Here is a 144,179-nt window from a genome sequence, read left to right as displayed (position 1 = left end):
AATTCTTTGACCATGTCCTATAAAATACTCAAACACAACCACAAAGATAGGTATACAAGGCAGCTCGTTGCATCATTGTTTTCAATGGAAACTACTTGAAAGAAACTAAATGTTCTTAATTGGCAGCAAGTGAAATAAATTGAGGTACATCTGTACTTGGACCACTATGCAAAAATCTTATAAGGAGGTGTATCTATATATATGTGCATAAAAAAGCTCCAAGATGGATTGTTTAGAGTTTATTTTTTAGGTTTTATTTATATATATATATATATATATATATATATATATATATATATATGTTGCTAAAGTATTACAAAGAGTATTACATATGTCTCCTTTTTTTCCCCCCACCCTTGACAATCCCCTGGCCTCCCCTACCCCCCAGTGTCTTATGTCCATTGGTTATGCTTATATGCATACATACAAGTCCTTTGGTTGATCTCTTACCCACCCCCCTCCTGCCCTCCCACCCTCCCCGGCCTTCCTGCTGTAGTTTGACAGTCTGTTCGAGGCAGCTCTGCCTCTGTATCTATTTTTGTTCATAAGTTTATAATGGTCTTTATTGTCCAGAAATGAGTGACATCATGTGGTATTTTTCCTTCATTGACTGGCTTATTTCACTTAGCATAATGCTCTCCAGTTCCATCCATGACGTTGCAAATGGTAAGAGTTCCTTCCTTTTTAGAGCAGCATAGTATTCCATCGTGTAGATGTACCACAGTTTTCTAATCCATTCATCTACTGATGGGCACTTAGGCTGTTTCCAGATCTTAGCTATGGTGAATTGTGCTGCTATGAACATAGGGGTGCATATATCTTTTCTGATTGGTGTTTCTGGTTTCTTGGGATATATTCCTAGAAGTGGGATCACAGGGTCAAATGGGAGTTCCATTTTCAGTTTTTTAAGGAAACTCCATACTGTCTTCCATAGTGGCTGCACCAGTCTGCATTCCCACCAGCAGTGCACAAGTGTTCCTTTTTCTCCACATCCTCTCCAGCACTTGTCGTTTGTTGATTTGTTGATGATAGCCATTCTGACAGGTGTGAGATGGTACCTCATTGTTGTTTTGATTTGCATCTCTCGGATGATTAGTGACTTTGAGCATGTTTTCATATGTCTCTTGGCTTTCTGAATGTCCTCTTTTGAAAGGTGTCTATTTAGGTCCTTTGCCCATTTTTTGATTGGATTGTTTATCTTCCTTTTGTTAAGTTGTATGAGTTCCCTATAAATTTTGGAGATTAGGTCCTTATCAGATATGACATTGGCAAATATGTTTTCCCACACAGTGGATTTTCTTGTTGTTTTGTTGATGGTTTCTTTTGCTGTGCAGAAGCTTTTTATTTTGATGTAGTCCCATTTGTTTATTTTCTCTTTAGTTTCCAATGCCCTAGGAGCTGTATCGGTGAAGAAATTGCTTCGGCATATGTCTGAGATTTTGTTGCCTTTGGATTTTTCTAGTATTTGTATGGTTTCCCGTCGTATATTTAAGTCCTTTATCCATTTTGAGTTTATTTTTGTGTATGGTGTAAGTTGGTGGTCTAGTTTCATTTTCTTGCATGTATCTGTCCAATTTTCCCAACACCATTTATTGAAGAGACTATCTTGACTCCATTGTATGTTCTTGCCTCCTTTGTCAAATATTAATTGAGCGTATTGGCTGGGGCTGATTGTTTAGAGTTTAAAAAAACAAAACAAAAAACTCTCCAAACAACATATGTGATGTAAATGCATAAGAATATGTTTTGAAATGATAGACATCATGGTTTTTATTTTGTTTACCTCTGGGATAGAAAGATATATTAATGATAAAATTCAGTGTTTTAAGGTGCTGATAAGGGCTTTCACTTTTTACTCTAATGTGTTGGCATATTGTTTTACTTTTTAACAATGAGCATGCATTTATATATTAAATAATTACGTAAACTGTGATTTAAAAAAACAATACTTGCCCAGCCGGTGTGGGCTCAGTGGTTGAGCATTGACCCAGGAACCAGGAGGTCTTCAGTTCAATTCCCAGTCAGGACACATGCCCTGGTTGTGGTTGGGGGCTCAATCCCCAGTGCGGGGCATTCAGGAAGCAGTGATCAATGATTCTCTCATCATTGATGTTTCTAATTCTCTCTCTCCTTCTCCCTTTCTCTCCCTCTAAAAATCAATAAGAAATATATAAAAAAACAATACTTATTTACACAGAGAAAAATTTCCCTGGGAAACAATTATCTATATATATAAAAGGCTAATATGCAAAGTGTCCCCTCAGGAGTTTGACCAAGAGAACGGGGTTTGATCACTCACTATGACATGTGCTTACCACCAAGGGATGACGTGGAACATGGTGGGCGGCCAGTGGCGGCAGTGGCAGGGTGCTGAGGGAGTGAGAGAAGGAGGAGGCGGGGAGGCAGGGAGGCAAAGAACTTGATCAGCCCTGATCAACGGCCAGGCCTAGAGACCCTACCTGTGCACAAATTTTGTGCACCGGGCCTCTAGTTAAAATATAACATGAAATATTTATTCTCTACATCTCTGTCTTTCTGCCATTCCTCTCTTCACACATCCCACCTATTAAAAAGCTACAAAAAAGCAAAGAAAAGTCTCTTTAAAAACAGAAAAAGGTAGAGATATGCCTAGAAAATGTCTCATTCAGATTATGTCCCTCTCTTTGTTTAATGGCAAATAATAAATTTCTATTTAACCCAGATGACACTATTCAGACACATGGTACTGAGACCACTGGAGAACCTGAAGTGTTAGTCCCTCTTAGTAAATGTCCAGGAAGATGCAGCTGATCATTTCTACCGAAGGTTAAAGAAAGATGAGTTCTTAATTGCTTGCGAATGAGAATACTAGTATACATCCCATGTTAGCATTTTATCTGATTGTGTTGCCCTGACCGCTTTGGCTCAGCGGATAAGAGCGTCGGCCTGCGGACTCAAGGGTCCCAGGTTCGATTCTGGTCAAGGGCATGTACCTTGGTTGCGGGCACATCCCCAGTGGGAGGTGTGCAGGAGGCCAATGGAATATATTTAAAAAAAAAAAAAAGTTTCTCTGATTGTGTTACAGTGACTAATATCCTACGGGGTTAATATTTTTCTTAAGTACATATTACATTCCTTTAATTTCACTAGGCATTAATATTTATTAATGCTTGTTCTGTTATAATATATTATTTTCATTTATCTACCTACATTACACATGACACTATTTATTGCTGAGACCAAAACTTGTCTATGTCTTTTAATTCAAATATAAGAACTACAAAAGCATTATTATCTCTCTTACATATACTTGTATACAATCTAATAGTTAATAAAATTATTTCCTGTTTTTATGTTATCATATGAGAAATATTTTAAATGGTAAATAAGAAAGAGAAATATTGATATGTAATGGAAACTTGCCATCCAAAAAAAGTAAATTTTTTACATGTTAAAAATGCTTAAACTTACTTATTCTATGTAAAATCTCACTTATATTTCAGCTACAGGTTTTGCTCTCCACTTTTCAAAACTCTGAATATCTAAACCAAGCCTTTCGTTATTTTCTCTGAAGCCTAATTTGACCTGAGCATATTTCTTTCTTGAAAAAAATAATTATGGTTGAGGCCCAAGGAGATCTCATTCAATGCCAAGAAAATATAGGCATCACCTTTCCCATTAGTCTCCACAGAATCTGATCTAGTCAGTAGAATTACAAACCAAATAATCATTTCATAAAACTTATCACTATTCTAAGTGAAAAGGCATTATGCTAATAAGATGAAAAAAAAATTTATAATTGTTACCCTTTTCTGCTCTATTCAAATTCAGAAATAGCCATCCATTTTTCCCAAAGGAAATTTTTTACTAAGTAAGTAGACAATAAATTTTCTTTCACACGTTTATCTATTAGAGTATTCAAAGGAAGAAAGAGGCAGGTAAAAACCGTAAAACAGAAAAATACAGCAAAAAAAATGATGTGGCTTTTTGTTTGTATTTAATCATTCGTATTATTTCCTTTATTCTTTAAATATACTTCCATTTTCTTTCTAAAAAAGTTGTACTTCTAAAGTCAATGGAAAATAAATGCATTTTGTAGACCAAGTAATAAATAAATAAAAGATATGTTAATGATGCATAAAAATGTGGAAAATCCCACTGAGGTCAACAGTAATCTTTCAGGACATTGGCCTTTCTTTACGTTCTATTATTTTCTCACTTCCCTCCACCTCCATTTTTAATCAGTACTGCCATCATTACTGAGATGAGCAGAATAAATGATGCTGTGAGAGCTACAACTTCCATTTCAATATGGTTCAAATTTTTAAATAGTTGAAGGTCTAATAGGAGAGAAAAAATAAGCCCAAAATGAATTCACTTAAAATAGGCTAATAAGGATTATTTATTCTAGTTATTTATGTGTAGCTTTACTTATTGTGTAGATATTTGTATGCATCCATTATATATGATTACATATGAACACTTGCAAATGAAAGGGAAATAGTGGTCAATTGCTCTGTATTAATCAGAGATGGCTTCTAAGGGGAGACTCCAAATATCCCAACCTGTGGATGGCTTATTAGTCCATGCTTTATTGAAAGCTTTAAGATTATAATAGTCCAAAAGACTACCTGAACTTTTTACTTCTAGAAATTGCAGTGCTGTCACAGGTATGATGGCTCTCTGTGGGACAGCTGCATACATATAATTATTATTGACCTGTTTGCTTAAGATGTAAAATTTTATTTCTTTGAACTGTGTTTCAAATTAAGTTCTGATGAATAGAAAATAACTTCATATATGAAGAAGAAAATTTTCTATTTTTAAAAATATATTTTTATTTATTTCAGAGAGGAAAGGAAAGAGAGAGAAAAACATCAGTGTTGAGAAACATTGATCACTGCCTCCTGAACGCTCACTTTTGGGAATCCAGCCCATAACCCCAGCATGTGCCATGACTGGGAATCAAACCGTGACCTCCTGGTTCATAGGTTGACGTTCAACCACTGAACCACACCGGCTGGGTTTCTTTCTATTTTTTATTTCTGTACATAGAACAATAAGCACAACAAACAAAAACCATTTTTGATAACTGCACTCTACTTTAGGACTATTTTTCACACAGATCTAAAGAGTACACATTAGGAGAAACTAAGATGGCGGCATAGATAAACACCGGGAAATAGTCGCTCCACACAACAATTGAAAATTAGCCCAAAGGACGGAGCAAACATCGTCCAGAACAACAGGAAGGCTGGCTGAGTGTAATTTCTACAACTAGAAGAAAAGAAAAGCACGCTGAGAGCCAGAGGAGCTGGGGAGGCTGAGTGCAGAGGTACGGCGGCGGGCCGCGCGCGCGGAAAGGGGGTGGCACCTGAGGACGCGGCTGTCTTTTTGAATCACAAGCTCCCGACTGCTCTGATCTCCGGTTCTGGGAAGTCTCTGGGGACCCAGGTCTCATACAGGGAGAGGCTGCTCTCTCAGGCGGCAGCGGGCGAACTTGGGGGCAGATTTCCCTCGGAGGTGCTTGCAGCCATTGCCGGGACACTGAGACGCGCGACTCCGGGCGCGGAGAATCAGCCATTGCTTCTTTCTAGGCCCTTTGACTCCCTGAGACCCCGCCCCACCTGGGCTGCGGCAGAGGCTTTTGCATGTGAATGCCCCAGAACTTTGCAACCTGATAATTGCCTAACTGCAGCCGGGCCAGCCAGACTCGGAACTTCCAAGAGAAGGCCCAAGGCCCCGCAGCGGCTTGCATTGCTTCACAGCAGCGGCTTGCATTGCTTCACAGCTGAGCCTCTTCGCCCGGCTGTGAGGCCTCAGGCAGGGGCTGAATTAGCACCTCCTTAGATCCAGGAGCCACTGTACCCAGTGGTCAGAGGGGGACCATTCTCCCACTTCAGACACAGCTGCTTCCCACAGCCAATTGGCCTGGAGGTCAATTCCTCCCAGTGATCCTACAACAAGCGAGGCACCAAGAGTGCACCAAGAGTGTCCACCCCAGGTAACTGGGGAGGCTGAGCCACTGGGCCCTACAGGACACCTGGCGCGCAGGCCACTCTATCAACACAGGGAAGCAGCCAAAATGCGGAGACAAAGAAACAGGTCACAATTGGCAGAAACGGAGGAGGCCAGACGACTGGATATAGAGTTCAAGGCCACGTTTATAAGGTTTGTCAAGAATTTTATGGAAACCGCCGATAAATTTAATGAATCCCTCAAGGAGTATGGTGAGACCATGGAGGTCATGAAAAAGGACCAATTAGAAATTATGCATACACTGACTGAAATAAAGAATACTTTACAGAGCTCCAACAGCAGACAAGAGGATCCCAAGAATCAAGTCAAAGATTTGAAATGCAAAGAAACAAAAAATACCCAACCGAAAAAGAAAAAAGAAAAGAGATTCAAAAAATATGAAGATAGTGTAAGGAACCTCTGGGACAACTTCAAGCGTACCAACATCAGAATTATAGGGGTACCAGAAGGAGAGAGAGGGCAAGATATTGAAAACCTTTTTGAAGAAATAATGACAGAAAACTTCCCCCACCTGGTGAAAGAAATGGACTTACAAGTCCAGGAAGTGCAGAGAACCCCAAACAAAAGGAATCCAAAGAGGACCACACCAAGACACATCATAATTAAAATGCCAAGAGCAAAAGATAAAGAGAGAATCTTAAAAGCAGCAAGAGAAAGACAGTCAGTTACCTACAAGGGAGTACCCATCCGACTGTCAGCTGATTTCTCAACAGAAACCATGCAGGCCAGAAGAGAGTGGCAAGAAATATTCAAAGAGATGAATAGCAAGAACCTGCAACCAAGATTACTTTACCCAGCAAAGCTATCATTCAGAATGGAAGGTCAGATAAAGAGCTTCACGGATAAGAAAAAGCTAAAGGAGTTCCTCACCACCAAACCAGCATTATATGAAATGCTGAAAGGTATTCTTTAAGAAGAGGAAGAAGAAAAAGGAACTCTTACCATTTGCCACAGCATGGATGGAACTGGAGAGCGGATAAATACCACAAGATCTCACTTATTTGTGGAATATAATGAACAACATAAACTGATGAACAAGGACTGATCCAGAGACGGAGAGGCATTGATTGGACTGTCGGGCCTTGGAGGGAAGGTAGGGGAGGGTGGGGGCAAGGGGGAAAGATCAACCAAAGGACTTATATGCAAGCATATAGGCCTAACCAATGGACACGGACAACGGGGGGGTGAGGGGGTGAGCGGGGAGAGGGGGGGTAGAGGGTACACATATGTAATATCTTAATCAATAAAAAATATTAAAAAAAAAAAAGAGTACACATTAGAAGAAAAGCCTGTGTTGTCATCAGGAACGGAAATTTTAAATTATTAGAAATATAACCAATCCTCATGTAGCTGTCACTCAAAAAGGGCCAAGCATAAGGTAAATGCATCTCATTTACTGAAACCACCATTTATCTTTCTAACGTTGATGATCTTATTAAGATTATACTCTTTAAAAGTTAACAGACTAAAAGGATTCTATTTACCTGAATCTGTGTGAAGGAATAAATGAGACTATAAGACTAATTTTATCTATTTATTGGCTAGCCTATGTTTGATAGGAATCAAGCTCCAACAAACATGCTTCTAATGACCTTTGTCTTGTCCTTGTTGGTGAGCTGGGCTACCATCTTTGATATTTTGGTGCTGAGAATACTTCCATAATACTTCCAAATCCAAATAATCTTGAGGATCCCAACTAGCACAAGTTTGGTTAAAGACATATTACCAACCTGTAATTAAAGAGCAAAAGTCAACTTTGGTTCAACAACAAAGTAGAAAGAGTATTCTGTGGTAACGTCTCAAGCGTGCGGCGCTGCTCTTTAGGGCACAATGAACCATTCATCACTTTCCTTCCCAATTTTCTTGTCGAACGGACTTTTCATAGTAACACAGGTCACCTGAAGGGTTTCCCTTTGAGGTTATCAGGTAGGGACGTTGGGTGTCTCACCCAACCCCGTGGCTGTGGCTAGCACATGGTTATATCGGAACTAGATGGTGACCGTGCCTCTCGAGGGCTAATGTCACAGGATCTGAGGGATGCAGCTTCCACTACTTTGCCTGGAGGACAATGAGTGTCAGATTTTCAGATAGGTCTTCCTTCCTTTAAACTAGCTGGGTTATTCGCGTTTAAAAAGCAACGCCTGCGAAAGCAGCCTGACTTAAGCTGACAAAAGCAAGGCAATTCACCTTCCCGCCCTGGACCCCACAACCCGCCATATTAGCGTGATCGCACCCAAATACCAGCTGTGTTTACAGTCTCAGGCCTCCCGACGCGGCCGGCCGGCGCGGGTAGCGGGCACCCGCTCTGTGTGCACTGAGGGGATCGCGACCCGCAGAGCTGGCAATGTAAACACAAGCTGGTATTGTGGTGTGCGTGGCGGCTCGCGGTTCTTTGTTTGGATACTTTAAAAATGGGCACCCTCGCAAGAACGAGAGAGGCAGGAAGCAGAACTGCTCTTGCGTGACTTCTCCCATCTTTGTCCCTGCTCAGGTGGACCCCAAAGAGCTGACCCGCTGGACCAGGTTTCTCACAACCGTTTGTGTTTTCCTACTTGGCTACACTTCAACGCAACAATTTTGTTTTCAGATGCAGGCCGTGCATACTTTGCCTTTGGTAATTTAAAATTATTTTCCAAGTACTTGCAAGCACTGGACTTGTCTAGTTGATATTTGTCTCAAAATCTCCCACGTGGCAAATTCGTTGCCATGGTTGGTGTGTTTAAGCAAGAACCGGAAGGCCTTATGGGGTCTTGTTTTAACATTTGCACACCAGCCATGGTTCTTTTACGTCGAAGCGGGATTGGCATCAACGTAAGCCTACTAGACAACATATCTACCTACTGTTCTTGCTTATGCTATTTTAATCGTTGATTTTGAAGTGCAGAAGTTGACCTGAAGAGAAATATAAAGGGTAAAAGCCCTAAAAGTACAAGCTTTAGTTTAGCATAACATCTATTGGCATATTTGCGCCTTTAGTTTTCTAGGTAGTCTTTGTCATTTCTCCATCTCACTTCCAGATACGTTCAATCATTGGTTCTCCACGGTGAACTTTAATTCTGAAATAGATTTGTTTGTAGGGTGAAGAGATGATCATATATTTCAGGGAGAAAATTAAGACATACTAGTATAAAGGAGAGAGGTTGGAAAAAAAACTTATTGCTTGAAAAATGTTAACATACCTCATGATATGCTTGACTCTGTGATAAAGTACATCAACTTGCTTCTTAAAAAACAAAATTTTCTTTTTTTAAAACTATGTTTTTATTGATTTTAGAGAGAGAAGAAGGGAGAGGGCTAGAGAGATAGAAATATCAAGATGAGAGAGAAACACCAGTCAGCTGCGTCTTACTGGGGAACTGAGCCTTAAACCCAGGCATGTGCCCTGACCGGGAATCGTACTGTGACCTCCTGGTTCATGGGCTGACGCTCAACCACTGAACTCCACCAGCCGAGCCAAAATTTTCTCTTTGGAATTAGGTATGCCATCACTACCAAGAATCAGTAACTAAAAAAACAGTGGGTAGTTTGGCAGATCCCTTTTCTTAAATAAAAGTTACAAATTGATTTTACACCCACTGAAGCAGCCATTCACCACTGTAAGCTTATTTCTGACAACTGTTTCTTTTAGAATCCAATAAGTAATTGAAAAACAAAAGTTATTTTCTCAATACAATAGAAAAGCAGTTAATGTAAAGACAACTCCTGGTTGTAGACAGTTTTGATGTAGATTGCAGTGCTTCCTAGAGAAATAACAGGGGTTTCAGCGTGGGGGTTTTAATGACATGCCACTCAAATGGAAGCAAGTGAATTCAGGAGTTGTCAGTGACTTTAGACTGAAAAGAAAAGAATTTTAAGATATCAAATAATTTGCACTAAAATGCTGCAGGCCAACAATTTACCTGGTTTACTTAAAACCTACTGTACTTGATCACGTCACAAAACTGCACAACTTGACTGAACTTTGACATCTTGGATCTTGATTTTCTCTCTCCATGTGAAATGCCTCCCAAGACAGCTCGCAAGCATTTCACAAATTATAATAAAGGATCCACCTACGTATACATCAATACTGACACATCTGGACCATCTTATTTTCACCTGATATATTTTCAGGCTCAATTGAAAACTAAATTATGGAATGAATAGATTTCCTGGAAGAGTGAGTATGGCCTTATCTTACACACACATTTTGAGAGCAACTGTAGGAAGCTATTTTGGAGATTCAATATCCATGGTAATATGTTCAGATATACAAATAATTACTGAACAAAGAATTGATATTTTCACAAGTTTTATCCCTAACACCATATAAATTCATATCTTGTGTGCTAGAGTTCATATTCTAAAGGAAAAATCCCATGCTACAGGATTTCATAGATTTAACTTTAGTTTTCAATTGTTGAGATTTTTAAAAAATTCTTTACTTCAGCCCAGCCAATGTGGCATAGTGGTTGAGTGTCAACCCATGCACCAAGAGATCTCTGGTTCAGTTCCTGGTTAGAGCACATGCTCAGGTGTGGGCTCAATTCCCAGTAGGCATACAGGAGGCGGCCAAGCAATGTTCCTGGTCTTTATTGCATCGATGTTTCTATCTCTCTCTAACTCTCCCTTCTTCTCTCTCTCAAAACCAATAAAAACATAATAAAATTCTTTACTTCAAATACATGATTATAACTTTACAGAAAATTTAAAATATCTTTGAGCTTACAGACCTCCTTATCACTTCTCATAATTTGCTCTGGCTCATCCATTTTCTAATATCACTTTTTTAAGTTACCTTATGCTATTAGTATTTGTGGTTAGCGAAATACAGATAAACAAATGTATTAGATTAGAAGGTCTTTGGCAAATTTATCTTGTGGAACCCAGCTAGAAAGGTAAGTGGGGGTCAGAAAAGCTGCAGCTATGGCCCAATCCTACATCTCTAACAATAAGGCTTTAAAAAAAAAGATGGATGGAGCTGGATGGTGGTGGTAATTGTAATGCAATGTGAATGCACTTAGGGATACTGAATTGTGCACTTATAAGTGACTAAAATGGTAAATTTTATATTATATATATTTTAAGCAATTTTTTAAAAAGAGAGGTTAAGATTGACTTGAATGAAATTAGGAATAGATTCTGAGAACCTACATGCCCCACAAAAAAAGCAATTGCACTGCAGCAAGGATGCAGACATATCTGAGAAAGTAAGCAGAAAAAAAGCAAACTTTCTCCCCAGTTTATTGAAGCAAACATTTAAGAATTTTTTGTCAGTGGAGTTCATTCAAGCACAAATACCATGTGAAGTAGCCAAAAGATAATGTTAGAGTAAGACAAAGTTTATTAAATATTCTTTAGTCCCTCTTCTATATTTTTTCTAACTGGACATCTCTTTTCCCCCAGGAATTTTTTTTTTTTTGTAAAGCTAATACACAGGAGCATGTAACTTGTCTGTATAACTATGTATATACATGAAAAAGATTAAAGTAAAAAGAAGTGAAAAATAGCACTGCCTTAAATACTGGTGAACTTAAGTAGTTGAATTTTTGAAAGTAAACTCTGTCACACTGTAGGGCCTACTTTCCCACTTTTTAATAGCTTTCTAAAAAAACCCTCAAACTTTGAAGTGCATGCAATTAGAAACATGCAACAGCGAGGCTAGGCTTAGTCACAGTACTATTTCAATGCAAGCTGATTCTATTTTTGGTGTCCTACAGAGAAATAGAATTAGAATGTTAACCTCTGCTCATTTTGTAGGTGCGAGCATAAAGCTTACTGCTGAAAAAAAAGAAAAAAAAATGGGCAGGGGCAATCTTTTCTAGCCAATTCTTTCTCGTGTATTATGTATTAGGTAATTATTTTACTATGATGTAGACAATTAAGAACAATTAATTTTGTATACATAATCAGTTCCAAACTCTCCTGGACAGATTGCCATGAATGTATCCTATCTACCTATGAGCATCAGAACATGGTTTCTGCCTCATATAGATAATATCCTAATGGTTTCGTGCCCCAGTTGTATGGTTTTTAAGACTTCTCCATGATCTAAAATAGAGCAGTGTCACATAAATGTAGAGGATATTAGGGTTGGATGAATCTCTTCAAGTACGTACATGGACTTAGCATTAATATTTTTTGTGGCAAAGTGATGGTAATGCTTACTTCTGCTGGGGCATATATAATTGACAACAAGAAAATGAATAAGCCAGGAGAAAATTATTATTTCTTCATTGGCAAAATGAAGATTGAGATTACCCCTGTGTTTATAGAGTACATTCATTAGTGTAGGAAAACTGGAATAGAATTAATTGGTATTGGGCTACCCACTTCAAATTAGAAAATAGCAACAGAAAAAAAAATAAACACTGAATGTAAAAGATTGAGAATTAAATGAAATAACCTATATAATTATGCCTAACACAGTGCTAGAAATATAATACATACTAAAAATAGTAACATTTAAATCCAGTTATATCACACTCACTATTCTTATGTTTCAAGTGTCTAATGCTAGTTAATGTCGCATAGTTTTTGGGGTACCTGGTTGTCCATGATTATGCTAAAGTTAGGGTTACTGAAGTATCATTTTGTCTAATATTATGGTATAGAATCAGTTCACAATTTTCCAACATGAAAATAAATAAAGATATTTCTACTATGTATTTGATTCTTGTGGTGTTAGGGTTATGGCTGTACCAAGATATATTTGCACAAATATTTACCTGTTCATTAAATTCACCTTCCTGTTTGCTCACTAATGCTAACATCTCAGTTAAAAACTATAAAAATCAACTCATATTTTGGAATTTTATGATAGCCTCAATAAGTGTTTGTCTTTACAGTGTAAAATTGCTCTTCTACTTCATTCATACTCTTTTTAAAAAAAATATATCTTATTGATTTTTTGCAGAGAGGTAGGGAGAGGGATAGAGAGTTAGAAACATCGATCAGCTGCCTCCTGCACACCCCCTACTGGGGGATGTGCCCGCAACCAAGGTACATGCCCTTGACTGTTACCGAACCTGGGACCTTTCAGTCCTTAGGCCGACACTCTATCCACTAAGCCAAACTGGTTAGGGCATTCATTCATACTCTTTATTGACTAGTTATTGAGTACAAAAACCTACTAACTTCATCTAAAGCAGCAGTTCTCAACCCCTTTGGCAGTCGAACGACCCTTTCACAGGCGTCGCCTAAGACCATCCTGAATATCAGATATTTACATTAAGATTCATAACAATAGCAACATTACAGTTATGAAGTAGCAACGAAAATAATTTTATGGTTGGGTCACACGAGGAACTGTATTTAAAGGGCCAGAAGGTTGAGAACCACTGAAAGTATCCCATGTCTATTTCTTAAAAAAAAAAAAAAAATCTTTATTGTTGAAAGTATTACATATGTTCCCCTTTTCCTTCATTAACCCCTTCTAGCCCACCCCAGCACCACGCCCCTCCCCCACCCCCGCCCCAGGCCTTCACCACCCTATTGTCTGTGTCCATGGGTTATGCATATATGCATACAAGTTCTTTGGTTAATCTCTTCCCACTCACCCACCTACTCCTACCTTACCCCTGAGATTTGATAGTCTACTCCATGCTTCTATATCTCTGGATCTATTAATTTCATATTCAGATATTAAAAACTCCACAAATCTCCCCTCTTGTAAAATCACATTGAACTAGGTATTACAGTCTTTGAGCTATGTTTTTAAAGATTTCTAGTTCTGAGGCTATGATTATATTAAAGCCACCTGAATATAAGTAGTTTTGTTGAAGATAAACTAAGTAGCATTATGAGTGTGTGACCTAAAACTTTCTAAAGTAATTAGCAGCTCTGGTTTACCTGAAAGGTGCAGTTATCAGGAGCATGTAGTTTAGTATCAGCACATCTCTAATATCAATGCTATTTAAAGCCATACATTAAGAGTCACAAGCATCTGTAGTGACAGAAGAAGCATGCAGCAAAGCACTGGAAAGCTGGAATAGAATTAATTGGTGTTGGTCTACCCACTTCAAATTAGAAAATAGCAACAGAAAAAAAAATTAAACACTGAATGTATTCGTTAGGCAGGATCAGCAATCATCCTGCCCACACATGATCTGCAATTAATTTGTAAATAAGAAGATCCATTACCTGGCGGGTAATAAACTCTAGTTTTGTGACCGAAAAGACTAGACAAGTAAAAAAACACTAATAATGTACTGTATAAACACAGGAGTAAGAACGTGCATTGGTTGAGTAAGTGAGGATAACAAGGAGACTGTTTTGTTATTAAAGTAAACCAAAGGATACCTGACACATACCTGGAAATTTTCCCTAAGTATTAACACTTCTCAAAACAAGGTCACTTAAAAGTCAAGGAAAAGTGTTACTAACAGGTAAGAAGGGCAAACGTTCATTTTTAGAAAGAACATTTTTTTAAAATTCATTCTTCAGTTGTTAAAAAATATAAATTCTTTATTGTTGAAAGTATTACATATGTCTCCTTCCCCCCCCCCATTGACCTCTCCCTAGCTGCTCCCGCCCCCCAGCACATGCCCTCACCCCCCTACTGTCTGTGTCCATTGGTTATGCTTATATGCATGCATACAAGTCCTTTGGTTGATCTCTTACCCCCTCTCCATCCTCCCCTGCGTTCCCTCTGAGGTTTGATGGTCTATTCGGTCTGTTCAATGTTTCTATGTCTCTGGATCTAATAACAAAAAAAAAAGCCCAGATCTAGAAAGAGCATTTTAAAAATAAACAAGGATCAGTATTTTAAAATAACCTGTGATAGTTACCTTAATTTTAATTAAATTTTCATAATTGCATAGTAGAAAGTCCAACTAGTAAATAGTAATCAGATGTGACTTTTGTTTGCCATATTCAGATATGACTTGGACTATGAAGAGATGTCCTCATATTATTTATGAGAAAATAAGTATTAAATTGAATTATCGGTATTGTTTTACTTTGGAAAAGGCTTTGACGTGAAAATTAATTTCCTTCCTGTAAGTTACAATTGTATAACACACCTTAATTTTTAATCCAAAATGAAACACCCAACTTCACATCTATTCAACTGAGAATTTCCTCTTTAGATTCAGTTAAGAATTCTGACAAACAAAGAGAGGTAAAAGAATGAATGAAGGTGCTTATAGAGTCCTGGTCTCTACCTCATAGGAGTCAAAACACAATCTCTGGAAGTGGGAACCCTGGCATCTGTATACATGTGTAACAAAATCTCTACTTGATTCTGATGTATACTAAAGTTAAAGAATATTTTTTTTTGGTTAATATTCATGTTTTCATAAATTTCTACAAATATTTTCTTTGTATAAACAAAATTATTTTTCAATAGAAATGAAAATACATTTGCAAAGGGTAAAAAATAGACCTGAAATTACTTATATGAAACGAGTTCTTAGACCTAGAGTCACCTTAATGAGATGAATAATACTATTTTTGCAGAAATGAAAAGGAGGAAGATGTCAAAGAGAAGTCAATATGCTAAATAGCATTCAAATTTGTGAATGCTCTGCACATAATATTTAATTATAAATATAATAATATATTCAAATATGTCACTTATTAAGCAACTTCAGCTATCAAAACATCTTTACTTAAACAGATCATATAGTGCTCAAATCAGATGCCATAAAAAATTATATGTAGTGCATCAATAGGACTAAACCTGATTTTAATATGTAACTTCGTATTTGGGGTTTATTTTATCAAAAAATGTACATTGGAAGTAGCAATGATTCAAAACAAAGTTTAGGCATAGAAGATATTTGCTTCTAAAAGTTACTTTTAAAAGTAATATCTGGATGGGTTTTTTTGCTGTGCAGAAGCTTTTTATTTTGATGTAGTCCCATTTATTTTCTCCTTAGTTTCCTTTACCCTAGGAGATGTATTGGTAAACATATTGCTATGAGAGACATCTGAGACTTTGCTGCCTATAGTTTCTTCTAAAATGTTTATGGTTTCATGACTTACATGATTGTCTTTTATTCATTTTTAGTTTATTCTTGTGTATGGTGTAAGTTGGTGGTCTAATTTCATTTTTTGCGTGTACCTGTCCAATTTTCCCAACACCATTCATTAAAGACACTGTCTTTACCCCATTGTATGCTTTTTTCTCCACTGCATGGGAGAGCATGTTAGCCAATGATACATCTGATAAGGGGTTAATTTCCAAAATATATAAGGAACCGATAAAACTTAACTAAAGGAAGACAAACAACCCAATTAAAAAATGGGCAAAGGATCTAAATGGACACTTCTCCTAATTAGATATACAGAAGGCCAAGAGTCATATGAAAAAATGCTCAGTTACATATCCTCCAAGAGATGCAAAAAAACCCACCATGAAGTATCACCTCACCCCTGTCAGAATGGCTATCATCAGCAAATCAACAAATGACAAGTGTTGGTGAGGATGTGGAGAAAAGGGAACCCTAGTACACTGCTGGTGGGAATGCATACTGATGTAGCCACTGTGGAAAACTGTATGGAGTTTCCTCAAAAATTAAAAATGGAACTTCCATTTGACCCAGTGATTCCACTTCTAGGAATATATCCTAAGTAACCCAAGTACCAATCAGAAAGAATATATGCCCCCCATATCCATAGCAACACAATTTACCATAGCTAAGATTTGGAAACAGCCCAAGTGCCCATCAGCAGATGAGTGGATAAAAAAGCTGTGGTACATTTACACAATGGAATACTGTACAGCAGTAAAAACCAAGGAACTCTTACCATTTGCAACAGCATGGATGGACCTGGAGAATATCATGCTAAGTGAAATAAGCCAGAGGGAGAAAAATAAGTATCACATGATCTCACTCATATATGGAATCTAATGAACAAAATAAACTGATGAACAAAATAGATCCAGAGACATAGAACCATGAAACAGACTGATGAATTTCAGAATGAAGATTGGGGGGAGGAGGGGGGAAGAGATTAACAGGGAATTTATATGAATATATGCATAGCCCATGGACACAAACAATAGCGTGATGAAGGCTTGGGAGGGGCAGGTGGGGGGTGGAGGTGATCAATGGGAAAAAACAACAACAACAGGAAAAGGGGACAGCTTTAATACTTTCAACAATAAAGACAAATTTAAAAAATAAATAAAAAGTAATATTTGTAAAGAAAAAAGAAAAACGCTTATTAAATATACAAGTCTCAAAATATTAGATTAAACTAAAATACTGTAAAAAGTAAGCTTAAAAAGCATACTTATCTGGGACTGTTTACTGTAGGATCAAACCCTAGAATAATCTTGTGTAGTATTATAAGTTGCTGTTTATAATGATTACTGAAAATCATCAGGAGACAGGTTTATTATGCTCTAGTTTAAGGGAGAGAAATGTATAACTAAATTTAGAAAGATTTTAATTCAAATTGTCTAAAATTAACAAATCCTTAAGTCTTAAAGAGATAAATTTTACCCATTATTAAAATTCACTAGCAGGATTTACCTCAAGGGAAGACAAGGTTATTTCTAAATAGTTTAACTTAAAGAGTAAAGATTGTGTTATTTATTTATTTTGTTAATCCTCACTTGAGGGTATTTTTTCCATTGATTTTTAGGGAGAGTGGAAGAGAGAGGGAAAAACAGAGAGAAACACATCGATTGGTTGCCTCCTTCACACGCCCTAACTAGGCCTTGGCCAGAGAGGAGCCTGCAACCAAGGTATGTGTCCTTGACTGGAATCGAACCCAGGACCTTTTGGTCCGGAGGCCAACGCTCTATCCATTGAGCTAAACCGGCTAGGGGCAAGATTGTGTTATTTAGACATAGGTGCCATCTAGTGGCAAAAGGTGACAGTTTCAGGGCAATTGTTTTGTTACTGGATTAGGACAATATGGAACAGGCTACATCCAAAGGTTTTGTTTAAGGTTTAAAACAAAATTTTAAATTGTACAGATTAAACTGAAAATTATTTATTTAATTCCAAAAGAATTGAGACTAATGAATATTACAAAGTAAGGAAGAAGTTGAAGATGGTGAAGGCAGGTCGACATAAAAAAAAATACGAGGAATAAAATGAAAAATAAACACAAATAGAGTTTAAGAAAAACTATATTGAATATTGATTATGGATACCATGTGGATAAGCCTAACATTGAATTGAAAAAATAAGTATAATGATTATGAGAATATTGAATGCAAGATAGAACTGGACAATAATAATATGGAAGATGAAAGAGGAGTTTATTGGAGTTCAAGCGTCTTAAGATTCTTGGTTTGGGAGAAATGAGAAAAATGCTGGCTAAATTTATACATTGATAAGTTAAAAAGTCATGTTAAGATATAAGGGTAGTAGTGACTTTAAGAAAGGTTAAATGTATAATGTACTAGCTAAATGAATTGATCTGTAGATTACAAGCATAATTATAATAACTAAGTGTTTTACAAATATTAAGACAGTTAATTCTCACAACAGCTCCATTGAATAAGTAGCATAATTGTCCCCATTCTGGCTTCAGAGTTCATGCTCTTAACCACTATGCTGGTGATTTTTATGTGTCTTATTTGGTTATCATTGCAATGCATGTCAGTATTTTTTACACGGTTGACAATAAAGAATAGTAAGTGTGGCATGAAAAGATATAAAAAATGCTAGCAATCAGTATACAGAACTGAAAGTCTTTATAGTTTAAAAAAATAAGGACTATAATATAATATTTGTTCTTGGCAATAGGTAAAAGATATGGAGTGATAGAAGCGTCCCTAAAACTAAAGTATCAAAAACTAGAAATCAATTTGATGATATATGAGAATTTATTATAGGAGAAGGGTGACATTTCAAATCAATAGGATAAAGAGAAAATAATAAATGGAAGAACAATTAGGTAGTAATCTTGGAAAATGTGAATTTGGAGATCTAAGTTACTCCTTACATGAAAGTAAAATCCAGATAGATCAAGTTTTACATGTAATAGTCTTTGAAGAAGGAAGCTATGATTGTTTAAAAGAATTTTTCTGCTGTAAAAATCCTTTTCCTGGGTATATACAACCCAGAAACAAAAGCAACGTCGTCAGACTTTTAAAAAAACCCAACTTTTATACAGTGAAAAACAGCATACACAAATCTGCAGAGACCGCCAGGTTGGCCCGCCCACCACCTCAACAAGCCGCTCTGCATTTATCTGCTTTGTATATTGATGCTCCATGTCAGACACCATTTGACAAAGGGTTCTAACACTAGAATAAGAAAAAGAAGAGGAGGAAGAAGTTGAGAACCACTCTCCAGTTGTGCACCCAGAGCAGTTAAACAATTTAAAGTCACCAAGTTAGTCCCTTACTGTGGTCCAGGCGTGCTGTTTTTTTTTCTTTCTTTTTACTACCCATTGTTAACATTAAATGAAACACTACACTAGCCATTGAACTAAATCCTCTTTTGCCATAATTAAATAAATAGCCTATTGACTTTTTCAGTTTGTTTAGTTCTTAGTAGTTTTGATTGGTTTTAAATCTTTTGCATGTGTCCCATTATTAGTTATTTAATTACTTATGATAGCACTATAGAGTCTAGAAGTGTGCAAGTTAGAAAAAATTGACTAGACTATGCAAAGAAATATACAGTGTATGTGTTGCTTTTAGAGTTATTTTTAAATTCCTCTAAACAATGAAAAATTCCTTAGAAACATTTTACAACCTAATGAAAATTGGCGTAATGCCAAATTTCCAAAGTATTTTATTTTGAGAAGATGTCATCTTTGAGGCAATTCTGTGCCATAGATACCATGGTTAGTACTACAACCCTAGGGAGCCTTTTTGTATACTGGTGTCATAAAGTTACATATATGCTATCATCAATAAAAGATCTGATGTGTTATATGTGAATATTATTTTTAACTGTTTTTGGTCAGAACAATTAATAGTTCAATTGCTCTGTTAAGCATCATTGGCCCAATTTTGTTTTGAAACATAAAGTAAAAAATTAGTGAAGAAAAATAATCTGCCCTTCGTTTAATTCTTTTTTTTAATTAAATCTTTATTGTTCAGATTATTACAGTTGTTCCTCCTTTTTCCCCCCATAGCTCTCCTCCACCCAGTTCCCACCCCACCCACTGCCTTACCCCTCCCACTGTCCTCATCCATAAGTGTATGATTTTTGTCCAGTCTCTTCCTGCACCTCCACACCGCTTACCCCCCAAGAATTGTCAGTCCACTCCCTTTCTATGCCCCTGGTTCTATTATATTCACCAGTTTACTCTGTTCATCAGATTTTTTATTCACTTGATTTTTAGATTCACTTGTTGATAGATATGTATTTGCTGTTCATAATTTTTATCTTTACCTTTTTCTTCTTCCTCTTCTTAAAGGATACCTTTCAGCATTTCATATAATACTGGTTTGGTGGTGATGAACTCCTTTAGCTTTTTCTTATCTGTGAAGCTCTTTATCTGGCCTTCAATTCTGAATGATAGCTTTGCTGGATAAAGTAATCTTGGTTGTAGGTTCTTGGCATTCATCACTTTGAATATTTCTTGCCACTCCCTTCTGGCCTGCAAAGTTTCTGTTGAGAAATCAGCTGACAGTAGTATGGGTACTCCCTTGTAGGTAACTGAGTTTCTTTCTCTTGCTGCTTTTAGGATTCTCTCTTTGTCTTTTGCTTTTGGCATTTTAATTATGATGTGTCTTGGTGTGGTCCTTTTTGGATTCCTTTTGCTTGGGGCTCTCTGCGCTTCCTGGACTCGTAAGTCTATTTCTTTGACCAGGTAGGGGAAGATTTCTGTCATTATTTCTTCAAATACGTTTTCAATATCTTGCTCTCTCTCTTCTTCTGGCACCCCTATAATTCGGATGTTGGTACGCTTGAAGTTGTCCCAGAGGCTCCTTACACTATCTTCATATTTTTTATTCTTTTTTCATTTTGCTTTTCTGGTTGGGTATTTTTTGCTTCTTTGTATTTCAAATCTTTGACTTGATTCTTGGGATCCTCTTGTCTGCTGTTGGATCTCTGTATATTATTCTTTATTTCAGTCAGTGTATGCTTAATTTCTAGTTGGTCTTTTTTCATATCCTCCAGGATCTCACTAAATTTATCGGTGGTTTCTAGAAAATTCTTGAAAAACCTTATAACCGTGGTTTTGAACTCTATATCCAGTAGTTTTCTTTCCTCCATTTCTGTCATTTGTGACCTGTTTCTTTGTCTCCACATTTTTTATGCTTCCCTGTGTTGGTAGAGTGGCTTTGTGTGCTAGGTGTCCTATAGGGCCCAGTGGCTCAGCCTCCCTAATTACCTGAGGTGGACACTCTTGGTGCACCCCTTTGTGGGCTTTGTGCACAGTCTCATTGTAGTTAAGCCGTGATTGTTGTAGGTATCACTGGGAGGAATTGACCTCCAGGACAATTGGTTGTGAGAATCAGCTGTGTCTACGGTGGGAGAACTTCTGTGCTGAAGACACCCTTCTGGGGCAAGACTTGCTTCAGTGGGGCTTTGGTACTCACTGAGTCTGCCCCCTGAGTGTGTCCCTTATGGGTCTGAGGAGTTGTAATCTGGATGGTCCCACTCTGACCACTGGGTACACTGGCTCTTGGATCTAAGGAGGTGCTAATTTAGCCTCTGCCTGAGGCTATCCAGCAGGAGCTATGGAGAGATCTGCAGGTTCCTCTTCTTTGTTTGGGGTTTGGAGGTGCCCAGATGAGGCCCAGCTGTGAAGCAATGCAAGCTGCTGTGGAGCCTTGGGCCTTCTTTTGGATGTTCTGGGTCTCTCTAACACAGCTGCAGTTTGTTAGGTAATTTTCAGATTGCAAAGGACCAGGCCTTTTATATGCAAAAGCCTCTGGGCACCGCTTGGGTAGGGCGGGGTCTCAGGGGATCAACAGGGCGGAGCAAGCAGCTATGGCTGCTCCTCAGTCCTACCCTAAGAGGTCCGGAGTCTCAGTGTCCCAGTAATCGCTGCAAGCACCTCTGAGAGAAAGCCACTCTCGAGTTCCGACCGATGCCAGACAGTCCAGTTTCTCCCCGTATGAGTCTGGGTCCCCAGAGACTCGCCCAGAACTGGAGTTCAGAGCAGTCAGGAGCTTGAGACTCCCTCCCCATTGAAAAAGACAACCACGTCCTCAGTTGCCAGCCCTTTCCACGTGTGCCTCCGTACCTCTGCACTTTACTTCCACACCTCCTCTGAGTCTCAGTGGGCTTCTCTCTTTCCTTCTAGTTGTAGAATTTCCACTCAGCCAGCCTTCCTGTAGTTCTTGATAATGTCCGTTTTGTCTTTTAGTTGTATTTTTGAAGTTGTTGTGGGAGGCAGCAATTTGTGGTGTTTACCTATGCTGCCATCTTGGTTTCTCCCCTTCATTTAATTCTTAAGTTATCTGATGTCTCAGAATTACCATTTTTGAACCTTTAACTCAGTGGCTGAGGTCTATTTAAAATGTGACCATCTCTCTTGTCATTTTGTCAATGAATATTAAATCCTCTCCATGAATGAGCTCATTTTCACCCAAATTGTTAGGAAATTAATTTATTACACTAACATTTTAAAGCATTAAACTTATTGCTTAACTATTAAATATACAATAATTATAGAAAAAATCACAAAATGCTAAGAAAACTAATATAAAGATGAAAAGGGTTTCTAGTGAACTAATCTACAAATCAAGTAAGTTCATTATAAAAGTAGTTAGATTATAATAACAGGGTTCTTTATAGACCCAATTAATATCGTCCAACAAAGATGATCTTGTTTAAGTTACGTCATTAGAGGCCAAGCAAGCTTTTGAAGTTTAACTGGAGCAACATTTTCTGATACTTGACACATTTTGATCTGATTTTCATATTTGTAAATGGATCAAGTTTTCTTATAAAAGGTTCAGAGCTTTATGTAAGTCCGAACCCATGAGTCACTAATATCTTTACACTTCAAGTAGTAGCTAATTGTCAATTTAATAATATCTAAAGCTTTTTAACTAGCTAGTTAACTGGTTTCTTGTTAACTCTTTGCTTGAGATAGTTGAATCTCAGTTTCCTTCTAAGGCTCCAAGATACAGTGATAAGCAGATACAGTCTCTGTCCTGTTGAGCCTGAGGTTGAGTGGATCATAAAAGCTGACATTCTTTTTACAGGTCCAGTACTGTGCTAAATGCATTGTATACTATTTCATTTAGTCACCTAATCCTGCAAGGCGTTAATATTGTTATTTTACAGGTAAAGAAAACTGAAGCTTATAGACTTTAGGTAACTTGCCCAAAATAAGTAAGAAATGGAAATGTGATTTCTTTCTGGAACTGTCAAATACCACAATCTGGATTATTACAGCTGTATAAGTCTTGAAGTCTGCTCGTGGAAGTCCTTCAATTTTGTTCTTCTTTTTCAGAGTTGTTTCGGTTATTTTAAGTCCTTTGCATTTCCATTTGAATTTTAGAATCAGCTTGGGGAAAATCTTAATATTGAATCTGGTTCAGTAACTTAGACACACTTTGACCTTTTGGAGTCTTGCTTTAATTTTTTAAATCAGGACCAGACCTGCATTTAATCTAGGGATAATTATTCCCCACTACTGAAGCATACCCTACTTGGTGCTCAAATGGTACTGGAAACAAGTATTACTTCGGGTCCCTACCAGCCAGTCACCATTCCCTCTCCTTTTACATGGTTCTTTCTCCAGTCACACACATTGCACTGATCACCACTGAACTCAAGGGGTCTCTCTGAAGATCTCTGGCATTCTCCCTCTGCATGTCTCTCCTCTCTAGTTCTCTGCCCTGTGAATTCTAGCAGCACGGCTTCCCCAGACTCCCACCTCTGTCTCCTCAATTCAGGTAGGCCTCTGCGCTCTCCCTTCCTGTGCGGAGGCTTGGAAACTTTCTCCAGGCATAAGCTAGGACGACTGGGGGAACTAGAGGATTCTCCTTATTTGTTTTCGATCGCTCCAGATTCTTTTTCCTTTGCTGTTTGATGTACAATGTCTTAAGTTCCATTGTTTTCTTCTTTTCTATTAGATATGACAGTACCTTTTGCAGTTAAGTTAGATTGTAAATAAAAGTGATATGTGTAAGTTCTAGCTCATGCTCTTAGTAGAAAGCTACTTACCCATACTTCCTCTTTCCCCTTCCAACATGCTGTTGTGAGAGAGGATGATGGAGCAGCTAGGTAGGAGGACCCCAGGTTCCTGGACAACTTCATGGAGCAGTGCCACCCTGACCCTCTCACCACCTTGAAATTTCATGGGAGATAGAGAAATGTTATAACTCTTTAAAGCAATTACTATGTGGGTCTTTGCTAAAGCAACTAATATACTAACCAATTCAGCCAAGAGAGGTAAATAACTTTCATTGAGTCAATGTATTAATCCAGATTTACCTATGACCAAAATCATAGTCCAGTATTTCAAAAAGTTGGATTATTTCTGCATTATTTTCACAATTTTCCCTGCCCACATAGTATTTGTGTTATTATTTACTTTATATATATATTTTTAAATAGATGATTTTTATTTTTTTTAAATAGATGATTTTTAAAAATTAAGTCTTGTTTTAAGAAATAATAGACATTAGCCCTGACCGGTTTGGCTCAGTGGATAGAGCGTCGGCCTGCGGACTGAAGGGTCCTGGATTCGATTCCAGTCAAGGGCATGTACCTTGGTTGCGGGCACATCCCCAGTGGGGGGTGTGCAGAAGGAGGCTGGTCGATGTTTCTCTCTCATCGATGTTTCTGGCTCTCTATCCCTCTCCCTTCCTCTCTGTGAAAAATCAATAGAATATATTTTAAAAAAAGAAATCATAGACATTAAATCAACAGTCTTTGATGTGCTCTTTATGTATTTTTCTAGTACACATCAAAATAACTATATACCTATTAATGCAAAAAATGTTCATGGACATTTTGTACCACCTGGTTCTCATGGTAAACAATGAGAAATACATTGTATGTTGATTTTGCCTCTCAATCATTTTACACAATGACCACATAGATCGCAATGAATAGAAAGATGAGTCTCAACTGGGGGACTTCATTATATTATACACTTTCCCCACTTCATCCCCCCAGTTGGAGTTTTCAGGATAGTTGTTAACAAATTTCCTATGTTATTTGCAAATATAATGAACAGGCCTATGACTTCCCAAGGTTCACCTTGAGGTGTAGCAGCATTCCAATCTCAGTGGACAACTGAGCCCACATACCTGCCTGGCTCAGAAAGGAGGTGACCACATGCAATCCAAACTCATAGAAATCTAATAGTATACTTGTTTCCATTTTAGAAAAATAAAATTGTAACATAGACAGAAATGACATTGGATGCACATAAGTTGCTTTTCCACACACAAAATCACTGGCTGCTACAAGTTTTGACTTAGCTACTAACTTGCTACATGACCTATCCTATGCTATGTATCCTCTTTGGTTTTCATTTTACTGAAGTACAAAATGAAGAGTTTGAAAGCATGCAAAAAAGGATAAATAACTTCATTGTAAAGAGTGTGCCAAAGTCATGAATTGGCATTTCAGAAAAAATAAAAAGTTTAAATCACAGCAAACATAGGAAAGATGTTCAACTTTTTTAGTAATAAGAAACATTCAAATTAAAGTAAAAATAATGTTATTTTATTCCCACTAGATTGGAAAAAATTAAGTCTAACAAAATTTAAGGTTAAAGATGATGCAGAGCAATGAGAAAGTTTGAACAATATATTGGAATATTATTTGATACTAGAAGCCCAGTGCACGAATTTGTGCACCAGCAGGGTCCCTTGACCTGGCCTGCGGGATTGGGCTGAAACTGGCTCTCCGACATCCCCTGAGAGGTCCTGTATTGCGAGAGGGCTCCGGCCAGGCCAAGGGACCCCACCGGTACACGATCGGGGCCAGAGAGGGACACGAGAGGTTGGCCAGCCAGTGAGGGATTGTGGGAGGGCTCCAGGGTGTGTCAGGCCCATCTTGCTCAGTCCCGTTCGGCCAGACCCCAGCAGCAGGCTAACCTACTGGTCAGAGCATCTGCCCCCTGGTGGTCAGTGCATGTCACAGTGACTGGTCAACCAGTCAACTGTCTGCCCCCTGGTGGTCAATGCATGTCATGGTGAGTGGTTGAGCAGCCTTAGGATATCATTAGCATATCACGCTTTGATTGGTTGAATGGATGACCAGACACTTAGCATATTAGGCTTTTATTATATAGGATTATCTAGTAAAATTAACAATATGCATGCCATAGCAGCAATTTGACTTCTAGGTATACATTCTAGAAACTGTCTTAGTAAGATAGACCAGGGGACACAGAGAATATTTATGGAAGCATTCAGAACAGCAAAAAACTGGAAACAATTCAAGTGTCTATCATCAACTAGAGAATAGATAGTGATATAATCATACAATAATGAAAAACCTGGATAATAGGCACAGACAATAGGAATTTGCAAGTCTTGTACATGATACAAACTTTAAGCCTGAATGAAATCATACATAGAACCCTGTAGTGTGAAATGAGAAACTGGTTGAGAATGGCAGTGGATAAGGGACCATCAAACTCCCTCTTCAAAAAGGCAGTGGAAACAAAGCCATATATAGTAGTTCCCCCTTACCCATGGGGGATACATTCAAGAACCCTCAGTGGATGCCTGAAACTGTAGATAGGATCTAACCCTATATATACTTTACTTTTCCCTAAACATACACAGCTAACTTATAAATTAGGCACATTAAGAGGTTAACAATAATAATTCATAATAAAATAGAGTAATTATAACAATAAACTGTAATTTTGTGAGTGTGATTTCTCTCTCTCTCTCTTTCTCTCTCTCTCTTCCTCCCTCCCTCCCTCAAAATATCTTATTGTTTCGTATTTACCTTTTTCTTCTTGTGATGATGTGAGACGATACCATGCCACATGATGAGATGAAGTGAGGTGAATGATGCAGGCATTGGTGAAGTCCGCTAGGCAGGTAGCCTAAATAGCACAGATATGCTAGGCAAAGAGATGATTCACATCCTGAGCAGGACAGAACAGGATGACAAGAGATTTCATCATGCTATTCAGAATGGCATGCAATTTAAAACTTATGAATTGGTTATTTATGGGATTTTTCATTTAATATTTCACACTGTGGTTGATCATGGGTAACTGAAACAGGGGAGAACAAAACAGATAAGGGAGAACTATTGCAAAATCTTTGTTTTAATAATCATCTATGTGAAATAAGCCAGTCAATGAAGAAAAAATACCACATGATCTCACTCATTCATGGATAATAGAGACCATTATAAACTTTTGAACAATAATAGATACAGAGGCAGAGCTGCCTCAAACAGATTGTCAAACTGCAGCGGGAAGGCCGGGGAGGGTTGGGTGGCAGGAGGTAGGGGGGTAAGAGATCAACTAAAGGACTTGTATTCATGCGTATAAGCATAACCAATGGACATAAGACACTGGGGGATAGGGGAGGCTGGGGGACTGTCTAGGGCGGGGGGATAAAATGGACACATATGTAATACCCTTTGTAATACTTTAAGCAATAAAAAAAAAAATAAAGACTGAACAAAGCTAAAAAAAAAATAATAATCATCTAATATGAATTTCCTTTTTCCTTTTTAGACTGAATGATATTTTCTATCAGGTGTTTTTTTAAATATATATTTTTATTGATTTCAGAGAGGAAGGGAAAGGGAGAGAGAGAGAGAGAAACGTCAGTGATGAGAGAGAATCATTGATCGACTGCCTCCTGCACGCCCCCTACTGGGGATCAAGCCTGCAACCCTGGCAGGTGCCCTGCCTGGGAACTGAACCATGACCTCCTGGTTCATAGGCTAATGCTCAACCACTGAGCCAAATGGGGCGGACTCCATAAGTTTTTTTAAAGTTAGTCCTTATTTGTAGTTGCACATATCTAACATTTTATCATGTGCAAAATTATTTTATAATCATTCACTTTTTAAACCTTAATAATACTGGGTTTCTGAACTTAAGCTACATCAATTTGGAATCATTTGAGTTACTCTGTATATTGTATTTACTTTGCTAGAATACAGTAAATTACATTTTAGAGGCTTCTGGAAAACAGAGGTTATGCTTTTTACCTAATAGCTATTGGAATGTAGACTCTAGATTCTGATTTAGCCTCATTATGCTATTGCTTCTTAATAGATGATAAGAAAACTCTTCGTTAAATTATTTTCTCAAAAGTCAAAGAGAAATAAGACAATTATTTGAGAAGATTAAATTTTATTGACACTAAGGATACTCAGGCCACATCATCAAAAATTTTATGGCAATATCAGTAGTGCCTTTTAAATTAAATGACAAATTGGAAGAATTTAACAACATATGGTCGCTTTTTCTTGACATATATCATTAAGAATATATCTTTTTATCAAAATGTAAAATACCATCTGGCAGAAGTAACAATTATTCTATTGGTCTTATACATTAAATTAATTCACTGTACTTTAAAAAGTAAATATTTTCTTATTTTTCCTTTTTCTTGTGTTAGAGCTGTATTTATTTATAATACTCAGAAACTGCAAAATTCAAAAACTATAATTAGGTATAACAATTAAAACTGATTTTGAACAGAAAACAATGTGTTTTTTAAATTCTTTCCAAGCATTCCTTAAAAATTCAAATGGCAACAGCCCTCTTCTGAGATTCATAATTGTAAAGCTGGGCTATTTGAAAAATTTACTGTTGCAATATCGTATTAGACACATAGTCAGACTTTGTATATAAAAGAAATTATATGTATATGCATATAATGCTCTTTAAAAATGGGAGGAAATTTTTATAAGGTCAATGCAATTTGAGCGGGTATGTTAGTAATGCTACTAAGCTAGAGATAGTCATTCATTGAACAAACCTGTCAGGTTCAGAAGATACCAAATGAACAGAAAAGTTTCTCTGACACAATGTATATATTACATATTCAATAATGTGAACTTTTGGCAATTTATAATTCTAGGAAGCATATCAAACATTTCATAATTGCATACAAAGCCACAATGGGAGTTACCCAATGAATGCTTTAAGCATTAGCATGTAATATTCATATCAGATAAGCGGTCTTTCAAATTCCATAAATTTGCCTATTTGTTTATTTTTAAAGAATTATTTCAAGAGGGGCTGTATCTGGATTTAAAATGTTTCTGGCCCTGGCCAGTGTGGCTCAGTTGTTTGGGCGTCACCCAGTGCACCAAAAGGTTGCCATTTCCACTCCTGGTCAGGGCACAAGCCTGGCTGTGGGCTCAGTCCCCTGTAGGGCGTGCAGGAGGCAGCCAAATGATGTACCACTCTCACATCAATGTCTCTCTCTCTCTCTCTCTCTCTCTCTCTCTCTCTCTCTCTCGTTCTCTCTCTCTCTCTCCTTCCTTTCTCTTTTTCTAAAAATCAATTTTAAAAAATCTTTTTTAAAAATGGCCTGATCCGTTTGAGTATTCTTAGTAAGCAAAAGTACTTGGATAACTATTACTTTAATTTTTAGTACATTCTGTGTCCAGGCCATGTTCTCTGTTCTCAAGCTTAAAGTTTAGATGGGGCCCAGCTGGGGTATCTCAGTGGTTGAGCCAAGAAGTCACCAGTTCAATTCCTGGTCAGGGCACATGCCCTGGTTGCAGGCTCAGGCATGCAGGAGGCAGCCAATTGATGTTTCTCTCTCATCGATGTTTCTATCTCTTTATCCCTCTCCCTTCCCTGGTGTTGCTCAGTGGATAAAGCATCAGCCTGCTCACCAAAGGGTTGCAGGTTTGATTTCCTGTCAAGGGCAAGTACCTTGGTTGCAGGGTCCATTCCCGCCCCAGTTGGGGCACATTCGGGAGGCAATCAATCAATGAGTTTCTCTCACATCAATGTTTCTCTCTCTCTCTCTCTCTCTCTCTCTCTCTCTCTCTCTCTCTCTCTCTCCTCTCTCCCCCTCCCTCCTTACTTTCCACTCTCGCTAAAAATCAATGAAAAAAAATCCATGCATGAGGATTAAAAAAATAATTAAAACATATTTAAAAAATAAAACATTAATTTTTAAAAATATATATTTTATTGATTTTTTTAGAGAGAGAAAGGGAGAGGGATAGAGAGTTAGAAATATTGATGAGAGAGAAACATCTATCAGCTGCCTCCTGCATACCCACTACTGGGGATGTGCCCACAACCAAGGTACATGCCATGACTGGAAATGAACGTGGGACCCTTCAGTCCGCAGGCCAACACTCTATCCATTGAGCCAAACCGGTTAGGGCACTACACTAATTTTTAAAAAAAGTTTAGATGGGAAGGCAGATAAGTAAAACAGGGATGATAGAGTTTGATTGTAGGGTAATACACATGGCTGCTATTAACTGACCACGCTCCAAAAAGGTGGGTGAAATGTGGGCATAGGAGATGGGAGAGGGACATTTATTTTTTGTAAATATATAAAGTGGAGTTGCTAGGTGAAATGGTAATTGTGTTTTTAACTTTTTAAAAAATACCAGAACAATTTTCGAAGTTGTTATACCATTACTGTTAACTGTATGGTATATATTTTTTTCATCCTCTTAGTTTCAATATATTTGTGTCATTGAATCTAAATTGTGTCTCTTGTGGACTGCACATAGTTTAATCTTTTTTTTTAACCTATTCTGCCAATTGCTGCCTTTTAATTGGAATGTTTAATCTTTACACTTAATGTAATTACTAATAAAGTAGTATTTACATTTTCTATTTTGTAATTTATTTTTTAAGCTTGTACATTTTTTCTATTCCTCCATTACTGCTGCCGTTTGTGTTGAATACATACTTTGTAGTGTACCATTTTAATTCCCTGTTATTTATTTTATTATCTATATTTTAAATATTTTCTTAGTGGTTGCTCTGGGGATTAAAATTACCAATTATAGCAATAGTAGAGGCCCAGTGCACAAAATTCATGCACTTGGGGCGGGTTCCCTCAGCCCAGCCTGCGCCCTCTTGCAGCCTGGGAGCCCTCAGGGGATGTCCAACTGACAGCTTAGGCTCACTCCCTGGCAGTTGGACATCCTTGGCGCTGCCCTGGAGGCAGGAGAGGCTTTCACCACCACTACTGTTCTTGCCAGCTGTGAGCCTGGCTCCTGCATCAAGTGTCTGCCCCCTGGTGGTCCGTGTGTGTCATAGCAACCAGTTGTTCTGCTATTGGGTCGATTTGCATATTAGCCTTTTATTATATAGGATTGTTCAGATTAATACTAACTGAACTTTAGTAGTACAGAAAAACTTTGCTACTATATAGCTTCATTCTCTTTCCCCTCCTTTATGCTGTTATTGTAATACAAATTATATCTTTATACATTATATGCCCATCAACATAGATTTATAAATATGCTTTATGTAGTTGTCTTTTAAATCATATAGGAGAAAAAATGAATTACAAATGAAAACATATTTGTACTGTCTTTTATATTTACTTATGTAGTACCCTATACATGTGTCCTTTATTTCTTCTTGTGGGTTTGAGTTATTGTCTAGTGTCCTTTCATTTCAGCCTAAAGGACTCCCTTTAGTATTTTTTGGAGGGCAAATTTCCTAGTGACAAATTCTCTCTAATTTTATTTATACATACATTTTGGGAATGTGTTAATTTCTTCATTTTTGAAGGATAGTGTTTGGATATAGAATTCTTCATTGAAAGTCTTTTCCTTCAGTATTTGAATGTCATCCCGCTGCTTTCTCCCTCCATAGCTTTGGCTGTAAATCTTACTGACAAATATTTGATAAGTGGATTCTCTCTTGACACTTTCAAGATTCTCTCCTTGTCTTTGGCTTTCAGCAGGCTGATTATAATGGGTCTAAGTGTGGGTTTCTTTGAGTTTATCTCACTTGGCGTTTTAAGCTTCTTGGATGTATAGATGGTTTTTTATTAAATAGGGGAATTTTCTGACCATTATTTCTGCTTAGTCTCCTTCTCCTCTCCTTCTAAGGTTCCCATCATATATATGTTGGTATGCTTGATTGTGTCCCACAGGCTTCTGAGGCTCTGCTTATATTTCTTTATTCGCTTTTCTACAGGCATACCTTGGAGTTTTGTGGGTTCAGTTCCAGATCAGCAAAATAAAGTGAATATCATAATAAGTGAGTCATGTGAATTCTTTGGTTTGTCACCAAACCAAAACTTATGTTTGCACTGTTCTGTTATTAAAACTAATTTCTATATCTTTATTAATATTATCTATTTGGTGAAACACACTTCTCATATTTTTCTCTTATTTTTTTCGACGTTGTTTCCTTTAGCATTGTGAACATAGTTACAATATCTTATTTAAAGTCTTTATCTAATAAGTCCAAGGATAGTTTCTCAAGGATAGTTCCTACTGATTGCTTTTACTCCTAAGTATGGGCATTATATTCTTGTTTTGTTTTGTTTTTTGTAAGTATCATACTTTTTCAATACTTTTATTTTGAAAACTGGACATTTAAAATAATAAAATATGGCAACTCAGGAAATCAAATTCTACTCTCTCCCCAGGATTTTTGTTGTTTCTGTTTGTTCTAATAGTTGTTGGCTTAGTGACTTTTCTGAATTCATTCCTTCAAGTCTGTGTTCTTTGTTGTAAGCACTGAAGTCTTTGCTTCGTTAGCTTAATGGTCATCTGATGACTGGCCAGAGATCTCCTTAAATATCTTCAACTAATTAGTCTCCCAGTCCTTGCCAGGGATCTTATATGTGTGTTGGGGCATGCCTTCCACACTCAACCAAGGACTTTACAACTCTACCTTAGTCTTTACTTCTTACTTATATAGAGCCTAAAGGGCAGGCAGAAGTGAAAGCTTAAGGCCTTCTCAGGCCTTTCCTGAGCAATCAAATGGCCCTAAGCATGTATATTTCCTTCCAGATTCCCAGGAATATGTCAGAATTTTTAAAAAATCCCTACGGACATCTCATCCCAGCTAAATACCTTAGAATGGGTGGAGCAATGGTGCTCCAAAAAAGTTGGAAGATTTTTAATCTTTTATTAGATGTTATGGGTTAGGTTTGCAGCGGTTCTCAACCCGTGGGTCGTGCGACTCCTTTGGCGGTCAAATGACCCTTTCACAGGGGTCGCCTAAGACCATCCTGCATATCAGATATCTACATTACTATTCATAACAGTAGCAACATTACAGTTATGAAGTAGCAATGAAAATAATTTTATGGTTGGGTCACAACATGAGGAACTGTATTTAACGGGCCAGAAGGTTGAGAACCACTGGTTAGGGTTTTAGCCAAGAAGGGGCATGACTGCATTTGCACAGCCAGGAAAAAATCTTTGCCAACCAAGTGGAGAATGAATTGAAGGGGGACAGACTGGAGACAGGGAGATCAAGGAGATTATTGCAGCATGACAGGAAAAGAGTGATGAAGGCCTGAGTTAAGGATGAAGTAGAGAGAATGAACAGAGGGGAGTGGTGGATTGGGAAGGCTATTTTACCGGTTAAACTCTTCATGACTTCCAGGGTGATAAATTGGAAAGCCAGTGGGAACAGGTAAATAAGAGGGAAGTGTCTGCTCTCAGGTTGGATTAGGAAATGGGTTAAGGATGGGTTCATTCACCAAAAATGTAAACAGAGGAGGAATAGGTTTGGGGGAAAACATAAGGATGAGGATCCAAATATAATTAATATTACCTACGCTTAAATCATCTATGTATTTTTTTTAGATAGAGACGGAGCATCTTTGAGAGGGAAATTCTTTGTAATTGTACCACTCAAACAGCCTTGAGTTCAGATGCCATAACCCCTTCTTCCCCTCCACCCAGTAAATTCATCACCATTCTTGGCTTAGGAATGTTCTAAAGATGCTTATTATTTGCAAGACATCTGACCAAGTGAATGGGACTTGGTGAACATTTCTTGGGCGTTTTTGCTAAAACCTAGCACAGATCAGGTAAATGGATAAAACATTGTTGTTAATGCAAATGACACGGAGAAACACGAGTAAATGATTCCTTAAGCCCTGCCAATTCAACTGAGCCTCAAATAAGTGGCTTTAACACTTGGTAAAACGTTGGTTTTCCTTGAAATCCAATCCTTGCAACGCGGTGAAGACAAGGGGGTAGGTGGCACTACGGAAATGGGCCTCCGACCGATTCCTCTTCTTGTCACACCCTCCTCCTTCTCGTTTGCTTCGCAGCTGACCCAGGGAAGCGTTTAGTTTTCGAGTAGGACCGCGGTGGACGGAGCGACGGGGCTCCGATCTCCGCCATCTGCACTTCCATCCCCCGCCCGCCCCCGCCGGGCTGGGAACCCGGCATCCCAGATCCGGGCGCTCGGAGGTCGGGGAGAGAGAGGCTGTCGGAGCCGCGGAGGCCGACTCCGCCCCGTCCGCCCCGCCCTCCCAGCGCGGACCCGGGAAGCTCGGCCGCCCAGGCAGACCGTCCGGGGCGGTCCTTCGGGGACGCCGCCGGCTCCCGAGTCGTCTCCCATTGGCCTTCGGGGGAACGGAAGCCGAAGCGGAGCCGTGAACCCGGAAGTACTTCGCGGCGGAGGCCTGGGCGACTCTTTTGAATGGAATCGGGCTGATTCATCGCCGGTTCGCGGAGCCAGATCCGGGCCGAGTCTGACCCCCCGCCGCCGCCCCGCCGCCGCCGCGTCACCGCCGCGGGAAGACCAGGGTCCAGGCCGCGGACCCCCGCCCGCCCCCAGGTAAGACGGGGAGGGCCGGGCCCGGAGGCCGCGGACACAGCGCGCTAGGCCGCGGCCACCCCGCGCTTTCCTGAGTCACGTTCCCCGGCCGAGTCGCCGCGGGAGGCCCGGGCCCTGGCGGAGGGCTGCTCGGGCCTGGGGCAGAGTCAGGTCTCGGTGTGTCCTCCCCTCCCGGTGCTCCGGCCCCCGGATCCGCATCCTGGGACCCCCTTACTGGACGGGGAGGGCCGGTGCTCAGGGCCGCCTGGGTGCCCCATGGGGAGTTCCTGCTGTTTGGGAAAGCAGACAGAGCAGACAAAGGAGAGAAGAAAATTAATTTTCTAATTGAGTGCATGCCGGCTTGATCACTTACTTGTCCTTCCCGTAGCCCCGGACTTTTCGTGTTAGGTTTTTAGCTCCCTTCAAAAAACAAACAAAAACCCCAGAGATTCACTGGTTTTTCATCTTGAAAACCTGCGAAACAATGTGTGGTTATCCCGGCTTTTTAAATTACTTTTAACTTAACCTCCAATGAGTAGCTGTTGGGGAATTGCTTACATTTCCTGTTTCTCAGTAAAGTAGAAACCAGCTTCTGTGTGTTACCTCTTGGTTTTGCTGGGGACGTTCACTTCATTTCAGTCAAAAGAAGAAAAACGTAAGCTTTTTGTGAGAATCAGAATCTGAACCTGGTGACCGGATGTAGAAGTTTTGAAATGAAGATGGTACCAAAAGTTGAGAAAGGTTTCTTGGGAGAGGCAGGAAAGAGAGAGACTTTGAAAATTAGCATAGAAATATAATTCTGGGGTGAAAATAATTTTTTTTTTCATTGCTCACAAAAGTGTTTTTAGGGCTGCTGACTTAAAATGTTTATGAGGACAGCAACAAGACAATCACTGATAATGCTGAAGTAACAAACAGGAACTGAATACAGTTCTAGTGGAGGTGATTGACACAATGGTGACCTTCCTGTAAGCCTGCCAACCTTCAAAGTTTACATTATGTGGTTCAAACAAAGTGTATGGTGTTTTGTGCATTTGGAGAGATTAAGGCATAGTCGCTCAGAATTAACTGGTTACAATATGTTTAGGGAAGCGGTATTTAATGGAAAGCCTGGATATTGTCTTAAACTTGTCCCAGAACAAAATTACATCTGGCCAGTGGGAGAAAGATTTCATGATCGTTCCGTGAAGCCTGCAGGACCTGTTGAATTTAGGAGACTTTTTTTTTTTTTTTTTTTTTTTTGCTCTGGGTGTTTAGAAAATACTGTATTGCTGTTCTAACGGAAAAGCTGCATTTTAACTTCGCTGACATGGGTTCGTTCTCTTCTTATACTTGTCGTGTAAACTGTGCGTTTAGTTTCCAAGTTCAGAACCCCTGTTTGCAAATCAGTACCAAGAAGCAATGGTGCTTTTATTTTTTTTCCAATTTCAATAGAAAGCAATGTTCGTTTCATAAATCAGTGTCCACCTGTGGAAGCCTTACTTGGATTCTCCTGTGGTTTCTTACTCATGAACTTGTCAAATACCCTGTTTCTTGTACTTATTTGACATTCATATTCCATTTTGTGACACTTTCATGTCCCCACTTGTAAAATGAGAATTGGATTCAATAATCTTTTTCAGCTCAAAGATAATAATATAGTAAAAACAACAAAAGTTATTGAGTACCTATAATGTTCCAGGGACTATATTAGGTGCTCTGTATTTATTCTTGCAACAGATTTGCAAGGTAGGTGGTCCCATTTGAATTATAGTCTAGAACAGGGGTGGGGAACCTTTATTCTGCCAAGGGCCATTTGGATATTTATAACATCATTCTCAGGCCATACAAAATTATCAGCTTAAAAATTAGCCTGCTATATTTGGTCAAACATTTAATTAACTCAGCCCTAATGCCTTGGCAGGACCAAACCAAATTATTTCGAGGGCCTTATACGGCCCGGGGACTGGATGTTCCCCACCTCTGGTCTAGAAGAAGGCACTGTATCTTGTTCCAGATCCTGTAATAAGTAGGTGTTGAAACCGGGATTCAAATCTAGGTTTGATTGCCTGCAGAGCCTTTCAGGCTCTCCTACTCTGCTGTCCTTTCACTTTAGGTATTTTTCATGTGTTTATATCATGCCTCCCCAAGTAGATTGTAAATTGTTTTCAGTGCAAGTCACTAAGTTTCTTAGTGGCTCTATTTTTGTATTACCTTATAAACATGGTGGTACTTAATAACTGTTTCACTTGAATGCCGTAATTAGGAGACACCACAAGAGTTACTTATAATTCTATCCACACTCTGTGGTGAAGGGGGAGAATCTTGCTTTCGAAATCCTGTTTATATAATTAAGTTTAATGTTGACTCTTTGTATCTCTTCCACTGAAGAAAGCCCTTAAGAATGTGAAAGAAGTTCCTAATTACGTTCCACAAATCAGAGTGGAGGAATTAGAAATACAGTGAGATCACAAATGTGGAGTAGTTTTAAAAGCATTTAGCATCAGTTTGAGAAATAATAGTATTTAACTGCATGGGTTGGGAAGTGAAGAAGGAAAATGAGAAACTTAATAGTAAACCCAAACAGCTAAGGGCTTCATGATTTTGTTTGAATTTTATGAATTATTGGGATACCAGAGGCTCTTGTGAAAAGGTTGAAAAGTAAAAATAAAAAATCACATTCTGCCTGGCTGGCTTGGTTGAGCATCGACCTATGAACCAGGAGGTCATGTTTTGATTCTGGTCAAGGCACATGGCTGGGTTGTGGGAATCGATCCCCAGTAGGGGTCAGCCAATCAATGATTCTCTCATATCATTGATGTTTCTATCTCTCTCTTCCTCTCCTTCTCTGAAACCAGTCAAAATGTATGTTTAAAAAATTATCACATGCTTAATCAAGATTAAGATAGTTTTGGAGGATCTGTTTTTTTTAAGTCCATTCATGGTTCCATAAACTTCCTATAAATATTTGGGAATGATGTATTTTAATTACATACATCATGGACATTATCTAACTATATCAAGTTCTAATCAGATATTAACTCAGAAGATGAAAAAATGGAAAATTAATAACCTTTTGAAAATAATGATACATTGTACTGTTTTTACTAGTTAGTGTACATTACTGTATGTGTGGCATAATACATGTAACTAAACACTTCATTCATATTATCTGACCATATTTTAAGTTAATCATATCAGAAATGAGCTCTTGAGTCCTCCACCTTTTGATAGGTGTAAACACTTGGTTTAGAACCATAGACCTTTTATGTTGCTTTTATTTCTAAGAATTGGAAGAATTCTCATTTATAGTGTAACACTTGAATTTTATGTTTTTATTGTGTAGCACTTTAATTTTATGAATCCCTTTGCTAAATTCTTCAAAATGCAGGTCCCTTCTCTCCATTGTGATTCATTTAGTGCCGTGAAATATGTCCAGTAATTTTGTTTGTTTTTTAAGTATATTTTAAATGATTTCAGAGAGGAAGGGAGAGAGATAGAAATATCAATGATGAGAGAGAACCATTGATTGGCTGCCTCTTGCACACCCCCCTACTAAGGATACAGCCCGCAACCCGGGCATGTGCCATGACCAGGAATCAAAACCGTAACCTCTTGGTTCATAGGTTGATGCTCAACCACTGAGCCATGACAGCCAGGCTACCCAGTATCTTAAAACTCCCTATGTGGCACACTATGTGGGAAGTAGCATCTGTGTTGGATGAACGTAGCATGCTCATAGGATAGTAGTGCTGATGATAGCAGTTAGCATTCATGGTTTACTTACTATGTGCCAAACATTATATTAAATGTTATGTCCATTGTCTTCTTTAATCTTCAAAACAACTCTATGAGATGGATGCTATCATTATCTCCATTTTGCAGATGAGGAAACAGACTGAGAGAGGTTACTGACCCAAGGACACAGAGCTAATAAGTGTTAGACCTGGCATTTGGACTACAGAGTCATAGCCTTTAGCCTTCATAAATCAATTTTCTGTCTGGGTCCAGTGGACCTTCTAACATTTTTTTACACCTTTAAGTCATGAATAATGTACAGAAGTAAAAATAGAGAAAGAGTAAAAAAACAACTATTTTAGTAATGTTAAGTTTAAACATAGAAAATACAAATTTTTATTCCGTATTTTCCTGGTTTTGAAGGCACATGTACCTGAAATGGACAACATCGTTTGAATGTAATTAACTGCTCATCATCCACCTGGTCCATATCCATCTTGTAAAGATCAGCTCCACATTTTAAATACCTCTCTAAATGGGCCCTAGCTTATGATTTCTTCAGTTCTTGTACTTGCAGTACTTGGTATGTGTGTTAAAAATACGTAACCTAAAGTTTACCATTTTAACTGTGTTTAGGTGTACAGTTCAGTGGCATTAAGTACATTCACTTTGTTGTGCAGCCATCACTACCACCTATCTCCAAAAATTTTCATCTTCCCAATTGCAGTACTTTTGAAAACAGACATTGGAAGTTCTTAATTTTGTGGAAGAGAGGATGGTCATCATCTTTGCTTGGAAAACATTTTTATTTTTAGATATATAAACACCAATTAGAGTTAGTCCAATAATTTATTTCCATTACTACATTATCTGTTTCCTTTTGTGTTACACTTCAGCATTTGTTCACATATGAACTGTATCAACGTCATAAAAGGTAAAAGAGCTCAGGAGGTCACAGTTCGATTCCTGGTTAGGGCACATGCCCAGGTTGCAGGCTCAATCCTCAATAAGGGGGGTGCAGGAGGAGCTGATCAATGATTATCTCCATCATTGATGTTTCTAACTTCTTCTTTCCTTTCTCTCTGAAATCAATACAAAAATAAATTTTTTAAAAAGGTAAAAGAATATATTATACATTTTGTTAGCAAAACACGTTCTTGTAAAATAATATGTGATAAAGTCCTTGTTGAGTACCTAACTGGATGAAAATGTCATATTTCTGTTTTTTTTTTCCTTAGAAATATTGTTGTTTGTTCATTTATCCTTTTAAGAAATAATTTATTGAGGTGAAATTTACATAATGTAAAATTAACCATTTTAAAGTGAACAGTTAGTTAATTCAGTGTCGTATAGTACGTTCACAATGCTGTGCAACTACCACCTACCTAGTTTCAAAACATTTCCATCATTTTAAAGTAAAATCTGTTACTTTAAACCTGTGCAGTAGTTTCTCCATTTTACTCCTTTCACCAAGCCCCTGGTAATCTCCAATCTCCATTTGTCTCTCTGGATTTGTATATTTTGAATATTTCATATAAATGGAATCATATAACATGTGACCTTTTGTCCATGGCTTCTTTCGCATAGCATAATGTTTTGAGCTTCATCAACATTGTAATATGTATCAGTATTTCATTTCTTTTTATAGCTGAATAATATTCCATACCTTGCTTATATATACAGTGCTAGAATTTGTTTATTTTTTTCTTTGATTGACACTTGAGCTGTTTCCACTGTTTGGCTTTTGTGAATAGAAATGCTATACATATGCATGTACATGTACTTTTGAATACCTGTTTTCACGCCTTTGGATGTGGAATTGCTGGGTCATATGGTAATTCTATGTTGAATTTTTTGAAGAGCTCCCAAACAGTTTCCAGCACTCATTGGTTCTTAAGTTTGAGAAAATGAATCTAGGGCCGTGGTCGGCAAACTGCGGCTCGCGAGCCACACGCGGCTCTTTGGCCCCTTGAGTGTGGCTCTTCCTAAGCCTTAGGAGTACCCTAATTAAGTTAATAACAATATACCTACCTATATAGTTTAAGTTTAAAAAATTTGGCTCTCAAAAGAAATTTCAGTTGTTGTACTGTTGATATTTGGCTCTGTTGACTAATGACTTTGCCAACCACTGGTCTAGGGTATTGTCACCTGAAGATACATGAGCTGAGATTTGGTTTATGTCAGTGGTTCGTAACTGGGAGTGATTTTGCCTTTTCAGAGTGCATTTGGCAATGTCTGGAGTCATTTTTTATTATCACCACCGGATAGGTGCTATTACATCTAGTGGGTTGAGGTCAGGGGTACTGTTGAACATCCTCTAATACACAAGACAGCCCCCTACAACAAAACTTTTTGGCTCTGATTATCAAAAGGACCCTCCTCCCCCAACTCATGGCTTATACCATGATGGCGAACCTATGACACGCGAACTCATTTTTTTGGTTGATTTTTCTTTGTTAAATGGCATTTAAATATATAAAATAAATATCAAAAATATAAGTCTTTGTTTTGCTATGGTTGCAAAGATCAAAAAATTTCTATATATGACATGGCACCAGAGTTAAGTTAGGATTTTTCAAAATGCTGACATGCTGAGCTCAAAAGGCCCCCCATCACTGGCTTATACCATCAGTTTTATTGTCTTAGAAAAGAATGCTGTTACTTCTTTCTTTACATTCATCTTGTGATTCCCTAAAAATTGTGAAGCTTTGTTTCTTTGTCAATTCTCCTTTTGCCATTATGGGTGGGATATGGAAAATTCTAATTGTGTTCAATGAAAACTAAAAAAAGACTACAAAGATAATGTCTCTAGTCTTTTATATCTTTTTTGAAAGATGAAGCAAAGCTTTGTACAGCACAATAAAAACTAAAGGATGATGCAGTAACTGTAACGTGTTTCATGATTGCTTCATTTTGGATGATGGTTGTCATTCTTACATTTTCATGTTATTTTAGTCTTTTTGGCATAATTGGGAATAATGAATTAAGAAATGAACTTAATTTCTAGGATAATGAACAGCAAATTTCAAGATATAGGACAAATAACATAATGATTCCATAATGTATCATAGATTTGTAATAATGTTGTAGTGGACCTATATGGTAATTACACAATCAAATGAATTTTGTTTTACTTAAAAATATAAGTAAATTTTCTCTTTGTTTGTTGAAACACTTCCCAAAAGACTAAAAGTCATAAAATGTCAATTTTTACATATAATTAGAACGGTTTAAAAAAAACACAAAATTCTAGGAGGGGTAAAGGAGGGAGGGATGGGAGATATCTGTAATACTATCAACAATTAAAAAATAAAAATATATTGGGGGGAAAAAGATGCAGTGAGCCTGGGGTAAGGCCCTGGAATATGCATTTTGAAAAAAAGAAAGAAGAAACTCATCTTTTTCAACACTATGGATGGACTTGGAGATTATTATGCTAAGTGAAATAAGCTAGTCAGAGAAAGATAATTACAATATGATCACATTTATATGTAGAATCTAATGAACAAAATAAACTGATGAACAAAATAAAACCAGAGGCATGGATACATGGAACAGACCAACAGCTTTCAGAGGGGAGGGGAATCGTGGGGGGAAATGGATAAAAGAAGGTGAAGAGATTAGCCAAAGAACATATATGTATAATCCATGGACACAGACAACAGTGTGGTGATGGTGAGAGGGAAGGGGGAAGGGGGCTGGGTAAAGGTGGGTGAGGTGGGGTGAATGGGGACATCTGTAATAGTGTCAACAATAAAGTTATAAAAAATACATATAATTTTAAAAAACATCCTTAGAAACAAAATTTTGATATAGAATTAATCACTATGCTATCTAGCTTCCCAGGATGATATTTCATTCTATACCTTCTGGAAATGGTAATTAAAAATTTAATTTTGATTTCTATTTTGTTTTTAATTAATTTTGCTTCTTATAAAGTGCTTGTTATATTTTCCTTTTTAGTTCTCAAAATTATATCATTTCATTTACTTTTTTTTTTTTTTTTTTTTTAGGAGAGAGAAAAAAATACTTCAAAAAAATCATAACTGCCAGAATTAGCAATAGCTTGACTTAAGAAGAAACTTGTCAAAGTCAACAAATTGAATCTTAGCACCACAGGAATTGTAGTTACTGACCAGGTGAGAATTAAGAATGTATTTTACTTATATATTCTCTCAGGAATTAATATAGGGTGTTATGAAAATATATCATTTTTAACACATAACAAATTATAAATCAGATAACCAAATTTAAGGGCTCATGAAAGCATTTTTGTTTTTATTTGCATTCTATAAACTTAAAAATAGTGGTGTGATTTAGAACATTTATCAATATTTTTCATTTCCAAATGTTGGTATTTTGTTAGATCTGATTATCTTATCTTAAATGTTTTGGTTTGTTAAATATTATCTCCTGTTTGCTGAGACATCTACTTTTGCTAAAAACACAAATTTGACCTGCCAGATTTTCTTTCCCTCTGCTCCCCACATTGCTCATGTATATTCACAGCATCTGGAGTCTGTGTAAAGGCATCAGAAACAACATGGGGAATAGATAAACTGAACACAGCTGGGAATCGACTTTGGCCTGGAATTTCTAGAATATACTCTATGTTGTTAGTTTTGTTTTGTTTTGTTTTTTTAAAATCCTCACTCGAGGATACGTTTGAGAGAGGAAAAGGGGGGCGGGGGAGAGAAAGATAAATATCCATGTGAGAGAAACATCGCTTGGTTGCCTCCTGGGGATTGAGCCCAAAACCTAGTATGTGTCCTGACTGGGAATCGAACTCACAACCTTTGGGTATATGGAATGACACTTTAACTAACTGAACCACCCAACGAAGGTGTGTTACTACTTTTTTTTCCATTTGCATTTAAGTTTGTAAGCTTGAAATAGTCCAAAAAAAAAAAGTTTTTCCTTTGATAATATATTCTAGAGAAATGTCTTTAATAATTTAAAATATATAGGTGTTTTTCCCCCCCTATCTATAGCCTTTTAAAAAATGCTATATATTGAATGCCAGATTTGAGTTAAAGAATTTTAATGAGAATTTGATGGAGAGTTTATTTGTAAATGTTGCCATTAGGAGTATGAATTAAGGTTGTAAAGCAGAAATTTGTCTGGGCTATCAAGTTTTCATATGTGCCTTTTCATTTTTTTAAAGGAGTTTATTTGTTGTGAATCTCACAGACTTGTGCAGTGAAAGCTGGATACTAAAGTATATGATTTAATTTCTATAGAATTCATAAATAGTAGAACTAATCTATGCTTTTAGAAGTTGGAATTCTAATTTGTGGGGTGGTAGAGACTGGGAAGGGGGTATGAGAGGTGTTCTTAGATGCTGATAATGATCTGTTCCTTCATCTAGGTCAGGAGTGGGGAACCTTTTTTCTGCCAAGGGCCATTTGGATATTTGTAACATCATGTGAGGGCCAGACAAAATTATCAACTTAAAAATTAGCCTGCTAAACGTTTAATTAACTTATCCCTAATGCCTTGGCAGGGCCAGACCAAATGATTTCTCGGCCCTTATATAGCCCTTGGGCCAGATGTTCCCCACACCTGATCTAGGTAGTAGTTATGCGAATGTGGTCACTTTGTGAAAATTCCATGGTTTACTCATTTGTGTGCTCTTCTATATGTGGACTTGAGTAAAGTTTTCAGTGTTCTTTATATGGACTTGAATAAAGTTTGCAGTGTTAACATTATTAAATACTAGAGGCCAAGTGCACGAAATTGGTGCACAGGTAGGTCCCTAGGCCTGGCTGGCAATCAGGGCCGATAGGGGCCTTCTGGCTGTCGGCTGCGGCCTCCCTTTCCTGGCTGCTGGCTGGGGCTTTCCTTCGCTGGCTGCCAGCTGCTGGCTGGGGCCTCCCTTCTCTGGCTGCCGGCTGCCGGCTGGGGCCTTCCTTCGTTCCGCGCCACCCCCTGGTGGTCAGTGTATGTCATAGCCAGTGATAGAACTCCTGGTCTCCCGGTCGAACTCCCGTGGGGACACTTTGCATATTAGCCTTTTATATATAGAGATTCTCATGATTACATTGTTAGGATTCAACAAACATGATTAAGCGAAAAGTAATGATCATTAGTACATTATTTTATTTTATTGATTTTAGAGAGAGAAGAAGGGAGAGGGAGAGAAACATGAATTGTCTTCCTTCTGCAGCCCCCCCTACTGGGGATCAAGCCCCCAACCTGGGTATGTGCCCTGACCCAGAATCAACCAGCAACCTCTCGGTTCATGGAACCAACTGAGCCACAGGGCCATAAGTACTTTACTGCGTTTCAATTTGTGTAGCATTTTTAACTAGAAAATAATATGGACAAATGACTAAACGAATCTGTTAGCATTTTACTTGTATTTGTAGTAATACCATTTTCTAAAGCATAGGAAGAAGAGAAATTGTAAGGCATATTAGCAAGTAGAAAAAAATGCTTTATTCTCATCTTTAAGTATTTAGTGGTACTGGATATGAATTTGTATAACTTGATTACTCCTTTTTGTATAGTTGAGGCCTTGCTATTATTTTCCTTTCAGTTTCTTGTGTGAAATTTCTAGGCTTATCAGAATGTCTTCTGTAGTTATTCCAGACATAAAAAAACAAATCAGATTGATATTTCAAAGTTAATCCTCTCTATTAGAGTTAAGAACAGCAGCTGAATATCCTTAGCAAAAAAAGGACATATCTCCACAATATCTGAAATAACACAAAACATCTGTGTAGGTTGTAAAACACTATCTTAATGCATTAATGTTTACTTTTAATATTCCTGTTAGTATAATGAGTTCATTTTTCAAAAGCCTTTGATGCTAATTCAGAGATCCATAATCTGCTCACAATGTCTTTCACATGTAGTTTTGATGATAACTGACAAGCTGTAAGTTAATTAGCACAGAACTTACTAATGAGGATGTTAAAATTTAATTTTAAGAGTGAGGATTTTTATTTGTACACTCTGGACAAATGGGAGGAAATTCAGTCATACATATAAGCATTTCAGGCACTTTTTCCTTATTCAGGTACTTTATTAGATAACAATAAAATATATAATTAACTTAATGATAGCAAAGTTTTGAAATTATGCTAGGATTGCTTGTCTTTAAAACTGGGGATAACCCAAAACCAAAGCAGTAAAATAAGGTCTGTTAATTAGCATGGAAGACAGTTTCTTGAATTAATATGTGGTGTTAATTAACAGGAAGTCTGATGTTGTGTTGTAATTACCACCAATATTTTTGACATACTGAGTGACTGAAGGTGAATTATATAGATAGCAATTGCGTAAACACTTTTGTGCTTAGAAACGTTTTCCTTTGTTTCTGTTTTCTAGAAATATGGACAGACTTCTTAGACTTGGAGGAGGTATGCCTGGACTGGGCCAGGTTAGTATACAGACTCTCAGTATTTCTTTGTGTGTAAACTGCAAGCTTTTTTCTAGTTATCCAGAGAAAGAAATCACTCCCAAGAAAATCACCTCATAGGTAACATTATGGTAAGAAGCTTACCTTATATGGTTGCTGTATTTCAACACTGAATAACGTGGAGAACATTTTCTATTATCTTAATTTAATTTTTGCCTAGTAATAAGAGTTTTTTCTCTTTGCTTTGATTTAAAATTTGGGGATATGTGAGATTATCAAACTTTCCTTTTAGTAAAAAAGGGACTCAAAATATCTAGTTTGCGGGTTTGCAATGTAGTCATTAGAAGTAACACATGAAAAAGTAAACATGGCATACTCTTGGTAAGATCCAGAAAACTGATCTCTAGAACATTTGTATAATCTTAAGGCTGACAAATTCTTGTTAGTGATTATGAAACATGGATGAATTGATAAGTAAAACCTCTTTTTTCTTTAAATCTGGTACAGATTTTTTTTACATTCTTATTAAAATTAAGTGCATTTTCGGTTGTTTTACTATTATCATTTGTCTTGTTCCATGCTGTTGGACAAATGACCTCTTCATAGATTTCTATCTCAGGGTATTCTATATACTTTCAGTTAAAGAAGAAATTTCTGTCTCTCTTGAGTTCTACACTAATTATCTTTTCAGTCCTCTATTAGCAAGAGAGATGACTATGTGTTGTTCCTTCCTTTTAAATAATGGATTGTTTTATTTTGGGGAAATATTTTTATAACCCACCTTTAGTATCCCTTTACCTCATTTCCATATCACTATCAGTGACTTTGTCTTCCTTCATACAAAGCAGTCTATTTTGTGTAAGAAACACTTGTGTTTGAAATTTCGTGAAATTTTCAGTGTTTTAGAGGCACTTTTTCAACAATGATTTGATTAGATCTATCACGGTTTATGACTTTTTTAGACAATTGAGATCATTTTGCGATTCTATATTGCATCCTTGCATAGACTTCAGTTACTTTTTTGTTTACTTTTGTTAGTTTTAAATATTCTCATGTTTCTGTAGTATCAGCCTGTTTCTTCATGATTCTTCCAATTTTGTAAGACATAATCCATTTTCTTAACAGGCCTAAGCATCTCTGAAGTTGACCCTTCCAAAGCTGCTTCTATACTTTTGTAAACATTCTATATAGCTTCTAGAATTTCCCTAACTTATTCTGCAATTAACAATAACAATGTTGAGATATACAATTGTCAGAAATGAGCTGAGGTGGTGTGTAGGTACTATAAATTCACCTGCAAATTGTAGGTAAGAATGTTGACTTAGTAGAATTCTTAAGGGAAGTTGTATCAAATTTAAATGCCAAAGTAACTTTTCTTGAGCATTAAATGCAGTAAATTATGTATCTGTGCTGTGAAATTATTGGATGTGAAATAATGGTTTTACTGACCACAAATTGAGCTACATTATATCTCAGTGACCACTGCAAACCTTTGCCGTAAGTGGAAGAAAACTAAGTTGTGGTTCAGTAACCTCTCTTTGCTTTGTGATAATTTATTCACCCCTTGGGTCCTCAGTTTTTTCTTATTTGAACTAAAAAATATATTACTTAAGAATCTGTCATTTTATGTATGTTTTTCATCTGGCCAATTAGATGACAAATTCTCAAGGGAATAATTTGTGGGGGTTCTTAACTTCTGTGATATCTCTTTTATCAAATACAAGGTATTAAAGGATGAAAACTTTTCTATAAAATTTTATTTTACTCTTGTTCTAGACCAGTGGTTCTCAACCTTCTGGCCCTTTAAATACAGTTCCTCATGTTGTGACCCAACCATAAAATTATTTTTGTTGCTACTTCATAACTGTAATGTTGCTACTGTTATGAATCATCATGTAAATATCTGATATGCAGGATGGTCTTAGGCGACCCCTGTGAAAGGGTCGTTCGACTGCCAAAGGGGTCGTGACCCACAGGCTGAGAACCGCTGTTCTAGACCAAGGATGTCAAACTTGCAGCCTCTGGGCCGCATGTCTCATTTATTTGGCCCGTGTTAGCCTTTGAGTTTGACATGCTTGTTCCAGACTGATTTGTCATATACTTCCGATGTTACTTCTACAACATGAAATGTTAAGTGCATTGTCTTTTAATGAACAGGAATGAAACATTAAATGTATTGTTTATTTTTAATAAGAAGTCAAAGATATTTAGATTGATAATAGCCACTCTTGCCATTTGCTAATACACAACAGCCAATAAAAATAGAAAAGGAGACATAAGTTGTTTTATCCTCCAGAGACCAGTAGAGAATGTTACTATCTTACCATTTAATTGAAAAGGCAGAATTTCCTCATAATAGTTTTCCACAAAACTTGCTGATAAGTTTGCAGATGCCCCCTTTAAAACATGGGAATGAGCAGAATAGAGTTCTTCATCTATTCTAAGAATTCTTACCTATCTCTGAATAGAAGTATTCTTTCTCTTTTCCATGCCTGATCCTTTAGCTTATTCTCTGATCCTACACTTTCTTGAAACCTTGCTCCATTGACCATCCCCCCTTCTCTGCCTACAAAGATATTTAAGTCTCCTGTATTCTATAAACAAAACTTAACAACCCCCTGCAATGGGCAAGGAGACACCTGATTGGTGATGTTGCTCTTATGTCAGTCAGGGCAAAGCAGATGTACAGTCCTTAGTTCATCCTAGCTTGATGCTTGTGTCAGTGGCCAGAGCTGTTTCATGCCTGAGGCACATTAAAAAACAAAAAGAAACAACAGAATTTCACTGCACCCTGCCATTAAACCTTTTCTTCCATTTATTTCTAGAATTTCTGAGAATAATAGCTTATAGTCACATATTTTACTTCCTTACCTCCATTGACTCTTCCTGAGATTATATTCTGGCCTCCATTACTGTACTGTAATTGTTTAAATTGCCAAGTCTATTTGTCTACTTTTAGTTCTCTTTTAACTAGACTTCAATATTCCACACTGTTCACAATGTCTTAAAACTTTCTCTTTGTTTGCTTTATTATGGTGCTTTTTTCCTAGTTCTTCATTATGGTGTCCATACCTACAAAACAAGTTCATTTGAAGTTTTATTTTTTTTAATATTACATTTAGAAATGCTAATATTCGGACAGTAGTAGACTAAAATGACTAAATATGTCCACAGTCTCCTACTTCAGTATAACTTAGTTTGAAGCAGAAGCAAACAGATATTTTATTAGAATTATTAGAATTTGTAAACTAATCACTTTAAATTTCAAATGTGTTTTTAAATTTACTTTGCTAGAGTGCTTACAAACTTGAAATTACTAAAAGAAGTGAGGATTGTATTAAAAGCATTTACTGCTCTAATTTGGCTACCTGATTGTCTTTATAACTACCCCAACTTAGGTCTTGGTAAGTAAACTATTTCCAAAAGCAGTGAAGACAAAACCCAAGAGCCGTGCATAACTAAAGCATAGTCTTCAGTCTCAAAAAGCGATAGTTTAGGTCTGGGTCCGTTTAGCTTTAGAAACAGTCAAAGTACGCTTAAAAGTAAATGAAACGTAAGTAAAATGTCGTGGCATTACATCGTGTCTTATTTGAATTTGTTTGGAGGCTAATGTTTTGAGAATCTGTGTGTCTGGTGTTATGCTATAGGGAATTAATTACCAGGGCAAGTAAGATCTTTACTTAATCTAGGCACCGTACATTCTAGTAGATACATGGCCGTTATGTTTTAAGTGCCTGGCACATATAAACTACTTTGAGTGAGTACTACTGCTTATTATAAATAATGTGGTTTTATAAATATAGTGGATGTAGGGTTTATTTTTTTCCAGAAAAAGGGAAAAATGAGCCTGAGATGATGTTTGAGCTAAATTTTGGAATATATGCTAAAACATATTCAGAAAGGCTAGGTAATGTGAGGGGATATAATGGGAAAAGAAGGTGGTAAAAGACTTTGGAGAAGATTATGAAAGCTCAGTTTTACTTTTTATCCTTTAAACATTGTAGTTTCATGTTTTTTTAAGCAGCGTTGTGAAATAATTCAGTCTGTGCTTCTAGTGGTAGTTTGGAGAATAGGTAGAAGGGAAGAAACTGAAGTCAATGTCATTAATTATAGGAGATATTTCTGACTTTTTACCTTCCAGGCACGTTGTAGGATTATACCTTTTTAAATCATTTCTGAAGTTAGCCTGACCATGATTTTACTTTGACCAGTGGAATATGAGTTGGAAATTAACAGGTCACTTTTAGGTGGAAGCTTTAAGAATTAGTGTGAGATTTGCCTACACTGGTAATCAAGGAAGCATGGAGATGGAACCTCTCATCGCTTGGTCCCTAAGGGAAAATGACATATAACCTGCATGTCAGAAATCCGGTGATTTTTGTGTGAAATGTCCTAATTTTTTTGGTGTCCAGTTTTTGTTTTGAGCAACCTGGTGTAGGTCAAACTAAGCACATATGCAGGCCCATGTTGCCTATAAGTGATTGGTTTGTAGCTCTCTGAAACTGACTTCAATAATTTCCAGATGCAAAAACAAGGGGAAATGCTGTAGATGAGTGATCAGAGAAGGCTTTCTGAAAGTGGTGAGGTATAAACTACATTTTGAAGGATTATTTCAGGTGGCTAGATTTAAAAAAGTAACTTAATCAATTGGATATGATCTATTTTATTTGTTATAACTTACAAATCCATACAGTATATGGATTTTGTGTATATAATAACCATATTTTTTGTTTCCTGTTATGGGTCTTGGATGAGAAATAGTCTTTCAGTTATTTGTCTTTTAGAATTTGGTCTAGTGTTATATAGAAAGGATTAATTTAGCATAGCAATGGAAAATGGCTAGAATAAAGAAATATCACTTTTATATATGAGGAATCTTAATATCACATTCTAATTCCCTCCAATTAATCATATATTCAATGGAGTTCCAATAAAAATGCCAACTAGAATTTTCTTGGAATTATAAAACTGATTCTAAAATCCATATAGGATAAAACAATCCAAGAATAGTAAAGAAATTCTTAGAAATGAAAATGAAACTTGCTATACCAAATATCAAAAGATATGTTAATGCTTTATGACTCAAAGAGTGTTATATTGATATAGTGATAGCCAAGTAGATCAGTATAATTACTAGTAAATAGAAAGCCCAGAAATAGTTGTCTGCATATAGGGGAAATTAATTTGTGTTAGAACTGGTATTAAAAATTAGTGGGGAAGGAGAGACCTGTTCATTAAATGATGCTGAAGCAAGGGGCTTTCTATGTGGGGGGTAATATTAGATTCTTACCTTATTCTGTATACAAAAATGTATACCAAATGAATACGTAACTGTGAAAATCAAACTTTGTAATTTTGGAAGACATACCCATCAGGATGGCTATTATCCACAAATAATCCAAAAACAGCTATTGGTGAGGATAGAATCCGTGTGTATTTCCTGGTAGGAATGTAAAATTGTGTGACCTCTGTAGAAAACATAGAATTACCATATGATCCAGCAATTCCATTACTGAATCTATGCCCCAGGGAATTGAAAACAGGGACTCAATTAGATGTGTGTACATCAGTGTTCATAGTAGCATTATTCACAGTAGCCAAAAGGTGGAAACAGCTTGTGTCTGATGATGGGTGAACAAATAAAACAGAATGTGCTATATACATACTATAAAATATTATTCATCCTTTAAAAGGAAGGAAATTCTGACATATGGTACAACGTGGATGAACCTTGAAGACATTATACTAAGTGAAATAAGCTCATCACAAAAGGACAAGATATTGTATGATTACACTTATACAAGTTACTAGAGTAGTCATATTTGTAGAGACAGAGCGTCGAATGGTGGTTGCCAGGGGATGGAGCTCATAGTGTTGTGAAGAGTCAGTGTATAATGGGTACAGAGTTTAAATTTGGGAAATGAAAAGTTTCTGGAGCTGGATAGGGGTTCTGGTTTCATGACAATTGTGGATGTACTTAATGCCACTGAACTGTACATAAAAATGGCTAAATGGTAACTCTTATGTATATTCTACCACAATAAAAATTAAATTACCATATCCTTAAAATGAAATTAATAATATATACCTTAGCTGTTTTTATGAGGATAACATAAACTCAGAGTGAGTGAACATGTCAAATACACAGAATAGATAGCCCCCCCCCCCAATTTTTTTGGGAAAAAATTTTATGTCCTTGTGACCTCAAATTAGGAAAGCATAACTTGAAAGAGAAGATTGGGAATTGACTACCTCAGTACATTACTGACTCTTGTCCCAACAAAGGCAAGAGAAACAAACTTTAAAGACAAGCTGTAGAAGGAGAGAAGTTATTTGTAACACATTTATCTGCAGCACATTTAGCAGAACCATAACTCAGGAAGACAATAAAGAAAGCCTCATAGAAAAGAGAACATGAAATGGTAATTTGTAGAGCAAAAATTGCCAAGCATACGAAAAGATACTCAACTTCACCGTATATCAGGGAAATGAAAATTAAAACAAGTATTTGATTTTTTAAAGACAAAAGTCTGTTGTATTAAGTGTTAATGAAGACTTGGGGAAGCAAAAATTTTCATGTAAGCCTTTTTCTTGAGGATGGGTTGGTGTGGGGTGTGAGAGTTGGTTGAAAATTATATCTCAGTGCCTAGAACATTACCTGGCAAATGGAAGATCTTAAATATATGTTGCCCTAGCTGAATGCTCAGTGGTTAGAGCGTTGGCCCGAGGACTGTAGGTAGAGTCATGAGTTCAATTCCAGCCAAGGGCGCATACCTCCATTGCAGGGTCCATCCCTGGCCCAGGTTTGGGCTCATGCAGGAGGCAACCAATCGATGTGTCTCTCTCACATCAATGTTTATCTCTGTCTCTACCCCCCCCCCCCTTCCTCTCTCTAAAAAATCAATGGAAAAAATATCCTCAGGTGAGGCTATATATATATATATATAATTATTTTTTTTTTTAATGAACATACTATATGTGGAGTATAAATGGTTAAAGTCACTTTGGAAACCTATTTGTCAGTCTCTAGTAAACTTGAAAATGCCCTAATTTCTGTGGCTCAGCAATTCAATTTATTCATTTTAGAGAAACTTTTATACATGTGTAGACATGTCTAAGGATATTCATTATAACATTATTGCAAAAGTGTAAAATACTTAAATATTTGTGGCAAAATGTGTTATAATGGAATATTATGCAAGAGGTAAAATTAACTAGATTGTATATATCAATAAGTATAATAGACATTATAAACATACTAGAGGCCTGGTGCATGAAATTTGTGCATGGGTGGGTCCCTAGGCCTGGCCAGCAATCAGGGCTGATCGGGGCCTTCTGGCTGCTGGCCGGGGCATTCCTTCCCCGGCTGCCAGCTCCCAGCTGCCAGCCGGGGCCTTCTTTTGTTCTGCGCCACCCCCTGGTGGTCAGTGCACGTCATAGTGAGCAGTCAAACTCCTGGTCGGTCGAACTCCCGAGGGGACAATTTGCATATTAGCCTTTTATTATATAGGATTAAGAGGAAAAATTGAGGTTTTAGAGCTATCTATACTAATAATAGCCTAGGTGGTTGTCATGCCCTCACGCCGTGATGCCCTCACACCATCATAATCCCACAATTCATCCCCAGGAGGCTGAGTGCACAGCGGGTGCTCGCAGGTGGGTGGGGACTTGACGCTGCGTGTGCGGCGTGGAGGCAGGGTCCGGCGGCCACTCCGCGCCACCAGGCCTGGGGGTTCCACAGCCCCGCACGGCACAGAGTTGGGACTCCTGGCTCCGGCCTACCTTTTGGGGGCAATTCATTGAGGAGCCCCAGATGGGTGGGTGGGGCCTACCTCTTTGGGGCGATCGATCACAGGGCTCCCGCACTGTGAGAGGGCACAGGCCAAGCTGGGGGAACTCCCCCCCACACCCTCTGCATGAATTTTGTGCACCGGGCCTCTAGTATAAACAATATGAAAGCAATAACAATTAAAAAACATAAAATAATACCTTTTGTAAGTGTATATAACTCTTGAGTGAAAGGATTATAAAGTTTATAGTATCACTTTGTAGTAGAACTTTCTACAAGCATGGAAATGTTCTGTATCTGCACTGTTTAACACATTGTTAGCGGGTAGTTTTTATCGCGCGCTAACAGGTGGCGTGGGCCATTTTTGCAGTTGAATAGATTGATTACCGTTATACCTGGAAGTACATACATAATTCACCATTGTATGTGTTAGAGACCCAAATTTTGTCCTTTGGAATTCGTATATCTGCATGTTAGCATCCCTTTAGAGCAATAAAAAAGTATAAAAATAAACGTATTTATACGTTACCTGCATTCTACCGCTAGTCTATAAAAAACGTATTAATACGTGTCCCGCGCTCTACTACCAGTCAACGTGAAACTGTTGACTAAATGGTAACTCTTATGTATATTCTACCACAATAAAAATTGTATGTGTTTCTCGCATACAATGTGTTAATACGGTAGGCCAAGCATGCCTAACTCATGACCCGCGGGCTGCATGCCTCGTTTATTTGGCCCATGTTAGCCTTTGAGTTTGACGTGCTTGTTGTAAACACTAGCCACACATGGCTGTTAAGCCCTTGAAATGTGACTGGAGCACCTGGCTGGTGTTGCTTAGGGGTTGAGCGTCGACCTATGAACCAGGAGGTCACAGTTCCAAGTCAGGGCACATGCCCATGTTGTGGGCTCAATCCCCAGTAGCGGGCATGTAGGAGGCAGCCAATCAATGATTCTTTCTCATTGATGTTTCTATCTCTCCCTCTCCCTTTCTGAAATCAATAAAAATATATTTTACATAAAAGAAATGTGACTGAAACAATTGAACTAAGCATTAAGTTTTATTCAATTTTAATTAATTTAAGTTTAATAGCCACATGTAGCTATTGAGTCCATGTGATGTGCTCAGTGTGACTGAACAACTGAATTTGTAGTTTTATGTAAATTTGTATAGTCATATGTAGCTGTGGCTACCATATTGTATAGCACAGGCCTAGATAACCCACACCAAATTTATGAGAAAGGAGGGAGGCTAAAGGAACTTCCACTTTATATGTATCATTCTCTATTTTTAATAAACTAAAGCAAAAACATTATGAGTAACATTAAATGATCTCAAATAACATTTTCCTTTAGTACTTTTTACAAAAGCCACCAAGTAAAACAAAATCAGAAATTCATTTTATTGTTCATTACTTTTCCTCATACTTTACTTAGGCATTCCATATTTTCCTTCAGTCTTGGAGTTGAAGAGGATAACACTAAAGAGGTTGGCAGAGACTAGATCATGCAGGGCCTTTTAGAGGTTCTCTTCTGAGTGAGTTGAGGAGTCATTAGAGATTTTTAAGCCAAGGAGTTATGCTTATCAGACTTACATTTTTAAAGAACTTGCATACTCTGGATACTATGTAGGAAGGCAAGAATAGAAGCATAGCCAAGAAACTACTACAATGCTGTCTTAAAATTACTGATTATGGTGTCTGCTTTTATTGTATATTTATTTGATAGAGAGATTCTGGTATGATTTAATGTGTATAATTAGTCTTTACACTTGTCACATTTGAAATAAAATTATTTATTTACTACTAGAGGCCTGATGCACGAAGATCGTGCATGGGTAGGGTCCCAAGGCCTGGCCAGTGATCAGGGCCGATTTGTGGGGCGACCCACTGGCACCCGCCTTGCCCGGCCTGGCACTGCCTGCTCACTGGCCCCATCCCCCACCACAGCTGCTGGTCACCTCCCTCTGCAGGGTGATCAGCGGCCTATCAGGTGGAGGGAGGGCCCTCTGCACCGGCCTTGGCTGGCCTGGGGCCTGCGGGCTGGAGGCAGTTCCTGGTCAGTGCGCATCATAGGGACTGGTCGTTCCACCATTCAGTTGATTTGCGTATTAGGCTGTTATTATATAGGATTGGCACAGTAGAGTGAAAATGAGCAGGCTTTTTATGAGTTCTTTGATCTCTGTAGCCAATCTGTATTGACAATTTTATGTGGATGCTTTGGTTACCATTTTTTCCTTTTGATTCTTTAAGTAGCTATTCTGATGTGATCCTCTGAACATTTACAAACATTGGTAGATTAATTTGGCCATTTTCTTTTTAAGGAGTAGAGAAGGATCAAGAAATTTTAATAGTTTTATTTCTTTGCTTAACTACAAATAGTGATTTTGCTTTAGAAACGAAGCAAAAATACAAGATATTTAAGTTTTTTTCATTTGTTGCTTTTGTAATGTGATAATTTAAAACAGAATAGTTATTATTTTAGAAAGTATAGTTCCTAATCATTCTATTAATGCAGTTGAATTTATGTTTCTACTACAGAAAATTAAGAAAGAGGTCAGATCAAAAGCAAGCTAATTAGAGCATACTCTTTCTAGTTGTCATTGCAGCATTATTCTTTTAGATAGATATTAAACCCCATGAAATCAACTGTTGGTCTCAAATCAACTCTTGAGAGTTCTCAATTAAGTCAAAGGGGAACAAATTTATAGTGGGTGTATTCTAGTTAATCTGTGTCATTTTGTTTGATCATTCTAGTTGTGACTGGTCTTTCAAGGGGAAAGGTGTTTGACATTGTCAATGTTAAATTTCTATTTTGATATGAAATTACCCTAAATGATTTTGAGTTCTTTAGCAAATAAGGAGAGCAGTGATGTATTTTCAATTACAGTGAAATTGTCTTCCAAAATTAATCCCAGTCTGATGAAATAGAAAATCAAAATTATGAGGAAAACTGAAAAGTTTGAAGAATGTAAAAATTTTAAATTTGAAATCAAGGATATGATGGAGCTATGATATTTGATACCATTTTTCGATAGAAAGGATATATGAGATGAGAAATGGGAAGATACCTCTAATATAGGACACAAAGATATTGCAATAGAATCTCAATATCCCAAATGTATGGGGATGTTATGATCATAAAAATTCAATCTATATCTTTTCTTTTCCTGTCCTCAGCATTGTTTTACATCTTTGATTTACTGGTTACATTGCTCATTTGGTACATTGATCTTTGGTTTCCTGTCTTAAACTTGTGTGATATAACTTGAATTTTTCAGTTCATATTGTCATTTGGACAGTTCTCTAGATATCATACTCATTTAAAATCTGGGCAGACATGACCAGTGTTCTCTCCCACAAGACACATTCGAAGTGGTCTTTTGTGGGATGTTATCTGGGTTGGGTGCACTGGAAGTATGCCACCAGAGAGAGCAATGGTCTCCACTGGACAGGCTCCCAGTACTGCTTTTCAAATGTTCCCAGTGATTTCACAGGCTCTTCCCTCCAGGAGACTAAATACCATGTGTTGGGCACAATGGGAAGGCTTAGGGACAATAAAGAGTAAATTAATAATTATGATAGCTATACTCTATCCTTATTCATTTTGTATACATGTCCCTCTTTTTATTCAATTACATTCTTACCTACCTGTGATAGCCTGTGTTAATTGGTTCTTTATTTCCTAGTGTTGTAAACACTAGAGCCTGAGTAATTGAAAGCAAGATGCTTATCAAAAGTAGATAAACCTAGTTTTAGAAAAGCACCCCTTTCTGTTTTATAGAAAAGGTGCTTTTCTTTGTAGTTATTAATCCTCATCCGAGGATATTTTGCCACTGATTTTTAGGGAGAATGGAGGGAGGGAAAGACAGAGAAATGTCAGTGTGAGAGAAACACACCGATTGGTTTCCCTCCTGCACAAGCCCTGACCTAGGGTCTGGGCCAGGGAGGAGCCTGCAACCAAGATATATGCCCTTGACTAGAATTGAACCCGGGACTCTTTGGTTTGCAGGCCGACACTCTATCCACTGAGCCAAATCGGCTAAGGCATAAAGGTGCTTTTTTGTTTGTTTGTTTTAATTTCACAGGAAAATACTTATTTCATTACCTAATAGAATACATTTTTTGTTACCTTTATCTAGCTTTGTAACTGTGAGGAATTAATTTTGATTTTACATTAGTTTACACCTCGTTGCACAGTTTTTGGCTATTATTTCCTTTCCATTTGTAGGTTCTGGCTTCTAATTTCTATTTTATAACTAAACTAGAGGCCTGGTGCACAAAATTCATGCAAGGGAGGGAGGGGAAGGGCCCCTGGAGGGGGAGGGTCCCTCAGCACAGACTGTGCCCTCTCACAGTCTGGGAGCTGTCAGTCAGACATCCTTAGCACTCCCGCCATGATCGCTGTGCTCGCCAGCCGTGAGCCCAGCTCAGGACTTCTGGCTGAGTGGTACTCCCCCTGTGGGAGCACACTGACCACCAGGGGGAAGCTCCTGCGTTGAGCATCTGCCCCTGGTGGTCAGTGCACGTCATAGCAACTGGTCATTCCACCGTTTGGTCGATTTGCATATTAGCCTTTTATTATATAGGATGAGTTTTTCAAATATTTTATAGCTCAGTCTTTCTACAATGTTCTTCCTTGGTGGTTTCCTTGGTAATTATAGCAATACTAGAGGCCCGGTGCACAAAAATTTGTGCACTGGGGGAGGGGGGGTCCCTCAGCCCGGCCTGCACCCATTTGCAGTCCAGGACCCCTTGGGGGATGTCCACCTGTCAACTTAGGCCCACTCCCCGGGGGATCAGGCCTAAGCTTGCAGTCAGACATCCTTCTGGCAGCCAGGGAGCCCTCGGGGGATATCTGACTAAAGGCTTAGGCCTCCAAGGGATCAGGTCTAAACTGTTAGTTGGACATTCTTAGTGCTGTCACGGAGGTGGGAGAGGCTCCTGCCACCACCTCTGTGCTGGCCAGCCATGAACCAGCTTCTGGCTGAGTGTCACTCCCCATATGGAAGTGCACTGACCACCAGGGGGCAGCTCCTGCATTGAGCGTCTGCCCCCTGGTGGCCAGTGTGCATCATAGCAACTGGTCATTCTGCCTTTCAGTCAATTTGCATATTAGCCTTTTATTATTATTATTATATAGGATGTCCCTCTTTCCCCCCCTTTGTCCCCTCTACCCAGCTCTTGCCCCCCACTTCTCTCTGGCCATCACCATACTGTTGTCTGTGTTCATGGGTTGTGCATATATTTTCTTTGGCTAATCCCTTCTTTAAATTCACTTCTTTAAATTTTTCTTTTCAGATAAGTGCTTATAACTGCACTATTATATATTTTAGCACAATTTAATAAATTTTGCTAGAAGCAATTAGGAGATTTTTTTATGTAATTTAGAAACATTTCAATTAATATTTTATTTTTAATTTTTTAATATTTTAATTTGAAATAATCTCATACATGTAAAAAAACTATAAAATACTACAGTATATTATATGTACCCTTCACCCAATTTCTTAGGTGTTAATAATTTAAACATAACCATTATACAACTAACAAAATTTGGAATATGTTTTTTCTTATAATTTCTTTAATGTTACTTAATCCATTTACTTTTCTTTTTGTCAATCTTCACCCAAGGATATTTTTCCATTGAATTTTAGAGAGAGTAAGGGAAAGGGAGAGACACATTGATTGGTTGCCTCCTGCACATGCTCTGATAGGGACTGGGGATCAAGCCAGCAACTGAGATACATGCCCTTGACTGGAATCGAACCTGGGACCCTTCAGTCCACGGGCTAGTGCTCTATCCACTGAGAAAAACAGGCTGCAGCTTAACTCATTTACTTTTAATCTATATGTGTCTTTATATTTAAAGTGGGTTTTGTTTTTGATTCACCCTCATAATCTGTCTTTTAATTGGTGCATTTATGCCACTGACTTTCAGAGTGCTTACTGATAGAGTTACTGCCATATCAGGATCCATCACGGGCAGCAGGCAGGCGGCTTCTGTGGCTTCTGGGGCCTGCCTGCGGCCTGGGATAGGATCTAACCACTGGCGGCAGGCAGGTCGCTTCTGGGGCTTCCGGGGCCGGCCTGCGACCCTGGATCAGATCCATCAAGGGCGGCATCTGGGGCTTCTGGGGCCGGCCTGTGACCCGGGATCGGATCCGATCATGGGTGGCAGGCAGGCGGCTTCTGGGGTTGCAAACGGGGGCCTGGATGGCGGCTTGCACTCACGCTGTTGGGCCCTGCCTGCAGTATGCAAATTAGCCGCCATCATTGTTTTTGGTTAATTTGCATATTGTGCTGATTAGCCAGTGGGAGGCATAGCGAAGGTATGGTCAATTACCATGTTTGTCTATTATTAGATATGATAGGGAGATAACCAGATCATTTGAATAGGGAGTGTAATTGTCAGTGGGATCGGGAGCAAATGTATGGATCCATAAAGAGAACCCACATATTTTGACAGTTGTATCAGGATTCCCTTCTAGAATTTATAGAAATGAGGTGGGGAAGGGGATGGACTAATGCTGAGTGCCTCCCATGTTTTGATGTGAGATGGTCTCTGTATTTAATCTTCTCATTTGGTCTTCACAACAATCCTATGTGAGTAGGAATAATTACTTCCATACTAGTGGCCTGGTGCATGGATTCGTGCACATTGAAAGGAAAATAATTAGAAGAAATATTTTAATATTGCTATTTGCCCTTTCTCTGTAATGGAAGTGTCAGCGCTGCCCCTCACCTCCACCATCCCGCATATGAGGTGATCATTCGGGGCTGGCCCCCCCTGCCTGGCTCCCTCAGCACCTGGAAGTTGGGCAGCAGCCCTGCCCCCTGCTGCTGCTGCTGGTCGCCGTTTGTGGGATGATTGGTTCCCTGCTTGCACCCACATTGGCCTGGCACCACCCGCTCACCTGCTCCACCATCCTGCTGCAGTCCCACTCTCGTTGGGGCCCATCAGGGCCGGCAGCGCCTCTACTACCACCCATTACCAACACTGCGTCACTGACGCCTGCCATGTTCCGCGCCACCCCCTGGTGATCAGTGCACGTCATAGTGAGGAGTCAAACTCTGTCAAACTCCTGGTCGAGACAATTTGCTTATTAGGCTTTTATTATATAGGATTATAGGGTCAAGTCCCAGAACTAACAAGAAGTGGAGCTTGAGTTGGAATATAAGTCTTTTGGATGCCAAAACCTTTTTTTGCATCAACAGTATTTTTTTTTTAAATATATTTTTTATTGATTTTTTACAGAGAGGAAGGGAGAGAGATAGAGAGTTAGAAACATCGATGAGAGAGAAACATCGATCAGCTGCCTCCCGCACATCTCCCACTGGGGATATGCCCGCAACCCAGGTACATGCCCTTGACCGGAATCGAACCTGGGACCTTTCAGTCTGCAGGCCGACGCTCTATCCACTGAGCCAAACCGGTTTCAGCAACAGTATTTCTTTAGGTGGATAAATCTATAGTGTTGTCCCTGGCTACTTGCTTCATAAAGTAAAAAACCTTAAATAGCCCAGAAATTTTTATTACATGTAGGTGAAGAGTAAGATACTTGCTTTTTAAATTTTAGGAAACATAATATTTGACAGGGTTTTTTTTTATTCTGACATGTAATACTTGGTCATATTTTAAGAATATTTAAGGAATGAGTGAATATTTCATTTTATTCCCTATTATAATGTATATCTTGACTACTGATAAAGGTAGAGGATACAAATAGTACAGCTTTTTAATGAAGGGTTACGTTTCTTACTCTTTTTAATTTTTAAAACATTTTTCTTGCTATTCAGAAGCTGATGAGCGCTCTAAACTAATTGTCAAATTATGGTGAGTTTTATTTTTCACTAAAAAATTATTTTGGGAAAGAGGCTTCTCATATTAAGCTAATTTGAATGACCAATCTTGTTGTACCTTGACTTGTTATAATGAAAGAAGAGGTACAGAGAGCTGTTTTATTTGAATAATAGACTTGCCAATTAGCCATCAAGTGCTTCCATCTGTGAAATTGTTGATCAGATGGGTTAGCTGGGATGTTTCCAGACTAGGGCATCATAAATGGCACTTGAAAACTGTCACTTTGATGATGGGGTTTCAAGTATTACACTGCTTGATGCTGTGGAACCTTTATTTCCTTTTGCAGTACCATGTTTTTTTAGAACATACTGATCCCACTTATGAATTCTGTGGCATCAAGAGAACTTGGGAGACCTGCCACTGATGTAAAGTTCTGCTTAGTCTGCTGCCCTGGCCTGTACTGAATCAAACCAGAGTGTTAACAGCTTCTTTCATGGCCTTCATGGTAATGTTTGGTGATGTGACTGGCACAGACAGGTGATGCTCATTGTTCATGGGTCATAGAGCTGGCACACATTGGCAAGTTTCTTTGCCCTTTCTCATTAATATAAACTCTCTTTCAAATGTCTCCTTTAAATAAATGTAGTCTAAGGCCACATAAGTGTTGAGATTTCTACATGTAGCATTTGTGTGAAATGAACTTAGTATCTGTCCTATAAATTTTAAAGGATTTAAGTTACTTATTGGTAAATGATTGTATTTTAACATTTGTTAATAACTGGAAAATAAAAATTTCTGGAAATAATTGTCTTATGTTCTTTCTCACTGTGCCACATCTTCCTTATGTGGTCTTATATTTTGTAGGACATTTTCTTTAGTAAGTTGGCTTCTTTGAAGGATTGTGGATATGATTAGATATTGGAGGCCTTGAATGACATTCCTACCTGAAAGGACTATGCCATGCTTTTGTTTTCTCACAAACCTAGATTCCTGGAATTTGGGCAGGCTTCCTGGTCACCAGTCTGTGTGGGACAAATTTGTGCCCTTATCACTTTGTGGACACCAGCTTGACCTTGTGGCTGCCCTGGCACAGATCTCTGACCTGCCTAAACTCTGTGAAAGGCAGTGTGTATTGGGGAACAATGAAAAGCAAAACTCTAGAGCAGCGGTTCTCAAACTGTGGGTCACGACCCCTTTGGCGGTCAAACGACCCTTTCAGAGGGGTCGCATATCAGATATTTACATTACGATTCATAACAGTAGCAACATTACAGTTATGAAGTAGCAACAAAAATAATTTTATGGTTGGGTCACAACATGAGGAACTGTATTTAAAGGGCCAGAAGGTTGAGAACCACTGCTCTAGAGCTAGACTGGATTCAAACAATGGATGAGATCCATGGTGCAAAAAGAGTACATGGAAATGTGGTGTTAATGTACAAGAAAGAGAATGGTTTGGGATCCTGTCCTATTCATTTTTCTTTCAGAGTAGATTTCCATATATTAGCCTCATCCCCAGGCTCTTTTACCTCCCAGGGCTGACCATCTCCTAAGGAGAGAACACCTTCTATTTAAATGTTTTGTTGTTTGTTATTTGTCTTACCTGACCACTGTGCCTTTTTTGTTCTCACAGGTTTGGCTGTTCCCTTTCCTAAGGCAATAATGTCCAGTAGTTAGTAAATATTATTGGTTAAGCAACAAGTTTCTATTTTACAGGTGGGGAAATTGAGGCATGTAGCAATTAACTTGTTCAGTGTATTATGATTTTAGAAGAAATACATTTGAAAAAAAAATGTGACTTCAGAGCAGAACTGAAAGATTTTTAAGTGCTCTTCTGTGGAGCATTAAATGGAAGTATAAGAAGAGAAATAGTTGTATGACCTGTGCCTTCCTTCCCTAAAGAACATAGCTTCCCCCTGTGCCTTTTGACCACATTTATTCTTTCAGTGCTTTGCAAGCATTTTTCTTCTATTATTTTCTGTCCTTGTTCTCTTAGTTCCTCAGAAATAGCAATTCTGTAATATTTTGGGTGATATCCCAAATACTATTGTGAATAGATGAATGCTTAATAAAGTTAGGGCAGTGCTCAGGAGTATTTCTAGAAGTCGTGAAGAGATGATTTCTATCCTTTATTCTCTGTTAGGCCTCAGAACTTCTAAGCCTTTTTTTTTTTTTTGCTTCTAATTAGCATAAATCAAGGAGTTTTTGGAGACCTAAACAAGGTATTTTTAAAGAGGTAAATAGTTATTAAAAATGAGTAGTATATGACAAGTTACAGAGTTCAAAAATTATAACTTTGTGTATGTTGAATAATTGTCCTGCCTGTCCCCTTCGTAGAAACACCATTATAAAATAAATACATTTGTGGAACATTGGGATGTGCTAGGCACTGTTCTAAGTATTTTAAAGATATTAACTCATGATCTGCAACAGCTGTATGAATTTGGGTTGTTGTTATAATCCTCATTTTTCAGATGCACCTGAGGCATGGAGAAATGTAGAAAACAGTGAGCCACCGATGGGGAAAAATATATCTAATATGTAATAGAGAAAGCATTCGTGTTTTACATATATATATTTAACTTCTACAAATCAGTAAGAAAAAAATTTTTTAAAGTGGCAACAGATATGAACATTGGAAGAAATGCAAATGGTCTAAATGCATGTAAGCTAATGGTAGTATTACAACCATTTTGGAAAACATTTTGGTGAAATTTAGAAAATGATAAAGATTTTCCTACCCTATAACCTACCAGTTTTTTTTCCCAATTATGTGTTCCACATGGATACAAGGTCATTCATAATAGCATTGTTTATAACAAGGGTTGGTATGCTTTTCTTAAAGGGCCAGATAGTAAATCTGTAGTGTTAATGCAGCCATACATAATACAAAAATGAATAGGCCTGGCTGTGTTCCAATAAAATTGTATTTGCAAAAAAACAATCAGCTGGCTTGCCCACAGGTTATAGTTTGCTGATCTCTATATATAATAATTAAAAACTACCTAATTATCCATTAGTGGGCAAATGTGTACATAATAGTGCATTAGTGGGAAAATGTGTACATAATTACACTTAACAGTGGCCTTTTATAAAGTAAGTGATCTTTACATATCAACGTGATTAATCCATCCTATATAATAAAAGGGTAATATGCAAATTCACCCTAACGACAGAACGACCAGAACAACCGCTGGACCAGTCACTATGAGGCGCACTGACTACCTCTTGGTCCCTTTCAGTTCCTTTGGTCAGTGATTTGGCTAATCCCAGCCTTGAACAGTCTTCTCTTCCAGTGGTACCCATTACTTGGATGTCAGATAATCAGGTTTTTATAATATTACTAGAGGCCTGGTACACAAAATTCATGCATGGGGGTTGGGGGGGGAGATCCCTCAGCCTGGCCTGCGCCCTGCATCTGGGACCCCTTGGGGGATGTCCGCCGGCCGGCTTAGGCCCAGTCCCCCTGAGGATTGGGCCTAAGCTGGCATTTGGACATCCCTCTCACAGCCTGGAGCTCTCGCAGTCTTGGACCCCTCGCTCCTTACTGCCTGCCTGCAGCGGAGGTAGGAGAGACTCCCCCATCGTCGCTGCACTCGCCAGCAATGCCATGAGCCCAGCTTCTGGCTGAGTAGCACTCCCCCTGTGGGAGTGCACTAACCACCAGGGGGCAGCTCCTGCATTGAGCGTCTGCTCCCTGGTGGTCAGTGCACATCATAGCAACTGGTCGTTCCACCGTCCGGTCAATTTGCATATTGGGGTTTTGTTATATAGGATTTTTTAAAGAATATTTTGTTCTGAGAACTATATGTTAAAGAGAAATAGCCCCTGGCCTCAAGACTGTAAGTCAGATATAATATTTGTACAAATTCTGTCAACCAAAGAGACACTACATATTACTGTAAGTAATATGGAACTGTTGTGATACCTTAATGTTCTGTTGTAGGGCATTCAAGGTTCTGCTTCATTCTGGGACCCTTTTATATTTCCAATTATAAAAGATAGTGTGTTTTAGCCACTCCAAAACGTTTGTTGTTACCCTTTGGTTTCTGAAGTTTGATTGATCCTTGTGAATGATTGTGCTTTATATAGCAAAAGTAACCAAACGTTGTGCTTGCTCCTTCCTCATTGCTGTGGGGCAGAATGAAAATCACCTGGTGTGGGAGATAGTCCCTATTCTGGTGAGACAGATTTCAAAGATGTCTAAAGTGATCGGTGCTTAAGGCATATTTCACACACTCATTTTTAAGTAGGTGAAAATTGTTTTAAAGTGAGTATCAAGGGTGGTCTTAAAGACAAAGAAATGTCACAGTTGGTCATAGTGCACTGGGCCATCAGCCCCTGTTACTTTGATCTGATGTCTTTATAAGATGATGGTGTCATATTCCACATTGCCTCACCCCAGTGCCTGTTTCCCACTGAAATTTTTATATTCTTTTTTCAAAAGTGTTTTTATTGATTTTAGAGAGAGGAAGGGCAAGGGAGAGAGAGAGAGAAACATTGATTGGCTGCCTCCTGCACACCCTCTACTGGGGATTGAGCCCACAACCCAGGCATGTGCCCTGACTGGGAATCAAACCAGTGACTTCTAATAAGTATGTTATTGGTTATATTTACTCCAGAGCCCAGCTATTTTATAACTGGGTGAAATTATGTCTCCATTGCCATGTTAGTAATTTCTAATTGATTTATCTACATAGTGTTAGGTATTACAGGTTTTTTAATTTTTTGTTCTTAGTCTGATATTTTTATTAAATCCTTCCAATATTACTGAGAGATAAAAGATTCATTATATGTATGCTAACTTTTAATCATACTATTTAGAATATTTATATAATTGAGTTTTATTTTAAATGCCTATAATGTTTAAAAATATATGGGAATATTAGCATTTATAAATATAGCATTTCAAAGCAATGTATCATTATTTTGACATTTCCCTTCTTATTTTTCTTTCCTTCTTTTTGTCCTTTTTTTTTTTTTTTTTTTAAAGAATTAATGTGCCATCTGGAAACCTCTAAGATCATGCCATAAAAGGAATTTTGGCTTTTTTGGCTACCAGTCATCAGGATATGTTGTGACTATTTACCTTACCAGAATAAAGAAACATAATTAGGAAAGTGTTTAACATATATGTTTCAAAACATTTTTATATTGGGAATTCCTGTACGAACATTATGGGAATTAAAAAAAAAATTAGTACTGCTCTATCCCAAGGTTAAGGTGATTAAGTTTTCATTGTGGGGTAGTTGTTGGATCCTGAAAGAGAAATGTAAATCAAAACTCTATGTGACTAAATGGTTACAAGCTACTTATAAACACTATATCCTGTATCTTCTTTTCAGTGTTAAAATAAGCAAATACAATTAGTTTATATGTTTTTCAGAGGGGAGAGTTGCAATAATACATTGCAATTAACTTGTTCTATTCTTCTCTTTTGAATAATATAGTCATTGGAACTGTCAGCCAAAGGACTTTTTTTTTTTTTTTAACATTTTTTTAACTCTAAAAAGTAACAAGTTTTAAAAATTAATTGAGAGGAAACAGCTGAAATCATGCATTGAAAGGGTTAAGTCGACATGAAAGAATTCATTTCCACTTTAATGACCTAGCCTTGCTGGGTTAGGACGATGGGGAACATGCTTCTGACTTGTACTCCTATTGCCAATTAACACCTCCTATAACAGGTTGCCTCAGCTAGTCATTGAAGCTCAGGCAGTAGAAATAGTTTACATGCAGCTTGTTTTTTCACACTAGTTGTTTAATACTCACAAAATTAAAGTATTAAAAGGTTGCTTCTTAGCTTTCTGGGTAAGAAATAAACAATACAGTGGTGGTTACTTGTATATGTTTGAATTTGCTTATTTTGTGTGTGCTTTTCTTTTTTTTCTCTTTTTGAATTTTTTCATTGAGGAAATTGAAGGTGCTGGTTTCATCAAAATTTTAAATTTTTGGTAGAATTTGTTGAGAGTTATATTGGATACCATAGATTAAAATTATTTTCTGCACAGACCACAGTGAGGTGGTACCCAGAGGGAAAGAGGTGGGGGTGGGCAAAGGAGGGAAGAGGCGTCATCTTTAATAGTGTCAACAATAAAAGTAAAAAAAAAAAGAATTATTTTTTGTTAACTATTCAATATATTATATGTTTAGGTTTCATTTCGTTTTAAAGTAGTCACCTTTATTTGTTGATATAGTTTATTTTTTCTTTGTTGAAAAATACATATTTTAATAGACCTTTAAACATAATTCTATAATGCAGGACCAAATACACACCTTTAAATAGCTAGTATAAAAATAAGTCCTATGTAATATTTACTCCCACAGCAACATTTTTTATAAATTTTGAAATGTCATTTCCCAAGATAACTTTATAATTTCAGTTATATTTGAAGTGTTGAAGTTCAGTGATACTCTTTATTTTAGATTTCTTTCAGCTGACACTTTGGTTCATGTTTAATCAGCAGGTATTTTAATAACATAATAAAATTGGCTAAGTAATTGATACCAGTTCACACTAAGAGAAAGGTGGAGTAATATAACTAATAGTGTTAACAAATTTGTTAAAAGGCCTGAGTAGGTAACACTTCGAGTCGTTAGTTTTTATCCTGTTATAATGGCAAATACCTTTTTTTTTTTTTTTTTAACACTTAGTCAACAAGGACTACCCAAGTAAAAGTCACACCTTTTAATGTAGGATCAAATTTTAACCTTCTAAATAGAAAGAAAAAAAAAAAGACAAAAAACTCAACTCATGTCTCATTTAATTTACCCACACTTAAAATTTGTGGGCTTGGTTAATAATTTCTGTTTTACTAAATGTGACAGATTAAAACTTATTGTACAGAGGTAGGCTTGATGCCTCTGTGGAGTCCATCATAGGTATTACATCTCACTGGTTGGGTAGATTTTCACGTTTATATAAAGGTCGACCTCACTTCTTGTGCCTGTGGCTCACTTATTTACCCCACAGTTCCGTTAGATGGCTGACTTATAATTTTAGTCAGTTTAAAGGAATAGGGTTTCCTCCCCTTTTAAAACAAACTTACTATAAAGAGTCAGACTTAAGTCATTTCAAAGTTGCCTATAGGAATTAAGTACTAAGAATGAGAAATATATAACGAAAGTAATTATTTCCATTTCTTATATATATGAGGGGGTATGTGCATTTAGTTTCATGTTTTTTACAGCAGTATAGAACTAAATCATATTCCAATTTTCAATTTGAAACATTCAGATGTTTCTTATTTATCTGTTGTCAGTGATGTGTGTTTCTATTTTATAGTGGCATTGTGTGAAATACAGATCAATTCTCTTTAGTTTTTTCTTTTGCTTAATACTGCTTTAGTTATACCAGTGCCTTCAGTTATTTTACCATTTGTTATCAAAAGACCTTGAAATTTAAGTTATATCATGTTCAGTCTCCAAAAACATGACTTTCTGTACTTGTTTATTATGATGGTAAAATAGTTGTTATAAGGTCAGCAGAGTTAACTTGAATAGTTCACACATTGTATAAGCTGAAATGTTTAGAGATATGCTGTTGATTAAGCACCAGGGGGGAAAGAAACATTTTCTCTATAATTTATTTTTTATAATAGTAATCGTCTAGGCTAATTTTTTAAATTCAAAAATATTTGGGCCCAGGTTTTCATTTGATTTATATCATACAATTTTCACCTTAGTTTACCCAGCATTTAGCTTAGTTTCTTGAGCCTAAATTCTTAATGAATGAAAGATGATTGAATGGTGGTAGGAGAGGATATAGGGGGCATAAATGGTGATGGAAAAATGATAAAATAAAGAGAAGTAAATGAAAAATGATTGCAGTAATTAAAATTCTCTACATTTATTCAGATTAAAAAAATTTTTTTTATTGATTTCAAAGAGGAAGGGTGAAGGAGAGAGAGAGAGATAGAAACATCAGTGATGAAAGTCATTGATCGGCTGCCTCCTGCACGCCCACACTGGGGATCGAGCTCGCAACCCAGGCATGTGCCCTTGATCAGAATCGAACCTGGGACCCTTCAGTCCGCAGGTTGACGATCTATCCATTGAGCCAAACTGACTAGGGCCAGATTTTTTTTTTTAAAAAAAATATTTTATTGATTTTTTACAGAGAGGAAGGGAGAGGGATAGAGAGTTAGAAACATCAATGAGAGAGAAACATCGATCAGCTGCCTCCTGCACACCTCCTACTGGGGATGTGCCCGCAACCACGGTACATGCCCTTGACCGGAATCGAACCTGGGACCTTTCAGTCTGCAGCTGACGCTCTATCTACTGAGCCAAACCAGTCAGGGCCAGATTTTTTTTATCTTATGCATGGGATGTGTAGAATTTGTCATTGCATGTGATTTTAAAAAACAGCCCCACATTTTGTGTGACTTAAATTTCCTACAGTGTGTTTTAATAAAGAGGCATTTTTTGGTTTTCATAGTAGAGTAGGAACTGTTTTGTAAGTAAATACAGTAGTGTGTTTAACTCTGCAAAGCCCAGTGTGCCCATCCAGATTTCAGAAAATATGTGGAGACTCTTCAAGTGTCCCTTGTTCTCAGTGGGCATAGTAACTGCTTTTGGGGAGGAACAGCATCCTGTGTCTCTAATAGGAAATGGCTCCAGGTAGCAGAGGATTCTAACATTGTAAACAAAGGAAAGGAACTAAGCCTCCAGAATAAAAGTACATTTGGGCATCTGAAAATGGGAGGCATGCTGGAAGTCAGAAATTGCATTTTAGTCCTGATAACCTATGCCAGTGTGTCTGCCTTTCTAACTACATCATAAGCTTCTTGAAGCCTTCATTTAACCATGAATTTAAGTGCTAGGCACAATGGTAAATACTTACATATTATTTGGAGCCTGGGATTGATCTCTGCCTTCACATTTGAAAAAAATGATAAATTTCTTCAGAGCCTGAGGAAGAAACTCTGGATTTGTTCTGAGAGGACCATGTTGCCCATGGATTCAGAAAACGTTAGATTAAATAAAGATAAACAGATTTTTTTTCAAGTATTTAATATTCTAACATACAGCATAACTTTGGGGGGTAGGGTATATATGCAAAATATTCTAAACTTGACTAGGAATGAACTCTTTGGATGGTATTTTTTAACTCTTTTCAAAAATGAATATTTTTTGAAATCTCTGTCACTCAGAATAACAAAGAATTGATAAAACTTTGTGATATATTCCATATGAGGACTGAAGGAGAGTCAACAAAATTTTGTGCAAATTTCTAGTTTGAGACTACTCAAGATAATTAATTAGAGTTATAAGTCGGGAAAGTTAGTTTGTAGAGAAACTTGGTAAGTTTGATTTTGAAGATGTTGGATTTGTTTGTCTCCCTTGGGAAACAATTGTAATGATTGCTGAGTTGGGAGAGAACCCAAAAACATCATCTGACTTAAGCAGTTATCAAATGTTTGAGATCCTTCTATAACATGTTCATAAATTTGAACACTTATGTTTTAATAACTCCTATTACAAGGAACTCATTAACTTCAACTCTTCTTTAGATAGCTTGGACCAATATAAGTGTTTAACATTAGTTATATAGTTCTATAAACTATGTAGTCTAAAATCAGTGGTTCTCATAATTTAGTGAGCATTAGAATCACCTAGAGGTTTTTTTCAAAATCCATATTTCTGGGCTTTGCCCCCAGAATTCCCGTTTTAGCAAGAATGTGCATTTCTAACAAATTCCCAGATGATACTGATGCTGGGTCTGGTTCAAGCATTGCACTTTCAGAACTATTAGTCTGAACTTTGTCTGAAACTTTTCTTATATTTGAAGATCATTGTTCTGTACCATGAATCTTTTCCAAGCTACATCAAGTTCTTTTGAACCTTTACTATATTTCATGATTTTAAGTCACTTTCCCACACTAAGAGCTCAGATTTTGAGACTGAAGAAATTTCTGAAGTGGAATCTTTTGCATACAGTCAAGAACTGGCCAAAAAAGGCTGTGTCCTTAAGTGCTATAAAATCTTTTCTCTGGCAAACATTGGAGCCTGTGTGTTTGTCTTATGGGTTAATTGCTAATTTATCTTTCTTGCTATCATAGCCCCCAAGAAGGGAGAGAAATCTGCCTCCATGTAAATGTATTTAGCAGCAATGTTCCACTGTCTTAGTTTTCTTTTTAAATTAGGAGAGAATTCCTTCAAGATTGTAAGTTTAAAATATTCAGTATAGCAGCAGCTGGCATACCTTTAACTTAAGGTAATATTGCTGATTAAGATGGCTACAGACAGCAGAGATTTTAGAGAAAGGAACTTTCAACAGTATTCTTCAGTTATTGGTTGTTATTTTGTTCTTAGGTTTATTTGCATTATTTTAAGAAGAACTATCATGAATGTTCTGGTTATGCACATATTTCTGCTTATTTACTTAAATAATTTCTAGGAATGCAAAAGTAGGTCAAAAAGTGTGTGCAATTGTAAAGCTTTCAATATACATCACTTAATTGCTTTTATGATAGATTATACTAATTCACAATCCCACCACAGTGCTGAGAGTGTCTCTTTTATTATACCTTCTCCAAAATTAGGCATTGTAAGGCTTGTTGATAGGAAAACAAAAACAACAACAATGTCTTACTGTGTTAATTGGCATGTCTTAAAGAAGGTCACCTGTTGAGGTTCGACAGTTTTCATATTTCATCATGTGTTTGTTATGTAATAATTGCTTACTATTATTTGCACATGTTTTCCATTAAGATTTTAGTATTTTGGTAACTTTTATGTTGACTTTTGTTGTAAACGGGACAATTCGTTTTTAGGGTTTGTTTTTTTCCTTTTTAAGTTTTTTAGTATTTTGTAAGTTTAGATTATGTTGTCAGCTTTATATTGTTATATTTGTTCAGTTAAGGTTTATACATAAAATGTGTTTTCTGATCCAGATAATTCATACACACACACACACACACACACACACACTAGAGGCCTGGCACACAAAATTCGTGTTCGGTACGGTCCCTCCGCCTGGCCTGCGATCAGAGCCATGTTCCCTGGTTCCCCGTTCGCCATTGGGCGATCGGAGCCTGTCGCCCGGGCAAAGCATATTGCAGAATTTACTTTCTTTTCAAGGCTCAATATTCTTTTGTGTGTATATACCACATTCTGCTTACCCATTCATTCATCAATGGACACTTGGATTGCTTCCATGTTTTAACTGTTGTGAATATTGTTGCTGTGAACATTGCTATACAAATATCTCTTTTAAGATCCTGCTTTCAATACTTTTGGGTAAATATTCAGAAGTAGAATTGCTCAATGCTATGGTATTCTATTTTTAATTTTTTGAGGAGCTGCCATACTGTTTTCCACAGTGGTTGTACCATTTTATATTCCCCATGGCGCACAGAGGTTCCATTTTCTTCACATCGTTGTTTTTTGTTTTGTGTGTGTGTGTGTGTGTTTATAGTTGCCATTTTAATTTTAAAAAAATACATTTTATTAATTTTTTACAGAGAGGAAGGGAGAGGAATAGAGAGTTAGAAACATCAATGAGAGAGAAACATCAATCAGCTGCCTCCTGCACACCCTCTACTGGGGATGTGCCCACAACCAAGGTACATGCCCTTGACCGGAATTGAACCTGGGACCCTTCAGCCCGCAGGCCGACGTTTTATCCACTGAGCCGACCGCTTAGGGCAAGTTGTTTGGTTTTGTTTTTTGAGATTCAAGAGTTCTCTATGATATATTCTGGATATTAATCCCTTGTCAGATATATAATTTATAGATATTTTCTCCTATTCTGTGGGTTGCCTTTTTGCTCTGTTGATAGTATCTTGATGCACAAAAAATTTTTTTAATCCTGAACAAGGATCGAACCCACAACCTGAATATGTGCCCCAGACGGGAGTCGAACCCATGAGTCTTCAGAGCACAACACAGTGCTCTAACCAACTGAGCCACATCGGCCATGGAGATGCACAAAATTTTTTAATTTTTATAAAGTCCAATGTATATTTTTTCTGTGCCTTTAATATCATATCCAAGAAATCATTGCCAAACCAATATTATGAACTTTTTGTTCTATATTTTCTTTAGTTACTGTTTTAGGTCTTACTTAATGTTTTTATGTCCTTGGTCCGTTTTGAGTTAATTTCTGTATGATATTAGATAAGGTTCTAGCTTTATTCTTTTGCATGCGGATATCCATTTGTTGAAAAGATTATCCTTTCCTTATTGAATGGTATTGGCACCCTTGTTAAAAATCACTTGTATTAATAACTGTAGAATAGACACCAGTTTAAAATTTTTTCTCCATATGCGTATTTTAAGTTGCTGTGGATCCTGGAATACTTTTTATGAATACAGTGTTCACTGTCCTGACCTTAAAGTATTACTTCCCTAAAACCTCTCATCCCAATTTACTACTGTCCTTACCTTCTTAAATTTTCTTAACTTTTTTAAATGAATAAAATTATTTTAACAAAATAATGTTTTATATGATGACTAGAGGCCCAGTGCATGAATTCATGCACCAGTGGGGCCCCTCGGCCTGGCCTGCGGGATCAGGGTGAAACAGGCTGCCGAGGGACCCCACCAGTGCATGATCGGGGCAAGGTAGAGACGCGGGAGGTTGGCCAGCTAGGAAGGGACCACGGGAGGGCTCCAGGGCGTGTCTGGCCATCTCACTCAGTCCCAATCGGCTGGACCCCAGCAGCAAGCTAACCTACTTGTTGGAGTGTCTGCCCCCTGGTGGCCAGTGCACGTCATAGCGAGCAGTTGAGCATCTTTATCATATCATTAGCATATTATGCTTTGATTGGTTGAACCGACGACCAGACACTTAACATATTAGGCTTTTATTATATGGGATGATCTCAGCAAATGTTTTGGCATGGTAGCACTTTAACTTACATTAAGTTCTCATTCTGAGATTCATATATATTTGAAATGCAAGCGATAAAAGCTGTATTGGGTGAGAATAGATGAAGAACTCAGTTTTTAAGTTATTATGTGGCATTTATTATTTAAAATTTTAAGGGATTTGATTTTTCTTACCACATTGTACATATGAAAACAGGTGATTTTTGTATTATTCTTGTATTTAGAGAAAACTTATTGTAGGGCCTTTTATTCTTAACTAGAAGCCCAGTGCCACGAGATTCCCTAGCCCGGCCTGCGCCCTCTTGCAGTCCGGAACCCTCACGCGCTCTTTACCGCCGACTTGCAGCAGAGATGGGATAGGCTCCCGCAACCAGTCATTCTGCCGTTCAGTCAATTTGCATATTACATTTTTATTATATAGGATGCTTCAATAAATATTAATGAGCTTTTAAACAAAACAAATCACAGAATTTAGCATAGAAATAGACAAGAAGCACAAAGTATACATAGACCTATAAGTGTGAAATGTAATGAGTAAAGCAGTTGTTTAATTTTAGTGAGCAAACCTGTTAGAGCAAGATAGAGTGTTGACATAATTTGGAAAGTATCATGTTTTTTATATAGTTTGTAATAGTTAGATGTCAAGGAAAGGGAACTTTAAGCAAAACTTATAACAATTATAAGTCACATTTAATTTTAATTTCCCAGACTGCCCAGTATTAAGGGGGAAAAAAGTTTTCTGTGTTCGGAATTACATTTATAAGATTGTAGTCATCTTGTAGGTAAAATTTACACAATGCAGTACTATGCAGCTGTAAAAAAGGAGGATCTCTTACCCTTTGAGATAGCATGGAAGGACCGGGAGAGTATTATGCTAAGGGAAATAAGCCAGAGGAAGACAAGAATCACACGATCTCATTCATATGTGGAATCTAATGAACAGAATAAACTGATGAACAAAATAGATCCTAAGACATAGAAGCATGGAACAGACTGAAGAATTTCACAGGGAAGGGGAGGGGAGGGAAGAGATTAACCAAAGAATTTATATGCATTTATGCATAACCTGTGGACACACAATAGTTCTGGGGGAGGGGGGGTAGAGAGTCAATGGGGGGAAAAGGGGAACATCTGTAATACTTTCAACAATAAAAATAAATTTTAAAAAATTTCTATGTGCGGAATTATAGCTATAAGATTGTAGTCATCTTGAGGGTAAGGACTATATATAAATTACTTTGTGCCACAGAATGTTATAGTAAAAGAGGTTTGTTGTTTTTGATGAAGATAGAATCCTTAGGGAGAAACAGTACCTTCCATAGCCTGTAATACTAAGATTAATATTTGTTTTAAAGGTAGTGGTCAGGATTTGAAAGTATTTTCTTGTTAGCTACACCAGGCTCCATTTGTTCACACCTGGGGTTTACTGTGTTAAATTTGTTGTTGTATGGGAGGAGGGGAACAACTTCATCAGGTGAAGTATATAGTATGTTGTTCACAGCTCTTTCAACTAGGGATTAGAAGTCTTTTGTCCCCCTCCCCCCCCACCCCCCCACTATATCTACTATTTTCAAAGAAATCCCATAGCCCTAATCTACATGCTGAAAATCAAGCTCAGAGAATTTGCTCTTCACATTGATCCTTCCACTAATCATGCTAGTCTGACAGCATTTTGCATTCACATTGGTGAGAAACATGACTAATTGGTGCATTACAGTTATTTTGGAGTGGAGATAGATTAGCATTGCTGAAAGATTTAAGTTTTATGTCCATTAGACATTTGCCTTAGTACTAAGTTTGATCTGTTTTCAACAGGTTTGATATCCCAAACTTGTTTTGATTATTTGTGTTGTACCTGAATAAAAGGATACTTGACATATTTTCCCCAAACTCTTAAAACCAATCAAGTTGTAACTTTACTTTTAAACTCATAAAGTCTGTGTGTATATAATTGATATGCTTGTTTCTAGGGGCCACCTACAGATGCTCCTGCAGTGGACACAGCAGAACAAGTCTATATCTCTTCCCTGGCACTGTTAAAAGTAAGTGCTGAATGGAGTAATTTGCTTTAAGAGAGCTCTGTATCTTTTACTTTGGAATACTTGTCATCTTAATCCTCTCAGACAAACTATTGTTTTAGCTACATCAATAAAATAGAGTGTTTTATTTCCACTGAAACTAAATTAGGTTCTTAATTTAAAAAGAATGAAGATCTCAAAGCTTTGTGTCCACATCTCTTTCTCTTACAGATGTTAAAACATGGTCGTGCTGGAGTTCCAATGGAAGTTATGGGTCTGATGCTTGGAGAATTTGTTGACGATTACACCGTCAGAGTGATTGATGTGTTTGCTATGCCACAGTCAGGAACAGTGAGTACTTTTATGGTTGCCTGCTGCAAGTAAATGTGTTTCTTTTCTCTTTACTTTTCCTATGCAAAATAATATTCATCATATTATATTTTCCTCATAGGAAAAATTCATCATAAGATTGAAAATTCATCATAAGATTTTCCTATGCCAAATAACATTCATCGTATTCTATTTTCTCTTCCTGATGGGAAAAATTCATAAGATTAAAATTCATCATAAATTAATAGTTTGTTGAATTAAATGATTGTATTGAATTAAATGATTTATATTTTAAGTGCATCCGTAAACTGAATGATGCTAACATTAAATCCCTTTACTCATACCTTCAGCTTAAACTAGCATAGCATACTGGGTTTATTATAAATTAGTCACTCTCAAATAGTAGGATATCAGTTTGATTAGTTTGAACACTTGTTTCAAAAGATTTCAGACTCTTAATTAGATTTTCACTTACATACATTATCTAGTCCTCATGTTTTGTTTCCATTGTTTTTGAAATATGACCCTTTTTTAAATGTTTCATATATGGTGATAAATGACTCTTAAACTTTTCCTATTCAAAATGTTAAGTTAAAAAACAATTTATGGTAAACTTTGGTCTTTTTGCCTATCATGGTAATTTGTTTATGTAAGAAACAGAATTCATACAGATTTGAAAGTCATCTACTGTTTAGAATTTTTACTCTCTCTGGAACAATTTTTTGTTTTGTTTTTTATTTTGTTTAGTACATTGGACTTGTGTAGATAGGTGTGTATTTTGACTTAAAGAAATTGGCCAAAAGACAATAACTGTTCTACCTACCTTCCAAAAAAACAACATACATATCCTTCTCATCTGTTTGCCTACAAAAATATAATATGTGTATTTTTTATGATGGATGTTTTTCTTATTGGACCTTATAAAATATCCAGGTTAAAGAAATTGTTTTCATAAAGCTGTTTGCTCTGTTTGAGGCTCTTTACTGTAAGTATGTTTTGATAAAATAGATGCTAGAGAAAAACAATTTTCATTTTTAAATATTGCAATATGCGTGTGTGTGTTTAATAAGTATTTTAAATGGAGTAGTTGCTACAGAATGCAGTTTATTTGTAAACAAAGCAAAATATAGAAAAACATGAAATGAGGCAAACTAATTTGGATCTGCCGATTTTCCATTATATTTATTTTGTACATTGGACATAGAGAAATACACTGCATATTAACTAAAGATTTAGATTTGAATATTAGACTATTATTTATATCTATCTTTTCATGTCAGAATATATGAAACACATAAAATTAACTGTTTTTATCTGTAACGTGATTCTTATATGCATATTCATTATAAAGGGATCTTAAGCTTTAATATTCTGTATAAGTGTGTGTTTGGCAATATAAAATAGAAGATTTTGATTCCCATGTGTAATCTGTGCTGAATTTGAAAGTTTTTCTTCTGGTCTAAGAGTTAGCTAACTTCTGTAAAGACATGTGTCTCTGCCTCCTATTCGTGTGTGTGTGTGTGTGTGTGTGTGTGTGTGTTTCTTGTGTTTTGTTTTTTTAACCATCTTTTAAAAATGTGGGGAAAAAAAACCCTTTTTTATTCTGTAGGTAGTAGCAGATTGGATACCCCTGTTCTTGAGTATGCACTCTCAATTAGATTCAAAATACTGTTTGGTTGGAAGGAAGTGTTTATGTTAACTGGTTTGTTTAAGTAGATCAGACTTAAATTCCTGAAGTTAGAAGAAAGCCTTTTGCGAGCTATAATAGCAATGATCTATCACTGAAGAGATGATATGAATGCCTGTGAGAGTTTAGGTTGTGAAATTTTCTTTTGGTTGAAAAAGCAATATAATACAGCTTTTTAAAGACTTGGTTATAGATTGTCTCTAGTGGGAAATTTTTATGTGAATGCTTTTATACTTTAGGTAATATTCAAAAGTATATTAATTCCCTCCAACTACCTAATCTACCAAGTTGTCCTAACTGAAGCACTAAACTTCCTCTTTTTCCAACCCCAAAAACAACTCTGTGAAATGAATAAATTACTTTCTTTCTTCTAAGTGTTTACATTGCTGGGAAAATAATTGAAACTTTATTATTATAATAGCTGAATAATTGTAGAACTTTGAATGCGATGCTTAAAAGTTAACAAAGGATGGCAGCATTAGGAAGTATGCTTTCTAACAGGTCTCACCAAAAAATAGTTAATTCAATTATTTGGTGTTTCTCACACACACACACACACAATCAGAGAGAGAGAGAGAGGGAGGGAGGGAACGCCATGGCCATAAACTTTTAAAGGAACCTGAAAAAGATGGTCTCTACTATAATTGAAAATTACCTTAATTAAGTCTTAACTAAGAAATTTGGTAGTTGGTGATTTTAGGAGCTTTATTGATGTAAGATTTATAATTGAATGAGCAGGTATCAGATATGGGTTTCAAAACTTATAAAATTATTTTGATATCTCAAAATACTATACCTAGGTTTTCTTGGGTAGCTTTTTGTTAATTTACATTGTAATTTGTGGGGTTTTTTCCCCCCCTGTAATTATAAAAGCTATTTATTTTTCTTCCTTTTTAAACCAGGGTGTTAGTGTGGAGGCAGTTGATCCAGTGTTCCAAGCCAAAATGCTGGATATGCTGAAGCAGACAGGAAGGTAAGTATTTTAAATGATCATATAAAGGAATAATGGCAAATATTTTCAGAAACATATCTCAAAATTTTGGATGTTTATGAATATCATTCCTGGGGGCGGGGGGAATTACATGTAGTTAATGTAAAAGCATCACTGTCAGTGCTAGGCACCACCCATCTAGTTTCTCATTCATCTAGAATCAAAGAAATTTGCCAATCAGAAAACTGCTTCATGATAAAATTCTCAACCATCACATAGTAAGCTTGTGCTGTGGCTTCCCTCTGGTTAGCATATGGAGTTACTCTCTAGTCACTGATAATTGAAAGAGAGTTTATGTTCCATTGTATTTGAGAGTTGCAACCAAATAATATTCTGAATATTTAATTATATTTGTAGGCATATGAGTTTTAAAGACAGGGCAAATAGAATCTAAATATTCTTTGAGTTATTCCCCCCCCCCTCCCCCCGCCCCAGATTAAACCTCTCAATAGTTGTCATTCTCTTGCTCAAATTCTTCTACTGTGTGGAGAAAACTTCAAAATTAATGTTAGCAAAAGGCTCAGCAGCTGAGCAGATCAGTGCAAATTGGTTTTTGACTGAGTTCCTAGTTCTACTGCTGGTTTAATTGATATTTAATCCTTTCACAACAGTGGATCCTGGTGTCCATTGTTAAAAATATACTGTGCCTGAAAAATCCAACTCCCAGAGCTAAGGAGTTAAAGAGTAGATATTTACTTGAATGCTGAAAGGGTAAAAACTGGCTCTGAGAAAGTGTGGTAACAAGGTGAAAAACGGAAAGCCTTATCTACCACTGCTAATGTGCATCTCTTAATGATAGCACTCCTTTATCACACTTACTCATTGCCATGTTTTCTGGATAATGTGGTGTATGATATCAGTGTTTCTAATGGTGCTTCTTCACACCTGTGTGTTTATCATCTCTTCTTAATTTATACCCTGTTAGTGTGCTGTTTCTTTTCATATCATAAATGTATTCCTTGTTCTGTTCTGAACAGCTGAATGCCCTCTTTGTTTCAGACCGGAGATGGTTGTTGGTTGGTATCACAGTCACCCGGGCTTTGGTTGTTGGCTTTCTGGTGTGGATATCAACACGCAGCAGAGCTTTGAAGCATTGTCGGAGAGAGCTGTGGCAGTGGTTGTGGATCCCATTCAGAGTGTAAAAGGAAAGGTAGAGTAGATTCTGTCTTTATTAGCATCTACTGCTACATTCTGTTTGCAGTCACATTAAATAGGAATCTGTATTTTTAAAGCAGAATTCTTAATTACACAAAACCCCCGACCGGTTACTTAAAAAAGGAAAAAAAAGGACTATACAAGTTTATATGTGTGTCTTGGTATTATTTAGAGATTTGTTTCTACTTTAATCAGCTATTGTCTAATCATGAATGTTTATCTTTAAATTTTTTTATTTCATAGGTTTAGGAATGTTAAACCATGCTAAAAGCCTGCTATACACACTTCATGAATATTTTAATAAACAGTACTCTTCCTTTCTTTATTTAAAAATGGAGAATTTGGGATTGGCACATTTAAAAAATCTAGTTAAAGAGCTCTGTTTTACAGATATTGTGCAGGACATATTCTGGAGTTGTATGTTCCAAATATTTTAGACAATGAAAACTTGCCCCAAAGACTTGGTAACAATCATTCCCATTTTTGGAGTGAGGACCCAGATGAATAATTAAATATGCTAAATGATTCTGAAAAGAGATTAACTTGCAAAGCATATTGGGTTATAGTTGTTCTTTGTCAAAATCTTTTGTTCTTGTTTAGTTCTTTTTTTTCTTTTTTGTTCGTTTGTTCTTTCTTTCTTTTTTTTTCTTTCTTTCTAGCCCCATATGCCATTTTCCTATTTCCTGCCTCATGACAGCAGGGAGTAGCTCTATTATCACCTTCACAGAGCTGTCTGCAAATGTGAGAGGCAATTCGATTTTGCTCAACCACAGGGAGAGTGGATTAGAAAAACTACAGAACATACAGAAATTGGCTAGGTGGTTACTGCTTTAAAATACTGCTGAGGTGTCTTGTTTGAGCATGTACTTCCATTGTAGTGTAGAATAATTGTTATAATAAAATCATAATACATTTATGGGATCCTTTTTATGCAGCTTTTACAAATTATTTTTAGAGCACTTAAGAGTAAATATTAGCTTGCTATCTATTAGACCTGGAGTTTGATAGTACTGCAGATTACATTAACATCTGCTCACCAGCCCAAACAAACTAAATCTGGCTGTTAAAATGTGGAGTTTTTATCATGAATTTGAAGTTAAACACTTGCTGACATTATATTATTATGATGAATAAAATTGAGGTCTTCTCTAAATCATGATCCTATTAGATGTGGTTTAGCTTTTCAGAAGCAAAAACTATCCATAAAACCAATTATAATAGCTGATATACTAGGCAATTCAGTATAGGTAACTTCAGGTGCTTGCTATGTACCAGTATTTCAATTTATTTACTTTTTTTTTTTTTTTTTACTAAGTATGTTGTTACTTAAATAATATATCTGTATCTAAAAGGAATTAAAAATCCTTGATTTTTGTTTTTAGTTTTTTGAATTAAAGTACAGTATAATACTATTTAAGTTTAATTTTCTGATAACATACCTTTTTGGCAACTCATTTAAGTAATGATTCTTATTTTAGAAATGTAACAACAGAATTATCAGATTAAGTTTCTCTACCACAATATTTACAAATAATAATTGAAGCTTTAATTTTAAATATAATTAGAGTTTTATTTTGTATTATTGTGACAGATTTTTTTATGATGCTGGTTTATGTGACGGTGGCCACTTTGAAATGGAAAATATAGGCTTAAATACAATAAAAGAAAGCATTCTCAAAATAGATTGTAAATAAATGAATATGTATTTTATTTTTGGTTATCTTGCATATAGTTTTTTTAAATGTCAGTTTTAGGTTCTAAACCAGTTTTAAGTATCATACAGTGTTGGAATTTGCATTGCTTGTTTATAATTAATCATAATTCATATTAGAAGAATGTGTTGCATTTAAAAATACTTGTATCACATGACTGCTGTCATGTGGTAAAATGTAGAGTTAAAAATATCTAAAATTATGAAATAACAAGTAGTACTGTCTAATTTTGTCATAAAATATTTTTGAAAAATTTTTGTATTAGTATAAGTATGTATCATTGATGATTCACATCACTTGTTATACCTAACATAGATTTTCACAATTTTATTACCTGAAATAAAGATTTAGTTCTTTGTTAAGAACTAAAGTAACTTCATCTATAACAGTGGTTCTCAACCTGTGGGCCGTGACCCCTTTGGGGCTTGAATGACCCTTTCACAGGGGTTGCCTAAATACATCCTGCATATCACATATTTACATTACAATTCATAACAGTAGCGAAATTACAGTTATGATGTAGCAACGAAAATAATTTTATGGTTGGGGGTCACCACAACATGAGGGACTGTGCCCTTTGGTCACGGCATTAGGAAGGTTGAGAACCACTGATCTATAAGGTTCTGAATATGGTTATAATATATGATTCTCAGTGTCAAGACCTCTCGAAACTATGAACCAAATTAAATGCTAGTATATCCATGGCCAGTGTTCCTAGTTGAAGCATTAAACTTAAGAATATAAACTTGTAAAAACTGAGTAACATAAGACTCTGCCTTCCTCTCCCTTGCATGTGCTTTCTCAAAGCTGTCAAAATACTTAATAAGGCAATGAGTAGATCAAGAGTTAAAAATGGCAGTCTATATGTAAATGATTTAAATTCGGTTTCTGTTCACTAAATACCTCTTTCCTATATATTTTTATTTTTATAAATCCCAATATTATCTCTGTTTTTGAGTGATAAGCATGGATTCTTTCTTTGTAATCACAATTAATTCATAATTATTACTACTTTTGAGAACTCATTTTCTTATCAGGATTCCTGTCAGTAAAATGTTCATACATTACCTGCTAACTCCTGTTTGTGTCTGTTCTCTATCTTTAAAACATTAAAAAGGACACAAAACACTAATAACCTTTTAGTCTAAATACATCTCTATTTCCTTGAAAATATTTTATTTAATATAATCAGAAATACTCAATGGACTTTTAAAAAGAAATATTTCTATTGATTTTCAGAGAGAGAGAGAGAGAGAGAGAGGAGAGAGAGAGAGAAAGAAAGAAGAGAGAAGAGAGATTGGCTGCCTCCTGCATGCTCCCTACCAGGGATAGAGCCTACAAACTCAGACATGTGCCCTGACCAGGAATTGAACCAGCAACCTTTTGGTACACAGGACAATGGTCAACCAACTGAGCCACACCAGCCATGTCTCAATAGACTTTTAAAAATGTAATATTTATCTAGTTGTAGATCAGCTCATCTGTAGGTATTTCTTAAGTAAATCTGATATACCTGTATGCTAATGATTCTGGGGTACCACATAAAGAAAAAATGGTCTTTGTCTCTAGGAAATTAGTCATATACATTTGGTATTATTTGTGAGCCAGATAATATGCCATTTATATGCTGATAATCCTACATTGCGTACTGATAGAATACAAATTATACTGATACTGCTTTGTTTCTGTAAATTAAGTATTAAATTGGTTACTAGGGACAGATATAATTCAATAAATACTTATTTGGAACCCTGCATGTACCAATATATAAAAAAAGTATTTGTATAGCAAGCATAGTAAATACAGATTAAATTAAAAGAAGGAAGAAATGGGTAAAAGATGCACAAAGTACATGAAATTTGGACTGAGCTTTGAGGGATGGACAGGACATCACTCAGAAAAGAAGAGTTTGTACCTGTGGGGAAGAATGTAGGAACAATACCATTCTAGATGGTACTTACCTTTGTTAATTCTGCTTTCACAGATGCATTAGAATATAAAGTAAATAGTTTATAGTTTTTGTTGTTCTTTTCTAAATTAATGTTTTACAAAAAAAAAATGGGGCTCTGAAAAGTAAATACAAATATAGGAGAAAAGAATTAGGGGATGAATGTTATAAGACCTTAACTTTTATCTGCAGATATTTAGAAGGTTATGCCTTTTTCAGGACAAGGGGGCAAATATTTACCAAGACATTTTGTATTGGAAAGTTTTAAGATGGTGGAGATTTTAAACTACTCAACTAATAGTTTTGTTTTAGCTTGTTATTATTTTAAAAAAATGTCATAGAGGCAGGGAGGACATAGAGTAATGAAGAGCACAGGCTCTGGGATGAGACCTACATTAGAATTCCATTTTTATATCTTCTTTACAGCATGACCTTGAACAAGTTACCTAATTTTCTTGAGCTTCAGATTTTTTCATCTATAAAATAGGGATTTTAGTGACTATCATGATATTGTGAATATTATGAAATGACATATGCATGATTAGTGTACACATGCCATACATAATCAGAGGTGTGCAATAAATGGTCCTTTATTATTCTGAAGATTAAAGTAATTGTTACTTAAAAGAATTAACTACAAGCATATTTAAAAATATGAATATCTCTGAAAGTTTTGTTAAGAATAAGTCTATAAATTAATTACTAACTTGCTCACTTTAGGAAGATGAAGATAATGAAAACTTTCCATTCCATAAAAGAAATGAGAACTTTCCCTTGTATTTTCTATAAGCCTGATGAATTTAGGAATGCTCTTCTGATTCAGCTACTTTTTATTGAGCAATTACTATTTTCCAGCATATTTCTCTGGGGCATGCTGATGAAGAGGAAAGTGAATACATTACATTAAAATTCTGGCCTTTGAAGTAATTAAATGTATTATACTTAAAACCATTTTGTGTTTTGGAGCCTCTTTTGGTATAAAAACGTTTTCATGTCTTGGAATTTATATATTGTCTGGCAAAAGTAGTTTGTTTGTTTTTTTTAAGTAGTTTTTAAAATAAATTTTTATAAAATAAAATCAAGGAATGGATGTGTCAGTGGTCACTGTTATCAGTTTGGCTTTCAGCATATAAAAAACTGCAGTTTTATGAGTTTTAGTAAGTAATTTTTCTATGTTAGAGGAGTCATAGAGTCATTTATTAAATGTGTGAATTGACAAGCTCAGTGAGGCAACTTGTTCACAAACCTTAGCCTTGATGAATTTGTGTGTAATCAGAGCTAGAGTTCAAGTTTACCATGTCATTTGTCTTTTAAAGGTAGTGCAAGATATTTAGAATAGTTGTTATTCATAAGACTTTCTTTTACTCTCTTTTGATTATTATCCCTTAAGGATCAGTGAGAGCTGGATAATCCTAATCTCAAATTGTACATACACACCTTTTCTTTATCTCATTTTCCAGATTGAAAGAGAAAAATAGAAAATAGGACACATAAAAATTCTATTTCCACTTTTAATATAGTTCTGAGCATACCCACCCAGCTCTTGGGACAAGTTTATTTACTATTGTATCTTTTGTTTGCTTTCTGTTTTGCACTTTTGTTATCAAATTAAAGTTTTTTAATAGTATTAGCTTTAGTCTGTGACGATAGCTAAGAAAATACTATAGGTACTAATGTACCTATACTATACCTGACAGACAAATGTAATGGTTTATAACATTTAACTAATATAATCAGAAATTGTCTGTTGGAATGTTAAAGCAATTTTTTGTTTAAAATTCTAACAAGCATAAATCGTATATAAATCTAACAGTTTTTAGTGTTCCGTTATCTATAAGAATATTATCTACTCCTTTGCTTCTGTAATGCTTTTCATTCTCCAGTCTAATCCCTGGTCATTCATTCAACAGACACTGTTTTACACTGGAGACAAGAGTAACATCTATTCCCTGTACCAGCCTGTGTTGTACCAGCAAATGGAAACATGACTTGGTTTAAAAGGCCTTTTCATAACATATATATATATATATATATATATATATATATATATATATATATAATTTGTTTAAGATATTCAAACGATTTGACATTAGCTCTTATTAAGTATGAGAGGCTTGGTGCACGAATTCATGCACGAGTGGGGTCCAGCCGGCTCACCCGATCAGGCCGGGGGGGAGGGGCTGTGTGCAGTTGGCCGGCCGGCCCCACCCCCTGGTCAAACTCCTGGTCGAGGGGACAATTTGCATATTAGCCTTTTATTATATAGGATGAGAATATTTCTGGACATGGGACTTAGTTTTGGCAGTTTTAATGTTGTTATTGTAATTTCCTGAAGAGGGTAGAATTGATTGTAGTGGTAAATTTTCTTCCTAGTCATAGCTGATTCTTCAGTGATTATTTTTAGCTGCTAGTAAGCTAATTAATAGATGCCTACTGTCACTTTTTTACATTTAAAATACCTTTATTCTCTGCAGTTTTTATTTCAAATTAAACACAGGTCAGTGCTTGAGTGATGTTTGAATTTTTCAGTTCAGCATTCCATAAAACAGTTTTTATGGATTCAAAACTGAGGAAATGGTAAAGTGTATTTTTTGTCAAGCTTGTGATCAGATTTTTTATAGATAATGAATGTTATCTATAAAAAATAAACCTGAATAGTAAAACTATGTATAAAATAATATCCAAAAATACTTTCTTGGACCGTTTCACATTTCAATAGGTATTTATTCTGTACCATATTATGTGTGCCAGAGAGTCACTGGGAAATGGATATTCAATGGTGATTAAGACTCAAACCTTGCTGTCAAGTAACTGAATCTAATAGTAGTTTTTTTGTTGTTGTTTTTTTTTGCTTTTGTATTAGGATAACTGTTATATCAAATAGCTTGGTGATGAAGAGTACTGGCTTTGGCATGCTGTGTCTGAAACAAATCGTAGTGGCATCATCAAGTCCCCTGATTTTTGCTTTCCTCATCCATAAATTGAGAATATTAATACCTACCTCTTAGTTGTTGAGAACATTAGACAAGATAATTTCTGTACAATCAATAAGCCCAATAAAAATATGAAAAGTGATACATAGAAAAGTAATTGATCTTTACATATTTTTTCTGCAAAAATGACCTTGCCTTTTGAGAAATGGCAGTTTAAAGCCTATATTTGCATTTGTCTTTGAAGGTGATGCTAAAGCACAACAAATGTATGTAAGTCCTTTATTCCCCTCATTCACCCTCCATACCTCCTTGCTAACGTAGTCAAGCCCCAGCCTTTAGTCGAGCCTCTTATTCCTTTACTTTATGTGCAGCTGTCGATAAGCATGTCAGTTGTCTTGCTTTAGTTTGTTTACTAGAGAGGAATGTGGACTTCGTTCATTTTATGTAGGCTGACAGAGTAGCCACCAGGTAGAATTGGGATTCCATGTTGGGATCAGACCAGTGACCAGAGATGATCGGGTCTCTTGTAGCTCATTAATAGCCTCTTGTGGAGTTCAGTTTTTAAGTTCACTGTGCATTTGTCACGTAAAGTCTAGAAATACTTATCTTGCAAGAACATTGAGATTCTAGGCATATTGTCATTTTTATTTTTTATTTTATTTTTTTAAATATATTTTATTGATTTTTCTTTTTTTTTTTTTAAATATATTTTATCGATTTTTTTTCAGAGAGGAAGGTTGAGGGATAGAGAGTTAGAAACATCGATGAGAGAGAAACATCGATCAGCTGCCTCCTGCACACCCGCTACTGGGGGTGTGCCCGCAACCAAGGCACATGCCCTTGACCGGAATCGAACCTGGGACCCTTGAGTCCACAGGCCGACGCTCTATCCACTGAGCCAAACCGGTTAGGGCTATTTTATTGATTTTTTACAGAGAGGAAGAGCGAGAGATAGAGAGTCAGAAACATTGATGAGAGAGAAACATCGATCAGCTGCCTCCCGCACATCTCCTACTGGGGATATGCCCGCAACCCATGTACATGCCCCCGACCGGAATCGAACCCGGGACCCCTCAGTCCGCAGGCCGACGCTCCATCCACTGAGCCAAACCGGTTTCGGCCATATTGTCATTTTTAAAAAGAGATAATTTCAGTATAACTATGCCATTTTTATTTTAATTAGGAATTTTCCTAAGGAAATATATTCCCTAAGTGTCTCTCCCTGATTTCCTTTTGATGTTTTCATATTCCAAGTGTTTGTGGATGCCAAATTCATAGTTCTGATTTGGTTTGGAGAATAGCTTTTTTCTAACTTTAACACTGTCCTCTGCTTTGTTTACTGTGTCAGTTTGGGTGCTCCAAGAAGCAGATGTCAAAATGGGATTAGATGTGCAAGAGATCACTAGGGGAAACACCTTCAGACAGCAGTACAGGTTTAATCCTGAGGAAGACAAAGGAAAAGTAGGACTGGGTAGAAGAGCATCAGATTGCAGCATATTTCTAAGTTTCAGCCAGACTAAAGGGAGTCCTTGAGGCAACGTTTCCCTTTAGAGGAATCCCTGTTTTGGCAGGAATGGCTAGGGTCTAGTACCTCTGTTGCTCAGTCATTGGCTAGGAGCAGCCCAAGGGAAGCATGACCCGGGGTGAACCCTCAGAGGACCTGAAGGTGCAGCATCTGGAGGCTGTGAGTCAGCTATGTTCTCCACAGTAGGCTCTCTTGAAAGGAAATCTGAGATGGGCAATTCCATGACTGCCACAGTTAGTAACACTAGTAACTATGGGACAGATACATATGTATTATTTTATTTAATCTTACCACCAACTCTGTGAGGTGTCATTCATGCACAAACGGAGACAGTGAGAGCTTAAATAGCTTACATTAGATCACTGACTTAGTAAGTGATAGAGCCAGAATTTTAACTTGGGCAGGATTCTGACACCAAAGTATCTCAAGCATTTAAACACCTATACCAGACTGACTACATGTGTACACTAAAAAATCATGCCAAACTTTAAGACTTAATTATATGTTTGTTAACAAAGTTTCATGACTCTAAAAATAGCTAATTACCTTTTGCCATGCTAGCTTCTAAAGATCAGGGTTTTTTTCCCATTAAGGCATATATGTTCAAAACTTGTGTTTTTTCTGTTTAAATTTTGATGCATGTCTTCACTTGTCAGAAAAAGTACATTATGCTTGTTACACCCCATCCCGCTTTCCTCCAAATATATTGAAGTTGTACTACAGATCTCCAGCTACAGTAAGCAATTCTCCAAGGATGAAGAAAGAAAATGTACACACACATAAGAATTTCTTTTTCAAAGATAAAATTGACATTTTATAAATAATTTGCATGTTGCAAACTTGAGACTAAGAAATCACAGCAATTCAGTGATATGCATTTGGCATGAGTCAGTTTTAGTTCTTAGTGCTTTTCATTGGAAATGACATAAAAAGTAAGATTTCTTTGAATTTTTTATGCTGTGGGCTTACAAGAGACATAGATGTTTTTCTCTTGTAGATGTCTGGCAGTGCATGGCAGCAGAAGTAACGAAATGGTCACAAACCCCAGCAGTACTTCCCAGGTCACATGCACCCTTAATTTTTAAAGAATCTGGAAATAGCCTAAGCAGTTGATAACAGGTCATTTCTAAGTGATAAAGGATATTTGATATGGATGTTGCTTTTCTTTCCACACCTAGTTTTTTATAGTCATTCCGAGACTTTATATGGTGGTAGGCTTATATAAATTTAAATATGTAACTTAACTGGTTACTGAATTGTAACACTTTTTCCTTTTTCTGATGTTTGACATTGATTTTGAGGTTTAAAACTTTTTTTCAAGCTTCAAAACAATTATTCTAGTTCATTTTCTGTATAAACACTTCCCATAGTCATTGACTTCAATGTAAGTACAATAGTAAATGCCAAAGGCAGCAGCTACTGTTAAAAAAGAGAAGGGGGTATTATGAATTATATAACTACTGCCAGAAATGCTATGCATTTTTCTTTCAAACACCTTTTCCTTTGTATTAACTAATTTTAAGAGTTACTTAAAAATATAAGTTCCTTTGAATGTAAAAATTGGGAAATAAAGACTGGTGTTTTAGAAATTTAATTTAGTCTTTCAGTGACCTAGCAGTTGATATGAAAACACAAATTTAAAAATAAATAGCACATTGGATAAACTGTACTATACTCATGAAAAAAGCCAAAAATATGAATTAAGTGGGATTAAAAAATAATTAGTTTTGAGTCCTAAACCATATTCGTTATTAAATTGAAATGATAGGTTCTTGACCCTTGGGTGTGCTTGGAATAAATATGGAACACAGTATTGTTTTTAAAACTATTTTGCTTTTATAAGCTAAGACAGATGTACAAAAAAGATGTAGTTTTTATTTTGTATTGGCAGCTTCCAAATATTTAGTGTCTATTTCCAAGAGTTGCAATTAGTAAAGCAACCATGATACTGAAATCTGCACATCCCACAAGCTAATTATATTTGCAAGGTCAGAATGAATACATATTTTCAGAAAAATAAAGGGTTATATAAATATGTGTCTTCTACTTGGCTGTTATATCACAGTTTGTTGATCTGGAATATAATGTGTACAATTCACAAATTTGTCTGATAACAGAAAGTGGTGTGTGATTGTGTTTATTTTACTAACCAGTATATTCACAGCAATCACTTCCAAATATCTCTCCAGTAAAGATGTGTTAATTACAAAACAGACAAGGTCTTCTATTATATTAAAGCTACTAACAAGAAGACAGCAGGAATCACACATGTAAATAGCATCATCAACCCCTATTTTAGTCCTCTGTTTTGATCTGTGAGTTGCGCATAGACCAAAGGTGCTATTAAAGACTGAGTGTATGAAATAGGCAGCATTATATGAACAAAATTTATTCAACAAGAAAACAGACCTTTAACATGAATTTAACAAGCCTGAGAAATTATAAACTATCATATGCTGCAGATTCATGCAGTGATAATAAACAAAAAAGGAAAGTAAGAGGTTTCCCTAAGCTAGCCAAACTGCTAATGGTTTTGTTATAAGCTGTCTACTGTTGCAGTGACCTCTGAAAAGTCTCAAGGCACTTGTACCAGAAAAAATTAAATGATCAGGCTGGTGAATAGAGATTCGGTATGGTGTGTAGGACTACAGCATGGAAGGGAATTAAAAAAATATAGCATCATATTCCTGAAAATATTCTTCATGCTTTAGCTTACAAGGTTTTATTACTTATTAAATAGGTAGTTTTCATGTTTGTTTTTTGTATTTTGCTAAATTCCTGTTTGGATTTATAAGGCATAAACTGAACTGGTTTGATGTATATATACTTTAAAACAAACTCATTAGAAAATTCATATAGCTCCAAAAAGTGGATTATTTGCCTTGTTCTCCCCTCTAATACCTTAATTAATCATTGGGGATTCTTTGTTCAGTATATTGTATCCAAGCTTTTCATTCTTACCCATGGAGTGACCACTTTGCTGTCACTATATTGCATCATGCTGTAAATACATAAACATGGAGAAACGCCTTCAGCTTGTACACACCTCCAAGTGCTCACTGGGGCTTTTTCTTGAATTGTACAGTGGCATAATTAACACCTTCTTTACCCATTGCTCATTAGTGCACTGGACATTAATGAGTCTATTTTGATAGGTTGCTCTAAAGGAGAAACCCACTTATTCTCACAGCGCAAAAAGCAATTATAAAATTGTACAGAAATTAAAATGTAGACTTTATTGCCATATTTATGTTTTTATTGCATATAAGTCTAATTTTGGTCTGCAGGTTGTTGAACATGTTAGTTTCCTTAGACAGTTGCTATAGTGATGGCAGCAAATTCCTTTAATCTTAGTGTAAAGTATTTATTTTCTATTGGCTATCATATTGCTACTCAGGAATTGTCCACCTAAGCATGTTGTTTCACATAGGCCATCATTTATTAGCTGAACAGTATATTAAATAGTTGAATTTTTCTCTTAATTTGTAATATAATTTAAAATTTTTATTCACATTTGTTTTTAACTGATCATGATATCTACTTAGTTGGTATTTTAATTTCCTTTTTTATGAAGTTTCACAGCTGCTTATAATATTCCAGAGAAATATATGTATTTACCACTCATAGTAAGAGTGGCAATTCTTAATTCTGTATTTAAGTTGCACATCAAAATGGTCACTTTTCTTAGGACTACATTTTAATTTTATCTCATTTTATGTGCTTTTTAATAGAAAATGTTAGACAACTGTCTTAAAGTATTATAATGTCTGATATTAGTACCTATTTTTATTATTGCTGTATGGAAAAACATTAGAAAAATTTTTAAGTATACAGATGGACATATATTTATATATAAATGTGAAAGTTAAATCTGGATTGTAGTTTTTGTATAAAAAGAAAATAGTTTCACAAACTATTAAATCATACATTTTGGGGGGATACTTGGTTTTATTTTGAGGCAAGAGGAACCTTTGAGGAATTTCAAACTGTTAGAAATAAAAGCAAAATTCAAAGTTGATTTTGTGGGTTTGTTATTTTGGGGGTTTTTTTGCCTTAGAGTGGATAGAGGCCTGAGATTGACTCACTTTTCCTAGCGCTGTGGTTTAAGTTTGTACTCTGATACTGTTGACCTTTTGTGGCAGCCTTTTAGAAAGGGAGATTTTTGTTTTCTCTCTTTCTTTTAAATCTTGTTCTTTAGCAGACAACATGTACAAATGAGAACCCACTAAATAGCAATAGCTTTTAAAATGTTGATACATCCTAGTTGTTTAACACTATGTAAGACAAGTTTAGAAATACTATATTATCCTGCTTTAAGATTGTTTTTATGTGATAAATAAATGTATTGAGTTTATTCTCTCGGTAATTGATTTCAATTCCCTGAAAGAGGCACAGCCCCAGTGCTTTACTTAAAACTTTACAACATTTAAAAGCTTTAATGAGTTCTTTCAAATCCATGGTAATGAACAGAGAAAAGCTATGAGACTATGTGATTCTTGTTAAATCTCTTAATATATAAGAGCTAACAGATGACATTGTATCATGTAAGAATTTGAAGTCTTTCTATACAGAAATATTGAATACACTTAGCACAAAGAGGATTCCTATTGTTATTTCTTTACTGTGAACTGCATGCCATGTCATTCTATACCATGTTCCTGGCTTAAAGCTTAGATGACCTTGGTTTTCTTGTGTTGTGCTGCCTGTTCTTGACAGTGGCTTCACAGATGACACTTAAGGCCATCACACAAGATACAGAGTCTTTTATAGTCACAAGAAGTAAAAGGTATCTGACTAGAAGAGAATCCATGGAGCAAGTGCCTTGCTGGTTGTAATTTTGTTGTCATTTCAAGTACTGTGGTGGTATAATTGATGTGACAGGGCTGGGCTTTAGATGTGGTCCCTTAGCTTGTGCTCACTTTCAGTTTTAGTTTCTCTTTGTCATTCATTTTGATTAGGTAAACGTTAGGTGACAAACATATGCACACCACGGAAGGCTGTTCAGTATAAGTTTAGTAATGAAGCACTTCAATAATAAAGATGCAAAGTTAATATTTTTCTTTACTGCCTTATGAAAATTGCAATAATTGGTGTCACCTTACATTACAAGATTGAGGGTGGTGTGCTGATGGCACAGTCAGCAGGAGGCTCTTTTTTATTAATATTATAATTAAATGATTTCCTGGAAATAGGCCAGAAACAGATGCAAGTTGATCATGCCTTGTCCACTGTTGCTTGGCATCATCACTTGCTTTTTAAAAGAGAATTGACCTGACACCTTGTTTTTACAGGTTGTTATTGATGCCTTCAGATTGATCAATGCTAATATGATGGTCCTAGGACATGAACCAAGACAAACAACCTCAAATCTGGGTCATTTAAACAAGCCATCTATCCAGGTAATGCCCCTTCTTGATAATGTGTTAAAAACTATGTTTTACATTTTAAAAGCTGTTAAAAATGGCCATTCTGAGATCTAATACTTAGCCTTTTAACTTGTATATGATTAACTTTTTTTGTGCTTTAAAAGATTATGGAAATATTGTTGAAAAGTTAGATTTGCTTATGTGAGTCAGTTTTTAGTATAGTCTTTAAACTTTCCTAATAGTTTGAGGACACCCTTTGGGGAACATAGTATAATCTTTATCTTGAAATAACCTTATGGCTTTGCATGGTTAACATTGGTAAGGATCAATAGGAGTTCCAGGTGGAGTGCATTAGGGGTCATTCATAATTGATGTAAATTTTAAGAGGTGCCCAGAAATAATTCCCAAACAGTATTTAAATTTTTTTTTTCTGTTTAATCCTCACCTTTAAATCACGTCCTACAAAACATTTATATATTACCTTTGATTAGCATTTATATCTTGTTTGAAGTGATGTCAGCCGTTACAGTTTTCAACACTTAATATCCTCCTGAGTGATTAATGTTTTCTTTGTATCATTCACATGCCTCATTGTTTTTACACAAGTCTTTATAATCTGCAAAAATTATTTTAAATGTGATTTTAAATGCACCACAACCTGTGTCTATACAGTTAATTGCTTCTCTGAAGATTAATTAAAAGGACAGAAATACCATGTTTGGTTAAATAGAACACGTAGGAAGAGTCTTCATAGTAGCTATTGCTGTTCCACCTCTGAAACCTTACGCTGCGATACCATTGTCTTTGGGGAGTTGTGGCTTTAGTAGTTATCCACGGTTAAGCCTTTGTTATACTTTGATAACTGTACTTTCAGTAGTTATTCATGGTTAAGCCTTTGTGATACTTTGATAGCTGTACTTTTAGAAGTTTACTTCTGCAGCAGTCAAAAGTAATTTGAAATCTTCCATCAGAGTGAAATGTTTTGTTTCAAAAGATTTGAGGTGTGTCACTTTGGGAGGAAAATTTTTTCATAAGTCAGGGAAAACTGCAAAGTATAATGAGTATGAAATAAGCTACCACTGTTTTGATTGGGTACAGACAAGCCCATGCTTGCATGTTCCAAGAGAATATATTATTGGACCTGTTTAGCCTGTGATAATGACCTTTCTTATAAACCCCCATAGCATCATACTACTTCATTATTTTTTGCAAAAGGTTAAGTAGCATCTCACAATCCAAGATCATTGTGATTACTTCATGGTATGTTTCTGCCAGAAGTTTTCACTAATTGCAAGTCAATAGCCACCTGTTGCAGATTTCATCTTTTAAATTTAAACACTGCATTTTAACCTGAAAAATTGAGTATAATCAACATAAAAAATCTGCTTCTTTCTATTCTACCCTGTCCACTTTTGTATTTTTTGGTCCTAATTTATAGTCTGTAACTTGAGATGGACTTTATAAAGCATCATTGGTTTTTCTTATTTTAGTTTGTTTTGCCTTCCAATTAAAATCTGTAAGTATATTTATTTCACAGTTTATATAGCGCCCATCAGAATGACATATATCTGGGTGTTTTACAGTATTAAGACAGTTTTAGTACTAAAACACTCAAATGGAATCAAGCTAAAAAGTGGCAGAACAAAGCTACACCTTAAAACAATTAGTTTTCTAAGACAAGCTACAAAGAAAGCAACCCAGAAAAATGTGGTGATATGTTAACAGAATTTTTAACTCAGGGATCAGAAGCTCTTCAGAAAGGACATGCTTTTTATTTTGAATGAAAACTAGTTTGTGTTGAGATGGATCTTGCTTCTAAACCACCTGTCAAGTAGTGGGGATAGAAAACTGACAGCAGCCATCACTAGTGCTGGTGGTCACTTTGCTTTTCTAATGCTGATTTTTTTTACTATTGTTTTTACTATTCTTATAGTAACGCTGAAAAAAATCTGATTCTATTGGACAGTAGTGTTTAATAATTTGGGAAAGTTTGTTAAGTAAGAAAAAAATTATAAAGATAAACAAGTTGCAAATATATATTATAAACTGTGCCTATGTATTTATACCAAAATTTTAGTATTACTTATCTTTGGATGGAAGGATTTTTTTTTTCTTATTTTTCCTTCTCCAAATATTTTTTTAACTGTCTACAATGAAACATACTGCTTTTAGAAAATGTTATTTTTAAAGCACTTAACAATGTTGAATTATCTACATAAGACAAAGCTAATAGACAAAGTTTATATGAACTTTAATGTTTTAAATAAAGGAAGCCATTAATAATCCTGGTAGAGAGGGGAAAGTATAATGCCTACACTATAGACTTTTTTGTTAATGTATGAGACTGCGTTATTTTGTGAATACGGAAATATAAATAATTTAGATGGTGATTGATTTTGAAGTTTATTTCACTATGATGTTTATTTGTGTACTTGTTTTAAATTTGTCATACCAACAACATTGTAAGCTCTGCTCTGAATGTTAACTAGAGAAGCACAAAATAACCTGACAGTTGATCAGCAGGAAGGGTCTCCAAACTCCCCTTTATCTAGTTCCTCCTCTAAACCATTCTTCCTCTAGAATAGATAACACTTTAGATTGGTACTGAGTTCCAGCCTAGGCAGAACTTTCTTCTTGAAAGGGTGGCAGGCTTTGAGCAAAGAAATAAAGGGTCAGGATATCCAAGAACCAAGTAAGCTAAGCTCTGTAAATAAATCAAAATATATTGTCCTACAAGTGGTGCTGTAAAAATAGGTCAGACACCAGATGCTTATTTAGCCCACAGTATATATTATAGAATAGAACTGTGCTTTAGAACGCTCTTCTGTGAGAAACTGTTGCAGATTTCAAATAGCCAAGTAATGAATGAGCTTCTGGAACATAATCCTGTTTTAATGAAGAATTGCTTAAATTTTCCTAATCTGCCCTATCTTTGTTAATTGTAATTTAAAAAGTAAGTGTTGATGTTTTAAGAAACTTTCTGGCTACATAACTTTCTCCTTTCTCTGCCTAACATAGTACAGCATTTGCTGGTATATTGTGTTTAATTTACAGTTTGACCCTTTCAAAAGGTTAGTCTCTTTCTTGATAAAACTAATCATATATTTGGCATATGCAACCACAACTTGTAATTCAATTCAACTAGATTGGTTAATTTGAGAGAATTTATTATCTTCTGAGCTGAACAATAAGCTGTGCTTTTTGGGCTCATGCGGAAGGAGGACTGCACATGGCTAATTTACTTATGATTTGTGCTAAATTCACTGGGGGGTACACAGCAGATGAGGAAAAATTGGAAGACTGCTTGAGGATATCATTTGATTTAAACTTATGTTTGCTTTGTTGTTATACCTGCTAATCTTTCACACTGCCTTTGTTAGTTTTAATACTTTTATCTAAATAATATAATTGAAAATCAAGTAGGTAGTGCCTTCAAATACCAAACTATATATTTCAGCAGTACAGTTAATCTCCAGAATATGGACCTGTCTGTGGGCACATTGGCTGACTTCTAGAACTATTGACCATAGATAGCTGTTACTAACTGTATTGCCAATATGTAGAATTATGTAGTTAGGATATTGCACAAAGGTACTTAGATGAGGGGGGCAGTTGGCTCTGAAATCTAAGCTCCACTCTCCAGCCAGTCTGTGTCTGGTTGGAGGACTGGGCACCTTTTTCTAATTCTTCTACCCAACCGATACTTTTCCTAATTTGCATAAAGATGAGTATTTAAGAAAGGCCCTCATTCTACTTTTTTTTTTTTTATCTCTACACTACAGCATTTCTATACACTGAAATTTAATTCACTGCTCCTGATGATTTTAAAATGGATAAGGATTTAATAAGTGCTCTTAAGTACTTTGATTTTGTATATCAACTATTTTATTATAGCAAATGTTAAGAATATAAGTGGCTTATTACAGTATGTATTAAAATATTTTAGTATTTATGGAGTGGTTTTTGCTAGCAAACTATGCTTTGTTTTTATCCTGATAACTTAAAATTCAAAGACTTAATCCAAGAATTTCCTAAGACACATTATAGCATTGTATGGCAGAAAAAACATGGATTTTGGAATCAGAAACACGTGGGTTCAAATCCCAGCTTTACCTTTTACTAGCTATAAACTGGGACAAATTAAGATTATTGTCTTATTTTCCTATCTGGCAAAATACAAATGGAACATCGTACTTACTAGATTGTTGTGACGATTAGAAGACCTATGTATAAAGCGGATACTAGGTGCTTATTAAATAGTTCCTTTCCACCCCTTCTACCTCAATACCGTAACACCTACACTCTAAAATCTTATAATTAGCATGGCGGTTGTTTTGGTTTGCTTTATCTTTCGTTTCCTGAGAGTTAACCCCAAAACCCTCTTTATTTTTATACTTGTTGAAAATATGTCTGAGGTATATAGCAAGCTGATAAGGGTCCCTCAGAATGCCATTCTGACCCTCTGAACTTTTTTGGCTGGAGTTAGATATTTGAGCAGTTGTGAATGGATTCCAGCACATGCAGGGTTATTGTTTCTTAATAAAGCCATACCATTAATTAAATTTTTATTATGATTTGCCTGTTTGTCTTGGAGATCAAGTGCAGTTAGGGGGTGGGAGGAATATCTGGTTAGTGAGATTGAGCATGAGCTAAATAGACCCAGTAAGACAAACTACTTTGTTCATTGGGAGACATGTGGGGACACAATTATTTGAATCTGTTAGAACTGAATTAAGAAGGGAGATCCCACATTAATGTTGTGTGTGAAGAAATAAAAGCCTTTTTAGGCTTTAATTTTGAAATAACAAAGATTCCCCAAAGCTATCATAAAATTAGGCTTAATAAGTTATGAATAATTAATGTCTAATTTGGATTATGATGAGGTCAAACCCCATCTTTGATTGAGCAAGGCTACTGAAACTGTTGAATTTGTGCTGCTCTAGATCATGCTTTGAAGAATGTGTGACCCACACCTATAAACCTCATTCTAAACTTGTAGCTCAGAGAACTAATTTAATCTTTATTAGGATAAAATGCCTTTTTTAGAAGATAATGAAGGTATTGTCTACAGGATATGTTAACAGTTTCAGACAGTTGTATTTATTTTAATAAAGTGAAAAATAATTTGTTCTTTTTCAAATCATTTGTCTATATAGGCATTAATTCATGGACTAAACAGACATTATTACTCTATTACTATTAACTATCGGAAAAATGAACTAGAACAGAAGGTAAGTTTAAATTTTTATGTTATAGAGGGGAAGAAAATGTCTTTTTCATACCATTTAAACTATGACCTGGTATACTTGAATTTTAATTGTTGACCTATTTCATGGAAGTGTTCCAAATATTTTTTTTATTCCTGATGAATTGCAGCATAAAAGAAAGAAATATTTTATTGGATATATTGGAAGATATTTTACCTTATTGGTATGTGCTAAAGTGGGAGAGAAAGTAGGAAATAAACATTTCAGTTTGGTTTTATGATAAATTATAAAAGCCCCTAGTTCTGTGATTTTTCTGTTTTGTCTTCTCCAATAAAATGACCTTTTATAACTAAAAACTGAATAGTTTTCCACATTGGAAAGGAATAAATTAGATTGTAATTGTGTACTACTTTTTAAAAAGTACCATGTTTACCTAGGGTAAATTAAAGGTGAGTCAAAAGGGAAATGCAATTTGAGGTTTTCAGATACTTAGAGCTAGATTTTAATTTAATTTTTTATTCTTTAATTTTTTAAATTTAGAGAGAAGGAAGAAGGGACTGGGGGTGAGGGGGGTGGGGCATTGATGTAGGAGGGAAACATCACTCAGTTGCCTCCAGTACACACCCGACTGGGGATCGAACCCACAACCTAGGTATGTGTCCTGACGGAGTAGTACTGGCAACCTTTTGGTATATAGCACGACACTCCAACCAACTGAGCCACACCAGCCAGGGCTGCTGTCGTAGATAGATGTAGCTGATAGCTTGAAGTACATTATCATCACTTTTTTTTTTTTACGTTTAAAGAGGATATCATTCTTTAGAAAATAGAGAAATATAAAACATTTGCAATTTTAAAAGTTAAAGTGTTCTAAGATTGGTTACATTTAACATTTTCCTTCTTATGTATTTCTCTCAGATTTAACAGACCAAAATCAGAGCTCATATTAAACTTTCTCAATATTACACACACAAAGGATTAATTCCATGAGAAAACAGTTGAACAGATCATATAATCACTGCTCCCAACATACACCCCAGTATGACAAGCCTTGGAGTCAGGCTGCATCCACAGGTTCATTAATTATTTTTAATTTTACATAGAATAGCTACCGGCTGTGAAAAGGGGCACTACTTAGACACAAACTGGAAAATACATTCAGATATATAAGTAGTTTATCAATCTGATATCTTACATCCAACTTTTATAAATATTCAACTAATTACATTTAAGACTTTTTTATTTTCCCTACCACTTACACTTAGCCACCGTCCTTGGCTTAAAAAAACATACATGCAAATATATAAATTAATTAATGTTACAGTTATGCTTTAAGTAGCTCAGTTCAGGTGCTTTCTCATTACCAAAAGCTTTGCCGTTACTCGTATCCTACCAACCTGTATACTTAACCCCAAGCCTTTCCTGAGGGCCACAATGGAATCCCCATGGCAGGGATATCCTGCTCCTCTGCTTTTGAAGTGGCAGGAAAACACAGTTCTCAGCACTTAGCTACAGGCAGCTTTATAGCACATGTAGTTGCAGCTGCATTGAAATTTCCTAAGGATATATTTTCTAGAGCATTATCAGTGCCAAAGATAGAAAGAAATTGAGCGGTTAGCCAGCGGTCCTGGATTGCAAGAGGAATCCCTGCGGGATCAGGCCTAAACCGGCAGTCAGACATCCTCCGAGGGGTCCCGGATTGGAGAGGATGCATGCCGGGCTGAGGGACACCTCACCTCCCCTCCCCCCGCAGGAATTTCATGCACCAGGCCTCTAGTCCTCCTATCTAATAATAGAGAAACATGGTAATTAGCCGTACCTCCGCTACCCTTCCCATTGGCTAATCAGCGAGATATGCAAATTAACTGCCAACCAAGATGGCGGCCGGCAGCCAGGCAGCTGAGAACAGGAGGCTTGGTTGCCCCAGCGATGGAGGAAGCCAAGGTTCCCCGCCTGCGGCTGCGGGGCTCTGAGCTCCTGAAGCAACAGCTCCAAAAGATACAATGTTTCAATTATAGAAGCTAAAAGATGGCGGTTAATTTGCATACTCAGGCTCCAAGTGGTGGAGCGAAGCCAAACAGCCCTGAAGCCACAGAGCAGAGAGGCCTCACTGCCCGGGGATCAGCAGAGCCGAGAGGCCTCAGGCCCCGGGATCAGCGGAGCAGTGAGGCCTCAGGGCCCCAGGATCAGCGGAGCCTGATGGAAGCCCTGTGTGTTTATGCACCCTGGGGGTGCAGAGGTCCTGTCCTAGGCAGAGGCCAATGGCGAAACTTCCGACTTTGGGAAGCAGCCTGGGGGCTGGAAGGCGGCTCCTCTGACCTCAGTGCTGGAGTCCCACCGCTCCACCGCTCCATCAGGAGAGGAGCACAGAAAGGCCGGAGCCTCTCTCAAGGTAACCCGAAATCCCCACCCACACCAGGCAGGCTGCTGGGACTGTTCGTGGAGGACTCACTTCCAAGCCCAGCCGGTGGCCCTGCCGCAGCCATGGCACTCCTGGGTGTAGGCCCCAGCAGGACGTGGGGTGGTGGCGGGGGCGCCTTGAGTCCTGGGCTCCTTGCCTGCCTTCCAAGGCTTCCTCCTGCTTTAGGGCCTCGTCCTCCACCAGCCTCCTCTTCCCCAGCGCCCAGAGCAGCGGACCCACCGAGGGCCCTCCCCGCTGGCCGAGGGGGTGAATGGAGCGGCGGGGACTCCCGGGTAAAGGGTCGCCCTGGGGAGAAGTCCCGACACCTCCAAGACCCACTCCTGTTCAGCAACATCCCCAAGATCACGAGTCTGCACCGCGAGCTGTGGGGCAGCGTGATGGCGCCGATGGTGGAGAAGGCGCTGCGCACGCGGGGGCTGCTGCAGCCCGGGACCTCCTCAAAGGCTTCAGGATGTTCGGCTCCCTCTTCAAGCCCTACATCCGGTTCTGCATGGAGGAGGAGGGCTGCATGGAGTACATGTGCAGCCTGCTGCCCGACAACAACCTCTTCCCGGCCTAGGTGACGTGGGCCAAGAAGCACCAGCAGTGCCAGCGGCTGAAGCTGAGCGACATGCTCGCCAGGCCCCACCAGTGGCTCACCAAGTACTCGCTGCTGCTCAAGTCGGTGCTGAGGAAGAGGGACGAGCCACGTCCAAGGAGGCCGTCATCACCATGATCAGCTCCGTGGAGTGCTTCATCCACCACGTGAACGCATGCATGCGGCAGCGACAGGAGCGGCAGCAGCTGGCTGCCGTGGTGAGCTGCATGGACACCTACGAGCTGGTGGAGGGTAGCAACGACGAGGTGGACAAGCTCCTGAAGGAATTTCTGCACCTGGACCTGACCGCGCCCATCCCTGGTGCCTCCCTGGAGGAGATGTGTCAGCTGCTGCTGGAGGGGCAGCCTGAGGATGAAGGAGGGAAAGGACAGCAAGATGGATGTGTACTGCTTCCTCTTCACGGACCTACTCTTAGTGACCAAGGCAGTGAAGAAGGCTGAGGGGACCAGGGTCATCAGGCCACCACTGCTGGTGGACAAGATTGTGTGCCGGGAGCTGTGGGACCCTGGCTCCTTCCTCCTCATCTACCTGAACAAGTTCCACAGCGCCGTGGGGGCCTACACGTTCCAGGCCAGCGGGCAGGCTCTGTGCCAGGGCTGGGTGGACTCCATTTACAATGCCCAGAACCAGTTGCAGCAGCTGCATACATAGGAGCACGCGGGCAACCAGCGAGCAGCACCTACAGAGCCTGGAGGAGGAGGAGGAGCAGGAGGATGAGGAGGAAGATGAGGAGGAAGAGGAGGGTGGGGAGAGTAGTACTTCCGCCGCCAGCTTCCCCACCATCCTGCGCAAAAGCAGCAACAGCCTGGACACCCAGCACTGCGCCTCGGACAGCTCCTCGGAGACCCTGGCCGTGGTGGTGCTGGAGCCCGGGGAGACGCTCTCCTCTACCGAGTTCGAGGGTGGCCCCTTCAGCTCCCAATTGGATGAGATGTCCCTCAGTACCACCGCCTCATCTGTCACACTGACCAGCGAGCTGCTGGCCCTGGGCCCCGGGGAGGGCAGCTCCTGCTCCATGGACTCCGCCTACGGCACCCTCTCCTCCACCTCCTTGCAAGACTTTGGGACCCCTGCCCCTGTGGTGGAGCCAGCGCCCCGGCCCCTAGATTTACCACAGGCCCCTTCACCCCCGCCCTTGCCCCGCTTCTGCCACTGCCCCCCTGTCCAGCTGCTGAGGGACACCTGCTCAAGTCCAAATCTGAGGCCAGCCTCCTGCGGCTGCTGGCAGGGGGCGCCCCCAGCCCCCAGCTGCAGCCTGTCGGAACTCTGCTTGGCTGCCACAGCCACCGGCTCATCAGGACCACCCTTCTGCTTAACTCAGTGAGAGCACAGTGTGGAGCCGCCATGCCTGGAGGGCGCAGTGGGGGGCGGTGCATGTGTGCCTGGTGCAGCGGGACTTACTGGGGAGCCGCCTGCCTTCCCGTCCGGCCTCAGGCCTGGCGCCCAACGTGGAAGGGCCGCAGTGCGGCCACCAGGCCCTGAAGGCTGCCCTGAAAGTCACACAAAGACAACCTTCTACTGGAGGGCAGGCATGTGGTGCTCCGGGAAGATTCCGGAGGTAGGGAAGGAAGGTCATGGAAGGGAACAATTGCAAGAGGAGATCCCGAAGGTTCTGAAAGCAGAGGACCAGCTCCTTGCAGACCTGAACTCCGTGTGGGCTTCTTTATCGGCCCTGTGGAAGCAGTGCGAGGCACAGGAGGAGGTGATGGACCGGGGCTGCGCCCAAGGAAGACTTAGAGGAAGCAACATGTGGACAGGGCCAGGCGGAGCAGGCAGGCCCGTGTGGATCCCACTGGAGCGCAGCCAGACCCCAAGGCGACCACCAAGCCAGGCCCCAGGGAGAAGCGAGCAGATGCCACTCCACTCTCTGGAGAAGACCATTAAGCAGAAAACTAAAGAAACCGATTTTACATCATTTCCCAGGTGGAGAACAGTTGGCATGTAAGCCCCTGACCAGTGCCCAGCCTCTCTTCTGTCTGTCTATCTCACTCTTAGGTACCATGTTCTTTGTTATCTCTTAACTGCAACTCATTTTTAAACTAGATTGCTTTTAAAAGAAGACTAAATAAAGTTTCCCTTAAGTTATTTAGGCGGTGCTGGGGCTGCTGGGGGCCTGATAGAAGACACAAACACGCAGCGGGGCCTGTACCCAGCAGCCCCAAGGCCCACCACCTTAGTACTGGGGCTGCTGGGGCCCTCATCAAAGACCCGCAGCCCCAAGCCCCGCCATCAAGGTGCTGGGGCTGCTGGGGGTATCAAAGACACAAACCCGCAGGCCCGGCACCCAGCAGACCCAAGGCCTTCGCGGCAGCGCTAAGGAGCAGCAAGCCAAGTGGTAGGAAGCAGCAAGCAGGTGGGCAGTAAGGAGGGAGGGGTCCCGGACTGCGAGAGGGCACATACTGGGCTAAGGGACCCCCCACCCATCCCCAGTGCATGGATTTCGTGCACCAGGCCTCTAGTATATATATAAAAGGCTAATATGCTAAGTGCCCAACTGGTCACTATGATGCACATTGACCACCAGAGGGCAGATGCTCAATGCAGGAGCTGCCGTGACATGCACTAGCAGTTTACAGAGAAACGGCACCAGGGACCTGGGACAAAGCAACACTCGGCTTCCCCCAGTGGGTCACAGGCCCCGCCACCACCCCAGAGCGACAGCCCATCAAATCACAGCCAACGCTGCCGAGACCCCATGGTGCAAAATATGGCCCCAGCCCAGCCCGGAAATGGTGGCTGTGGGCACTGGGTAATGACGTCATGTAGCAACGCCCAGCTTCCTCTCCCTAGCAACGACTAGCCTTGCAGTTTCTTCAGCCCAGGAACATGACTTGCTTTATAGCCAGGTGCAAACATTTCACACTTGAATTAAAATGTCTGTGAAGCATTTTCCCATGCCTCATCTCATTCGATCCTCACAGAAGTCCCGGAGTAGGTAGATAGAAGACTTGGTGGAATCCTATTTTCATTAGCCAGAAAATGGAGATTTAGAAAGCTTAAAAACTTGACCCAACTGCAAAGAAGTAAGAAAAGGTGGACCTTGAAAATGACTTCACATTTTCTCACTGTGCAGAATATAGTCAAACACTGCTACAGTTAAATATTTTACCCTTTGTTTTCCCTGTGTGATCTACAATAATAATCTGCTTCATGTTGATATTTACTGCTGTGTTGCTGACAATTACCTGAAAGAGAAGTTGGGGTGCTTCACTGGGCTGGAGAAAGTTTAGCTAAATCAGAAAGCAGTTATAATTAAGTAAGTTTGTTCTATATCTACTAGTATAAAAGGCTAAGTTGACTCGTGCATGTGTGATACATATAAAGCTCTCTCTCGCTGGCGCCAATCACACGAGTGTGTTTCAGTCTGTCATTGTCAATCGTGTATTTGGTTGACACTTCTATTTATAGAGAAAGGGTGAATAGTGATATTAAAATATTCTAATTTCCTTACAATGTGCATGAATTCATGCACCAGGCCATTAGTGTATTATAAAATTGTACTTGAAACCTATATAATTTGACCAATGTAACCCCAATAAATTCAACTAAAATAAATATAGAAAAAAATGAAAGAAAAAATTTCAGATGTTGATGGTGTTATAAAAGTAATAAACCAGGTTAAAGCAAGAAAGTTGTTTAAGATAGGATGAGTGGGCTTTTTTATATTGAGTTGTTAGTGAAGGCACCTATCTCTAAGAAATTGAGGAATATGAGGAAAATAGTCTTTGAGGCAGAAAAACAGCAAATACAAAGGCCATGGGGCTGGCATATTCCTTGGGTTATATAAATTTAGTAGAATTCTTATTAGAGTTTATTTAAGTTAATAAAATTAAATTCATTAATTCCAAACATTTTTGTGAAATTGTTCTCAAGATAAATGGACATAGTCTCCATAGAAGAATATTATTACTTTTTCTTTATGTTTTTTAGATGTTACTAAATTTGCATAAGAAGAGTTGGATGGAAGGTTTGACACTTCAAGACTACAGTGAACACTGTAAACACAATGAATCAGTGGTGAAAGAGATGTTGGAATTAGCCAAGAATTACAATAAGGTAAAAGTTACTGCCAACATTATTTCTTACAGTCTTTGGAATATGTATGTTTAGATGCCAAGCATTATATAAATATCATTAGTTAAAATAGAGTGGCTTCATTTGTAGATCAGATAGTAAATATTTTAAGCTTTGCAGCCATCGGATCTGTCACAACTACTACTTTGCTCTTGTAGCATAAGAGTTCGTAAAGGAAGAAGTGAGGCTGTGTTCTAGTAAAACTTTACATACCAAACCAGGCAGCTGGCTAGATTTGGCCCATGGGCTATAGTTTGCCATTGCGTCTGTAGACTTGTTAAAATAATTTTACATTTGAAGTCTCTTAATTTTCAGAGGACTTTTTGCTGGAAGGAAAGGGCAACAATGAGATGTTATATTTTAATACTTGCCATATAAAATTTATTTTATGAACTTTTTTATATTGTGTGTTTATATATGTGGCCATGATAATGTTTTTGTTTTATGTTCTAATTTTGAAATTAAGAAAGTACTTGAGCTATGACTAAAATGTATCTTCTGCATTGTATTAGTTTCCTAGTGCTGTCCTAATAAACTACTATCTACTGGTGTCTTAAAACAAATTTATTCCCTCACAGTTCTGGAGGCTAGAAGTCCAAAATCAAGGTCTTGGCTGGGCCATCCTCCCTCTGAATTCTCTAGGGAAGAATCCTGCTTTCTTTTTCAGCTTCTGTCAGTCCCAGTCTTTGGCTTGGGCAGCATAACTTTAACCTCTATCTAGGGTTAGGATTTCAGCATATCTTTTGGGGGATGTGATTCAATCTAGAACATGTATTTTCAGCTTTTTTACCAAAGCCACATAAAGAATAGGTTTTACATTTTGATCTAGTACAATGCAAGTGTGTGTGTGTGTGTGTGTGTGTGTGTGAATTGCATTTATGTAATTGCAAAAAAGTTTTATGAAACAATATTTACCCTTATTATGTGATACATTCTGTTTTCTTTTTCGTTTGACTCAATTTCATTCTATTTCAATTGCACACAAATACATATAGCTTACAAGCCATGAATGGGTTGAAAATCTAGAAATTGTAAAATACATGCACACCCACATACTTACAGTGTTGTGTTTACAAATACTTATTGCATGTCTCCTCCATAAGCTGCACTGGAAAACAATTCCCTTCATTTACAGGAAAGCAGGGGCAGCAGGGGCAGCGCCAGAACACCAGGCCGGAACTGGTGTGTTCCGCGGCACCTTAGGGTTCAGCTGCCCGCGGGCCGGTTGCAGCAGAGTCACCTGGGCTCTTCTCGGCAAGGCCCACTCAGAGCTGCTGAGTCACAGTCCACATTGTCACAAGATTTCCAGGAGATTTGTAGACTCTCAAGCTGGAAGTTAGAGAGCACTGCCATAGAGAGGTCCATGTGAAGCACTGCAGAAGTTCAGAGGCTCGTGCTTTTAGCTGTGGACACCCCAGCAGGCTGTCTTAGATGATAACCACATTTGAACTAGATGGTAAAGCATAGATAAGATTTAGACATTCAGAGAAATGCTACCCTAGGCAAAATGAGCATCACAGGTGAAGGTTAGGAGAGACAGAAGAGGCAAGGACATGTTTTAACCTGTTTGGCTAGAGTATATAATGCATGAGGGTGATAATGCAGACTAAAGTGTTTTTAAAGTTATTGGAGTCCAGTAGCAGGGTATCAGGATACTGTATATATACATATTTTAAATTTGATTACAGAGAGGAAGGGTGAGGGGGAGAGAGATAAAAACAATGATGAGAGAGAATCATTGATCGGCTGCCTCCTGCATGCCCCACATTGGGGATCCAGCCCACAAACCTGGGCATGTGCCCTGACTGGGAATCAAACCATGACCTCTTGGTTCATAGGTCAGCACCCAACCACGGAGCCACTCCAGCTGGGCAGAATAAAGTTATTTTTTATCATGGGCATGATATATCCAGAACCTGGCTCTAGAAACATAAGAACCAGACTTTAGAAGCACAATTTGAAAATGGATTAGAAAAAGGAGTGCTATAAATGGATATTCTATTTAGGAGGAGCTTGCTGTTACCCAGACAAAAGGGAGTGAGTATCTGAATTATTGCGGTGGCAGTGGAATGAAGGCATCAGTCGACAAATAAAACATGGCACCCACTGGGTAGATGAAATGAAAGGAGGAGGAGGAATTGAAGTTGAATTCAAGGTTTCCCGCCTAGATGACTAGAAGTGTGATGGTACTATTAACAGTTCCAATTTGGATAGAAGTGGAAGGATTGTGAAAGGAGATAGAGAGTTGCATTTTAAATAAGCAGAAATGTAGGACTACAAATTAATGGTAGGGGCTAGCGCTTATGATTTGGAGACAGTTAAATTTGATATTGGTTATCACACCAAAAAGTAAATTAATAAACACATCTTATCAAAATAAATATTAACCAGGTGACGGTATATAAAATTTGCCAAGTGTAGCAATGTCTTTTGAGAGATTTGAGCTTTGAAAAAAGTTGCTGAGCCCATACAAATTAAATTTCAGCAGACTTAGGTTTGGCTTTGAAGAGCATGCCCTGATTTATATGTAGTGTTCAAGCTGGAAATCCCCTATGGTTCTAGATTACAAGGAAAATATTTTTATCTTTCTAGTATATATTTTTATGCTGTGAAGAGTAAAGAGAAAGAATCATTTATCATATTTGAAACAGTTAACCTATTATAAATTAAAAAGTTATGACAAGTTATTATTCAGCAGACTGTAGGAATGGTTTTCATTTCTCTGTAACATTACAAGTTTAAGTAAATTCATATTGGTACCACTGCCAGGAAATAACCTATTTATGGTTACTGCTGCCCATCCGCAGAAGTTTTTTTTGCTATTTTACAGTTTTTAAAAATCTCTGTAGTACTCAAAAACTTGTAAGGTTTAGTTTTAAAATGAAAACAATGTGTAAGCTGTGATATGAAGCAATCCAAATTTGGAAATGTAATTCCCTCTGTGATTGAAAGAGAATGTGGTGGAGTTTTTAGTAACACTTAAAATATAAAAAGAAAAGCCCATGCTACCAATTTTTCTTAGTATTCTTTTTAATTGGTTGGTATTTTAAATTAAGGTAATTATTGTTAGGTGCCAGTTAACTCCTAAAGTAAACAGAGGTTAGAAAATAATTAAATTCCTTTGATCCAAGTTTTCAGTTTTAAGTCTGAATTCCACACTCAGATTCTGCTTGATTATTAGTCATCGATTTCTCTAATTATTGCACTTTTTTTTTTTCAGTTGTCTTTTTTTTTAAAAAAATTCTTTATTAGTTAAGGTATGACAAATGTGTCCTTATTCTAATTATTGAACTTTAACACCCACCACTCTTAGTCCAAATTTCCTAATTCATGCCAGGTACATCAATTTTTTAAGATGTTGATATTTTATTGAATACTTATCAATGAATGATAAAAGAGCATTTTATTTATTTATTTATTTATTTTTTCAATTAGTCTTCCTTTTATTTATTTATTTATTATTATTTTTTTTTAATTTATTGCTTAAAGTATTACAAAGGGTATTACATATGTGTCCATTTTATCCCCCCGCCCTAGACAGTCCCCTAGCCTCCCCTATCCCCCAGTGTCTTATGTCCATTGGTTATGCTTATATGCATGCATACAAGTCCTTTAGTTGATCTCTTACCCCCCTACCTCCTGCCCCCAACCCTCCCCGGCCTTCCCGCTGCAGTTTGACAATCTGTTTGAGGCAGCTCTGCCTCTGTATCTATTATTGTTCAAAAGTTTATAGTGGTCTCTATTATCCATGAATGAGTGAGATCATGTGGTATTTTTCCTTCATTGACTGGCTTATTTCACTTAGCATAATGCTCTCTAGTTCCATCCATGACGTTGCAAATGGTAAGAGTTCCTTCAAAAGAGCATTTTAAAGATAGCATAGGCACATAAAAATTTACCAACTTTTCAAACATGTAGCCCTGTAAATTCTGAGTTCTGACAGTTTGCTTTTCAGGTAGAAATTTGCCTACTTAAAACCTTAAATAAACTTCAGATATATCTTTATGTGTTACATATAAAATATGTAATTATAATTATATTTTGTTTACTACAGTAGCTGTGTTAAATATGAAAATGTGCTTGTGCAGTAAGATTAGAAAAACAAAATAGATATAAGTATTGGGAAAATCAGGTCAGATTATCATGATTTAAGTATGATAGAGTATGTTTGCAAGCAAACATAGAAATCTAACAGACTAAATTAAAGTACTGTTAGAATTCACTGGCTGGGTAGCTTACTTGGTTAGAGCATCGTACCAAGGTGGGATCAATCTCCAGTCAGGGCACATACAAGAATCAACCAAGGGATGCATAAATAAGTGAAACACCAAATTGCTGTTTTCTCTCTCTCTCTCTCTCTCTCTCTCTCTCTCTCTCTCTCTCTCTCTTTTCCGTCCATTCTCAAATCAATCAGTTTTTTTTAAAAAAAAATATATATATATATATAATTATTGCCCTAGCTGGCTTGTCTCAGTGGATAGAGCGTCGGCCTGTGGACTGAAGGGTCGCGGGTTCAATTCCAGACAAGGGCATATGCCTGGGTTGTGGGCTCAATCTCCAGCTCGGGGTGTGCAGGAGGCAGCTGATCAATGATTCTCTCTCATCATTGATGTTTCTATCTCTCTCTCCCTCTCCCTTCCTCTCTGAAATCAATATATTTAAAAAAAAATTTTTAAGTAAAAATATATATCCTATATAATAAAAGCCTAATATGCAAATTGTCCCCTTGACCGTGAGTTCAACCAGGGGTTGGGGTCAGCTGGAGGCCCCAGCTGGTGGTGGTGGCAGGCAGCTGGGGGAAGGGAGACCCCAGCTGGGAGCCGGCAGCCACTAGGGACCCTATCCGTGCACGAATTTCGTGCACTGGGCCTCTAGTAATTATTATAATCTAGAATTATGTAGCTGCTAACCGTGCAAATGCTGGTTTTCAAAAATTGCATATTATCTAAAGAATTCTTATAAAATAGTCATTAAAAACAATAAATTGGACAAAAGAGCTAGGAAACTGAAGACAATGGCATATGAGCATGAAAAAAAAGTTCAACCTTATTAAGTAATCAAAATTAAAATTGTATATAGAAAATTTCCTTCCAAATTAAAAAAAATTTGGGGGGGGAAATGCACCATTAGTGGGGAAAGTAATGTGATATAACATTTTTGGAGGTCACCTTCCAATTTTACCTTTCAATTTTAAATAGATATAACTAGAGGCTTGGTGCACGAATTCGTGCATGGGTGAGGTCCAGCTGGCCGGAGGGGGCGGAGGGGGCACAGGAGGTTGGCTGGCTGGCTCCACCCCCTGGTTGAACTCTGGTAGAGGGGACAATTTGCATATTACCCTTTTATTATATAGGATATATTCCTTCAAACCAGCATGTTCTCTTTTGGTTCTCTTTTAAGGGTTAATTATGAAGAATAAAAACTACAAATACCAACTAAAAGAGATACTTGCAAACTGCTGTTATATGTGAAAAATTAACCTGTATAACAATAATAAAAATCCCTACTATGTTACCTTCCCTCCCTTTTTCAAAGACACCTATCTCACATAGATCTCAACAGATTATGGTAAGTGTCACCTCTTAGGTGCAAGGAAGGGGAATGATACACTTTATGTAAATCCTGAATTATTTTCAGTTTTTGCACTAAGCAAGTGATATTTATACCTAAGATTGTGTTACCTCAAAGTAACAATAGCTTAAACAAAATAGAAATGTATGTCTCTTGCAATTCAAGACCAATATGAAAGTTTGAAGTCATCACAGACCCAGAACCCTTCTGTCTTTTGCTCCACTTCCCTTATGTTGGCTTCCATCCTTTAAATCGCTTCATGATTTCATGGTGATTGCTGCAGCTTTAGTAATCCCATCTGAGTTCTTGGCAACGGGGGGGAAAAAAGGAAGGGCAAAGAGGGATACCTCCCAGCTAAATCACTTCTCTTTCAGAATCCCTTTTGCAAGTCTCACCCAGCACTTCTGATTATATCTCAGTGGCAGAAAATTGAACACCCCTTGTTTTGAGGAAAGCTTTATAATATAGTCTTCACCTGGGAGCATTTCTGCCTTTATAAAATCAGGGTTGCATTACAAAAGAAGAAAGGGAAGATGTATATTGAGTAGGCAACTAGTAAGCTCTGCCATAGTAATTTTTTTCAACAAGCTGGACTATAATCTCTCTCTCTCTCTCTCTCTCTCTCTCTCTCTCTCTCTCTCTCTCTCTCACACACACACACACCTTCATTTTATATCCCTATTTCATGTGATTACATTTTAAAATTGTGACTTTAGAAAGCATGTACTTTAAATGGGATTATGACATGTTAGAGAGTAAACAAACTTAACATGTCAAAGGGGAAAAAAGAAGCCCAGGGAATAGTTATATGAATTGGAATAACAGGCATGGTGTCATAAAAGCAGAGGTTTAAAAGAGTAGAAGAGAAAACACGTGTTAGAATAGCTCTAAGGTGTTCAGAAAATTCAAGAAAACTGAGTCCATGGAACTCACTTGGTGGAGAGTCTTAAAAGACTGTTAATGAGGTACCAAAGATATAATCCATATTGTTAAAGGATAAATAAATGGTAGAATTTGAGGTACAGGTTTTCCACTTGAGAAATGTGACCATAACCAGAAAAAAAGAGGACAAGGTTAATGAGTTTTGTAAAAGCCTCTTTGAGATCAGGGGTACGTCTGAGGGGTTTGTGATAACATAACAGACCAAATTCCAGGAATTTCTTAGAACTGTGCAGACCGTGCATGATGGGATAGCCATCTGGGGGTCTTTGTTGATAAACTGTTAAAAACGTTTCTAGTGTGAATAGCCACAAACATTTTCAGTGCTTTTTTGTTGGTTGAGTAAACCGAAGAGCACAAATGCAAAAGCAAAATTTGATGCCAAATCACAGAAGTTGCCATAAACACAGAAGTTCCCCTAGTGAGGACACTGCCTGTGCCTGAATTTCATTTGTTTCTGCTGCTACCATTTCTTAATTTTTCCTGGTGACTTGCCAGATTAGAATTATGAATGAAGACGAACTGGCCTTGCCCAAATGGTAGATGAAATGTAGGTAACTTAGGTAGATGGAGAAAATATTTTCGGGGGTTGATGTGGTGATCTGGTCTGTCTTAGAGTGTAAGAGATGTGCTTAATCTTTTGTCATGGAGGTTTGCAACCTTAGTATATGCCTAAATCTACAGCTGCTCCTCATTTTCCAGATGGCATCTATGGCTGGGAGTACTTTTTACCATCTGCACTTCTCAAAGAGTTTGTGAACTCTCTATTTTAATTATTGGAAATGGAAAAAACTAATTGGTAAAGTTGTTACATGTTGTAGAAGATTTTTAAAATTGAGTTTTTGCATTCTACTTAAGTTTTCATATAGGGTCAATGCTTTAAATGACGTTTGACTTTCATCTTTACATATCTGCCATGTTCAATATTTGCAATACCCCAAAATACTCCATAATAACTATTTTGTACAGGGATTGGTATTTTGAGCCAAGTTCCAAAACTCTTGCCTCCTTCCAATACTGTAAAGTACTGTTGTTGGCAGAGCATAGAGCAGCTAACATTGAATGGTTATAGAGTACAAACTTATGTGAATTGTTCCATTCATCTAATACGTTTTCAAGTCAGTCGGTAAGGTATAGTGTCATAATTGTAAAAGTAATTGAGGACAAACTTTATGTGTTGCAGTGTATTCATATATGAAAAACATTAAGATAGAGAGAAGCAATTTCCTAGTTAGGAAATAATTTTTTAAATAGCCGAGAATAATATGAATGGCATCTGACTCTGAAAATGAACATATTCTCTATCTAGGGAATTCTGGATTTGGAGTGTTAACTTTATTTTTCCTTTTTGCAGTTTTATCAGTCATAAGTGTATTTCCTAATGATGTGTTGTAAATAAGTATACTGTAATAAGCAGTGAATACAATACTTATTTGCCATCTTTTCTTTTAGGCAGGTTCTACCAGGGAAATTCTCTAGATAGTTTGTCCATTTATAAAATTAGACACTTGCCATCTTTGCTCATTTTCAAGTTCTCTGTTTACAAAACTATTAAGAAGGTGTGAAATGCAGCCAAACTTCCCAGTTTATGGGAAATGTCTGATGATTGCATTTCCTACATGTTCATTGTTCACACATGAAGAAATTTGGCAGCTGCAAGATTATTAAGTTAGAGTATCCAAATCTAAACCTCACTGGGATTTTTTGGTTTCCTGCTTTCTGCCACCACCATCTCATCTGCTTTTGTAACCATATTTGTAGTACGTGCTATAGTGTTCTTTCTAAAGGTGGGTGATCCTTAAATTTGCTTTGTTTTCCATATATCAAGTACTATGAATAAATCATAGACCAGGAGTTTATCTGATGTACTTCTTATCCTCCAGTTCAGCCATCCCTCAAAAAATTCCAGAACAGTTTCCAAATAGTTAACTGGTAGTCCAGTTTGGTATTTTCAGTGCCTTTTACATATTTCCTAAAATCGGTTGTCAAAATGATGGTGATAATAGTTTTCATTACCCTGAAGCATATTCTTAAGATTAGTAAAATTGCATTTTTGTTCAGTAAATTTCTTTAATAAAAGATTCTAGAATGAAAATTATGATAGCCATTATCTTTGGTGATTATTCTGCAATGGGAAAACTAAACTTAGGATTTGAAACTCTGTCCTTTGTGTTTCATTCACAGGCTGTAGAAGAAGAAGATAAGATGACACCTGAACAGCTGGCAATAAAGAATGTTGGCAAGCAGGTGAGGTGTACTGTAATAGGTTATACAGTCGCATAATAACACACTCTTGTAAAGTTAAAACTATTTTAGGGCCTATTTCCCGCCCCCGCCTCCCCCCCCCCCCTTCTGTTCAATCTATATTTCTCTTCTGTCATTTAAATGTGACACTAATTTTAAAATCATTGAATTATTCAATGTCATATTCTCTCTGCCACCTAAAGATAAGTAAATCACAAATATACCTGTGAGATCTTTAGTGAAAATACCTTACTAGAAATAAATTAGGCAACTTGTGCCCTGAGTTAATTTTTAAGTATTATTTTTACTTGAAATAATCATAACATTGAAGATAATAGAATGGTAAATTAATTTCATATGTAACAGTTTTTTAATGATATAGTTTAACAATATGTAGGTACTGTTCCTGAGAAAGCTCAGAGCCCTATTGGATTATACTGCATGATGAGAAAGGGTTTTAATTTTAAGTATTTGCTCTTTCACTTTTCTAAGATGAAATATATATTTTAGTTCCTCCTTCCTAAGGATTGGGGAGAGCACACTAACCAATTAAAAGAATCTACAGATTAATTAGACTGTTTTTTAAAGAATGTTGATTACATTTTTTCATTTCATGGAACATGGTTATCATATTGCTGATGTTGGCAGAATCTTGATATTTCAGATGCAAGACACTAAGCTGTCTTTGCTTGCAGCCATCCTACCATATGCTCTGATCCCATCACATCTCACAAGCTATGTAGGTTTGGGCCAGGACCATTCTTGGATGGGAAATCTCTAAGAATCACCCAGCTGCCACAAGAAGTAATGTAGATAACTGCGGGAAGTGTGTTACCAATTCACTACAAAACCAGTTACTCCAATAGAGCAGTAGGGGCAAAGGTCTGACTTAAAAATATCACAGTGATGAAATTAAATCCCACTACATTCTGAATATTATAATTTAAAAACAACAAGAACCTTCAAAAACAAAAATGAAATATTGTTCATCTTATTTTTTCATCCTATGGGATATGGTCATCCCTATTGTCTTTTCCCACTACTTATTTTCATCTAATATATATTAAATCACCAACTTGAAGTGTGCACTGTATAAAATTCAGTAACTGTTTTTTTTTTTAAATTACTCTGAAGCTGTAGTTTCTTGATGTGTAGGTTTTATATAATAGCAATAAATAAAAGGACTAAATTAAATGTATAATTGGCAAAGTGTAATAATCATCAGAATCATTTTTTAAAACAGAGTACTTCACTGGTTTGGCCTATTGCACAGCAAAAGCAAAACTGTCTGTATTGGAATTAGACCAATAATCATCTTCTCCTGCCAGTCTTTTTTTAGTCTCTTTCACCTAAAACACTCTAGGTCTTATTTCTGAAGTAAAGAAAATTTAATATTGTAGCCTAGTTACTTGACATTACTTGTAGCATGTTGTATCTCTGGATTGTTTAAAAAAATCAAATACATTGAAATTGTAGTTTAGAAGAGAACAGCCAAGAAATAATTCCAGTAGTGAACATTTGTTTAAAGTTAGGAGTCTTGGGTATTTTAGCAATACTCATAAGAAAATAATGCTTTAATTGGAATATTTTTATTGTGTGCAATATTCTTTATTTCAAAGCTTTCATATTTAGCTGAAATACTTCATTCAGCTCAGCATTAAACATAAATATAAATTAAGATTTTAATTTATCTTCCTTTACTAAAATGCAATTTTTAGACTGTTTTTAAAAATATATATTTTTATTGATTTTTAGAGAGGAAGGGAGAGAGAGAGGAACGTTGATATGAGAGTGAAACATTGATTGGCTGCCTCCTGCATGGCCCCCATCAGGGATTGATCCCACAACCTGGGCATGTGTCCTGACAGGGAATTGATCTGGCAGTCCTTTGGTGCATGGGACGATGGAGCCATACTGGCCAGGGCTACTACAATGCAATTTTAAGTGTTTTTTTTTAAACTCGGACATTTCAAATAGTGATTAATCACAAAAGCAATATGTAATTATATGTGTGTTTTCCAATGGTCTTAGGCGACCCCTGTGAAAGGGTCGTTCTACCCCGAAAGGGGTCGCGACCCACAGGTTGAGAACCGCTGGGTAATAGTATATTAGGAATATTAAATTGTAAAATATATATCAATTTAGTTTGGCTTTCTTGACTGAATTTCATTAGGTACTGAAAAAAATCTAAGTAATTTGTCTACCAGTAATATGGTTCTTTTTTCTTTCTCTTTCCTTATTTTTTTTCTTTCAGGACCCCAAACGTCATTTGGAGGAACATGTGGATGTACTTATGACTTCAAATATTGTCCAGTGTTTAGCAGCTATGTTGGATACTGTCGTATTTAAATAAAGCAGTGCAGAAAGCTTTTAGTGATACTTTCAGTGTACATTACTCTATTGTTCCTAATACTCCAAATCAAGGGACCTCTGAAGGTGTATTTGGTTAAATGTAAGACATCTGGCATCATTTGCAGCACTGTAACACCTTCAGTCTCAGTTGTGCAATTACTTCTGTTTCTTTAGTCAGGGTCTTTGCAGATTCCAAAGTTATATAAGAATACATCAAAGTGGACAAATTTTGTTAAGATCTCATTTAATATTTGAAGAAATCAGTAACACAAATATATTTTGATTGTTGCTTACAAAATAAAGTACATTTACAATCTATGTCTCCTGAGTTCTTTTTGGCACTGGGTGGAATTGACAGAATAACATTTGACAGTACTTTAGAAATTTCATACTAAGATATGCTTCCCTGTGCATTTTAAGATTTTATAACACATAAAACATCAATGTGATAACAAAACATCTGAGTGGCTACCTCATTAGTGGGTAATGCAGAAAAATGCTGACATCTTTCATTTAAAGGATTTGTCACAAGTTAATTTTGTATAAACAATATATCTTGTTAACATACAATCAGGATCTCAGAAGAGTGCAATTGAAGAAGGGGCAATTTTGATGTAAACTCTCATTTTTTTTTAAAAAAAAAAGTACAATCCACCAATCATGTTGAGATTGTGTGGGAATTGCCTGCTGCAAATTCCACTGGACACAGAAAGTATACTGTATAATGTCTTCAGAAATGAGAAAAGTAGCCCGGCCAGTGCTGCCCAGTGGTTAAGCATCACCCTATGAACCAGTAGGTCACATTTCGATTCCCCATCAGGGCCCATGCCTGGGTTGCGGGTTTGATTCCCAGTGTAGGGCATGCAGGAGGCAGCTGATCAGTGATCCTCTCTCATCATTGATGTTTCTATCTCTCCCTTTCCCTTCCTCTCTGAAATAAAAATATTTAAAAAAGAGAAAACTAGCCATAATGTGAATTTAATATAATGAGCACATAAGCAATAATTTTGTTACTGTTTTCTCTCCTCTTTCTGTAACTTAGAAATACTCAGTTTTCTGTTAAATACAAAAATTTGACTAATGGCAGTTTTTGTAGATGACCCTATCCCACAACCTGCTTCTAACCTGATGTTCATAAGTTCATCCCCAAATACTCATGGTACAGCACCATACTGAGTATCCCAAAGGGTGTTGGCAAAACATATGGAGACAAAGATTTAAGTCTTATTTGTACCTTCATGAAAATATGGCAAAAATGTTTAAAGGAGGTTTTACTTGGGCACTTAGGAGTTAGACTTAGCCTCTACTAGGGGTGGCATGAACGAAGAGGTAGGTAGAATTCTTGTCCTGTTTGAACAATTCTAGGCTCTTACTGCTTGCCTAATGAAAAGTTAGCGGAAACTAAAAGTGGAAATGTCTTAAATTTCCATTATATTTTGCAGTCTCTTTTTGGTGGAATAAGAGATACTCTGAACATTTCTTGCTTTTCCTGTAGTTTCTTCTTTTAAATATGATGGTAGTATATTTTATGTAGGACATGTAATATGTATTAATTTGTTGGCATACAACTAATCATTTGTAATTAAAATATAAATGGAAGTTTTCCTTTTGCCTAATGTTAACTTGTGTGTGGCCTATTTTTTTGGATATGTGATTTTTTTCCTTTACATAACTAAGGTTCTATGACTTATTTCACAATACTGTTCATTAGAGCTAGTCAGATTTTTTTTTTTTTTTTTTTTGTACAGTATGCCCTCAGAAGAAGGCCTCAGTAATGCAATGGCTATTCTCAACATTCTGTTTGGAAATGTTTGGGGGTTTTTTTTGGTTCCACTTAAGCCCCCTGAAAATACCTCCTGAGTGAGTGTGGTGACTGAGAAAGCTTACACGAGTCTCGTCTTTTTCCCTCTTATGTGATCACCTCATCTTCCTGGGCTCTCCACAGCCACATACCATTTTCTCTTACTTGGTTCATGTTGGAGACATTCCCAATTTCAAAACAACATCAGAATCCCTTCCCTATCCCAAACCTACATTTTCTTTGTAGATTAGGATGCCCAAAAAAGAAGCTCATTGAATACACCTTTGTCTCTGAATGTATTGCTATTTTAGCAGCATTCTGATGGCACAGGCCCTTAGGCACTGAAGTGACTTACTGAATCACAAGTTCAACAAGCCACTTTTCAGGTGTGCGTGTGCTTGTGTGACCTTTACACGTGTACTAAACATTAAAGTAGCATTAGAACAAAAAGTCTTGCTTTACTCTTAGACTAGTATGAGGGGCATTGAAAGTTCCAGCCTCACTGTTCAGTGTGATCTGCCTGGAACAGGAACACCTGGGCCCTCTGGAAGCTTATTATATATACAGAATCCAGACCTGAATCTTGGCATGGTTCATATGCAATTTAAAGTTTGCACTGCTCTGCATAAATATGGCTCAAAAGCAGGTGTGCTGATCCTGGGGCAAGCCTTAGTTCTCCTTCTTGAGTGTATGTAAATTCAAGGCATAGCCTGTATGTGAGGAATCACTGGATTTCGTACTGATAGAGTGTACATTACCTCCTAATTCTGAGGGACGTGCACTTCAACCTTTTCAATACTTTAACCTTTCTTTTAGCATTCTTCATTTAAGAAATACACACAAAACAATTTAGGGTGCTAGGAATGACAGCCTCAAGGAGCCCAGGTGGAAGAATCTCACCTTTTTGCTACACATGGAAGGCTCTGTGTCCTGCTGAGGAAGGAGGGGGTAACGTAACGAAGCAATGCAGAGGGCAGACACTCAGGGACAAAGAGTTTCATGGTCAAAGAAAAGGGAATACAAGAGTAGCTAAAATAGAGCCAACGCCTCTCAGAAACGGTGGTGGAAGGTAATGAGCAGAAAAAAACAAGTGTCAAATAGTCTCATAGCCACTGACTCCAATCCCCGCAGCCCAACGCCTGCATAGCCAAGGCCCTGCTCGTTTATTAAGCTTGCAGGCAAGGAGCTGAGATATGCTTCTGAATGGAAAATTGGGTCTGGCTGTATTTTCTCCCAGAAAACTGTCTCGGCTTGAGTCTAGGACATCTGGTCCATCAACTTGTCCTGCCCAGGGCCTTGCTCGCGGCGCCCTGCTGGAGCCGCAGCTGGTGCCCTCTGCGGCGAAGGCGGCCAGCCCGCCGCGGCGCGCAGCCTGAGTTCAGCACAGCCCGATCTGAAAATGCGCCCGCCTAGGTTAGCCCCTCTCGCCCCTGCCCAGGACCCACCTATGTCCCCAGCACAGCCGTCCCTCCGGGAGCTGCTGGGGAAGAGAGACGGGCTCTTTCAAAGGCGCAGGCCACACCGGGCGGAGGTACCCAGCCTTAGGCGCGGGAAAGAGTGTGTGCCCCGGGCTCTGCGCCTTATGCCACCCGCTCGCGCTCCCTCAGTTTACCCGGAGGCTCCCTCTCAGGATCGCCAGGGTCCTGGGAGCCTCCTCTCGGGCCGCTCGGGGACCCCACACTATGAGCCCCAGTCCCAGCAGCGCCCCGCGCGGAGCCGCCGCCTGCGGGCCAGCTCGCGGGGCGGAGTGAGCTCGGGTGCGAGGCTGCTCCATACTCCCGCGAGGCTCCGCGTCCCGGGGGAAGCGGCAGGAGGGCCGGTCCGCGGGTGCCGTGCCAGGGGGAGCCGATTTGGGCGCATAAAGCGTCTGCTGCTCTTGGCCCTCCGGTCCGGCGCGGTCCGGGCAGGGGCTGGCTCCTCTGCAGACCGAGTACTAGATTTCTTCTACACCTGCCGTTGCGTTGGGCCTCGTGCTAGATATTTATGCCAACATCCTTTAAATTGCTTCTTTTCTCAATTTCTCCTCCGATTCTTCGCATTTTAAAATTATTGGCATGGGTTCTTTTCCTCTCCAGATTATATAAACACTGCGCGCACGCGCGTGCACATACACCACACACACACACACACACACACACACACACACACACACACACGAGTCTTCAGCAGCGATCGCTGTGTTGACACCACTTCCACTCTGTCTCCACAGATCAGTGCTTCTAACGAACCCATTTGCAGGAGGACGCGGCCCTTTCCTTTTCTGGTGAGGCTTTTGAACCTGTCGCCGAGGCAGTACCTTGGAGAGAATGTAGTGCAGTGAGACGCGAGGGATGCGGGGCGCCTGCCCCCAGTTAGATGCTCTTCAGATAACATGCAACCAAGCTCGCTGATAAAATATTTAGTGAAGACCTCTTAAACGTCACTGCGAGTACAGTAAGGCACTTCAATCCGACAGCTTATGATTATTTCAAAACTTAAAAAGATCATAGGTTCTCACTGTTCTGTGCTCACCCAAGAAGCCGAACCTTCCGGAGGGAGGTCGGTGGATGGGTGAGTGAGTTGCTGCTTTTCGCCCCCACTTCTCCCTCTTCCCGCCCACTTTCATCGCTGTGACTCTCGGCAGCAGTGATTTATTTACTTAGGAATTTAAAAGGTGTATGTTGGGGTGGGGGTCGCCGAGGACACACAGGGCTGGCTCAGGTGTTGTGTGCTTCTGTATTAACTGGAAAAGACAGATTCTGGAACTTTTACAGGGCGAGAAGAGGCCACCAGCTCGCGCTTTGTATACTTTGCACTTGAAATCGTTACATTCAACTGAATATTTGGCTCATTCAGATCCGAAGTCTCCTAGCATCGTCAAATTCCCTCCTCCGCCCCTCAGCTCGAAAGGAGGAATGGGGTGGGGGGTAGGAAAATGGTTAGTAAATCGCACGTCTTTGAATCTTCCTAAAGCAGTGGTCACAAAGCTTAAAGGTGACACAACAGTGCTCACGTAAAACCAACACACATTCCCCACCCCCCACCCCAAGTCAACAATAAAATCATCCCCTTCAATTTGCCATGATCATCGCGACCAGGAGCCAGGTGATTATCCTAATTAATGTCTATCTAATTAAATTACTGTCAGCAGTTAACCAATGGCAGGAGCCGTTTCATCGGCTGCACAAGCAGCAAGATCAAAAGTGAGCGAGCCTTTTCTGATTGCTGCATAGTGTCAATTGGCCAATCTCTTCTCCCAGGAGAAAAAAAAAAAGTAAATCAAACCTTTGGGAAGCATTCGCTGGATGAAGTGCTTTCTGCCTACTGAGGGGGTCTGTGGATTTCTAGTTTATGATAAATAGGACTTTAAAAATCAGGGACAGGAGGGCGAGTGTTCAGGTTCTAGAGCTATGCAGCTGGAGCACTGCCTTTCTCCTTCTATCATGCTCTCCAAGAAATTTCTCAATGTGAGCAGCAGCTACCCACATTCAGGCGGATCTGAGCTTGTCTTGCACGATCATCCCATTATCTCGACGACTGACAACCTGGAGAGAAGTTCACCTTTGAAAAAAATTACCAGGGGGATGACGAATCAGTCAGATACAGACAATTTTCCTGACTCCAAGGACTCACCAGGGGACGTCCAGAGAAGTAAACTCTCTCCTGTCTTGGAGGGGGTCTCTGAGCTTCGTCACAGTTTCGATGGCTCTGCTGCAGATCGCTACCTCCTCTCTCAGTCTAGCCAGCCACAGTCCGCGGCCACTGCTCCCAGTGCCATGTTCCCGTACCCCGGCCAGCACGGACCCGCGCACCCCGCCTTCTCCATTGGCAGCCCCAGCCGCTACATGGCCCACCACCCAGTCATCACCAACGGAGCCTACAACAGCCTCCTGTCCAACTCCTCACCGCAGGGCTACCCCGCGGCCGGCTACCCCTACCCACAGCAGTACGGCCACTCCTACCAAGGAGCCCCGTTCTACCAGTTCTCCTCCACGCAGCCCGGGCTCGTGCCCGGCAAAGCGCAGGTGTACCTGTGCAACAGGCCCCTTTGGCTGAAATTCCACCGGCACCAAACGGAGATGATCATCACCAAACAGGGAAGGTAAATGCTACGTCCTCGGCTGCCGCTACTCCTGGGGCGGCCGGGGGCAAGTCGTGACCGCCGCGGCTGCGAGGATTCGGGATCGGGAGCCGAGTGGAAGGCGCTGTGGTGCTCCCTAGAGTTGGCTGGTTTTGGAGAAGGGGAAAGTGGAAGGTAGAACCACCGCGGTGATGTTGGGGGTGGGGGGATCCCTCTCCAGAAAGGTGGTCGGAAAGGCAGTCAGTGGGCAGAGAAAGGCGAAAGCGAGGGAGAGACCGGGCCAGCGGCCGCGAGTGGGGAGGGACGCCGGGGTGCACGACAGGTGGAAATGCGGGTCGCCAGCCTTGCTCTCCACCTGGGCGGCCATACCTGCCGGCTCCCCCACGCCGGCGCACCGGCCGGACCCCCACCCCGGGCTTCGGCCGCGCTTCTGTCCCTTCCCCACCACCCCCTTTCTAACCCCTTTTCTAACCCCGCAAACATTCGCTACCGACGCTGAGCGAACAAGTTTTGCTTTGCTATCTGGCGCCGCGCTTCTTGCTTTTAATCTTTAACATTTATGTTTTCCTCCTTGCTTTCTTTCTCTCCCCCCCCCCTCTTTAATTTAAATAGGCGCATGTTTCCTTTTTTAAGTTTTAACATTTCTGGTCTCGATCCCACGGCTCATTACAATATTTTTGTGGATGTGATTTTGGCGGATCCCAATCACTGGAGGTTTCAAGGAGGCAAATGGGTTCCTTGCGGCAAAGCGGACACCAATGTGCAAGGCAAGTCCTTCCAATTAACACGTTTCCCTGACACTTACTTAGGTGAGAATGATTAATTAAAGCCTTTGTGGACTGGCTCGGGCGACTTTTAAAACGATCGGCCAATGACTTCTAAAAGGAAATGAGGGGGGACAGGGGGACAGACAGAAGGGGGAGGATTATCCAAAAGCTATTTTAATAGGGTGCCCAGTTAATCGGAAGAAAGGCGGCCTAAAAAGCCCCCCGCTAATGGGCCTCTACGTGGAATGGAATAAGGTGTGTGTGTGTGTGTGTGTGTGTGTGTGTGTCCTACGCATCGAGGAGTTGGGACTGGGCAGTGCCCGGGGCATATGTAAACAACATATTTCTTTCTCTAGGAAATCGGGTCTATATGCATCCGGATTCCCCCAACACGGGGGCTCACTGGATGCGCCAAGAAATCTCTTTTGGAAAATTAAAACTTACAAACAACAAAGGAGCTTCAAACAACAACGGGCAGGTCAGTGGCTCAAGCGCTATTCTCTCTCTCTCTCTCTCTCTCTCTCTCACACACACACACACACACACACACACTCGCCCCCTCAATATTCAGTTCATTAGTTAAATCAGCATGAAAAACTGGGTACATGTTTCTTTGCTTCATTAAAAAGACTTTTAAAATTATATTTTCCCCCTCCAAAATTATATTAAATCATCTATAAAGCTGTTCTCCTCGCCCCCCTGCCCAGTTTCCGAGTTCATGACCTAACCAAGTACGAACACACTTGATTGATTTCGAGAAGGAAACCCCCAGGATCTGCAGATTTGAAAATCTTTGTTTTCTCGCTCAAGGAGGAAGGACTAGGATAAGGGCCCCGAGGCTCGGGCGGTCGGGTGGGTTCTCCTGCTGCGCCGGCGGTCCCTGCTCCCAGAGGAGCGCGGCCGGCCCGCTCCGGCGCGCGGGCCACCAGCCAGCGAGACCCGAGGCCCTGCAGCCGCGGGGCGGGCCCCTTCGGGCCTCCGCCGCCCCGCGCACACCGCGTTAACGCGCCGCCCGGCGCTTCCCTTTCTCTCGGCGGGACAGATGGTGGTTCTGCAGTCCTTGCACAAGTACCAGCCCCGCCTGCATGTGGTGGAAGTGAACGAGGACGGCACGGAGGACACCAGCCAGCCCGGCCGCGTGCAGACGTTCACCTTCCCAGAAACGCAGTTCATCGCGGTCACCGCCTACCAGAACACGGACGTAAGGAGTGCGGGCGGGGGCTGGGCGCGGGGCGGCGGCGCCTCTTCCCGGCACCCGCCAGCCCGGCTGGGCTGGGGCACCGACGTCGGCAACCGCTGGCTCTGCTGAGCCTTCTAGACAAGGCGCGGGGGCCTGCTGCGCACCTCCCCTGGATACCTGGCCGGTGGAATTTACGTCTCTGTTGCGGGTCATGCGGGCCACCTTTGAGGTGCTCAGGAGTTCTAGGGCCCCTTTTCTTTGGAATATTTTATTTAGTCCTCAAACTAGAACAAATTTAAATATGCTTTTTTTAAAAAAAGCTCTCTTTCCTTTAGAAAACAAGCAGATTTTACCCTGCATTTTATTCTTGGCAATCTGTGGCATTACCTAATATATATATATATAAAATCTCAGAACTGATGGCTGAGTCAAACATCACTTTTGGGGAGCAAAAGAACATACTAATTCATATATGTAAAACTACAGTAAATTAAATTACTGTGGGCTGTGGAATGAATTTTCTAGCTCTTGACCTCTTGAGCATTTGCAAGTTTGCAAAAACCAAAACTGACTTTAAGATACAACTTGTCTGTTTGGTTGTGACTCAGAAGCATCCAACTTTTAAAAATATGGTGAAACGTTTAAAATAGGCAATTTTGGTGATTAATTCAAGTACCCCTTAGAGATTTTTGTCTCAGTAAGTGCATTATGTGTAACAAGCATTTAAAAAAAAATGTGCATTTGAACCAATTTAGAGCACATAGGAGAGCTAATTGAAAGCAGTGCTTTAGTTTTGGGCATCATTGATTTAAAGATGTTCCTCATAACTTTCATGATAATCCCCCCCCCCTTTCCACCCATGCCCTCAACTTTTTGATGAAATCATAGGCCTTAAGCCCCTATAAAGAGTGGCAGATGATATATCCTCAAACGCCCAATCCTCCTGTATGGAAGGTGAGATCATATTAATCTTTTTCTTCCTCTTTCCCAGATTACACAACTGAAGATAGACCACAACCCCTTTGCAAAAGGATTTCGGGATAATTATGACACGTAAGTAATTTTGCTCCTTTCTTCTCAAATAGTTGTGGAATTGGGCTTTAGGTCAAAGGTGGATTGTTATGTGCAAGGTTTTTGGAAGCTAGAATGTGTGAAGACAAGGTTGTTTTCCAGGTTTCCCCTCTCCCTTTTGTCGACTCCCTTTCTCTCTGGCTTAGTTCTTCAGCAGTTTTGGTCAAAGGTTTCCTCCACCTATTTTTAGCCTCCTTATAAATTGCAGAGTTGTTGGGGGGCCTCTGAGACCGGCTGGCTGGCAGGGGAAGCTGCCCTGCTTCCCGGGTGCGGGTGGAGTTGTATGTGGCGCTGCAGATGCTCAGCTCAGACTGTCTGTGTCTGAAACCTCCCGATTCTGTCTGAAAGTGCATGTGGCTCTGGCAGTTGTTACAGCCTCCTTGGCATATGTGACTTTTATTTACCCATCTTCAAGTTTTGTGTAATAGCGTTTCCTGTGTGAGTTTACTATGGACTGAATAAAAATGTGCACCCACCATAGGCAAATTCATGAGCAGAGCCACTCTAAAGTAATTTCAGGCTTTGAGAAGGATCTGGGTGCTGTTGCTGTGTGTTATTTATAAGCTTTGAGAGAAAAATATTTCCTCTTACATGTGTTTTAATGAACAGTGTTGGTTCCCTTTTCTCCAAGCCTCCCTTACCTATCTCCATTTCTTTTCTGCCAACATGCTGTCCTCTGGGGCAACCGCAGGTGTATACAGTGCTCTCTGTGCATGTTCTAGCATTCTTGCTCAGAGACCTGGTATAGTGCCTAAGAGTTCAGATAGTGTTACACAGCAAAATCTATTCTAGATTGTGGGGATTCCCATACCTTTTCCTGACCATAAAAGGGAAGGGTACATACATTTTAATTTCACGGCTTGCATTAAGTGCCTGGGATAGAGCTACAAAATTGAAGATGTGTTTGATTAAAAATAGATTAAATTTATAGAGAAAGAGACAAATGGCTGCTTCTATTCCATCTCCAGGTAGATACCAACCTTCTTTTCTGTTTTTTAAAATAACAAATTGTGCATCCTTCAAAATTAGTTCAAAGGAAGCAAGCTTCACCTATGATTACCCAGAATAAAAACTTGGCTACTCTAGTCCTCCCAGTCTAAAAAGGTGGACCCGGCACAGTGGAAAGTGTGTGGCCCAGGAGACCAGAGATATTGGAGTCTGTACTAGGGGGGTCTTGTAGATTTTGAGCTTTTAATTCTGTTGTGAACATCTGTTCCGAAGCATTTTATTTTGCACAAATCAATTCAGTAATCCCGAATGGGTTGGGACCTGGATGGGCTTCTAAACTGTGTCTTTTGCAGACTGTTTTTCTTTTTCTTTTAAAATACCGCGGTGGTAAACAGAAAAGACATTTGCACCTTGCTGGTTATGTTCCCTTTCTGACTCCTTCTACTTCTCTTATTTGAAACTGGACTGAAATTTCAGGAGGGAAGTTTTGTGCAGTGAACAAAATGGACCTGAGCAGCTGCAGAGTAGCCTCGCCTGCCCCTCCTCTGGCTGACTTCAGTCAGAAAAACCAGTTCCCTTTGACGGGTAAATCACTATGTGCTTTTCATAAAAGGCTTCTTACCTATACGAACGGAATGGACACTTTAGCTTTTCAGGGGTTCATGACATCTCCCTTTCCACTGTTCTGTCGGTTATTTGGGCATCGCCAACTCCTGGAGAAACAGGGAGAGCAATAAGAGTTTAGGGGGCCCGGCGGGATGCTTGGCCACTCACCAGGCGATCTCCTCCCCAAGGGCTTAAGGTCTGACAAAAATGAGGCTCTCTTTCAAAACAGTCTGCTGATTAAATATTAAAACATTTAAGTGTGAGCTAAATAAAAAGAGAGGCATGTGTGTATGTGTCTGAGAAAACACTTCTACCAATCTTGATCCAATCTCTGGTTCCCTCTCAATTCTGATGGGATTTTCTAGGCCCAGGGCCTAGAGTTAGTTTGTGACTATTTTATCCAAGGTGATTCCCAGTAACACAATTACTGTCTGGGCAGTTAGCTATAGGGCAAGTTATTCAACTTCCCCTGGCCTCAGTGTTTCCATCTGTAGAGTGGGGGTAATGATGGCACCTAACTCCAAGGATTATTGTGATAGTTAAGTAAATCACCATTTGTACAGTCCTAGACAACAGTGCCTGGCCCATGGTCAAGTTGCATAAGGGTTAGCTATTATTGGTGGGAGATTGCTTGGAGGAAGTGGACAACTGTCCTCTAAGAGTCTGCCCCAAAGTACTTAAAAAACAACAACAAACCAATAAGGGATTCCAAAACTGGGCAGAGAAGGCCAGAGTAAAGAATACTTTTTCTTTGTAAAAGAATTTATTGATTGTTGACTTTGTTTCCAAATAGTCATTCTTGTCTGTACCGGTAGAGGCGGGGGCTAAAGGGTCACACAGACAGTCAGCACTCTGGACGCTTCCAGCGGCCACCCTCGGGTCTCAGGCGGCTGGCGGAGGCCAGATTTTAATGGTTGCTACTGGGACGGCCAGCAGGTGTGTCAATAGGAAGAAAGCGGTTTTAAAAGGGCGGAGGCGTGGGTCTCTTGGTTAGAAATTTGGTTCAGAAACTCTCTCCGCAGAGGAAAGGCCCACTGGGCAGATAACACCGTAGTCCCTGGGGTAACCTGCCGTGGTGTGTACACGGACTGGAGGTGCGGGATGGGAACCCGCTGCGGCGCTCCTCTCTTGGTCCCCTGTATACTTGGCGAGTGTGAGAGCCGGGAACGAGGAAAGCCTTCCTCTGGCTCTGCATCATGTCGGGGCAGATTGCTCCCTTTTTAATTCCACGATTTATTTGGGAGAGCCTACAGGTCTGTGACCTTTTGCCTCCATCCTGGATGGCCAGTTTCAGACGGAGCGTGCGGGGCTGGGCGAAACGTGGCGTCCTTTCCTTCCGTCCCCCGCAGGGACCTCTGCGCCACCCCGGGTTCTCTCTCTCTCCTTCCCTCGCAGGATCTACACGGGCTGCGACATGGACCGCCTGACCCCCTCGCCCAACGACTCCCCGCGCTCGCAGATCGTGCCCGGAGCGCGCTACGCCATGGCCGGCTCCTTCCTGCAGGACCAGTTCGTCAGCAACTACGCCAAGGCCCGCTTCCACCCGGGCGCGGGCGCGGGCCCCGGGCCGGGCACGGACCGCAGCGTGCCGCACACCAACGGGCTGCTGTCGCCCCAGCAGGCCGAGGACCCGGGCGCGCCGTCGCCGCAGCGCTGGTTCGTGACGCCGGCCAACAACCGGCTGGACTTCGCCGCCTCGGCCTACGACACGGCCACGGACTTCGCGGGCAACGCGGCCACGCTGCTCTCGTACGCGGCGGCCGGCGTGAAGGCGCTGCCCCTGCAGGCGGCCGGCTGCACGGGCCGCCCGCTCGGCTACTACGCCGACCCGTCGGGCTGGGGCGCGCGCAGCCCCCCGCAGTACTGCGGCGCCAAGTCGGGCTCGGTGCTGCCCTGCTGGCCCAACAGCGCCGCGGCCGCCGCGCGCATGGCCGGCGCCAACCCCTACCTGGGCGAGGAGGCCGAGGGCCTGGCGGCCGAGCGCTCGCCGCTGCCGCCCGGCGCCGCCGAGGACGCCAAACCCAAGGACCTGTCCGACTCCAGCTGGATCGAGACGCCCTCCTCCATCAAATCCATCGACTCGAGCGACTCGGGGATTTACGAGCAGGCCAAGCGGAGGCGGATCTCGCCCGCCGACACGCCGGCGTCCGAGAGCTCGTCGCCGCTCAAGAGCGAGGTGCTGGCCCAGCGGGACTGCGAGAAGAACTGCGCCAAGGACCTGGGCAGCTACTACGGCTTCTACTCGCACAGCTAGGCCGGCCCTGCCCGCCCGGCCCCGCGCCCCCGGCGGCCCGGGCGCCGCCAGCCCCTCCCGGCTCTGCCCAGCGCCTCCTCCCGCCCCCACCCCGCGCACCCCCTCGTGTCAGCGGACCCGCGATGACCGCCCGCCGCGAAGGTGACTGTAACCTGTGTTGGCACAGCAGTCTCTGCAGTTAGCGCACCGACCTTCCACTCTGCTGTAAACCGTTTGGTTTTCCTACTTCCTCTCCTTCGGTGAAGTTCTACTCCACACACACTTCTCTCCCAACCCCCCCCCCCCCCCCTTGCCTTTTCCTCGCCCCCTCCTTCTAGTTCTTGTCATGCAACTCTTCACCTTTGGGAGACCTGGGGCAGCCTGTCAGGCAGCAGCGATTCCGACCCGTCGGTCTCGGCCTCCCCATGAACCCTAGGATGTTGACTCTAGAACCTGGATCCACCCAGCGCGTCCTTTCTTATCCCCAATGGATGGATGGATGGTAGGGATGTTAATACTTTTAGTGGAACAAAGCCTGTGAAATGATTGTATATAGTGTTAATTTACTGTAATGAATGGCTAGTTTTTATTCTCATCGTCAAGGCACAAAACCAGTTCCTGCTTAACCTTTTCATTCATTTCTTTGCCTTTTTCTCCACCCACCTCTCCCCCTTTAATTTTTTTTTTCTCGAGAGATAATTAACAATATCCTAAGAGGCTCTGGAAACCTGAAATACTTGATAGATATAATGATGAGTTTCTCACTTCTCCTCAATCCATTGCATGAAGTAATTGCTCTGTGCCCTCATGCACACAAGTAGCTATGGAGAACCTGACCAGACACCTGAGAAGGACAGGTGTCTGTTCCTAGGCAAGTCCATTAAGCGGCATGAAGCCTGCAAAGCAAAGCTAACTGGAATTGTATGTTTCCCCCTCCTTCCTTCTAAATAGAATAGCTCAACATAGCAATATTATTTTGCCTTATTTGTTTTTCCCCAAAGTGCCAAATTCATGACTGGTCTGTGCAGGTGCCAAATATGCTGACAAACTGTTTCTGAAAATCTTTTCAGCCGCCCCCCTCCACCTTTATATGCTGTAAATCTTTGTAATGACGATTCCCCTAATCATATAGATGACTGAATTGTTGGTAACTATAGTGTAGTCTAGTGAAGATGAATTGTGAGTTGTATATTTTACTGCATTTTAGTTTTGAAAATGATTCCCCCACTACCTAGAAACAGCTGCAATTTGACTTTCTTGGGAAAACACTAGCATTAATGCAAGTAAGACTGATTCTCTCCCCTCTAAGTCTTGTTATATTTGATAAGAAACATTTATCTCCCTGGAAATAGATTAGTAGGATTTCTAATGTTGTGTATCAAGCCTATACTTTTTTTTGTATTTTAAAATTAATGTGAAATATGCATCATACACAATATTCAATCTAGATTCCAGTCCACGGGGGGATTTTTCCTAATAGGAATTCAGGGTCTAAACGTGTGTATACTTTGGCTCTCCTGTAAATCCAATGTTGTGATTTTTATATTTGTTTCGTTTTGTCTGTGAACTGAATAATTTATACAAGTACACACTCCATTGAGAAATGTTTTGTTTTTTGCTCGTTTGTATCGTCTGTGTACAACAAGTAAAATAAATCTGGTAAAACACTATGGTGTTTGAAAGCAGTTTACAGTTTGAGAATAATGTAATTATTATAGGCAGTAACTTTTAAGGGTTAAGGAAGAATGACCCGTCCCCACTCCAGTATGGGGCAGTCTGTTTGACGGGAACCACCTCCCATTCCCCTCTTGTTTGTTTTATAGCATTGCCAGTGAATCCCTTTTCCTTCTTATTTACAGTTACTTAGCTCCCTGAGTCATTTCACTTGGTTGCACTCATTTCTTTTTCCCCTCAGGAAAATGTATTCATTTCATCATATGTCTGATCCCTGAAGTTGGGAATAATTCAAGCAGGAAAATGGAGGGTCTTTAATAAGGAGTTAAAAATTTCTTTAAATTTTACAAAGTAAGGCGTGAGGCTTTGAGTAAGAGTAGGGTGTAATTTAAATGCATGTCAAATTAGGCTGTTGACCGCAGCATTGGGCAGAAGTCGAAAATTGTCTTTAAATACGAGGCCTTGGACACCAGTGTTGAATCTGTAAATGCAAACACAGAATGAATGGCCTACATTTCTTTAATGGATGGTTTGGGGGTTGGGAGGTGTTTGGCGGGGTTGGAGAGGGGTGACCAACTTGTGAAAGGTCAAGTTTTTTAACCACGGAACCTAAAACTTGACTTGGGACGTATTTGGGAGCACTGCTCCATCCTTTCTCCAGTGCAATCCATGCCTAAGCCAGATCCCCATCCCTGGAGAACAAATGCAGAAATGTGGATATTCCAGCTGGGGGAGAGGGTCGCTGCGTCTTCGTCTAGGGGTCCGCACAGCTCTGCCTTTACCTCGTGGAGAAGCGGCTTTTGTATTTGCCTCAAGAGGAAGGAGATCCAGGAAAGAGGTGGAAAATGGCTCAACATTCTTGCTTAGTCTGGGCCAGTTCCAGGTTACAGGACTACATTTACCTTCACCTAGAGATCGTCCTGTCTCACTTACACTATCTGTCATGCGAAGAAGGCTTCAAAGTTCCAGTGGAAATGAAAATTAGAGTGGGAGCAAAACCGATTTGCCTTCCCTGGACAGTTTCGCCACTAGACGGCGTTCCGCGGAGTGCTGTCTGCTATCTAGAAACGCGACGACTGATTTTCCTTTGTGCTTCTCTCCCTTCCCACACCTAAGAACCAGACAGGAGGGCGGAAAGTATAAAGCGTGGCTAGTGGGTGACGCCGGGCAGTGTGTTCTTGTGATCCCCCCACTGGGGCTGCGCTCCTGCGACCTCGGGCCCAGCGGGCGCACGTGCGGTGGGGAGGGCGCCGGGGCCCAGGCCTGAGCGCGTGGGGCGCGTGGGAGCCGCAGCGCCCTGGCCCGCCGCCCCCGGTCCACAGGCACCGCGAGCAAAGGAGTCGGTGTCCTGTGCGCAAGGGAAGCTCTTAGGAGCCGAGCCTAGATTTCACAGGCACGTAGTGGCTTGTCCTTGAAGGACGCACTTGAGCTGCTATTAGGAAGCACTTGAAACGTGAGGGAGGTCATTTCCCTATCAGCTCTGCCACCATCTGCTGTGGGGACTGAGTCGGCACGAGGTAAATTTGCAGCTCCGCGCTCCTCTCGGAGGCAGTGTGCTTGCTGGTCCCTTTCAAGCGTGGTCATGTCTTTCTCTCCGCTCCCAAGAAGCCTGGGGTGACTGGTGAAGCGACACTGTCCATGCGTCTGCGAGGCTGCTGCCGTGCCCTCGCGGTCGGAGTTTGGCTTTGGGAGGCCGCGGGGGATCCGTACGCGCCCCGGTTAGATTTCGGGTCGCCTTTCCATCTCCGGGAGGGTAGGGGTCAGAGCGAGGGCGGAGAGGGATGGCGATTCCTCCCCGCTATCTGCAGAGTTTCCCAGTTTTCCAAAAGCAGCGTATTTTCAAAAAAGAGGAAAGCAAAAGAAAGGGACGTGCGGCTCGCACTCCATTCTGGCTCAGCCTTCCCGCTACTCCCAGTCCGCGCCATCTTAACTCACTCCCAGCCGCCCGCTGGAGGCCGAGCGCGCAGGGGAGGTGCGGCCCCCGCCGAGGGTGCTGCCCTGACCCGGTTCTTCACCTGCGAGCGGACGCCGCGGCCGTTGTACACCGGGGGCGGGAGCCGAGCGCCCCGCGGTCTGGGCTGCGGCCCGGGCGGCAGGTCGGTCCTGCTCCCGCGGGCGAGGCCGCTGCGTGGCCCGGCCCAGCGCCGTCGGGGCGCATTGGGTGCCAGGTGGATGGGCAAGGGCGTCTGCAGGCGATCGGCCGGTCCCAACCGCCGAGCCAGGGCCATGGCCGTCCGGCTTCGCGTTGCGCGCGCGGGCGGCTGCGCTTGGCTGTTCGGGCCCATTCGTCCAGCCGCGAGTCCAGGTTAGGGGTCTGGACAGGGAATTCGGGCCGGGGCCCCGGCGGCCGGTCTAGACCTCGAGCCCAGGCCCAGGCCCAGGCCCTGGTCCGGGTCCGGAGCCCCGGCCGCTCTAGGCCCGCGGAGCCCGGGGAGCCCGGGGGAGCAGGCCCTCGGCCTTGGGTCTGGCCCGAGGGCGCGCCCTTCTCGCAGGGAGGCGCGCCGGGCAGTGGCCTAGGGTTGCGGGCGGGAAAGCCGCCTGGGCCTAGCAGGTATGTGCCCAACTGTTTGTTTCAAAATTCTACTTGTTTCCGCCTCCTTAGCACCGACTTACAGCACCCGAGCGCTTACAATGCAGTCATTTAGGACCTAGAGAGAACTTTCTGAACCCGTCACCTCCTGCAGTTACATGTACTTATAAATCCCACTGCGAAAACGCTCCGTGATGCACCCTCTTTTGTGATGATAAGTATTTCTCTTTTTGGCACCGAAGCTTTCAAGGATGTTCTGCTTTCTGTTTCGGGGGCAGGCCAAGGAGCAAAGGCCTTGTTGAATACAGGCCATTTATCTTCACAGGAGAATGAAAAATATCTCTGGCGACATTTGGGCAACGTGTGTGTGGTCGTGGGTGACTTCTAAAATGCCCAGCCTGTCCTGGGGGCAGCGTCCCTTTCTTGTGTACATCAGCATATCGTGGAGGCATGTTAGCCATGGGGATAGGAAAACGCACTCACAGAGTTATGATCCTGTGTGGAGACAAACCAGTCTAGATCCCCCCAGAGGAAACAGCAACAATGATTATTTTCAGACAAACTTACTTATGAAGAAGTTAGCAACTTTAAATACTAGTGATACACATTCAGTTTTCACATTATTTAATTTACTCTGATACTAGGTGGGCAATCGCTTTGTGAATTTTACTATTCGAAAGAGTAAATTTTTGATTCTTAATAAATTTGCTTGGAAAAAAAGAAAGTACATTTTTGGTCTAACATCAGTAAAATCCATCTTTTAAAAGTTAGGGGAGACTTTTAAAGCACATTAAGTGTATATGATTTGTTGAAGTTACAATCTGAGGGCAAGGTTTACTTTTGGGCAGTCAGATCTTCTTTTGCCAAAACAGCAAGGTAAAATAAGAATCAGGGAAGACTGGGACAAACTCGGCAAGTTTTAAGGCATTATATTGGGTTTAATTTGGTGGCTTTGAGATTTGTGTAGCTTCCTGGTTCCTGTCTCCAGGTTGTAAGTCAGGCTGCAACGTATTTAAAAATATATTCGCTTGAAAGAAAACCCCACTGCTTTCACAATAAAGTAAACTTGATGGTGTCTAAGACTCAGGTCTCATCTGAGCTGATTATATCCGCCTTGCATGTATTTTACACCCACAGTATGGTTTGCGGTGGTGTTCAAGGCATGGCGTGAAAAATTTGATTTGAATAGTTCCATTAACGCAATGAAAAAATAAAACCATGGCTTAATAGGCTTTCTAGTGATAGCCCCCCTCTTACTATGCTAACTCTGAAATAAATATGTAATCTGGTATTAGGAACATGGCATTTAGAAGACCCTTGCTGGTAATATTTAATTTAATAAACACACTAACTGTGACATTCTTAATGCAGTGAAGCTTGTACCACAAGCTGATTCTTTCAGGTAGTTTGACCTATTGCTTATCACTAGATTCCTTACAAACATATCCTGTGCTTTATAACTTGAATTTTATATTAAAATTATTTTGGCTTTCAACTCTGCATGACATGGCACTCCCTTTATATACAAAGCATTTACATTTAGGTGTCTTGGCACACTTTTTATGAAGAGGAAAAGGGAATTTAAGAGAAGAGAGCATCCCTAAGGATAGGCCTCTGGTCATTTTAGCCAATGTAGTTATTTTGTTCCCGTACTAGTAGGAAAAAGGAAGAATAGAACTTAACTTTAAATTTGGGGGCAAGGGTGATATGTATTTAGTACATATGTTTATGTATATATAAAATATGTTTATATATAACATATATACATATTATACTAAGTTTTTATATATACATTTTTTAATATGTTTTTATTGATTTTAGAGAGGGAGAGAGAGAGATGGAAACATCAATGATGAGAGAGAATCATTGATCGGTGGCCTCCTGTATGCCTCCTACTGGGATCGAGCCGCAGCTCTGGGCATGTGCCTTGACAGGGAATGGAACCATGATCTCCTGGTTCAAAGGTCAACGCTCAGAGTTTTAAGGAGTGGCAAGTTAATTGAACTTTCTAATTGAACAAAATAAATACTGCTTCTATTAGGTTTCATGCTCATATTAAGTTTATTTAGCTTTTTGGTTTAGTACATATCTTCATGTTAGCAGAAATGTCCTGTATGGGGAAAAGCCTTTTCATTATAACCTTATTTCAGGTTCCTAGAAACAGAAAAAAGTCAACAATGTTCTCAAACCACAGGATCTTCCTTGCTCACATTTCAACTTTTCCAAGATGTATTTGTCTTTTGTTTTGTCATTCCTTGTGTGAAAGGAAAGGCATTTTTTCAATCTTAGGATAATTCAGAAGCAATTTTTTGGTTCTCAGTTAATTCAGTTTCATCTTAAAAGTTCAAATTTAGCAAAGCACATGTTCCCTTGTTCATGCCAAGTGTGATAAAAACTAGTCGAAAAATAAAACCATTGCAAACAAGTAGAGCATTGCACTTCACTGCATGCTGTACAGGCCACAGCCCTTCTATGTCTGATGCCACGGTCTGCTGGGCTGCCACTTGTGGGCACAAGTAAGGCTGCCTTTGAAAGTTGATAGAAGGCGCTACTGTTTCAGATACCTGTTTGCATTGAGTATATGTTTTAAATATCCTCTTTGAATAGTGACATGCACACCCGTGAACGGTCACACATTTGCTGTGTGCTGTCAATAAAAGGTCATTCTCTTTAGGCTCCAGGATATGGATGTGTTCTCCCTCTGCCTTAGGAGATATTTCCTTTGACTGTATCTAAAGACATGAATTAGCAAAAGCATCTCTCCCTTTTTGTCAAATTGTAGGCTTCTTTGTGGAATTATAACTTTAATAGAAAATTCAAGTTATAAATTAATAGTTTAATCTCGGTATTAACAATACTAAGCTATCATATATATAAAGTTTAACTTGAACTTCGAGGAATAAAATACGCATACGTGTTGTATAGATTCAGTTTAGGCCATCTGCCATCAACAGTGACATTTTTATGATAACTTTTCATTTATATAGATTTTTATTAATTTGAATGTCTTGCTCAATTGGGAATTTACTAAAGGCCAAACCATTATTTCAAATTAAAAAAAAAAAGGTTTCAAAGGCGTTTAGTACTTTTATAACCTTATGTGTGTTTTTTTTTTTTTTTTTTTTTTTTTAATTTTTTTTTTTTTTTAATATATTTTATTGATTTTTTACAGAGAGGAAGGGAGAGAGATAGAGAGTTAGAAACATCGCTGAGAGAGAAACATCGATCAGCTGCCTCCTGCACACCTCCCACTGGGGATGTGCCCGCAACCAAGGCACACGCCCTTGACCGGAATCGAACCCGGGACCCTTCAGTCCGCAGGCCGACGCTCTATCCACTGAGCCAAACCGGTTTCGGCCTTATGTGTTTTTTTTTAATTAAAAATTTATAATTTTGGATATATTTTTACCAAATAATAGCAGTGTTTACTACTCAGCACCTACCTTTGAGGAAACAAGCTCTAATGAAGACATCCTTTCACAGTTTACTTACCATTGAATGCTTCATATTTTGTTCACATAAAATTATTTTCCCCCCTACGTGTCTTAATTTGCAGTATATTTAAAAAATTTGACTGTGTTCTAAATAATCCTTAGAGCTCACTCACCTTTGGGATTCACCCTCTTAATTTATGCTCACATTCTGCTTTGTTCCTGTGGAGAAAGTCAAAGAAACATACTGACTTCCCCCTCAACAAATTTGTTCTTTCCTCCTCCAGCTCTGCTGTCTCCCTGACATTTTTGCCCTTGTTAACTCTGTTGCAAACAACTTTAAAAAAACCCCCACTTAATCATTTTCCTCATGCTATCTCCCTGAACCTGAGTCTTTATAAGATCTATGCCTGATTCATCAGTTTTGTTTTTACCCAGTCAGAATTTTTATGCTTTCCCCAATAGCAACTGTAAAGGTTTCAGGACAAACCTCAGATACAGTGTGTTTTATTTAAACTCTCCCACTTTACTTTTTAAAAATATTATGTGACTTTCCCTATATACTTCGATAATCACTTCATCTCTTAACATTTACTTTATTCTATTATCTTTTTTTTTTGCATTTGTGAAAGGACAACTTATTAAATATGTTGTCTCTTATTGGTATTTCTGTTTTCTTCTGTACCCATAACATCCTTAGCTTTGTGAGGCACTCCATTTATCCCTGCTCTTTTGTACTTAGGCCCATCTATCAATGCTTTCTTTGATCCTTTTCAATTCAGCTTCCTCATTTGCACAGACATCAAAATCTTTCTTACTACATTTACCAGTGGGCTCTTAACTAAATGTAATGGCCTTATTACAGACTAATCATTATTCTCTTAGGTATTTAGAATCACAATTAGCCCTTTGCATGACTCAGAATCATGGATTCTGCTACTCCTTCACTTTTCCTTCCTTCTTCCAGCTTTTCTTTTATGGGTTTCTCTGCTTGTTTATTTATTTATGAAGTTTATAGCTTTCTAAGGATTGCTTTTCACGGGTTGTATTTTCATATACCTTTCCTCAGAAAGCTTGCTAGACATGTGTTATGGAAGAATAGGGTGAGAGAAAAATCTGGTACTAGTTTTCTTTTTTTTTTTAAGCATATTTATTGATTTCAGAGAGGAAGAAAGAGAGCTAGAGAGATAGAAACATCAATGATGAGAGAGAATCACCGATCGGCCGCCTCCTGCATGTCCCCTACTGGGGGGGGATAGAGCCCGCACCTCGGGCATGTGCCCCCGCTGGAATCGAACCTGGGACCCTTTAGTCCGCAGGCCGACGCTCTATCCACTGAGCCAAACTGGCTAGTTTTCTTAATATATTCCTCTAGTCATTGCCTTAACAACCTCCCCCAACTTGATGATTTCTTATTTCTTCTTTTAAAACATATTTTTATTGATTTCAGAGAGGAAGGGACAGAGAGGTAGAAACATTAAGAATGAGAGAGAATCATTGATCAGCTGCCTCCTGCACGCCCCCTACTGGGGATCGAGCCCACAACCCTGGGCATGTGCCCTGCTGGGGAATGGAATTGTGACCTCCTGGTTCATGGGTGGATGCTCAACCACTGGGCACACTGGCTGGGCTGATTTCTTATCCCTTGTAGCCTGATACATTTTAATTGCTATGCTGGGTTGTTCTATGTCCTTCCTTGAACCATTTGATACCAATTCATGTTCTCCTTGCCCTTAAGTTTAACATAAGGAAGTTTAAAATGAAATTTTAAAAACTTAATTTTTCTTAGTTAATATTTATTTAATGCCTTAAGGAGATTGCAATATGAAATATACATGCCAACACCATTAAGAAGAAAGGATTTTTTAATGGCTATACAAATGTGTGCACTGTATCTTATTAATGATATCACTATAAGCCCTTTCTCTATACAGCTACAAAAAATAAAGTACTGAACTTAAGAGATGCAGGCCTCACAAACCATGAAAAACAGTTCTACTTGCATCACCACTTCTTTGGGAAACTCTTTGTTCTTGAGTTTAAAGTTACATAGATTTTTTTTTTCCTTTTAGAGATTTTTTTCTCTCTCTTTTTTTACTTTAAGTTACACAGATTTTAAATTTCATTTTCAATTCTTTTTTATCTATAGTAATCTTCAAAATATAAATGTGTGTGTGTGTGTGTGTGTGTGTGTGTGTGTGTAACACCATGATGAGATGCAGAACAAGAACATAAAGTCAACAAAAGCGAATGGGAAATTTTGAAACTCCTTGAATTCTGCTTCCCTAGGTACAGCTGCGACTGTATGCTTTTTGAGGACCTCCTATTGGAGCCTGAAGAAATAGCCTTTTAACAATCTCTTATCTAGGAAAACAATTCTCTACTTTAGAGTACTAGAATCAAGGGTCTTTAAATGAATCACTTAATTTGCACACAGTATAATTTCCATTTGAGTAAGAAGTTGGTGAAAATGCCACCATGTCAAAGAAATGTTTATGTAATATAACTGAAAATTTGTAGTTGTTGCCATGGCTATTTAGTATGTAACATACCTGCCTTAAATTTGTTTTGAAAATACAAGTCTCAAAGGAAGCTGACTCCTAAGGTATAGGAGAAAACATTGGACACAAATATGACACTTTATGTTTATGATTTTCAATGTCCTCATTTTAAAAATGAAATTATAGTCAAATCTTTCAAGTATCTTCCAGCTTTAAAGAGCTTTGTTTTTTTGTGGACCCCTGCCTTTCTATGCAGTTTGAATTCACATGTTCTGAGCTAGGGTGGAACATCCTCTAGAGCAGTAGTTTTCAAAATTTGTAACTGATACAGTAATAAATACAAACACACACACACAAAGGCTTCACAAAATATTTACCTCATTCGATACACTCTGATTGTTTTCTCATACATTGAATTTCATTGAAAAGAAACTTCTGGTTGTGATCAATTAAGTTTATTTCATGATTCTCTGATGGACAGTGACTCAGTTTGAAAAAACATTGTCAGAGTGCTACTGTTAATTTGATTAGGCTAGAGTGGCCTTAGTTTCCCCTTATATCTGTACATCTTAATATTTCTCTTCTAGAATGGCAGAATATACAGTGAATCACTTCTTATTTAGTACTTAAATGGATGGTATAAAGATTGAGAGACTAAAAAAAAAAAAGATTGAGAGACTGTCCTTCACAATGTTTTTTTTCTGTTTGATCTGGAAGTTTTAAAAAATCTGTTAAATTCTCTTTCTTTGAGATAGTTGTATTTTATTTCAGACGATCTTACTTATTTTTTTTCAGATGTTTCAGACATTTCTCTCTGTCATGCACACATACATTCTTTAAGCGTATTGATTTATTGAAGTCAGGTCACTTCTAGTCTTGGGCATAAACTCACCCATATTTGCATGAACTGGTTCTTTGCATGAACTGCCTGTTTCCCCTTTTTGACACTAAGGTCCAGTTGGATGGAGGGAAAGGATAGCAGATCCTTTAGGTCCATGGCTTCACATTAGAATCACCAAGGGAGGTTTTAAAGATTCTGTTGCCCATATTCACACCCCATGCCGAATAATCAGAATGGGGATGTCTGTGGTGAGAGCCAGGTGTCAGTGCATTTTGAAGGTTTCTAGGTGACTCCAATGTGCATCAAAGCTGGGACCCACTCCTCTAGGTTTTTTGTTTGTTTTTGTAATGAAAGAAAAGATAGAGTTATTTATTTATTTTTATTTTTTTAAGTTTAGTCACTATTAACCCTGGTGACAAACTAACTCTGGTAATGACAACTTCCTTAAATGTAAATACACAGATTTAAAAATAACTAATTTCAAATGACCTTATTTTTTTTAAACACTGTGACAGTATGGTCATGTTTTAGAACAGAGAGCTTATCCCATTGACTCTGAGAAAAGCAACCTGAAGGACATTGTCTTCTCACTTCCTGTGTATAAGAAGCATTTGTACCCCTCCCTCCAGCTTATCATGATGAAAACATGGGGATGAGTGCTGTTTCTGGAAACTGCACAGTCATCCATAAGCTAGCCTTTATCTGGATAGTCTGAAATTGGAAGGTCCTAGGAAGTATTGCGTGCTGATGTCATTCTCGAAAGAATAAATGTCAGAGTATCCAGAATAGTCCTAAACCTTGGAACAAACACAGAATTCTAGGGTGGGAAGTCAGAATAGCAATGCTAGACTCATATCATATTTCACTTTGGTTATGAAGGGATTACCTCCAAAATGTGTCAGATGAAAAAATGTCTTCCCCTTAATATAGGCCAGATACAAGCAGCTTACTTACTCAGATAGCTTCATAGCCCATGGCAACCGCCCAAGCCATTCATTTTTAAGTGGTTGCATCCATTTGAGTCATGATGTGAACATCACCCAGAAAACTGAGTCACAAGTTAATTTACATATTTGAGAAGGTGTTGTATTCAGTATATTGCAATAGAAATATCGTAGAAATTTTGTGATTTTGTTTCGTTCAGATTCACATTCCACTTGAGTGTGGAGTTATTTTTTTTATTATTATTCGTAGGAATAAGTAGAAGATAAGATGAAATGAGATTTGTGTATTTGTAGAGAAATATCATTTAGAATATGAAAATTCACCAGCTCTAGGACTCAAAACGGTTAAAACTCAAAAGATTAAAAGGAACCCTGGCTGGTGTGGCTCAGTTGGGTTGAGTGCTGTCCTGTGCATGGAGAGGTCACTGGTTCAATTCCCTCTTGGGGCATATGCTCAGGTTGTGGGCTCGATGGCAGTATGCCAATTGATATTTCTCTCTCCCTCTCCCTTTCTCTCTCTCTAAAATCAACAAAAATATAATTTTTAAAAAATATTAAAAGATAAAAGATTGGTTAAATATGTTTTGGGATTTGTTAAGCTTAAACTAGTAGAAAAGTCCTAGAGTTTTTGTTATGTATAAACAATTCAGTTTGTCCAGCCTTTAGAAATCTGTGGGTACTGGGATTTAAAAATAAGAGAGAACCAACAAGAAGAAAAGTTGAAGTTATTGACTCTACTTATTTTTTACACTGCCTACTACCTAATTCTATAAATGCAGTATTTCATCTGTGTGGGAATTAAGTATTTATTAATGTTCAAGAAACTACGCGGTCATCTGACCATGCTTATTATAGCTCATTCCTAAATTTAGAAGTGTTCCCAGATTGGAGAATGGTACTGAGAATAGGGAACAAATACACAGTTTTCAGTTTACTCCTTGTTTTGGAATGTATATCTATATATCTATATCTATATCTACATCTACATCTATATCTATATCTATATCTATATATCTATATCTACATCTCTATATCTATATATCTATCTCTATCTATACCTATATCTAACCTATATCTATATCTATCTATCTAATATATTTTTATTGATATCAGAGAGGGAGAGGGAGAGAGAGATAGAAACATCAAAGATGAGAGAATCATTGATTGGCTGCCTCCTGCATGCCCCCCACTGGGGATCGAGCCCACAACCTGGGCATGTGCCCTTGACCGGAATCACACCTGGGACCTTCAGTCCCCAGGCCGATGCTCTATCCACTGAGCCAAACCAGCTAGGGTGGACTTTATATATTTTTGAAACTATATTTGATTTTCCTAATCATACTGAATTGACCCTTTTAAGAGACTTGAGTAAGATTGTGTTAGAATTTTTTGAGATCTCCAATTTATTTGTATAAATTATACTTTTTTGTCCAATTAACATACTTTCTAGAAATGATATATAGTCAATGAAAAAAATTCAGACTTTTCCTATTTCTGAATTATCTGTGTACATTGCTTCTTACTTGCTTCCATCTGCCAATCTTTTGATTACTTTTACTCCTTATTTTTACTAGATAACAAAAAAGCGAAGTTTCTGGTAAAAATGAAATCTGTTTATCAGTGAATACAATTTGGCAAGAAGGAGGATACAAATATTTCTAAAGTGAAATCTTCAGACTAATGGATTTTATTTATCCTTGCTCTTTTTTCAGTCTTAAACTACAATTAAATGAAAGGTTTTAGTTTATTTTTATTACAAATTGAAAGAAACATTTTAATAGTCATTTCATAGAAATCTAGTGAATATGCACCTACCAGGTGAACTTTATAGGATAGGAATACCTGAGGCAAAGCTCAGGATTTCTCTGCTATTATTTTGAAAGCTTCCCTGACAGATCTCCAAACTGGCTGGCTGACTGCTTCTCTTTTTCCCTGTGGATTGCTGGTTGGGAGCAGAGTAATAGTGGACAGTGGTAAGCCCCCATTTCAGGTCTCTGTTTAGGGTTATTGTAATTTAGATGAACCGCCTTTCTCTCCTTTTACCACTGTTGGCATTCACAGTTTTGAGAAATGAAAAGTAGCTCTTTTGGTCCTGGCTGGTGTGGCTCAGTTGGTTAGAGCACTGTCCCCTGCACTGAAGGTCAAGGGTCCTTTGGCACCATAGGGGAGGGTGTGATTACACCTAACTGAGGAAATCACAGAATACTGTATGGATGTGGTACTTGTTGAGTCTGGACTTGCAGAAGTCCAGGAGTTGGGGAAAAAAGTCATAAGCAAAGTCTAAGAGGTAGAAACCAGAGGGAAATAGGTAATAGTTTTGATGCTTGGGAAACCCAATGGGTAGAGGAGATAGTAGGAAGGTAAGTTTGGAAAGGATGGGTGAAATATAATAGAACACTGAGTGTTAAGATAAACTGGGAAGCTGATTAAATGGAAATAACTCAACTTGATAACATTTAGTTG

General features: G+C 38.7%; 2 protein-coding genes and 1 pseudogene across 4 annotated transcripts; all 3 read left to right on the top strand.

Annotated features, from left to right (window-relative positions):
• Positions 1–34,263: 34,263 nt before the first annotated feature.
• Positions 34,264–118,747, top strand: PSMD14 (proteasome 26S subunit, non-ATPase 14). 2 transcript variants are annotated; one of them, XM_081095921.1, is made up of 12 exons: positions 34,264–34,569; positions 42,279–42,404; positions 45,598–45,649; positions 76,028–76,099; positions 76,307–76,426; positions 78,995–79,065; positions 80,083–80,233; positions 93,648–93,755; positions 98,879–98,953; positions 105,880–106,005; positions 114,718–114,780; positions 117,032–118,747. In XM_081095921.1, exons 3-12 carry the CDS (start codon positions 45,602–45,604, stop codon positions 117,128–117,130), a joined length of 933 nt encoding a protein of 310 aa, XP_080952047.1. In that variant the 5' UTR covers positions 34,264–34,569; positions 42,279–42,404; positions 45,598–45,601; the 3' UTR covers positions 117,131–118,747. The 2 variants fall into 2 exon arrangements, with proteins under 2 accessions (XP_080952047.1, XP_080952048.1); XM_081095922.1 differs by lacking the exon at positions 42,279–42,404 and having other exon boundaries at positions 34,358–34,569.
• LOC308522501 (pleckstrin homology domain-containing family G member 5-like) lies at positions 101,129–103,431 on the top strand (annotated as a pseudogene). Its single transcript has one exon. The product of its transcript is annotated as a pleckstrin homology domain-containing family G member 5-like (transcript).
• Positions 118,748–122,319: 3,572 nt separating the features above from the next.
• On the top strand, positions 122,320–131,480 carry TBR1 (T-box brain transcription factor 1; the record flags this gene model as incomplete). Its single annotated transcript, XM_081095920.1, has 6 exons — positions 122,320–123,011; positions 123,603–123,757; positions 124,114–124,235; positions 124,800–124,958; positions 125,929–125,990; positions 128,958–131,480. 6 exons carry the CDS (start codon positions 122,320–122,322, stop codon positions 129,814–129,816), a joined length of 2,049 nt encoding a protein of 682 aa, XP_080952046.1. The 3' UTR covers positions 129,817–131,480.
• Between the last annotated feature and the right edge of the window lie 12,699 nt (positions 131,481–144,179).

Source organism: Myotis nattereri (assembly GCF_964212035.1).
Source record: "Myotis nattereri genome assembly, chromosome: 7".
Lineage (NCBI taxonomy): Eukaryota > Metazoa > Chordata > Mammalia > Chiroptera > Vespertilionidae > Myotis > Myotis nattereri.
This window is presented reverse-complemented; position numbering and strand designations above follow the sequence as displayed.

Excerpts from the sequence above, each read along its gene's own strand:
- PSMD14 (XM_081095921.1), top strand. The coding sequence starts at position 45,602 with ATGGACAGACTTCTTAGACTTGGAGGAGGTATGCCTGGACTGGGCCAG. Across the intron at positions 93,756-98,878 it reads TAAACAAGCCATCTATCCAG|GCATTAATTCATGGACTAAA; the intron begins GTAATGCCCCTT and ends TTGTCTATATAG. Across the intron at positions 114,781-117,031 it reads TAAAGAATGTTGGCAAGCAG|GACCCCAAACGTCATTTGGA; the intron begins GTGAGGTGTACT and ends TTTTTCTTTCAG.